The following is a 112,364-nucleotide window of genomic DNA, read 5'->3' on the forward strand; positions in this document are numbered from 1 at the left end:
TTTCCCTGTGACTATTTTGGTTTTATGTTGGATTCTTGGACTTAAAAACGCTGGAAACCTTACGTGGATTCAGACGTCTGTGGCTCCTCCATCACTAACAGATTCCTCGGTGGTAACCAGATTAAGAGTAATGAGGTTTTCCAGCTCTGACAGGGAAGAGAGAGAGAAACGGAGGGTGAGGCTCAGAGACGTCCTTCAGACGGAGGCAGAATGTCCTGCTGCGAGAGAAAATGACGATCATTACGGCGACGTCAGGCACATGTCCTCCATCAGATATTAGCCCATTAATCTTCTGCTGACCTTCAGACGACTCCTACGTCAGCCAGAGGAGGAGGAGGAGGAGAGTTTTTTTTCTTTGATGACACCCGGCATAGGGAGCGCAACAAGATAACATGAGTTCACATCCCCACTGTGACCTTTTCCAAATGTCATTCTCTGTTTGTCTGTTGCTGTCAAAACCAAGAGGAACGACTGACCTGCAGCGATAAAGGAGTAGGTTTAGGACCAAAGAACACACGTAAACAAATATAAAAGGAAAGAAAGAGAAGAATTGAAAAGGTGAAGAGGAAGAGGAAAGACAAGGAAAAGAATGGTGGGTTAAGGAAAAGAAAAAAGAGTGGGAAAAGTGGTAAGAAAAGTAAAGGTAAAAGGAAAAGTCAGAAAAGAAAAGATGTTCCCAAAAAAAATGAAGGAAAATGAATAAATGACTAGAAAGGAATAAGAAAAAGGAATTTACAAAAAAGAAAAGGAAAGTTGGACGAATGACAAAGAAAACCAGGAGGGGAAAAAACAGCTGAAATTTGAAGAAATGAAGGAAAACTAAAGACGGGAAAATGAAACTAGCTACAGAACAGAAACATATAATAAAGCAGAAAAGTGAGGGAGGAAAACACAGAGAAAAGATCCAAACCTGCAGGTGAAGGTCACTCAGAGGACATGGAGACGAGGACGGAGACCAAAATCTGCTGATGAGACACCCCGCCCCCCCTCCGACAGCTCAGGAGGAGGAGTTTTCCTTCCATGGATTAATATTCTTACCTGCTGACAGCAGACGGATGATTCCAAACGTGTCTGCTGGGAAAACCAGGAGAACCTCCCAGTGCTGACAATGGGAGGTTTGGAGGTTCAAAGCTCGAAAACACCACAGACACCCCAAGACGGATCGGTTTGTGTGAATAAAGTCTCCTTCACTCCTCAGTGTCCCTAAAGCTGACATAGGCAACACAAAATTATTTTTAAAATAAAACCAAAATGACAGCAAAAAAAAACACAAAACAACAAAAACACACAGTGAGTTCAAGAGTACACAATGCACAATATGTCTCAGGAAACCTACAAAATGCCAGAAAAATCCATAAAATGACAAAAAAAAATACAAAACAACACAAAATTACAGATTCCAATAAAAAAAAATATCAAAATACACAAAATAACAACAAAAATACACTAATTGACAAAAAAAAAAATGCATAAACAACCACACACAACATTACTCCAGAAACCCACAAAACGACAACCATAACTGACTAAACTCTTTGTTTTGTTCTGTATTAATGCTTAGATTAGTCATTATTCTAAATGCTGACAAATGTTAATCATGTGACCATCAGATGTCTGATCTAAGGTGTGAAGAAAATCTATTAGAAAGAATTAAAAGCATCTACTATACAAATGTCACTGGACGCCTATAAACCAATGCAAGATGACCTTTAGCCTTCAGCTGGTGAAGTTTACAGTCTATTATGCATTATGTTCCTCAGAGTGTGACCTGTGCAGGAACTATGAATGCTAAAGGCAATGTTTTAGCTGCACTGACAGCCCGTCTGTGTGACCTCAAGCTTTAAGAGCAGAGGAGAAACTCTACACAAGAGCGCGCACACCGCGCCAGTGCCCTCTGTTACAGACATATACCAAATAGATTTGTTCCTTTGTCCTCTGTTACAGACATATGGAATAGATCTGTTTCTGTCATTCGTTACATAAATATATCGCTACCTGTCCTTTTTCACAGACATGAAGAATAGATCTATTCCTGTCCTTTGTCAGACATACAAAGAATAGTAGAAAATGAACCAACGGCACATTAACATGCAGCTGTTTAACTGGAAAAATGAAAAAACGTGAGGGATAAGGAATGAAGTTGAACCTTTGCGTTCCACGTATTGCAGACAGTAAATGTGCTGGCTTCCTTTGACAATGTGCAAGAACTCCAAACCAGTGACCAGTCCCATATGTTTGGGTTAGCTTAGCATATAGCAGTGGTGACTGAGCAGGGTCGGAGGGTAAAGTTTTCATGAAATAGACTACCGTAATTGTTCTGAAAGTATTTTAAGCAAGAAAGAATACTAACATCTGGACATTTGGTCCATGAAACTCGATATTTTGTAGACCCGCCAATGTGCTACTGACAAAACCTCTGGTTAACTTCAAAACAAGAGCCATATTTAGAAAAAGTGTTAAAAACTAATGGAAGATGTTGGACTTTTAGCTTGAAGCCAGTCTCAGGATGATTTTACATTCTGCTTGCAATGCATCATGGGGGGGGGTTGAGTATGACTAATATGCCCACGGTGCATACCTCAAAAATGTTCCAATATGGTATACATCCGGGTATTTCTCGCATACTCATCTTTCCATACCATCTAATTTTGACGTCAGACATAGTATGAGTCGTACGTTAGTATGCCATTTCAACCACAGTCTAAGATCTTCTTTGAGCTCATGAGCTGCCTGCCTCACTTTAAAGTTGAATCTTTGCTTCCCAATTATTGCATACAGTAAATGTGCCCTCTTCTTCTGAGAATGTGCAAGAACTCTAAACCAGTGACCAGTTCCATTTGTTTGGGTTAGCTTAGCATGTAGCAGTGCTGGCTGAGCAGGTTTGAAAGGTAAAGTTTTCATGAAATAGACTAATTGTTGGACAACTAATTGTTTTAAATGATCTAAAAATGTGGGGAATTTGCTGCGACACAAGTGAAACAACTATCTAAACTGAACAATCAAATAAAGTTGAATTATTAAGATAAACCGTGTTTGGCCTTTCTCCATGGTTTCCATCCAGATACAGTAGTCTCCTTAGGGGGCGTGAGAATGTTCCAAGTGCTTGCATTGTGTTTCTACCCTTTGGTAGTTGAGTGCATTTGCATGTCTTTCTGTATGTGTGTGTGTCTCTCTACACCATGTCTCCGCAGTGGACACGGCCTCGTGCGATGTCGCAGCACATTCGAGTCAGTTGAAACTCAGCCGGTGTGAAGCGGCCCGTCGACCTCGGTCATCCGCTCTTGAATTATTTATCCATTTGTGTGAAGTAACAGACATCCATTATTCATTATGCCTCCCCAGTGTCAGGCAACCGGAGCAGGGACAGTGCGCTGAAACCTAAAGGGAGCGCCGCTTTGTGTGTGCAACGCTTTGCAACAGTGGCATTGTTCAGGTATTTGCATACATTGAAGAGGAATTCAAAAATTCTGTTTTCAGTGCTGGAGATAAAAATGAATCTGAATCCATTCTCATTTTAGACTCTGATTGTGACGCTTGCTGGTAAGAACGTGGTTCTGGTAAATTCCACACGCGTGTGCGCGCATGTGCTTCTGTTTATTACAAATCATTCAGTATAATCTACAGTGACTAAGTATATATTCAGTTGTATTTCCGTAACATTCATAGATACTCTTCTATATTTTTAAGAAATAATATAACGTCGAGCCTTAATTCCCACTGAGCAAGCTGATGTTAAAACAACGTTCAGAAGACGTCGTCTGGTCAGGTTAGTTAAATGGACGCACACACAACAACAAGAACATCAAAATTACATTTCAACATTACAATAATTAATGGTATTGTATGCTCTCACCGTGCAAAACAGTTATTAAAATGTATTTTAATGCTGTATTTTGTGAAAGAATTTCAAACAATTAATTTGGTAAATGTTTCAAATAATTATGTGTAAAAGGATTCACATTTGGCTTTGTTCTACGATGTCAATAAATGTAAAATATGCAAATGTAAACTGACCATAAGCTATGATCTCATGTATTTATTTGCCACTACGGTGGAGCAACGGGTAAGGAAGCACGCTTGAAAGCATAGAGTCAGGGGTTTGAATCCAACCTGGGTCATCTTTCTTATGCCCTCTTCTTGGGACGTCTAGATTAGAAGACATCGTTTTCGGACAAACAGACGTTGTAATAACGTCTTCTCAACAATGGACCATCACGTCACTTCAACGTTGCTTTTCTCAGTGGGTAGATACCCTAGAAACACATAGGACTCAAACGATCTGGGTTGAGGACCCAAATAGATGCTCAAGAACACATTCTTGGTGAGAAAATCTTATTAAAATGAGAATAATATTGTATTCATTTTCGTTTTTTTGCTTATCCATAGTTCTATGATCAGCATGTATTGGTGTCCTGAGCACTTTGTTGAAAAAAAGAATGTCCTGCATCCTCTGAGGAGGTTCCCCCTGGCTGCGTGTGATGGACATGGAGCAGATAGAGCGAGGATTACTTATTGCTGAGTGTGACCGACAGGGATCTATAACTCTGACCGCGGTCCTTCCCTCACAGCGACCCACGGGACTCTCTACAGGACAAAACGCTGACAAATGCACAGATAGAGTTGGTTCTTCCTCTGATGCGCAACAAAGACAAAGTAGTAAAATGTAGAGTCAGCTTCAGCATCAACCTCCAGAGGCAGCAACGTGAAGCCTCACAGGGTCCCTGACTGCTTTGTAGGACTGAGTTGGACTCTATTCATTTGGGTTCTTTGATTTATTATTCATTCAATGGGTTTTAGAATAAAGGTTTAAACCAAAATGTCCTTTATGCAAAATAAATGCCTTGCTACACTTGACTAACCACAGACTAAGGCTGTGTTTGAAATGGCTCCATACTATGCACTACAAACTCACTGAGTACATAATGTCTCTATATGATTAGAATGATGACCGTTCCCGCTAAAGTACACTTCAAAGTTTCCTAAAATGCATTTTGAACTGACAACAAAAACGTGAAGCACACTGAGTCTAAATATCTCTGTTGATTCTCCACCATTGAAAGTTCTGAAAGCGTTTAAGCAAGAAAGAATATCAACATCTGGACTTTTGATCCATGAAACTCGCTAAAACATTTCATGCCGACGTTTCGGAGACTCGCCATTGTGCTACTGACAAAACTTAACTTCAAAATAAGAGCCCGGTTTACAAAAAGCGTTAAAAACAAATGGAAGATAAGAGATGCTTTTGTTTTGAAACAGAGATGTTTGACTTTTAGCTTGAAACTGGTCCAAGGACGATTTTACGTTCTGCTCTCAATGCATCATGGGGGGGTTGAGTTTGAGTAGTAAACAATTGAATGTTTTATCATGTAAAGCACATTGAGTTGCCTTGAGTATGAAATGCGCTATATAAATAAATTTGCCTTGCCTTGCCTAGTGGGCCCACTGTGCAAAATTAAAAAATGTCCCAATATAATGTGAACTCACTACATACTAATTTCGACATGAGTCGTGCGTTAGTATGTCATTTCGAACACAGCCTAAGAACGTAGCTTTCTGTTCTCCCTTTGAGATTAAACTGTAGAAGAGTCTTTGAACGCCCCCTACATTAGGCAAAAGTACTGCCGGTCTCACTTTGGGCTTTTTCCATTTTTTTTATGATCAGTAACAATCACTGAGACTAAACACATTAAAAATATATAAGCGCCATCTATTCTCGATCAACCATTGCCATGTGGCGACCCTCAGACTAGATTTGTGCTGCTCAAAATAGTGACTCCAAACACAAAATGTGACAGAAAAATACAAAAAAAAAAAACAAAATTAAAGGAAAAATATATACTGTACAACAAAAACATCAGAAATTACTTCAGATACACAAAATGACAAGTAAATATACAAATGACAACAATAATACGCCAAAAGACAACATAAACACTAAACCACAAAAATATTAAGACGCAAAATGTCTCTAAAACCCTTTTTCTTTTCTTGTGTTAATGCTCACATTAGTCATTATTATAAATGCTGACCTGGATGTTGATAATGTGGCCCTTGGGTCACATAATCAGTTCCGTGACCCTCACTGTGATAGAAGTTGCCAATCTCTGATTGTGATTATGTGGTTGAGGAAGATAAAGTAAAGTATCATGGTGACATACAAAGAACCTGCAAATAGCTGTAATTGCACACTTTGTTAGAGATGTTTAATCCAAGGTGAGGCAGTCCGTCTGAAAGCCCACACATATAATCTCCTATCATCCTGAGGAAAGAAGGTGGGACCTGTTTGGAGCTCCTGGCCGGATGCAGATAGCTGTGAGGAAGTCTGCTCATCTTGTCATGTTTTGTCGTGACATCCTTGGACAGCCTTGGGAAACACAGAGTAGCCGTCAAACTGTGGACTGGAAGTTGGACTGAATGGGCCTGCTATTGTTTCAATGTGAGCAGATAAACCTGACTGACATCCTGAATCAAACCCTCATAAGCGTAGAAGAAGGGGTTAAAGTGGAGGATGCTCAACTTTTCACCTCCGTAGATTGTTTACAGGCGCTTTTAAGATTTCTCTGTTTCTATTTACTACCCACCATGTCTCTGAGGCCTGGTGCTCAATGACACAGTGAAAAAAGCCTTTTTATGTTTAGAATAATTAGCACAGTGTATATGCATGTTGATGTACAGTATAAACAATATAAACACATTGTATAATATACATATATTTAAAGTCAATATTCAAACTATCAAATACATCACATTTGGTTGAACTAAATACATAATGATTTTAAGTAAAATACTTTTTAAAAATGCAATAATTATATTAATAATCATAATCATAATAATAATAATAAATAGCAACTGTAGAACAGCATTTACTTAAAATCAATTGGCGTGAGAATTTATTCGACCCCTTCTCTTTTTACAAAAAGCTATTGCCTATACAGGAGTAAAATATTTGTAAAAATGTCAAAATATACACATTTATCCTCAGATTGGAGACAGAAAGCTTATTTTTAATACACTTTTTGTTTTGGGTAATCTGCCCTATAAACCGTGACAAAGGCACCTCCGTTTAAACAATGTAGCCTGAACTCATCTCATTGTGTTTAGAGGAAAAACCAGCACGGAAGTCAAAAGCTGGAGGTTTGTCTACAACCAGGGGGGCCGGGTGAGCTTTGTTTTCCTGCTGTAATGAAGAAAGATGAACGACAAAGCCGCGTAAAGCCTTTCTTTTGGATATGCATGAGATGAATATTTCATGCTTCACCAGGAGGCTAATGTCAAGGCTTTAGGAAGCTGCAGAGAACACAGCCGCTATTCTGCATCTGCTGAGACGCACTGAAGCTGCTGCCTGACTGAAACCTTTTTCAGACCTTCATCTTTTAAACACCGAGCTTTCTGCATCACAAAAGGAAGCAATTAGAAGTATTTCAGGGTTATAAACTCAAGCCATTGAGTATTGACACATTTGCTAAAACCTCCATTAAGTAGCACTAACTGACTGTGATGTTGCAGAGAAACACAGGTATAAAAATGACTCCTACAAAACAGCAACTCAAAGACAAAAAAATGACTAAATTAGACCAAAAGACACAAACCAAGCACAAAAACATAAGATGACAGAGAGAACAGAGTCAGCCATTGAGCGTTGACTAGTTTGCAATCGTTGACAGAGTAAGTAAAAAGTAAAACAACTGATTTATGATGATTAAATCGATTTGTTTTTTAGTCTGAGCTTTAGCTGGTTGTTAATAGAAATCAGTTTAACCAAAACACCAAGCACAACAATATGGGGTTCTTCCTCTTTTCATGTGAAATATTAATTTAACTCACAGTTTTCAGCACGTCGCAATGTGCCCACAATCCATTTAGTGCGTTTCTCTCTGATCAATATGTAAAGTAGGCAGAGCTCACAAGGGGAGCAAAAAAATGGGAGGAGGACATGCAAATAAATAAATGCAGCGTGCGCAATGCAATTCATCAAATCTGGAACTGTTTGCGGTGACTGTTTTAGCACAGGAACATAGTACGACTTTTTACTTTTACTTTGTACTCCTTACGTTTTAAAAATGAGCTTGTGACTTTTAAACAGCCCATGTTACGCTAAATCAACTTTTCTGTGCTTTAAACATGATAAAGTGCTATTTGGGCTTCATACACATGCCCAAAGTGTGTTTTTCATTGATTCCCTCAATCGTTAGTTAGAGGGTGATTTGCTCCTTTCTTACTGCAGGGTGAGCCCAAACACCTCGCTCCAATTTGATGACGAATTTGACGCAACACTGAGCTGGAGAAGCCACGCCTCCAGGAAGCTCTCTGCTGTGATTGACATGTAAACAGACACGCTCACAAAGGTGAGCATTTCTGCGTCTTTCACGCAGTGCTATGTATGTATTTTCTACAGTCTATGTATATACTGGTGAATGCCCCGCCCCCACGCTCTGTCTCGTGTTTATAAAGCAGCATGAGCTCGGCTACGGAGTGGGTGGGAGGAGGGCGGGGCGTCCTCTGGCCCTACGTCACAGTGCGGGGGGAGGAAGTCAGTGTCCCGTCTATAGACACGCCCACTCATGAATATGCAAAAGTAGGCCACAAATCAGCCTGTCTGTGTAGAGTTGCTCAGAAAGTGACTTTTCAGAGGCTAAAACTCTGGAAAACAGGCGAGTTTGGGAAAATAGACCTCAAATACTATGTTTTTGGAGTTCTTAGAACAAATAGAGATGGGTGAAAAATAGCCTGATATGGGACCTTTCAGTCCTACAAAGATGACGTCACAATGATATAAAAAGACACAAACCAACAACAGCGAAGCTGGAGGAGAAGCCGGTCAACGTGCTAACTTGCTCTGTGTTTTTGACACTTTTTATTTACAATTGTTATTTATGTGCTAAATTCTCCAGGAGTTCAAAAGTAAAATTTTTTACTTGTTTCTATGTACCAGTATTCTACGAGTTTTAAAAAAAGATTTGTAATTTGCTAATTTAAAAACCCTACACATTTAGTAGCATGGAACTTCAACACTTTTACCAGTGTATTTTTTTATTCAAGTATCTATACTTGAGTACTGAAGACTAGTACCTTTGCCACCTCTGATTACTAGTGATCGATTAGTGGCTCCCAGCAGTCGTTTGGTAGGAGGAGTTGAAATGTAGTTTGCTGGTGTCAGTTCCTGTTGCTGACTGAAGTCATGACCCAGGATTCAAACCGTCAACCTACAGGAAGCAGGTTTCCCCTCTCTGCTCTCACCAGGGAGGTTATCTGACTGTGGCGTCCTAAAATAGAGTGAAGCTTGGCTCTGTGACGCCATGCAGACACTGCTGCAGAACACAGAGTATCACTGGGAGCTCTGCTTCTCTGACACGCTTTGAGTCTTTGAAACGTTGCCCAAACAAACAGACAAGCTTCTGTATTTATCACCAGGGAAAGCTAAAGTTAGCTGTTAATGGACGCTGTCTGTCTGATAAAACCACAATCAACACTGCTCGACTGAGCAGCACTTTTAAAGTGGACTCAAAGCTAATATGACTGTTTGAAAGGGCTCTAACATTTCCACTCGTGGGAAATAAAATGCATTACATTTTTCTAGAAGCACAATAAAAAAAAAAAACAATATGAAATGATGGAAATGTCATATCATGCGAAGCAGTGCAGATATTTACAGGTGTCACGACTGTTGTGTCCATTTTGTGTTCAGTGAAGGAAAAAATGTCAAACACAGTTTGTAGTTTATTGTGAATGTAGGTAAACATCAACATCATTATAAGACTTCAACAACTTTAATGAAGGAACCAACAACAGCAGCCACAAGCTACTATGTCCTGATACAACTTTTTCCACTTCCAATACAATACCGATATTGCAGCCTTGAGTATTGGCCGATACTGATATTGATCCGATACGATATTAGCACAAATCATACATACTTTTATTACTTATTTAGTAGTGTGGAATGATAGAAAAGGCTTGCTATAGTGATGTTACTCAAACAGAGAACAATAGTCAGCAACAGTAGGTATGAGAAAAACTGACCCATTTATTATTAACCTATTAGTTACATACATTTTAATCTTCAACACAATATCTGCAGTATTCTACAATTGAATAAATATAATATATATCGGAGGTTTTAGATGCAGTACGATAAAATCTGATATTAATTTTCTGACTGATATCAATATCGAATCGGGACACCCCTACTAGCTACGCTAACGGAAGTCGGTCGCCAGGTACACTGGTTGTCACTTTAACCATAACACTGGCTGGGTTACCACAGCAGTGTAAATCGAAGTTTCCAAAAACAGACAAAGATGTTTTTTCCAAAGCTGTGACTGAATTAGTCTCTGTGGATTATTCGACAAAATCTCAACGGACAAAATCAAATCCCAACTTTTATTTATTTATTTTTTTTATTCAGTTTATTTCCGACATGGTTGCATTCACAGAAGTTTTGCTATTCGTGAAGCCTGGTCATTGCAAGAGGGCAACACATACCCAAGTATTAGCAGGAGAAACAGCGTATGGATGACTGCCTGTGTCTATTAGCACATGACACGCTCACATTAGGTTAGTTTACAGTTGTGTCATACTCTAACCATGTTGGTGTGATCATAGCACAGTGTTGTGTGAGATGATAATCCTGCTCATAGCTCCATCCCCAAGCTGTGTGGTGTGTTCCTCTGCCTTTATGTTCTCTAAGACAGTGTTGGGACTTGAGGGACAGAGAGAGAGAGAAAGAGAGAGAGGAAAATAAATTAAAGCATTCAAAATGTGGGTTTTATTAGTGTTGTGTTCAACACCACACTATCCGAGACCAAGACTTGCCCGAGACCAGAATGCACCGAGACCAAGACAAGACCAAGACTTCCGGGAGCCGAGACCGAGTCAAAACCAAGACCGAGACAAGCCGAGACCAAGACCATAAACATTTTTAACATACAGAACGACATGAGAAACCACAAAACCACACCAAAAACGCACACACTGAGATAGAATAACTTAAATAATACCAACAACACACAAAGGCGACAACAAAAACGAGCAGAGAAAAATATACTGAATAATAAAAAGAACAGAAAACAAAATACACAAAATCACACAAAATGATGATAGAAATCATTTTAATTAGAATATTAACTGAAAATACCAGGGTCAGTCTTGATCCCATGAGGAGGGAGATGACTAAATACTGTTTCATTGCACTAATTTACAAAATTAGATTCTTTTAAATGTGTATCACTTATTCATTCCATGCACTATAGTACGTTTTTTTTTTTTTACAGAATTCTGACAGACATAAAGGGGTACTTGGATTCAAAAGTAAGAGAAAGGGGGTACCCACTGTTCTAAGACACTGAACATCTGTATTCACACTGAGCTTAAGTAGCACACAGGTGGACTCTGATTACTAATGAAGGACTTCTGCTTGCACTGGGTTTCGTTTCGGGGGGAATAAAGTTGGGTCTGAAGTTGTATGTCCTTTGTCCTTTGCTAACTTTGTGTTTCCTCGACCTCTGTGTGGATTAGCGCGTTAGCCGCTCTACGACCGCCTCTGATTTTGCACTGGGATCGATTTCTACAGCTGAAGTTTTACCGACCGTGACCTCGAGGTGAGAGAAAAGAACAGAAAGTGAGATATTTGAATCTGTGTAAATCTGACCTCAGGGACTCTGAGCCGCACTGTCAGAAAGCAGCGCTAATTAGCACCGAGCTAAATCCTCCTGCAGGAACGGCATAAATCAATTAGTCCGCCATGAGGACGGATGGGCTCCACTCTGACCGCCTTTCTCACGATCCTGATCTCCCTCCTCCCCATTCCACCCTTGTCTGCTTCATCCCTCCATCCTCCCCTTTTATTAGCTTCAAAAATAATAATTATAATCATTATTTTTGTCCATCAATCAGATTTACCAACATGTATGTTAACATATAAATAAATAAATATAAATGATAAACAAATAATGTATTACACATGTTTGGCACATGTGCAATACAGTACAATTAAATGAGTTGCATTTCAAATAAACTACATTCATAAATATTTATTACAAAGTGAGCATGATGCAGATACAGTGGAAGCAAAAAAAAACATTTTTTTCTGTGCCAACAGGTTTATTAGCCAGACTTTCTGCTATTCTTTCTTATTATCTAACATTTAAGAGATTAAATGCAACTGTTAAACTGTAAAAAGTTTGTTTCTTGTCCAACCCCGCCCCTTTTTTCTGTTCCAACTGGGTGTTGATAGCAAAGAAAGAAGGTGAAAAAACAAAAGTCTCTCCAAACCATGAACTAGTTGGACTTCTTCTTAGACACACACATGCCAGAGTTCCATACTGTATGATGTCACCTGGAACAAGCTAAATAAAGAATTAGCTGGGAGACTACTGTTAAGATTATTTGGGGGCTTGTCCGGCATCTTTGAATCACAGTGTGTGCCTAATGCTGCGTTCACACCTAATGAGTCTTCTGCCGCACAAAACGTTACGCAGGTTTTGCAGGATCAAAAAATTCCCCCATTGGCCTTATGTGCACGTTTGAAGCAAAGCACCGCCCACCAGCGACACATCCATTTCGGTGAGTTTCACCGCCTGCTGAAGCGAGGAGCTGTGCTCCTTTTTCTCCTCTCATAAACATAAACCACCAGTGAAAAAAAGCCGGTGTGATTAGCGGCTAATGCTATGCTAGCTCAGTGCTACAGAGAGAACTTTGACCTGCTACTACCACCTCCTCACTGATTCTCCTCCACGCCAAATCCTTCCTAGTCCGGTCCCGGTTATAAAGGCTGTGTCATACAGCTCCAGGTGGTCACACACAGCTTCTACTCCAGAAGCTGTGTGTGACCACTCTACTGGAATGGGTGAACAGACCAGTGTCTGTGTTGAAGTGACGTCATCGTCAACAAAGACTCTGAATGGCTTTCGTCATGCGAAACAGTCACAGGAGTTCAATATTTTCAACTCTTGCAAATGTGCAAATATGACAAAAAATTCAGAGCGCGCTCGTACGGCTAACGGATCGGACCGCACCACCGCACAGGCCGCGTCTATCCATTGACTTTGTATGTAGTCTGGTCGCACGAGATTGACGCATATGGTGTGAACGCAGTATAAGTTGTTTTGTTGGGGTCTGGCAGAGTGTTTTGGGTTTGACTTTGATTTAAAGACCAGAATCAAAAATAATAATAATCCCAAGGGGAAAGTTACAGGAGGAAACTAAATACTAACATCCCCATACTGAAAACAGGTCGACAGTGGTTAACTTATATGTGAATGACTAACACTATCGATATGGAAACTCACATTATCTATGCATTTTCTACAAAACGCTAAGTATAATATTACATTTACAACAAACTGAAAGCCGTTGATGCATTTCATTTCATCAGTATGTGTGTACTGCATGTAAGTGGGTGGAACCCATAAAGCTTAGGAAGTTGTGGGCATTGCTGCTCTACTTTTATTTAAAGCTTTTTTTTATCCACACACAGCAAAGTCTGTACCCACTCCTGACAGTAGGTGGCGATTGTTAGGTTTTTTTTCTTAAAAGGTATGTTTTCTTTCTAAAGTACTAAAGAACAACTGCAGTGTGAAGTTCCTGCTGAGTGCCTGTTAGGGTTACTGGTAAAAATGCATGCTGGGATTTTTACTTTTCCAGGATTGACAAGCTGTTTCCTTGCAGGCGTTGGCACTCGATTTCTCTCTGCTCCGAATCAGAGCTGGTGGTTCAAACAGCAATCGCTCTCCCTGGGAGCTTTGTTAAAAATAACGCAGGCGTATTTCTGCTCTTCCTAACGTTTTGGACTTTCACCCTCCCCGAGGGCGAGTAAAAACTGGATTCCCAGCATTCCTTTTCCCAGGCAGACGGACAGACAGACAGACAGTGTGGGAGGGAAACCCTGAGAGCAGGAGAAGTGGGCGGAGGGTTTATCTGACTGGGGGTCTGCTCCTCAGGGAAGTGAAATGTAAGCTTTCCATGTGTGGAAACGCACCTCAGAGCTGAGAGAGTGGGCGGAGGCACTGCGGCTCCTGTAGATATCAACCCGTGGGCAGCTACGAGGAAGACCAGCCTGCAAATATTAAAAAAAACAATATTTGTGTAACAGGAACAAAAACATTCCCTCTTTGTTTGGAAAACAATGGGACTCTTGTCTATGCAGAAAGGAGGAGAATTTAACTTTGTTAATAAAGTACCACAGTTTGGTTTTTGAGTGGCCTTTGGGACATTTAGCAATGCTAACAGGACACAATATTATTTATAGATCAGGTTGTTTAGTCTCAAATCAGCACTTAGAGTTTTGAAAATGAACGATTTGGGTTAAAGATTCAAATCTTTTTGCTGAATCAGGACACACGGCTCTCATCGCCCTTTTCCCAGATCTTCTAAGTCCTCTGGGGTACAATAGGTACTGCATAGTCCAAAGGGCTACCAGTTTAAACAAGTTCTGATGAACCAACGGCCGGGCCACATCTCCGCGCTGAATAGCACGTACCACGTTCCCAGAATTCAGTCAAATGACTGTGTTCCAGCCGAGTGAAACAAATTAAATTGTGCCACATAAAATCGTAATCTACATTGAATTGCCTTCGAAACAATATATCATACGACTATGTTCAGAAAAATTTTGAAATTACCGTGAAAGGGGATGGGCCCCTGTTCCCTCCCCCCTTTTCAAAAAGGTCTCCAAGAGGATCTTGACCTCCGCTCATAGAATGTCATTTAAAAAAAAGGGCCCCCTGCGGCCCTCTGGCGCCCCCGTGGCACATACGGAGTAATGGGCCCCATTCTTATATTGGTATGTGTCAATGATTCGGTACCACCAACTGTCACAATATTTGACTCACAAATAAAGGAAACAACTTTAATGTAAATTACCCCTAATCGAAATGTGTGAGACATATTCGTAATCTACATTGAATTACCTTTGAAACGATATATTGCTGGACTTTATGTTCCCATAAATTTGGAAATCACCGGAAATCGGGGATGGGCCCCCGGGCCCCATTTAAAAAAAGGGCTCTGAGTTTCTCATCATATTTATTCATAGCGTATTCAACTGCATTCCGATCTAACGAGAAACTAACCGAGGAGTAGTCATTTGAAATTGGGGCCACCGGTACACGTACAGGGTAACGGGCCCCATTCATACATTGTATGTGCCAATGATTCGGTACCACCAAGCATCGTAATATTTGACTCGCAAATAGATGAAAAATAGATGAAAAATAGAGGGCATCCCTGAACCCTGATTATACCTATTTAATTTCAGCCCAATCCGTTCACAAATAACAGAGTAGCAGCGATTTTAACTAGTGTACACAAGAAGAAGAAGAAGAAGAAGAAGAAGAAAGTGAGTGGCGTTTTGAGTCTGGTAACCCAGCCTAAAATGGTTTATTTAATACTACATTTCAAGGCTCCACTTTAAATAGAGGGTAAGATAATAAGGAAGGTAAGCAGGCACTTAAATATTTTATTATAATATTTTATTCCTCCTAACTTGTTCAACTGTTTCATTTTCTACATTTAATAGAAAATCCCCATGTTGCGATTGTACTAGCTACAAACAAATCACTTTTAACTAATTGTATGTTTTGATGTTTTTAACTCTACTAAAATACATCTGTCATTTGTATTTATCTATGTGAGTTTGAATCCTGGAAAGTGAATCAGATTTTAGATGGAACTCAATGGTGACTAGAGCTGCTGAGGGCACCTCACTAGTCCATGCAGGCTATCTGGTGCTGGTGACCCCTGCCTTAATGCTCCGACACTACGCTCCTCTTTCTACTTCTTCCTTTCTTTGTACCTTCTCTCTCTCGCTCTCTCTCTCTCTCTCTGCTGCAGATCTGACGTGGACAGATGGTTAAAATGTTTACTCACACACACAGACTGAACAGATGCCTCCACAGAAGGCACGATGCAGAAACGGGCCTGAAGGACGAGACGGACGTTGAGCACGCAGAGAGAATGGAAGATCAGGTTTCCACCTCCAGTTTTTACCCTCTGCCCATACCCGTCAAGTTTTGGATTTGAAAATAAGGGAAATTTTCAGGCGGCCGCTACGAACCGTCCCACCTACCCAACCAAGCTCTAGTATCCCTTATATTTTAAGACAGGTGTACAAGAAATCTAAAATAAGAAAACAAAAGTAGCACAAAATTTGAGTATTACAAATGGCTGCAAAAATTCACAAAATTTCAACAAAAATATTAATTACAAAAAGACAAAAATATATATATATATATATATATATATGGAATAAAGACAAAGAACACAAAAAATATACAAAATGACTCCAAATATACTACAAATGAATATGGAAAACATCAATAAATAAATAAATAGGAAAAAGACTGCAACAAACCAAATGTATAAGAAAAACACATCGTGACTCAATAAGGCCGTCCTCCTTTTCTTGTCTCAGAATTAGCTCCATCACATTCACTGATGTTTCTGTATGTTACAGCCAGTCTTCAGGATGAAGACGTTACATTATTCTTTCTAAAGCAGCACTCCTGCCCCGAGGGAACCACCTCACGGCCATCACACTCTCTGTGTGCCTATTATAAGCCTTTTTACACTCTGAAACTGCGCATGCGCGACCTGGGGGGGGTCATAGGTCGAGAGGGATATAAACGTCAACACGCTCGTTCACACTGTTAAAAGTGTTTTTTAATAAATTATTAATATTACACATATTCAGACTCGAGGAGGGACCAGGGACTTCCACTGAAGCCACTTTCGGCCGATCTGAGGACTTTTAAAAACTGATGGGAGCAGCTCCGCAGCAGTATTGTAGCAAGGCAGTCCCCTCGCTTCCACACAGGTGACCCCTGGTGAATGAAAACACAGACTACCTGGGTCTCCAGCGGGCGGAATTCGGACTCTACCCGGGAATGATGCACATATCCGAGCACAATGAGAGAAGCAGTATCAAAGCGACACATTAGACCTCCTCTCTTTCCACACTCAGAAGTTTTCAACTTGTGATTGTTTTGTATTTTTTCTGTATTTACCTTTATTATTGTTAAGTTTCCTTTTCTAATTTATGTCATAGTTTTAATAACTGTTAAGTGTCTGAGTTTTTGAAAAGCGCTTATAAATAAAATGTATCATTATTATTAATGGGACAAGCGAGATTTCCGCGTGTGAAAAGGACAGTACGAGTTCTCACTTTGAAAAGGTAAATTTACGAGGTACATCATTGACTAACCAGGTCCATGATTATTTTTATTAAGCTATTGTTTTAATTAAATTCACAAATTTGAAGGAATTGCACAGCATGGACACGAAACAGGCCGATAAGTGAAACCACACTGATCAGCTGATTGGTCACTGTTTAAAAAGCAGGAAAAAACGGAATTTTCAGCTCGTGTGCAGCATTAGCTCTAGCAGCTGACTCGGCATTTATGCCTTGGAGACGGATACGACGTTTCCGCAAAAAGTCCTTCAAAGAATCAATGCTCTAACGATAAAAATGATCAACCAAGGCGAGTTTATCCCTGTTGACCATTGAACTCACGCACAAGAACTGAACGAGAGCGAGATTTCTGATAATGTGAAAAGGCTTATTCATCGGCATCCGTGAAAACCTTCCCTCTGAATATTTTTGGAGAGCGTGAAAAAAGAAGAATGGCAAATATTCATATCATGATCAGAAATACCTTTTATTTTGAAGGAGATTTACATGCTTCAAAATAGGGTTTCCTAAAAAAAAATTAACGTGATAATCTAAATGTATCACATTTTTCTGCTTTTTCTTTTGAACACTGGGATGAAATTTTCTTTCTCGTCTTTTTTTTTTTAGCTTTACTCATTCAGGAAGCAGAGTAGAGAGTGCTTTGTGTCTTCAGCTGTGAGCTGCTGTACGTTCAACTCTGATAAGGAGCAAAGCATAAAGAGAAATGGAAATAGCTGCTGCTGCTGCTGCTGCGTGGGGCTCTGCTAATCACGCTGCTCTCAGAGACGATAATTACAGAGTAAATAAGAGGAACCCAAACAGAGGCAGCTGTGGATTGCTCCCATCACGTCACCCGACACTCCAACCAGACGGAAAACTCTTTGGGTTGCTATGAAACAGTCACTTTCAATTGTTCCCATGGTCTGCACTTCTCATCTGTCTCTATAGAACAGTGGTTCTCAAACTTTTTTGACTCATATTTCCGTTCTCTTATTTCTGAATCCAAGTGCCCTCTTTGTCCAACTACAACATTTTGCTCAGAATTCTATGAAAAAACAACTATAGAGCAAAACGATGAATACATGAGTGATAACACACAATTTGAAGAGTCTCATTTTGGAATGGCAGTGGCTATCCGTACGGTTGTATCAATATACCAACTATCCATATGCAGCGCCCCTATTTGGCCAGTTTAGGTCATGTGATAGGTCAGTCATTGGCCAGTTTAGACTAAGACTAACCCTAAAAATTGTTGCGATATTGGGTTATGACCCAACTCTAAGACGCTACGTACGTGTACTTCGGTAACCGTACCAATAGCACCGAGGGTTGTCCGTACGCAACCGTACAAATAGACACTTTCTTTTGTAAATAAGTGGAATCACTAGTGCCTCCTGAATAGATTTATTTCTAGAGTTTTTATCATTTTTGGTCCTCTCCCTCCTGGTGTGGGACGATCAATTGCATTTTCAGTTCATGTTCTAATCAAGATCATTACCGTCATCATTAATATGATTATCACTGTAACCTGACCGCTTTGATTCTTGTAGATATCTGTATTATTTGTACATTTGGATTATTTTATTTTCTACGGTAATGTGTGTTCTTGTATTTAATACTTATTTATTAACAGTATTTTACTTGATTATGTACATTTTTCTTTCTTTGTTTAGTGTTTATTCTTTTTGTTTGTAATATTTCTCGAGCATCTGTAACACAAGTCATTTACCCCTGGGATGAATAAAGTATTTTGGATTCTGATTATCTTTTTATCTAAAAATAAACATTATAAAAATTTGTTAATTTTACACTTTCTCTCAAGTACCCATTTGAGAACCACTGCTGTAGATAATATGGGTAAGTGTATCTGTAGGTTGCTTATTCATTGTTTTATAGCTCTGTCTTTAATTTAGTGATTTCACAGATGCTCTACAACCAACAAAATAAGTAATAAAGTCTAGTTTTTGTCTTTGCTTGTGCAGTGATACAAATATGGCGTCACGCAACTCCAGCTGGTGCAGGTGTGAGGCGATTAGTGCTTTCATCATGTGACACGCTGGCTTCTAGTTTTCCATTTCAAGGTCTGTGTTTTCGCTCCCTCCTTGCTTTCTTTGTTTCCTCAGCAGAAAACAATCGTATTCTCTCGACTCTTTGTCAAGCAGCTGCGAGTTGTTGCTGAGGCTTTGCAAGCTGTGTTTCCTCCCCGTCCTCAGTAAGAGCTCAGTGTGGCCTTCTGCAGGTAGCAATTCATTCATCGATGACACCACGGTTTTTACCTCCAGCTGCTGCATCCAAACAGGTCACGCGCATGCAGCTCGTCGCACGGCCTTACCATCAGGAAGTGGTGAAGGATTCATGGCTGAGAGGAAGGACTAGAGGTGTCTGATGGAGGTGGACGCAGCTGCAGAGGATTGTCTCTGTTTCACGGTGTGAGACGAGGAAACAGACAGCTGTGTGTGTGTGTGTGTAGAACCCTGTCATCATAATTGGCATCAGAGTCAATTGGACTGATTCTATTGGCTTTATCGTGACTACAGGTCAGTCTGATTGTACAAATAAACTGTCAATCAAAAGTTTAGGGCCTGTATTGTGAGTTGGAGCTTTTGTCAGACATGTTAAAAACTCAGTGTAGGAATTGAAAAAGAACAACTGAAGAAGTTTCTTCCGAACAAGGTTTTGCGTTATCCTTAAAGCTGCAGTATGTAGAATTGTGAGACTTGTATAGAAACAAGGTTCCCCCGCAATGTATTCCATCTGTTCTCACTCTCCCTCTGAAACCAGTGTAATCGCTGTGCCTAACGCCACGATGGGGACTTCTGCTGCTGGAACATCTGCCATTGCACTTTTACTATCGATGGTACATGGACACACCTGACTTCAGTCGAGTAGCCAATAGAAACGCTCAAAACTCCTCATGGAGCACTCTGTTAATAGAAAGATCCCTGATTGGCTTCACGCTGCTGGATTTCTAAACCTCTTATACAGGGCCAAGAGAAGGAGAATAGATTCACTGTCCACTCAGAACACTTTGAAGTACAATATGCACAAAGATGATTATGGATTTTTGACAAAATCAAGCCAAAAAAACTTTCATACTGCAGCTTTAAGGTTTGTCTCCTTGCAACACCGTGAACCAGTGTTTTTCAAATGAGTGTACGTGATGGCACTACAGGAGGTTTCTAAACGTAAAACATCTTCTAATTAAAAGAATACTGTTTGGTATAAAGCACTGAAGGTGCCTCCACCCTCGTTAGAGAAGCAGATCTTTAAAGTTTGACTTTCTGTGGTTTTAAAGCCTGAGAAGCTCAAAGTACAAGAACAGACGTCACATGACCACAGCAAGGAGGAAGGGGTCAAATTTTACACACACACACCCACACAGGGTGAGTGCATTTGTGTATTTTTGTTTTTATTTTGTGTTTTTGCAATAAATTGTGCATTATTACTTAATTTTTCTCAGAGCAGGAGAACACAGACGTCACATAATCGGTACAAATGTCACAGTTCACAAATCCCAGTGAAACACACACAGGTGTGTGCAGGTGGGCTTTGCCACCTTCTAATCTACTTCTGCGTCTCCCACCTGTGTTTAGTGTGATTATAGGCTGCAGTGAAGCTAAACAACAAAGACAGCACATCACACACACACACACACACCAGGGGGACTCTCCTCTCATCAGTCTTTGGCTGTAAATCTGCAGCCTGTCACATCCTGCTACTGCTGCTCTGCACGAGTCTCACTCTCCTCCCATACGTCTGTGCGGCGGCCATTGCATATTCCACACAAACGCTCTGGTTTCTATGGCAACGTTTCAGGTGACAAATAAAATTTCATGTTTTCACTCCGTTTTTGTGTGATGTTTTGTGTATTTTTGTTATTGTTTTTGTGGTCTTGAGTCATTTGTTTATTTTTTTTGTCATTTTGTGCATTTCTGTCATCATTTAGTGTTTTTCACTAGTCTTTGTGTCTATTGCTGATTTGTGCCTATCTGCAGTTAAAATGTCCATCTTTGTTGTCGTGTTTTTTGAGTGATTTTTGTTTGTTTTTGGGATTCAATTTGAGCATTTTTGAGTCTTTTAGTATATTTTTGTGTCTTATAGGAGCCACTGTTGTCACTGCGTGTTTTTGTTATAGTTTTGGGTGCTTTTGGTGTTTTGTCTATTTTTCGAGTCCTACGTTCATCTTTCTCTTAGTATTGTGTATTAGTTGTTTGTCCTGTGTAGTTGGAGTCAAAATGCAAATTTTTATTGCCGTTTTGTGTATCTTGGCTATACTTGTATAATTTTTTGTAATTTTGTTTATTTTTTTTAGTCATTTGCATATTTTTCTGGTAGAGTTTTGTGTGCATGGTGAAAATCAAACCCTTGTGCAGTCAAAGCGAGCTAGAGAGAGCCCATATGAACACTTCTGTCTTTTCAGCGTTTAGCTGCAAAAAGTTTTCTGCTATAGCCAAGCTTTGACACAGTTGTCCTTGAAAGCTTCCCTCTGGACCTCCACCACAGTGTGTTTCACACTTCCCACCCCCCACCCCCCCCCCAGCTCTTGTCAGGAGCTTTCATCCAGAAAGGAGGCAGAGATTCCTTTGAAGTCCTACAGAATAACCGGGCTGAGGAAGACTACGAGTGTGTGAGTTTTCAGGGCGAGACGCTGCAGATGAGCAGGAGAGTGAAGTGCTGACGCAGGGAAAACGCAGAGGCAGAGGAAGAGGAGGGAGGAGAGGAAGGAGAGTCTGAGGGCAGGCACAGTGGATCCCAGAGGAACAATGGTTGGTGTGGGTGCGTGTGCTGTTGTGTGTGTGTGTATGATGTGTGTGTGTGTGTGGGTGTGTGTGTGTGTGTGTGGGTGTGTGTTGGACCTCAAGCAGAGAACGGCCTGGATGAGGGGAAAACCAGCTCTGTGCATCCTGCAAAGAATAAAGCGTATATTGCATACAGTGCATGTACTTATAAATGTAGGAACCACACAAAGATGCACCAAATTAATAAACAGTTTTAAAAAAAATGTCGGACTTTAGATTGATACCCGATAAGTCGACCTGATAAACTTTAGCTTGGCCCTTTTATATTTGATACTGCTCAGCCATTGCAGCAACGTGCTAAGCTAACCCAAAATGAAAGATTGAATGGTCTCAGAGAAAGGTGGCATTTTTACCGTCAATGCGTGGAACGCAAAGATTCATCTTCAGGTTTTTTCATCCCTCACCCACGGAGACATCAACAGCATCTGCACAGACGGTCAACAACAAAAACAGAAAAAATTCCACAAACGACTCCAAAAAACAGCAAAAGAACCAAAGTGACAACAATGTTACACAAACGGATTTTAAAAAGACAAAACGACTCCAAAAATACACAAAATTACTCTAAGCAGGGGTTCTCAACTGGTCTCACCCTGGACCAATATTTTGCCACGGTCATTAAATCGCGACCCACTTTTTTTTTCCAGAGTTCAACCAACAAAAGTTAGTTTTTCCAAAAATCGCTATTGAAAACACACAGATAATCATTTTTTAAATATAAATCTATATATTGTCCTGTGCATCATGCATTTCACAGCATGCCTGTCAAAATGAAAGTTTATTTCAAGATAAAAGACAAACCCAACAAAATAGACATTGAGTATTAATTTTTCTTTTTTTTTTTTTTTTTTTTTAAGAAAAAAAAAAAAAAAGTTTTAATTTGGTTTTGACCAGCTGTCCACGACCCACCTTTGGGTCCCAACCCACCAGTTGAGAATCACTGCTCTAAAGAGTCTCAGAAGAGCAAAGAGACAGAAAAAAAAGGTTCAAAACAACAAAAAAGATTCCTCGAGGAGGAAAAACATCTCAGTTTCTTTATCCCTCAAAGATGGTTTTAAAACAAGATAAAAGTAATATGAAAAAGAAAAATAAATAATTTAATGTAATCCTTTACAACTAAGTATAAACTATCAATTATTACTGAAAAAAATGTTTCTTATAAACGGAAGGATGAAACAAAGGTGGTTTCTTCTTACCTGGTAGAGAGAAGAAAGGAAAGGCAAAAGGAGAAGAAAGGAGTGCGGAGAAGAGCAGGAGGTTAGGATCAGGCCAACGGAGGTGGAGAAGTGAACAAAAGGGAAAACACCTCGGGAGGAAAGCGTTGCAGAGGCGGAAAGAGGAAACAGAAGGAGCTCAGAGAAGAGGAGAAAGGCTGGCCTGTGTTTTGAATCCTGAGTGTTCCCTCAGAGCCACGCTGGAAAGGAAGAGAGAAAAACAAACCTGATCAAGTCCCACAACAAACCTGAGGCTGGTGGAGGGAACGTGGAGACTCCACTCCACTCATTTCCCTCCCTGCTGCAGTGACACACATTATGGTTTGTGTTTGAATGCAGCTTTCTCTATTATATTATTGTTATTCTGGATCCCTTTGAATATGTATTATTACTGTTTATGTCCTTTAAGTCAATTTTCTTTGTCATATTTTTGAGTCATTTTTGTATTTATTTTGTTGTTTTGAGTGTTTTTTGTAGTATAACTATGATATTGGTTCATGTTTTTTTGGAGTCATGTTGTGTTTGATTCTGCTTCCCACGTGTTACTGATGGTAAACATAGTAAATGACAATAGTTTGCTAATAGTAAATAACTTCAGGGAGCTAAATGAACACAGTGGTCAACAGTCTCCACACAGTGAAATATTTACTGGTAGCAGCGAAGGCACACAGCGTTACGCAGATGTCACATGATCATCTGTAGCAGCATCATAGTCAGTGAACACTTTCTCACTTTCCTCTTCATTTCCAACCCCCAAAAAAAAAAATCCCCTTTCATTTATAAAGTCCAAAGCTAAATACATAAAATATCAAACAGAAAAGTCACATTTCATTTATGGAGCAGAAGAGACGATTAACTCTGACTGAGCTCACGTTCCCTGGTTTCCTGAGTTCAAGAGCTTTGTGAGTGGTGAGGTTTCCCTTGGTCTTTGTGTGCTCCAGTCCAACCAATAGGAGGCATTCCTCAGACGAGCTTCTGGTTTAGCAAACCAGAAAGTGTACCCATCAAATGCTGTAACCTCTCGTTTCTGTTAAAGCTCTAAAGATGATCTAAATCTGCTCTAAAGTGACAAAATGCTTCGATTAAACCAGCGCTGACATTCAGCTTTAAATAAAACTCTAAACAAATATTAACATGTCCACTAATGGTCATCTTTAGCAGCTCAAACCCAGTCCCACTGTGTCCAGATCTTCATATTTCAAAAGGTTTACTCTCGTCGTGCAGGATGCAGGGCGTCGACTAGAAGCCGTCGTCGTAATCGCCGTCACAGCCGTAATCTGGAAGAAGCAGCGGAGTACACACACTAAGCACATCAAGGACGTATTTTAGACAGAACATCTTTTAAAAAACTAGCAAAAAAGATTCTAAAAAAAAAAAAAAAAAGGTGAAAGAAATCTGCAAACATATACAGACGACAGCACAACGATGTAAAACCACCACAAGTAACAGAAACGGACGCACAACGACACACAAACAGGGCACAACAACACAAACAATCTGATCTAAAAACACAGTCAGTTTTAGCTTACGAAGGTCAGGAGTTTCCTTCAGTGTGAGGGATGAACTTGGTAAAACACACACAGTCAGAAAGTAACACACACACAAGGTCTGCGGCACCAAAATCCAAAATCTGTGTGAGAAACATTAAAAAGTCCCTGAAATAAAAAGCAGGAAAGCACGAAAATGATCAACAAAAGCTTATTGACACATAGCAACAAGTTAATAACATCTTTAATAAGTAATACAATAAGCTCAGCACCGTGAGCAACCTGCTCAGCCAGTGTTGCTATGTGCTATAAGCTAACACAAGAACATTTAGTTCTCACACTGGTGTGTACTTCCACCTTCCTTACCAGTCACCTGAATAGACACCATTATAATTCAGTTGATTGAAAGAAATATGAAAATCCCGCTGCACAGACTATCAGGAAAACACACACAAAACAACAAAACATACAAAAAAACACAAAATGACTGAAAAGTTACATACTGTAAATTGGCTTCCACACTCACAACAAAAATCCCACAAACAACAAAATACCCAAAATGATATAAAAATAAACTAAACAAAAACTAAGAACACCAAAAATACACAAAACAACAAATTTACAAAAATGACTGCACAGTTAATGAGTCACCTGAAAAACGCCACAAAAATGGTGTTTAGAAGGAAGATTGAAACCAAAAAGCAGACACAAAAAACAGAAAACTACCCCAAAAATATATAAGACGAGTCCATCAACAACAAAACAAAAATTTAAAAAACAAAATAAAAAAAATGACAAAGACCATAACGACTCCAAAAAAGACAAACAACATTTTTCATCCGCCTTAAAGGCTCAAACATACTCGGGTGCACTTCGCGCACAATGGACTCAGCACGGACTGTCAGCTTTTCTTAGAGTTTACATACTTGGGCACACCACCGTGTAGTAGTTTCCATTAAAATCCTACATGTCCCATGATTCTTAGCGCTTCTCTGTAGTCCTTGTTCTCCTGGGACGTGTTTCAAAGGTGTTGCTACTGTTGTCTCTCCTCTAAGCTCGTGTTCATCTCTCCTCTGTTTCACCAGGAAACAGTTAACATTTAATGCGGGTCGATACAATGCCGAGCAGTGTTTTGTTGACACCAACTACGCGGAGAAGTCTGTGCGGTAGTAAAATGTAAAATCTGAGCTTTGCATTTAATTGCCGTATGCGAGTACGAGCCTTGATGGGACAGTTTGAACCAAAAGGTTGAGTTTTTTAACATGCCCTCAATCTGTTAGCCTCTGCTCAACAACCACCACTACATGCTAAGCTAACAGTAGATAGAACATTATGGCGCTAATATGTAGTTCTGATCTTCTAATCTACCATTTAAGAAAACGTGACAGAAAAGGGGGCTTGTGGAAGGAATATGAAACAGCCGCTGCACAGACTGCCAAACAAACATAACCTAATGTTATTTCTAGTTTGTAGTGATTTTTCTACAACTCAACTATTTTATAACGGAGGTTTGACTGCAGCACAGAATGTTGGGCACACGGATGCTCATGCATAAAATTCAGCCAAAATCCAAAAATCCCTCATTAAGCGAGAAGTGATGCACATGGATGTACGATGGTACATTCCTATCACCAGACTGTCGTTAACTAATTAACTTAAGCTAAAATGATCATGTTTCTTATTGTCTGTCCATAATTGCAGCCTGAGATGATTTTCTACAGGTCTTGTGTGAATACATTAAACCATGCTAACATTTTAATATGAAGCTGGTCAGGATTACTTTAACTCACCGTTGCCGCCCATCAGTGCCATCGCGCTGACGCAGGCCTCCTCTTCCTCATCCTCTTCGTCTTCCGCGGCTGCGATGTCGAACAACACCGGCCCGCTCTCCACCACCACTCCACCAGGAGGGGGCGCCGCGGCAGGCACTGGTAGAGGGTTGGAGTTCTGAGAAAAGGAAAGAGAACGATGCTAGTGAGCTGCTGTGATTGTCTTTGTGAGGGAGACTCTAATCTAATTACTTATTGTTATTTTACTATATATTTTACATTATTATATTGAATATATTTGAACAGGAATTCCAGAATCCCACTGTTGTTGGTATTAAACTACAATTTGTTTTCACAGTTGCTTGTTTCCTTGCTGGAAGTGATCATAAGTACCTTTGTAACCAGAACGGCTCCACAAAACCCCATTTTGCTTACTGTAGCAAGTATTCCACCACCCTTAAATATACCAAGAATAAAAGATACTCAGATTTGTAGTAAACCCCGACCAGAACTGAACTGGTTTAGTAAAATTACAGTTTTGGGGGCTTGTCCAAGTTTGAAAAACAATAGAAACAAAGTGATTGATTATTTCTCATTAATTTATCAGCATTTCTTATACATGGGAGGATAGTGTTGGGATGGAAAGCAGGAAGGGCATGATAGTTTCAAATACTTTGTCGAGTATATCTATTCTATTCCAAAATGATTGATTTACATGAAAATTCATCAATACGACGGTCACAGTAATTTACCAGAGCATTCATACCGTGTGAAGTTGCCATAAATCTGCACTTAATACAGATAAGCTGTATAAAATGCCTAGTATTAAATTATTAGGACACAAATCTCATCCTTCCTTCGAAACGGCATAAAGCCAGTTTATTCAAAGTCAAGTTTCTCCCACAAAGAGTTTTTACAAAAAGGAGCAGCGGCGTTCTTTAAACCTGCGTTTATCGCTCGCTCTCAGCCGCCACTCATTAGGAAACTGAAGGAGCCGCAGGTGGAGGCAGCAGCCTGTAGGAATCCCTGCTGGGTTAGCCCCTCCCACCACCTCCATCCTTCACTTTCCTTTTCTTTTTAAACTTCCCCCCTCTGACGATTTTGTTTGGCTTTTATTTTTGTATTCCTCCCTATTCAACCAGGCAGCAGGTGGACATTTATTCTCTAAGGTTCTTTAAAACGATTTAAATGATGAAATGTCTGTTGCACAGACTGTTGGAAAAAGCCCTAAAAGATGTGGATGAGACATTATTCATCTTTACAGTGGGTTACAGTCACTCCAGTTGTATCTATCATTGTGTCCTTGGGCAAGGCACTTCACCCACATTGCCTCATATGAATGTAGTGAGTGAGTGTTGGTGGTGGTCGGAGGGGCCAATGGCGCACTATGGCAGCCTCGCTTCCGTCAGTCTGCCTCAGGGCAGTTGTGGCTACAATAGTAGCTTACCACCACTAAGTGTGAAGTGAAAGAATAATGCCTTCATTCTGTAAAGCGTGTTTGAGTGGCTACGTAAAATCCAATGCATTATTTTTATTATTATCTTTCCAGTTCAACAGCTGCATGTCTAACGTGCCTTAATGGATGATTTGGTTCACAATTGTACATTTAGTTATTTCACTTTTACAGAAACAGATCCATTCTTTTACATGTCTGTGACAAAAAATGAAGAAGAATTCTAAGTAACTGTGGCGTAAAATAGGGCATACCATTAATGTGGAGGACTCTTTAGAGGATCTCAGCCTCTGCAAAGCTCTAGTTTGAGACAGTGAAAACACCACTTTCCCTGTTTCTGCAGATGGAGCTGAAAACATTGCCGGGCGAGCAATTTAGCGACACTTCAAAAAGATTTGGCCACAGATTGTGGCTTGTGTAAGCAGGGCATATCTGCAGCGTAAGGGTGACTGTGCTTCAAAGCCCCGTCTTCCATGACCCCGTCACCCTCACCAGATTTCTAAGCCTCTTTGAAAATCCCCCCGTCTCCAAACCATGGCATTCTGAGACTCGCAGGAGGCCAGAGGGTGGCAGGGAACAGCTGGGCCTTGTTGGATTGGCAGGAATCAACGTCTGTATTGACCAAAGCAACGGTTTCCTCCCTCGAAGTGTTTTAAAGGAACGCCGCACCGACAAATGGAGACACACACAGACATCTCTGCAGGGTTACATAATGAGGCTCGGAGCAGCTTCGGCCAATCCCATCAGTCCTTTGCATCCAGTTCCCAGGGGGGAGGGGGGGGGGATTGCTAAGTAACGAGCCTTGTTGACCCAGACCCTTGTGGTAATGTTTTCTTCCTGGGTGACGGAGCCTAAACCCTCCAGGATACTTCATTTATTCATTTAAGATGGAGAGAGAGGAGGAGGGATGAAGGGAAGGAATGTGGAGAAAAGAGGAAACCATAACTTTTCTCAGTATCTAATAAAAAATACTGACGTGACAAAGTGGTGCCTCTGTGTCTATAAGTGTATCTGACTTTGGACTGAGCCAACATTTGCATCTGAAAAGTTGGACATGTGGAGGGTTGAACACGACACCCAGAAAACTGCTATTTTCATTACTTATTTAATTTATTTTATGGATAAAGAATGATTAAATCAGGGCGATGAAGAGAAAAGTTGTATTTTAAAGGAGTAAAATTAAAAACAATTGAAGAGAGAAAGTTGCTGTAGCTTCATTTGTGTCTAAATCAGCTTGCCTATAAAAAGGCAAACAAAGAAAACATGAAAAATGACTCTGACAGAGGAATGGGGGATAAGTTCACCTACAGGGTGCAGAAAACAAGCTTATCTTTAAAGAAGCATGCTGAGAGGACACATCGTTTTAGGCTGAGAGTGGGCAGCCGGCCAACAGACGGCCCTGCCCGCAAGGCAATGATGGGGAAAAAAGCCCTTTATAACTGCTGCTTAGCACTTTTTATTTCCACGCTGTATTTATTCTGAGGGGCGGTCGGTAGAGAGCACAGAGGGAGGGAGGAGTTGTAAGAAGAGGGTGAACAAAGACTGATTCAGGTACACGAGATCAGGTCAGAGAGGTTCTGGAAGCCTGTGCTCTGATGAGACAAAGGCGTCAGAAGGAAACCAGGCATTGCTCATTACCACACCAATACCATCCCCACAGTGAAGCATGGTGGTGGCAGCATCATGCTGTTGTGATGTTTTTGGTGGCATTAACTGGGAGACTGGTCAGCACAGCCAAGTTATCACCAGTACAGCATATATGCTGGAAAACACACTACTTGAATTCGTGAGTACACAAATCTGAGCAATCCCAAAATAAAACCATGGAATAAGCAGCGAGGCAGAGATAAATCTGAGTGAGGAGGAGGAGCAGAGGTTATCTGGGACTGATTAACTGGGTGAAGGAGGAGAGCTCATGCGTGTCTGAGAGCGGAGCAGAGCGGGAAGAAGAGTGTGGGCAGAGAAAGAGCAGACGTGTGGAAGACAGAAGGCTGCTCACCTGCTCCAGCGCTGGCTTCTTGTTGGGCTGTTTGCTGATGAACGGCTGCAACCTTCAAAACAACACACACCTAGTTAGATCCACTATAAAGCACAAGTACTCAGTGTTATAAAGTTAGAGGAAAATACTGTTTGAAGTGGGGGTGCCTTTACTTTTCTCGGCATATAACAGAAACCAATAGGATGACCAAGATGTACCATTGTATCTGTAACTATTGAACAAGTAGAGGGAGCATCCTTCATCTTATTAGTGGTTTGTTTTTATGGTTTCATCTGAAAGTTTCTGAAATGCTGTTCCTTTGGCTTTCTTCTCATTTTTTTTCCTGTAATTGTAAATCATGAAACTGAGGAGGGGGGGGGACTAGAGCAGTTAAAGCAGTAAAAGTCATATTTTATATTCAAAGTGATCTTGATTACATGCAGTACAAGAGTTACTCTTCTGCCTGCCAAACAAATCAAATCATTCCAAGTGTGTGTGTTGATTGTATGGTTTGCATCCATCGTCCTCAGCATGGAGGTGAACCCTGTAATCCAATTTCAGTAAAATATTTCATCGTCTTCTAATGTGTGGAAATAAATACTTGATGCTGGAGCTTTGAGAGGTTCATAAAGCCTGCAGGTTTAATTCTCCTCTGCCGCTCAGAGCGTACTTCTCAGTGAGTAATGGGCCTCATTTTACTGCAAGGTCACAAATACCAGCCACCCTTTGCTTTAAGGTCAAGCTCCTGTGCTTTATTTTGAAATTCACGTTCAATTATCTGAACTGTTATTTTGTGAGGTTCAACGGAAATATTAATCAATGTCGCAAACATGGAAATCCTCATGGGAATGGACGTGGCTTTGTGAAAACAAACTTCCTGCAGACCAATGCAACATTAAAATTCCCAACTCCATCTTCAAATGTTCCAGAAATATCTTGTAGTATCTCAAAAACATGGCTTACTGGGATAGTTTTTATAATAAAGTGATTAATCTTTGTGTGACTATCAATATTAGAAATAGCATTTTCTTTTATTGGCCTAACAAAGCAAGGCAAAATTATGTATCGCAATTCAGCAACAAAGCATTCAAAGGGATTCACATAAGGCCTTAAAAGATAGCACAGGACACAAAAACATAAAAAAAAAAAAAAAAAACATTTTATAATCATGAAAACAGATCAAAAGAAGAAGATAGTGGCACTGGTGCCATTCTGTCCATTCTCCTTTGGGTTTCTATAGAATGCAAATATGAAAGTATCTGTTATTCAAAAAAGGGAAAAAGGTCCTCAGGGACTTGGTGTTGGGAAGTCTTTGACAAAAACAAAAGGTACAAGAAATGTCTTCCTCCATCAAAATGGTTTGAAAAGAAACCCTGGGGGCGTGGTTTCTATAGTGTTCATATAATTAGTGAGTCGGGGGAGAAGGTGAAGGTTTAGAAATTAGGTCAAAGCTTAAGAAAAACTTAATGAATTGAATACAAATGAATGTTTTTAACTTCAGGAAACCTCACGTCTGTTTCAACAGTGGGAAATCACTCCATGACCTGAATTATTTCTTCTCTCTGAGCCCACAGGGAGAAAGACATCTGCATTTATGATAATTACAGAGCTCTAAGTGCTTACTGGTGCTACTAGCTACTTACCTCTTGGATTGAAGACACGGTTATCTTTTTTAAAGGCTTTTTATAGATAATACATATATATTCATTATGCTCCTTATTACAGGGTTTGACTGTTGACACGATACAGTGCGAGGATTTCATTTGGATTCCCGCAGTTGGTCGACAAATCTCCGACGGCTCATAATAACCCAGTGTGTGTGTGAGTTTTCAGCATCAGACAGTCGGCTGTAATTCCTATGCAGACCCCCCCCCCCCCCCCCCCCAAGCCTTTCCCACAGGCTTACAGTAAGTGCTAAACTCTCGCTGAAATGATAAAAAGTGTGAGTGAGCTTTTAATTAATCTGCTTTAACCGACTGGAGAGTGGGGGAGGGGAGGTCACCCCAAATATAGCACCCCACCACCTTCCCCCAACGCTTTCAATTGCAGACCTCATTAAACCACAGCTTCCCACTGAGACAATTATTGAAAGGCCTCCAACATGTGCCAGACAAAGCTGCCATTGCTGAGCTCTGACCTGCAGGGGTTAGGGTTAAACTTTCTAAAAGCTGAAGCAGTCAGCAAACTGTGTGTGTGTGTGTGTGTGTGTGTGTGTGTGTGTGTGTGTGTGTGTGTGTGTGTACGTACTCCAAAATCGGACTCACCTAATCATCCTGAAATACTTCCAATCAGGGTTGGGGGTCAATTACAGTTTTCAATTACAATTACCTCTTCAATTATCCATGTTCAACTGCAATCCAATTATGATTACGGCGATCAGCATTTTTTCTAATTGCAATCAAAATTAAAATTATAAGAGACAGTATGAAATATTACACATAACTCCTTACATACTAAATAAAACGGACCGGCAGGTCTCACCCTTGTGTAACAAGTGTCACAGAGAGATTGGAACATATTATTACTACTGGAAATATAAACTGAAAAAAGATTTAAAAAAGAGGTACAATTTCACACTGAGTGGAATATTTCATGCAAAAGTTAAGAGGGACCCAGGCCTTTTCATTGTCTGCCTCCCCTCAAGAGAGGTGACTCTAAGCCTTTTAAAGTTTAAATTATGTGACAAATTGCTATTGTTGGCCAGAAAATGTATTTTAATTAACTGGATCAATGACAAACCACCTACTCTTACATTATGGTATAGAGAAATATTCAGGGTCCTCCCCCTTGAAAGCGAGGGGTCACGAGGTTTTTCAATGAGATGTGGGCTCCTCTGCTGGACTACCTTCCTGAAGATGAGGGGCCCGTTTTCCCTAAAATGGTCACGCCCAGCTGGGATAAATCCACAAGTGTCTTCTCTTGTACAGTACTGTGAAGATGAAGGGGGGACAGTAGACTGGGACAATTTCTTGCTAAGAATGGATGGATGGTTGTGTGTGTGTGTGTATATATATATATATATATTTTTTTTTTTTCCCCTTCATTTTTCTTTATCTATCTTTATTACCAACATGATTGTAAACTGTTGAACTTGTTTAACTTTTGTTTCTGTTAAAAACCAATAAAAATGTTAAAAAAATAAATAAATAAATAAATATATATATATATATATATATATATATATATATAGTATTTTTCCATAAAATCAATTAATCACACTTAGCTGTAAAATACACTAAACAAATATTATCTGTCATCCAATCATGTTAGGCTTCCTAATTAATGATAATTATGATGATTAATATTTTGTGTGGGTGTTTTTCTGTCACTATACTTGTTAATTTCATTTATTTATTTATTTTTAAATGGTAAAATGATCCTGAAAAGAACTGACAGGTAGTCGGGAAAGTTGATATGAAACACATTTTAATAATTGTTAACTACATAGCTATAGAACTGTAAAATAGTTTCCTAGTTTTGAGTTTAAATTGTAATTAATACTTTTTGTAGAATTTCCATGAAATTCCATAGAAGTGTCCATAGAAATACAATTACAAAGTCAATTATCTAAACTGTTACCTTTCAATTATGATTACAACAGCAACAGAATTTGTAAAATACAATTTAAATTATAGTTATGCCATAATTGTAATGAATTATCAATTACGCAATTACAACCCAACTTCCAATGTGCCCCCTCGTCCTTTTCCCGTGTCTTTTTGAAGCAGGAACAAGCTGAACTTTGATCATTGTTAGCTCCAGGTGGTGTTATGGTTTGACTGGTGATCAGGGTATATTGTGACTGGTTTTTGATAGTAGCGTTGACTGTAACAACACAGCTGCGTGTGTTATGATAGTGTTGTGATGAAGAAGTGGTTCAGATGACTGTAAACCCTGAGTGACAGCATTTAAGTTTCACTTCTGCTGAGGGTGTGGGGTGGGGGGTGCTATGGGGCCTCCCCGGGGGTCGTGTTGGGTGGGTGTGCGGGGGCGCGGCGCGTGGCTCTTGGCCTGGTGGATCCGCGTCGGGATTGGCTGGTCTGCTGGCTGGGCGCACCGGGCGCCGTGGGCGCCATTCCGGGGCGGGGGGTGTCCCGGGGGTGGATCCGTGGTCTGGGTGTCCGGGGGCGTGCTCTCCTGTCATCTGCCCGGGGGCCGGCCGCGGCTCGTGGCGTCGCTGCGCAGCCTTGGGTGGGGCGGGGCTGGTGGCCTGGGGCCCGCTGTCGTCCGGGGTGCGCTGGCGTCGGGGGGGTGTCTCGTGCCGGTGCGTGGGTCGTCGGGGGTCCCCTCCGTGGGGGGGGGGGGGCTCTTCTGGCGCCGTTGGTGTGGGATGGCGGCACCGGGCTGGGGGTGCTTCGGTACTCGGGCTTGCCGGTCCGTGGCTGGCGGGGTGGCCCTGCTTGGCGGTGGATGGTGTCCTCTTTCGTCGGGGGGGCCGGGGCCGCCTTCCGGTGGAGGGTGTTGTTTCGTGGCGCCGGGTGGGCCTGTGCTGGCCCTGGTGCGGGCGCGGGCCTCCCCCCTGCTCGGCCGCTCTCCTTGGCGGCGGGGGGGCGTCGCTCTGGGCCGGCGTGCGGCGGGGGTCGCTCCCTGGGGCACCGGGGGACGGGGTTGGTGCCTGGCTGCGCCCGGGGGTGGGGGGTGCCGCTGTGCTCCGCGGGGCCGTCGCAGTCTGGGGGGTGCCGTGGGGGGGGTCTCCGGTTTTGCTGCTCCGGGGCCCACAGTGCCGCTTGCCCGTCTGCACCATCTACCATCTCGCGTGGCCCGCCACGCGGACGGGCCCGGCTCGCACCGGACAGTCCTCCTACATGTACACTTCACCTCACTCCCAGCTGGTCTGGCCTATTCACAATATGCACCACACACCCATACCCAACCCTTGGGGGGCTGGATGGTGGGACTGGGGGTGGAGGGGGCCGCCACCTGTGTCACTATGTAGTGGCGTGGGGGCGGCACTCCCACCTCTAGTTACCCTACTAATCCCTCCAATTTTAATCACACCTCAACATGCCACCCCCCGGAGGGTGTACCCTCACTTACACCCTCCGGCCTATTACACCACATACACGTATATCCACAGAGGTAGGATGGGGAGCACCGCTCCCCTCCATCCCCCTTCTTTTAATTACACCCCATACGTTCACTGAACACACACACTCACACAGGGGATAGGGAAGTGCCTCTCCATTGGGGAATGGAGAGGCACCATAACAGGGTGGTGGGTTGGCTCACATATTTGGGCCTCTCCGGTGGGGGCCTGGCCCCTCTGTTGGTGGCTGGGCCACTACATAGAGTGAAAATACATCAGGATGGTGTGGTCGGGCGTGGCGGTGGGTCTCGGGGGGGCTTTGCTGGGGTCTCTCCTTGCGGGGTCTTTCCGGGCGGTGTCGGCCTGGTGGAGCGCGGGGACGCTTCCTCCCCTTGGGTGAGGCTTGGTGCTTGTTTCGTCGGCTGGTGGCCTTGGGGGCGGGCCCCGCGGTGTGCGGGCCTGGGGCGGCCTGCCTCGCCGGTTTGGGGGGTGGGTGTGCTGGGGGTGTGCTGGTGTCCTCACCGGGGTTGGGGCGGGGTTGCTAGGTGCCTCGGAGCGATGCTGTTTACTGGGGGGCGGCGCTAGCTGTTCCGGTGGTGGAGGTTGCTGTCGGCCGCCTGGTGGGTCTGTCCTGCCATCTGCGGACTGGTGGGTGGGTCCGGGGCATCTTTGGCTCGGGGATGCGGTTCCGCACTTGATGTGTGCCTTTGGGGTGCCTCCGTCCCCGCGGTGGGGATCGCCGGTTGCTCGCGGGCCGGTGGGTGGCGCTGCTCCGTGGCTGGCGCTGCCCGGGGGGCGGCGGGCCCTGGGCTGCTGGCCTTGGGCTGTCCGGGGCTGTGCGGTCCTGCTGGGCTGTGGCCGGGTCCTGGGCGGGGGTGGGGGGTGCGTCCCGGGGGGCTTGGCCCGGGGACTTGCCCTTGGGGGGTCCTGGTCCCGGGGGGTGCTCCTGGGGCCCGGGGTGATTGGCTGGCTGGCCGGGCCGGTCCTGGCGGGGGTCTTTCGGGGCGGGTGCCGCGTGCCGCGCCCTTGCATACCTAGTGGTACGGCCCCTGCTTGGGCAGTGCCCCGTGAGGCAGGGTGCTGGGGATGCACAAGGCGGTCTGGCTTGGCCCTTGGAGGGGGCCCTGGCTTTTAAAAAAAAAATAAAAAAATAAAAAAACTAAAGCCCGTTGCGCGGGCGACATCAACAATAGGTGATTTGGGGCGCCATGGGGGGCTAGGTTGGGGTGCCTGGGGGCCGGCGGGGAGACTCCCGGCGGCCCCCTGGTGCCTTATGCGGCTTGGGGTGTGGTCGTCCTCCCTGGGCGGGCTGCTCCTGGTGCTGCGTTCATTCCGGGTCCCTCTGGCCTGGGGTCGGGTCCCTGCTGGCTCTGGGCCCGGCGGCGGGTGCCCGCCGGCTGCCCGTTCGGCGTGGCTCTGGTCGTCTGCTGGGCGTGGGCTTCGGCTCCTCCGCTGGGGTCTCGGGCGGGGAGCTCTCTGGGCCCTCCCCTCGGGGGTTGGGCGCGGGGGTGTGGGGGGGGTGGGGGGTGGGGTGGGGTGGGGGGTCTGGGGGTTGGGGGTTGGATTGGTGGCGTGGTGCGCTGGGTCCTTGGCTCCTTGGGGCTTTCTCGGGTGTGTATGGGGGGGGCGATGGTTGCCTCTCGGTTTGGGATCTTGGGGGCGTTCGGGGGGCTGCCTGGCCGTGTGGTGGTCGCCGGGGGCCCCCGGGTTGCCCGCTCTTGCTGCTGGCCTGGCTGCTTCCGGGGCCCGGGGGCGACTCGTGGGTTTTGCAGTGGCGGTTCTTGGAAATACATTTGTCATGGATGCACTGGCCTTGGGCTGTGGGATAACACTCATACTGGGCTCAACCACAGACACGTTGTTCCCAAATACCTGTTTTATGGAACTTCCACTCACTTCTTCCTCTGCTCACAGCCACCACCATTATTCCTAAGCCGCACACTGGTCACCAAACTGGCTTGATAACTCAACAATAAGCACAATATACACAACCACAATTTCACATCGCATCACTTGAAATCTATCGACTACTCCCCACCCATTCCATTTCCTATCTTGTATTCCTCTTCCCTGTTAACTTCCCCACCCCTCTCCAACCCCTCACCTTGGTGTAACACTGCCCTCTCTTTTTTTACATCCTCCCTTTAATAAAGTATTTCTTACCCTTCCCTAGGGAGGGCTGGTGATGGTCACAATTATGCAATGAAATAAATAAATTTATTTAATTGCAATAACAAAATATGCATTGCTGTTAAAAGATTGCACTTCTTGTAGTGTTAACCTTCAACAGAATGTGCAGACAAGAGAAAGAAAAAAAAAAAAAAAAAAAAAAAAAAAAAAAAAAGTTTCACTTCTGCTGTCACGAATCACCAGTTGTAACGATGACCAGTTGGTGAATCACTGCTATGGCGTTACGTCTAGCGTCTCAGAGTAGACACTGTGACATCATCACTAAACCTGGACCATCAAACGTTGACAAATATTATAAAACAAAATAAAGAGTATGCACAGTTTGTGAGAAATATAGCACATTTACCATCTGTGATGCAAAGATTCCCAAACAATCCATAAAATAAAACTACACAAAAAGACTCAATATACACATAAAATGACAACAAAAGAGACAAAAAAAACTAAAAAGGTACCAGAAATAACAAAAATAGACGAAATAATTCCAAAACACATTAATCAACGAAGGAAAACAACTTCAGGATTCCTTATCCGTCACATGGAAAACATGTTCATTATTACTTGGATTTGTTTAAGTCACGTTTTCTGGGAAAAAAGTTGAATTGTTGTTAATCAGTTATCAGCTGTAGAACTTTAAAGGTCCTACTGTATATGCAAATCAACTTTTTTGAGCTTTTAACCTTGTTACAATGTTAATTCTTAATCAAAAACACCCCCAACGTATTATTGGGATTCTTTCCTGCATCTCTGAGAAATCCTCAATAATTCTGCTCTCTGAGCTGCTTCTCTGACCTCTTCTGAAAAACGAGCGGTTCATAATTCTAGTGACATCACGAGAATTATGAACCGCCCCCTCCAGGAAGTGCCTGCTGCTGGTGCCACGCCTCCACGGTGAACACTGCAGTGTAGGCATCCAAGGAGCAGACATTGTATCGCCTTTGACGTGATCTGATTCGTTTGTGACCCAATGCGACGCAACGGTTGAGGTTTTAAACAAATTACCACCTTAAATGAACTATTCCTGTATTTAATAAAGATGAGGAGGAGAAGAAAGTGAATTAGCCATGGTGAGTCTTTGAAGCTGCTGCTTGATGAATACACAGTGTGAAGACGGACTCACAATCACAATAAATAAATATCCATGTGTTTTACTGTAATGTGCAGTTTTTTGGCTGAAAACAACAACAGTGAGTGGAGTAGCAAAAGAAAATCGCTTTGGTGATCACTGATCTGCCTCAGAGCCAGTCATGCAGACAAGCCTCGCAGGCAACTCAGTGTATAGATGCGCCTACTCATGAATATGCATAAATAGGCAGAAAACAGCCCGATGGTCAGAAAGTCACTTTTTAGAGGCTAAAACTCTGGAAAACAGGTGAGTTTGGGAAAATAAACCTCAAATACTATGTTTTTGGGGTTCGTAGAACAAATGGAGATGGGTGAAAAATGCATGACATTGGATATTTAAATGTTGCAAATGATTGACTCAGTAGTGCATCACGAATACTTAAAAATCTAATCACTCTGAATCACTAGATTCCACACATCTTGGTTGAACAGACAAAGATCTGTTTTCGCTGGGAGTGAATTTAAAGCCGAGCAGCATCATGAGCTACGGGAAGACAGACTCCATCTGAATCACATACTGAGTCATAGGAGAGCCTCACAGCCAGGCAGATGTCCTAATGAGACCAGCGTGTTGACACACACATATAATCAGTTAACAGTTTTAATATGTAGTAAAAGGAAGTTTCCTGCCTGAACGTGTTGCACAGGTCGATCCTGAGCTGCAGGAAGCAAGACATTCCTTCACTCACTGCTGTAGAAACAGAGAGGAATGTGTTCACATGAGGACGCGGAGGTCACAGACACCTGAAACCAGTGGTTTAAAAGAGCGAGGGAAGAGCTGTATAAAATCAATCACCTAGGCATGCAGAGTTCTTCTATAAACGTGTGAAAGAATGGCTCTCAGGAGCTCAGTGAATTCAAGTGACATGATGTCACCTGTCGGGAAATGTCCTCGCTAGCTATGACTACTATAACAATGGAGTGCTAATAGAACTAAAACAAGGTGGAGAAATTTTGGAACAACAGCAACTCAGACACAAAGTGGGAGGTCACAGAAATGTTGATACTGTGGCGCATGGTAGCACAGAAGTCGGCATCGTTGATAGCTACTGACCTCCATACGTCATTGGATGTTCAGCTTCAGATTAGCTTGAGAACAGTGTGTAGAGAACCAAGCAGCTGCATCTGAACCTTACATTACCAAGCGCAATGCAAAGCGTCAGATGCCACTGGACTCTAGAACAGTGGAGTTGACTCTGTGGAGACTTTTAAAAAGCAGCTAAAGACTTGTTTTTGTTAAACAGGCTTTCCAGAGCCAATAGAGCTGCTTTTATTATTGTGTTTTTTTATTGTTTTGAATTTCATTGTGTTCACTGTAAAGCACTTTGAGACCTCTGTCTGTAAAGAGCACTACATAAATGAAGTTTACTTACTTACTTAGTTCCAGTGAAAGGAACATTTTGGACAATTTGTGGAAGAACCTGACTGAGAATGGCCATCTCCTCCCACATCAGTGTCTGACCTCACAAATGCCACACGTGTGAATGGTCACGAATGACCCTAAACAGTAAACACACTCCTAACCTTTTAAAAATGATAGCTGGAAACAGTGGACCATCATCATATTAAATCCTATGGTTTAAGAATAGGACGTCACTAAAAGTCATATGCGTGTGAAAGAAGGCCAGCAAATAAATACATAACATACCCACACAAAACCTCCTTCGGCACCATTTCGTTTGTGCTATTGCCAAACCCAGAGAACAGTTAAATTTGACAATCATGCAAATACACACTTTAGCTTCTACGTCAAATTAAATGCAGTTTGGGAATAGACGACACACATTCAGCCAAAGATACGCTTATTTTCTCTGCTGGACACACAATCCAAGAGTAAACATACTAAACACACAATAAATACACACATGCACACACAGCTAATGCAGCCTCACAGCAGGAAGGATTACATGCATACACATAAAGCCCCCCACAAAACAAACACTAATAACATTGTGGAATATGTATTGACCAACTCTAAAAAAAGATTTCCTTCAGAAAAAACAGTGTAGTAATAGGAATAAACTCACACCTGAAGATTGATTAAAAGGATTAAACATAGGGAGGTACAATATTTATTGGTCCGAAAACATAAAACCAAAAAAAACACATAGAATGCTCTAAATACATACAATAAGAAAACAAAAATACACACAAAGATGCAAAAAATTCCCAATTTCAAAAAACACAAAATGACACAAAATACCAATATAAATACAGACAGAGAAGACTAAAATGCACACATGATTCCAAGAACCCACAATATTACAACAAAAAACACAAAATGAAACAACCAAAAAACAGATAGTGTTTGAAAGGAATATGAAACTGCCACAGCACAAACTGATGATATTTGTTTTTACCAGTAAATAAATGCAAAAGCTAGTGTAGGATTTGAATTACTGACAACAAGTGTTCTGAGTATGAATAAATGGATGAACTCTCTTCCAAAAAAAAAAACGATTTTCTAACTTGTTAGTCCAAACACGACTCAAACAGGTCTGTGACCAACGTTAGCATCCTGACCCAGTGGTTGACAACCCCTGGTTGAGAATATTTCAGTCAGAATTAATACTTGATGACATAAAGAGCCTAATTTGAGTTTATCGATTCATGTGATCAATGGGAGCAGCTGGAGTTCAAACCTCTGAGCATGAAGGCAAACTTTCAACCTCCACTCTTCCTCACTGCGTGCGAAGCTGATTAAAGAAATCACTTTGGAGAGTCCACAGTCGAACAATGTCACTTTGATGTCTTCGGTTCATTTGCACTGGGACTTTCATCACTTCCTTCATGGCCATCAGATAAACCCAGCGCCACTCAGCCAACAAAACGCGCCGTTTAAAAATATGCCCGTCTAATAAGGTTTCTGGGTCAGTTAGCAGCACTTGGCTCTTCCTACGCCGATATTTTGGGGAGCGTGACCGACTCTTGTGAACAGAGATTAGAGGTTCAGAAAGAGAGCCAGATGACTGAGGGCTGAACGCTCACACGGTAATGAGCGGGTGTGCGGAAAAAGAGTTGTGTTGGTTGTGTGAGATGGTGAATCACTGCCAACTAGGGTTGAACTGGTGTTTGATTCATTTTATAGATCCAGTCCATTGGAGTTACTCAGGATCATTCGACTTCTCATTGTTTCGGGGGAGTCTGCTACACCTATGATCAAATTGTAAATTCCGACTGTTTTTTTAGGAGTCTGCTATCTGGATTATTTTAAGTCCATGTAAAGCAAATTCAGCCATTTTCTTCTTAACACATTAAATAGGTCATAAATGTAGTCCTTAAAACATGTAAAAAGCCATTCAACCATTTATAATGTAATTGTGGAGCTAGGCATAAACCCACCCCTGCTGCTGAAGCGTATACTGCATGTGAGGAAGGAGGCTGAGCACTATCAGTGTCTGGTAAAGCGGGGCTAGGATGGCGGCTCTGCTGTAGAGAGGGCTTTGGGGCCGCAGTCGGTCGCACTCACAGCCCGGAGTCGATTCTGGACATCGCAGCCCGAAGAGTCGCGGAAAAGTGGCCATACCAGTAGGTAGAGGAGCGCTTCCAGCGGATCCCGGAGCCCATCCAGAGGCGGATTGTGTTCTGGTCTTTCTCTTGGAGCGAGCGGGAGATCTGCATGTACTCATTGTTCAACAACGGCAGAGACGAGGCGAGCAGTGGTGGAGAAAGCAGCTGCAGAGAAAGCAGTGACGAGCCACGGCTGCCGGGCATCGCTCTGCTGGAGGGTGGCTACGGGGAACACGTCATGCAAGTCGAGAAGTGTATCGGTGTCGAACCGTGCCAAATCCTGACCCGTGAGAATCAAACAGCCATTAAATGATGATTACACATTTGAACTAATGTAAATGTGACAACAAAGGGCTGTAGGCTGACAGTCAGGTTCTGGCTCTGGTGGCTCAAACGGGTAGGGCTGGGTCCGTCCGATGACGCCGCTAGCGCTAGCTTCCATTACAGTACATGGAAGTGGCGCCCTTCCTGTGCATGGGTGTGGTTCCAGCGCCTCTAACTGACACACCCCCAGCGTTTCAGAGCAGAGAGAAGTGCTTGTTTTCTCATGATTTTGAGACCTAATGTTATATACGTGTACTTTTTTTTTCATCTTTCAAATTTGGCTCGGAGATCAATTACATGTTTCTGTGGTGTGACAAACTCACAACACAAATTTATTTCTGCTTTACACAGACTAAGTTCTGGGCATTTCCAGGGAGTTCACTACCTGGGTCCTTGCACCAGCTCTTTTGAAACAATAAGTTAAAAACAACAGTCTGCTTAATCTTACAGATGTAAATTTGTGTTTTTCAACAGTTTTTTTAATTTAATTTGTAGAAGATGACAAAGTGTTTTCTTTTAAAATGTGGATGGCGTGAAGATGCAGGTGATCTGGGTCAGAGTGATGTATAACTGCGAGGTTTCTAAACGGCACAGGTCATCCTGGAGGTCAGAGGACAGACGGTGCTGTCGGCGTCAGACTATAAGGCAACCCTTGGTTACTACGGCGACCATGAACAGCAGCGGGGGAGTGTCGCTGCAGTCAGTTATGAATCACGGCGTCCCGCTGAGGGACAACAATGAGGCGGACGTAAAGGAACGCACACATGTGGCTGTGCTCAGAGCTCACGTCTGTGGGCCGAGGTGGACAAACACGTCTCATCAATAAAGGCTTCTCACGGCTTGAGTATTAAGCAATAATCACTTTAAAGCTCAGAAAAAGTTCTCCATCACAGCCTGAGCATCCCGCTGCTGCCTCTCCTCCCTCCTCATCACCAACAGCAGAACAACATTCCTGCACCGCTCTCACATTTAACACTGATGATCATGTCAGGGTGACAACATCAGGAGGGAAAAACCACATCTGATGGTAAAGTCTTGTCCGCTGCGTCCTCGCCCTCCCACACGGTTCTTCTAAGGATGTCAGAGCATAACGTGGGTTTTACCCATCCTTTGATCTATTCTGAACAGCTTTTTGAAGAAGGCCCTTTGATTTTTTGATTTTGCCTTTATTCCATCCTGTGTGTGCTACATCCTCTGTTGGGCCACTTGCTAGACATTCAGCTACGGTAAAAAAAATTAAATATATTGAAAATGGGGGATAACGTCCCAAAACATTTAAGTGTCAAATACCTAGCAAAGTCTGGGATTTCTGCACATTTTCTGCATCAAAAATTGAAGACGCTACATATGGTTTAGTTCCATGCATCATAAGATCATCATAAGATCATGTTCATCATCTGTCGAGTGGCATTTTGTTTAGTTTTTCAAAATATGCTCATCCCGAAACATGAAACCGATCAATCACACTGTTTAAACCAAAGGGAAAAAGTTACTTTCGCAACACTTGGTGCCTGAAAAACTTAGATTACTGAATTCTACTGTTAGAAGTGTAATGTCTGTTCACTGGTGCAGCCATAGTTGGTTGAGGAACTCTTGCAGAACATCAGTGAGTTTTTCTGATGAGGAGAAAAAAGGATCAGTCAAGGGTCAGACTCCACTGGCATCACAATGATCTCTGAAATATCTCAAATATCCTTTTCCTATTTTTTGGTTTAACCAGGATGCATTTCGTCTCCAAAGTCGCAAAGGCTTCAGTAGCAGAACCTTGACAAGGACTAGTGCTGTGCTAGGTGGGTTAAAAAGAGGCAGAAGTTTCTCCAAACCGGTATCGTAAAATTTGAAATTCACTCATTTTCATCCATTTCTCTTTCTTTAGATTCACCATCTTAGGCAGTTTCTCTTTCATCTCTTCATCCCACTTTAACCCTTTCTTCTTCACGACAAATGTCATCACATGGGCTGCTTTTCCTTTCTGTCTGTCCCAGTCAAACAAGCACAGCTGCTCGTCTTCCCCGTCACCCCAACTCTTTCCTCTAAACATGCAAGCCTTCATCTGCTCTACTCCACCTGCCTCACCTCGTCCTGTTCTTCCTCCCTCTGCAGTGGTTCTCTCTGTTAGGCTATCAGTCTCTGCTGAGCTTAGCAGCTCGTCGCTAATCAGCTTACTGCCAATGAGACTAAGCCCGAGCTTAAAAGGAGGCCGTTTAGCCTCTGGCTGACAAGCGGCAGTAGCTGGGGGGATGGTGTCAATAAAACGGGGAATAAAATAGAAATGAAACTACTATATAGTCTCGGGTTTTAGGAACGCGAGGACCAAGTTGAGAGCGGAGATAAAGCAGGACAAAAGAGGGAATATCTGCGTGTTCAGGCATGCGGGAAAGCCTGGGATTGCTATGTGGCTGCGGCCACAATGCCATCCTCTCCTTCAGTGTAAACAGTTTTGGCTGCTGGCTGAGCTGTTTTTACCCTGTTTTAACACTCAGCCATTGACAGAAACTGGGAGGATTTCCAAGTGGCCCAGTTTAAGAGTTCCCCCCTGAAATTCCAGCCCCAAACATCCCATTCGTTCCAGTGCAATGCAGAGAACAAAGGTTTGGCCTCTGATAGCTGCTGTGAGCTGAGCAGGGAAACTACAACCAAAGAGATGCTCCCGTTCGTCTGAGGTTGGTGGGAACTAACCAGGAGTAAATATCTGAAATTCTCCGGGAGTCAAAGATAGATCTAAGTTAGCACTTCCTCTATAAAGTTTATGTTAAAAGCTCATTCCCGTAAGCTTTTATAAAAAAATCCTCATAAAACACTAGCGTTTGCAGAGGGTTGTTGGATGTGAACAAGCTGTTATTGATAACCACAAAATGACCTGCAGTAAAAAGCTAATGTTCAGACAACAACTTGGTTCTTAGCACTGAAAGAATGAAAAAAAAAGAAAACATAATATAGTAGTTAGTGTGTTTATGAATCGTGCTATCCATCTTATATTGAATATCATTGCATCTACTAACTATCTAGTTCCTATCTAGTATCTAGTGAATGTCAATCCATGCCTCTTGTGTTTATATATCTAATATCTATCATTTGTGTATATATGCATCTACTATTGATGTATCTAGTATTTATGTTTAGTAATAATAATAATGCATTGGATTTTAAATAGCATCAAAGATGCTCAAAGCGCTTCACAGAATTAAGGCATTATTCTCTCACTCCACACTTAGTGGTGGTAAGCTACTATTGTAGCCACAGCTACAATTGTAGCTGACACTGACGGAAGTGAGGCTGCCATAGTGCGCCAGGCCCAGAACTGCTTAGCTTCCAAGATCTAATGAGATCAGGCAATGACAAAGGCTGGTATGTTTCTATGTATGTAGCATCTATGTTTCGATGCATCTAGTAACTAGAGTATCTCTAGTATTTTTCTATCTTGTATCTATCCACCTTGTATCAACATAGTGTCTCTATATATTATGCACTGTTAAGAGTCGTATGCCCATTTTGTTATTGTAACGTTAGATTGTACTTTGTTTTCACATGACAATGATCGTTTTAAGTTTTTAACTTATGTCAATAAGTTCAAAGGTGAATAACTCTTTGAGGTGTGTTGAGGTAACATTTAAATACATGAATTTGACTTTGTTTGGTAAGTTTTAGAAAGAGACCGGATCTTGTAACCCCACAACCATATTATTGCGCAGCACATATAGTGCTGGAAATGCAGACTAAATATTATACAGACTTTTGAAGGGTGAAAGCGTACTTTTAATAATAAATATAATGTAACATCTTCAAAAATGGCTGTTAAGATTAATAAATCTCGATAAAGCTGAGGTAGGCCTATTAGCGGAAGGACACTATTCACATCACTCCGCCCTTCGCTTTGACTTCGCGGCCAGCCGGCCACAACTCAGCCTTTTCCTGCGGTGGAGTTTTGTCTTCGTGGAGCGTGTTGAAAGTAAGTATATTATATTTTACTTGGGTTTTAGACAGATGAAAGAGGCACAATACTACCTAAAGCTGTACGCACATATAAATATTGTTATACTTTGGTCATTTTGAGCAAGCCATGTGGTGCTCTAGCTAGCTTGGGGGTCGGCGAGCGGTTTTTGAATTTTTATTTATTTATTTATTTTTTTTGGAATCTACATATAGGGACGGCATTTGTTATATAAATGGGTATACTTGTTCATTTGCCCACATGCTTCGTGTTCCACAATTTTGGGATAGTTTTCACTGACGGACAAGTTAAAGTTCAGTTTCCGGGTCGGACAGAAACAAGTCCATCTATCTTGGTATTTGTCTAACATGTTTCCATCTCAATAACATGTACCTATTCATCTAATATTTTTTTCCGACTGTCTGTGCTGTGTCTTTTTAATATATCTTGTAAATATCAGAGCTGAGACGATCCATGGAAAAAAATAGATTCAATGTTTAAAGACCCGAAAAGTTCTTTAACAGATTAAAGCATAAATTAAACACAGACTTTTACTTTACTTGTTTTTATTTTTTACTTATTTAAAATGAGCAAGTGGAGAATTCTTCTCCAGGTCGTTCATGCGAGTCATTTCATTGGAAATTATTGACTCTTGGGGAAAAACAGGAACTTTCTCTAAGCACGTGAATGTGTTGGACGTGCAAGGAATCTTAGATTTTGCATTAAGCGACAACAGAGTGAAATAACTACATGTACAATGATGCAGTTTAAATGTAAACACAAAAAATGTCTCCTCCACATCTTTCGGGTTGTTTCTGACAGTCTGTGCAGCGGCCGTTGATGTTCCTTCCATTCATCCTTCCTTTTCTCTTTTTTTAAGGGTTTTTCCTTTTTGCACTGATTGTAATTTTTTGTTGTAGTTTGGTTTAATTTGTTGTTTTGCATTTCTGTTATTTTTTGTAATGTCGTTATATTGTGTATTTTGGTGCAGTCTTTTCAGGTGAGGGATAAGGAAGCAAAATATGTTTTTTCCTCCTCTTAAAAACATTGCAATAGACTGCTGTTGCAACAATATGTTTGGGTTAGCTTGGCATGTATAGTGGCGCTGGCTGAGCAAATTCAAAAGGTAAAGGGGCAGAGCTAGGATTGGGCACATGAAATGTTTTTTTTATAAATTTGCCATCATGGAACCAAACACTTAGCAGAACTTTGAGGGACGATGAAATGTGGGATCAGGTAACATGTAAGAGAGTGGGAGTGTTACGGATATAAAGGCAGTGACTGGAGCAGCTGCACAGAGAGCTGATGTCTTGTTTTACACGACGACGAGCCATTTCAGTAAAGCTGATTGTCACTCAGCTTCGGAAATGCACAGCCAGCTTCTGATAGTCTGTTAATCTCATCAGCACTTTAACCCCCCCTCCAGCATCCAGCCCTCAGTCTGCACTGTGGTCAGTCCATAGAGGAGGGGTGGTGGTGGTGGTGGTGGTGGTGTGGGGAGTGGGGGAGCTGCAGACCACAGACACATCACACTGCTTCCCCTCACACAGCTGCTGGCTTCACTGGGAAAACATCCTCTCCTCACCACAGCAGGAAACTCAGACCGACAGTTTCCCATTGCCACTTTTTTTCCTGCAATCATGGCTTTTACACTTTTACTTAGAGCACAGAAGTATCACATACTTCAGGAGGACTGAAGACTCTTTAGAGGTGTAATGGTCAACGTATTGTTTTAAATCTTTGGACAAACATCCCAAAGTCAAGACAATGTTTAAAAGAAATAATTCAGCCGAACACAATATTCAATTGTCCGAGTTAATCTCTTTCAAAATCGTGTAACACATTTAACCACCAATTAACTGTAGGAAAGAAAAATTCCAAGTCAAAAAGCTATGAACATTTCAAGAAGGCATTTCTGTAAATTCTACAGGCCCTAATAACTTTCTTTTTAATTTTTTTACTTTCATGGTAAGGTTTTCTGACCATGCAGGAAGGAATACCAGGTCTACAAAGGTTTTTTAAAAAGTCCCTTGACTAAACCTCTAGTATTATATAAAAATATTTTGTTCACTATTGCAATTAGAATTCACTTCAGGTAGCTTTTAATGTGTTTAAAGTGTGTCCGAGGGGTTATTAGTGGCTTAATGCACTTTATTGGTGGAGCTATTATGCAGATTCTCACCAGCTTTACTGTGGCTGTACATTTACTGAAGTAAAGGATGTGTTTACTTTTGCAACCCTCTGTTTTTTGTGACACTTGCTTTAAAAAGGCCAGAGAACCAAACTTGGAGCTTTTAGAGTCGGAACTACCTGACCAGAAATCTGTCGAGCACTGCAATTTTCACCTGAACCAGCCGACGGATAGGCACGAGTTACATTCCTAGGAAACATGTAAAGACAAAGTGGTTTTCCAGACTGAAGTCTCTCAAAAAGAGCTTAAACGTAAGTCTAAAAGCAGTGAGAAGAGAAGAGAGGTGGAGGAGGAAACCTCAGCAGAGCTATTTATGGAAGACTGAAAAGGGAGGGTCTGTTTGGCAGTCGGCCGGAGGAGCTGCAGTTACGCTGCATTTCAACCTAACGACTGTACCGTACAGCGAGCGCCGCGGAGGTCACCCGACCACGACGGGAAAACAAGCGGGCGGGGGCTAGGAGGAGGGGAGCGAGACGATAAAGCAGCATAAAAGAGTCGAGAGGAAAAACTAAACAGGAGAGGAGAATTAAAACTGTAAATGAGTTCAACAGATGTGACGCGCTGAGCCTAATGATGCACGAGCACAGAAAATGACCTTCTCATAACTTCTGACTAAATAGTAAAATGTGCAACATCCATAAATCAATCACTGTAAAGCCTGAAAACTGACAATTTTTAATGTTACTAGTAAATCTGCAGGGAGACAGACTGTTCATTAAAAAAAAATCATTGGATGGAAAGTTAGTTACATGGTTATGAGACTGTCACTTTATTATTCGTTAAATGTTGAGAAAGTCATTTCAAGCTGTATTTTTATCTTTTTGTTGCACTTGATAAACAACATTGTCATTGTAGAATAGGTAAAAACTCCCTCTGCCATAAATTAAACACAATATACAAAATCAGGAATTCAATACAAGGAATTAAAAAGACAAAACACCAAAGTTACAATAAAAATACATTAAAAGGATGCAAACAGCAACAAAAATACAAAAACATCTCAAAAAACAGAAAAAACACAAAAGATACACAAATCAGGTATCAAACTCACTAAAACCCACAAAATGACACTAAAAAATTAAATTCCAAAAGAACAGAAAACAGCAAAAATACACAAAATGACTAAAAAGACAAGATATTAACAAATGTATAAAAATTTCACAATAAAGATACCAAAAAGACAAAAAAACATTTAAAACAAAATTACACAACAGCGAAAATACATGAATCACTCCAAAAGCACAACAGCAACAATACAAAAAGCAAAAAAAAAAAAAACTGACAAAAATGTCCACAGCAACAATACAGAAAACACTTGAAGGAAATATGACACGGACACTGCACAGACTGTCAGAGAGTAATATTTTTAGTATTGTTGGAAAGGGTACGAAACAATAAATACAGAATAAACATAGTTTGTTTGTTTATTGATCAGAAATGATTTACTATACCATATGTTATGCAAGTAATTTATTTAGAGATATAATGATAAATTCAATTATTTTTTCATGGTGTTGTATGTATTAATAATAAATATTTCTGTAGAAATAAAGATTCCTAAGTGAAAACCTTGGCTGCTCTGTGTTTACTTAAAGTCTGAGCAGACACGCTGCTCTGAGGCTCGTTTTCACACCTCGCCATTAGACAGTCAGAGCGAGGCTAATTCACCACATGTCACGTAGAGTGCAAACACTTCAGACGAAATATGAAAGTGACAAAATCAAGAGAGGAGAACGAGGAGAAGGAGGAACGGGTAGATGGCAGACTAAAACCTCATTAGTGAGCTGATTCGACGTGGGCTGCAGGGGAAGGCTTTTAACCAGGAGACACCAGGAGGAGAAGGAAAAGTAGGCTGAGGAGGGCGCAGGAGGTCAGCAGAGCGGAGGGAAAGTGGGCCAAAGTGAGATAAAGTAAAGTAAAAGGACAGGGATGGGAAAAAGAGAGCAATTGGAGGGAGAAAACCAGAGAGCAGAAGATGTATAGATCAGGAAAACAGGAAGAAAAGAGGCAAAGAGGCTTTTATTTCCAGAGAGAAAACCAGACGGAAGTGAAGAAAATGGACCATCAAATGTGGATTGTTTGAAAAGTGTGAACACAAGCTGAGTGTGTACACCAACACAAACAAAAACTGGCTTCATATCCCTTTAAAATCTTTTTTTAAATGTATCCTTCACATGAGAAGAAGCCATAAAAATCCACAGAGCTTTAACAGAATATAAAAGGGCTGCTGCACTGTCAAAAACAGATGTGGAGGAGACGTTCTTCAGTTTCAGAAACATCATTGATTGTAATCGTCATAGTCTGAAATCTGTGGGCCGCAAAGATTCCTATATGAGAAAAAAAAAAACCTTCAAATATATTTATCCCTCAACTTTAAAAAAGCCATAAACGTGACAGCGTTTTGAAGGAATATGAAACAGCCACAGCCGACTGTGACAATATGTGGAGGAGACGTTTTCTAGTTTCAGAAACGTCATTCATTGCATTTCTCATCTCTACAGTTCATCAATGGCATATTTAGTTGTAGTTTGTTTTGAAGAAATATGAAACGGCTACTTTACAGCCTGTCAGAAAGATGTGGAGACGTTTGTCATTGTGTTAACTCTCTGCAGTATGTGGGATGCAAACATTCCCAGAGGACAAAAAACAACTTCAAGTTTTCTTATCCGTCACCTGAAAAGATGGCCCAAAAATGACAATGTTGGGAAGGAATATAAAACAAGGGGGGGTCAATTATTTAGCTCCTTCCATACTTTTTGAGTTTGATAGCAATGACTAAAACTTGATATTCCCACACCTTTTGTTTAACTAAATCTTTAAACAAAAACCATTATTAGTGTTAAGTGTCATAGCAACAGTTTGGCACCAAAATGTTAGGCAAGGGATAGAGTTGGCAAAGCACAACATGGAGTTACTTTTTCAGCTTGTTGTTTGGAGTTTTTATTGCAGTGGACGCCAAAGCCACCTCATCATCTCGCAGGGGAGAGATAATAAAGCAGGAAGCACAAAGCCTCAGTGTAGCCTCTGAGTGGTGAACAATGGCTGCACTGTCAGCTTCCCCCGCCACCCAAGTCACTTGTGGAGTTACATGCATGCCACAATTCTATGAAAATCCTAACGAAAACATTTTGTAAGAGAAGGAATTCTAAAATCTATTGAGCAAACAAAGACAAAATTAACCAACGCAAGAATAAATCTATTAAAAAGCTATGGAATGAATAGACCAACCCACCATAGAATGAATCGACCAACCAACGTAAGAACATACCAACTGACCAACGAAAGAATGAACCGACAAATGAACAAAAGACTAAAACCGACCAATGGACAAAAGAAAAATCGACCAAAATAAAAAAGGACAAACTGAGACTCACCAACAAATGAAGCAACAAACAAACCAACCAACGAAAGAATCAACCAACAAATGTACAAACTAATGAACCAACCAACAAATTAACCAATGACCGAATAACCCATATCATATTTACTGACCAACTTTCAGACCAACCAACAAATGGATGAATTAACCAACCAATCCTAACCACTAAATCAATCATCCAACATACCAACATTGAGCAGTAAAACACTCGAGAGGTCAAAGACAAAGTTTCCCTTTCTTTGTACAGAATTGTGGCACAAATCAAACCTCATAAAGTTTTCTATGGGGTCACAACAGTGGTTTCCTGAATGAAACCACTCTGTTCTCCTCATTCTGCGGCTCAGACATGTTTACTTACGTCCACCATGAAAAAGTGAGATTTAGTGATGATGCTACCATGAGGGGGATTTCTCCTCCCTCTAATGGACTATGGGTAAACAATAAGTCCTGAGTAAATGGACTGAACTGGTTTTTATTCAGCAGAAATAGAAGAGTGTATGAATGAAGGAAAAATAACACACTGCATTCCCATCAATGATTCAGTGATGAAGCATTCATACATGTCAGGAAAAGTGGGTTCATTCGTAAAAGCTCGCACAAAGCCCAAGGACTCCACAAAGCTCATTCATGCTTTCTAATCCAGAAAACCATCAGCACTGGTGTTACTGGTTTTATCTGCACAAGTACCAAAAAAGTCTATTTCTACAGCTTTTATCAAACAAGTGAATGCAACACAAAGGGCTTCATTGTGAATAAATAAGGTAAGACATTCATCTTTAAACAAATATAACAAAAAGTTTGAAAATGTTCAAAAATAAAACTAGAAATTACCTCTGCCAAGCGATAAATATCCTTACAATTTCATTTGCAATTGAGAAATCTTAAATTGTAAAAATCTCCTCTTTACCAGATATCCACAGTGATCTGAATCAGTGATTCTGATCATTGTGCCATGATCATCCACACTTTAAAAGATTGGAACACATTTCTAGCAGGAGGCTATGTTGTTGTATGCATGAAACAAAGTGAAACAGAACTTATAACTAGAGCATGTAATGAGCAAAGTCACCAGCAGGAGGGGTTGTAGAACCAGTTCAAACAACTGAACATAGGGATTCATTGATTTTTCAAACTGATTCGGAGCCAGTATATAGATCTGGACCATCTCCAAAATATAATCACTTCGTTATCCTATTTCAGATATTTCAATAAAATGTAATCAAAATCTGTTTATTAGTTTGTTTACAGACATGTGCATAAGTAAAATAACTCAGACAAAAACATAACCTAGGCGGATGTAATTAAATTAATAAAAACACCAGTGCCACATGTTCTGATTAGCTTAGCATGTAGCAATGCTGGCTGGGCAGGGCCAAAGAAATAAGGGGCGGGGCTATGTAATACTACATACACTGAAAAAACATCTGTTGTTGGTGATTAGTTACAGTATCATGCATCTGTCCTGCAGACTTTAAGCGTCACTGACCTCTTTCCCAGGCTGCTGAGCGGCGTGCTGAGGTTGAGTGGAATCCGTTGGGAAATTTTGCGGCTGCGTGGCATCACCTTGGCAGGCGAAGGCGAAGGCTCCGGCTTCATCGACTCCTCTTGGTTGGGTTTAACGTTAATGTCCTTTAGGATGTCGTAGTTGATCTTAGAGGAGATCTTTTTCTGCTCCAACATCTTCCCAATGGCTTCGTCCGCCGTGTTGGCTCGGATTTGATCGCGTTTCTTTGAGTTTCTTGGCTTAAAAAGAATATAGTTAAAACATCAAGCGTGTGCCTCTATCAATTGGGAAAGTTTGTCCTTCTATTCATACTTATTGATTATAAACTGTTAATTGAACAGCCAATTGTAGCCCAGCGTTCATTTTAAATGGTAAATCGTCTTGATTTATATAGCACTTTATCCCCACACTGAAGTAGTCTCAAAGCGCTTTACAATATCAGCTCATTCACCCATTCACAAGGTGCACAGGGTTGAACCCCCAACCTCTTGCTTAGAAGACAACCCCCTCTACCATGATCTACAGTAGTTTGTTATTGCTTCTCCTTGGCTGGGTGTTGACATTGCCTCTTGGCAGCCACAATTTTGATGGTTGAATTTTTGCAGTAAACCTCCCTTTCCCTTGAATTTCAATGCCATAATAATTCACAGATAAAAACTCAGAGGCATTCTATTGCTGCACAACATTATTAAAGCTTTCTACACGCCTCTCAGCACAAGTTCTCTCTGCTGTGCTGTGCTACTCATCTAAACCACCCCCCCCAGTGAGTGAGCTAACCTTCTTCTCCTTGTAGATCCCCAGCTCTTTCTCCTTTGCTATCTTGGCCTGCTTCTCTGGAAACATAAAAATGTACGAGTTACCAATGACCGTAGCTGTGAGGGGAAGAGCTAAAGGTTGAACAAAGTGTCTCACCTATTTGTTCTTTGAGGTAGTCGGAGTTCTCGGCCATCCACAGCGCCGTCTTGATTTTGACTTCGTTCTCGTCGAGCAGATACTGCAGGGAGAGGGAACATGTTTCAAATCTGGAAAAACAGATTGTTCCTCAAAAAAATGTCACAATTGTTGTAATTTTGGGGCTTATATATATTTGAGGCTACATTCAAAATCATGCTAGCTTTCGAAAATCACCTACCGTACCTTTAACGATGTGACTTGTATGATAAGTTTGGTACGTCAGAACTTACCGGTGTGTGCAAATTGGTTCCAAAGAAAAAATAATACCAAGATGAAGTATTCAAACCACAGCATTCAGAAACATGACTTATACCTGAGTAGCACGACTGTCTACTACGGCAAACTGGCCCACGATACAAAACAAGCAAACTATTCATGGTGAAGAAGGTAGCTTTATTCAGCAATAACATCCTGAAACCATGACCGGGAAACTTTAAACACGTACCGGAATTTTGTCTGTGCCGGGGTGGAGCCGGGGTTGCGTGGCCCTTCAGGATGATGCTGTTTGCTGGGGGATACTAAACCACACCAGGTGTGTGCGGTTGGTGTGCCTCCTGAACAACGTTTTCTCGCAAATGCAATCTCATTAAATATTATGTGTGTGTAGTATCTTCCATTAGTTGCTGACTTCAGTAAGATGTAAAAGAAATGAAATCACTTCAAATCCACACAAAATGACAGCAAAATTCATAAAACAAAAACAAACTAAATTACAGAAAAATCCACACAACTGACAACAAAAAACACACAAAACATCTAAATTAAAACATTAAAAACCAAACAACTCAAAAAGAAGCAAAAAAATTGATAAAATTTGTGATAAAAACTACCAAGATCTGACCTCGACTGATCAGCATTAGAAGCATGAACAAGGTTTTCATCAGAAACTGTTGGTGCCACATTGTAGCAGCTGTAAATAATCACTGATATTGAATTTAACCTATTTGATAATTTAACAGTTTTGGTACAGTTCAGAAACTGATGCGTTTCACAGTGTTTATAGGTTTCACTTTAACGCCCAAATCCCCAAAGTAGCATTCAGACTTGGGACTTACTCCCAGCTTAGACCTACTGGTAACGTTGTTTCTTTCCACAAAAATGGCACATTTGATGCAACCTATAGTCTAGAGAAAACGGTAAAAGTCGTAAAAACAAGGTTGAACGTACCAGGTCGATCTCAGTGTCGTCGATGCCACTCAGGTCCAACTCTCCTCCGTCAGGATCTCCATCTGAAACACAGAAAGGTTTGAAACTCTTCTGTAATGTCTACTCATATGCTCGGCGGTGATACCGGATACAGCAGCCGAGGCGGGTCGTCATGTGAATTGAACACACTGCCGTTCCTGATAAGACCTTATTTATCCTAAGCATGTAGAAGCCCTCTATGTATCCTTGTCCTGCTTTAAGTAAAAAAAACTAGTCAGCCTGCTCTTACTTTTCTCAGCATTTAACCATTGTTAATTCATCGGTTTGTACGTCTCCCTCAAAGAAATTTTACATTTTCTCATCATTCCTTTCAGCAAGTGAGAAAAAAGCCATCAGACATCAGAGAGTAAGACGAGCAGGGAGGCTACACTACTCTCTTCATTTCTCCCACAGGTTGAGAACCTCTGAGCTTTAGACCAGTTGTGATAAGAATGCTTTACCCACGCCAGGAATGGTTTCTTCTGACAGTTAGGTAGCTCGTTCGTTCAGGTTTGTTAGTCCTTGGTCTCTGGTGTGGATTCAAGAATAGGAATGTGGTTCACTTGCAGACAAAAGATTTGGTGTGGTTGCAAACAAGCCGTTCCCAGTCTGACTACAAATGCTATCTACTGAAGCAATAACAGAGGGTGAGCCAAATGTGACGCAGAGATGGTAAACATGGTGTGATGAAGGCAAAAAAAAAAACAACCATTAAAAGAAGGAGAATGGCTCATATGCAGACATGGAATATTGAAAAGGAGCAGCAAGAGTGCAGCTAACACAGAATTTACAGGAATCACAACTTTTGAATACATTTAGTGAGATATTGGCAGCAGTAGAATTAAGACATCAGCAACAGTAGCTACAACAGCCTTTTATTATAAATGCAGGACATCCTGTTTTCAGTGGACGCAAAAAATATTTTATATACAAAATTAAGTGGAAATTGCAATAAGACAAATAAAAAATCTTCACTTGCAGGTGATATCAAAGGTTACAAGCAATTCTTCCTCAAAGTCGTGAGCAAAAAGTGTCAAATCTCACGCAAAATATTGCAGTATATAATCTTGTGTGATTTCAACCCGTGCTTTCAGAGCATTTCTGCATCTTAGAAGTATGAAATTAATAACGCAATTAACCATATTAAACAGATCCTGTAGGATTTCATGGTTTAATAGAAAGTAATGACAAACATTTAAGGAAAGTCGATGAAACTGAAATAAAATAGAAAATCAGAGGCTCCATAAATGAGTTTTTATAAATGGTCTAATCAGTATTTGCTGCACAAAGAAATCACAGCAGAACATTTAATCTACTGTTCTTTATAGATCGTGGTGAACAATCATTTTGGTTCCTGGTCAATCCATGTGCCTTTCATCATCTTTGTCCGTTTTATGCAGATTTGAGAAACGGCTCGCGAAACCAAAAACTGTTTTAACTAACGGAGTTTCCTGTCAGTTCAGAGCTTTGAAAAAATTTGAGAGCAAATCAAGCCAAATTGAGTTCTTGGAATTGTCCACTCCCAGCCCAAGTGGCTGTTCAGAGCGACCTCAAGCAGCTGGATCTCTCAGACGGTGAGTGAACTGCTTCAGATACATAAAGGAGAAGAGCTCATTGAGGGAAACCCCAGCCCTGCAGTGCTGTGGGAAAATCAGGCTCCGAGCCAAACAAGCAGAGGCTACCACCAGCAGGGACGACCTATCACAGCGTGACCTCCTCCACCTCCTTGAACCGTAACCGAGGGCACGCCCACACAATCACCTTGGTGTTCCTCCTCCTCTTCATCATCCTTTCAGAACAACACACCATCAAGCTACAACATCTAGCAAAGAAGTGGATCAAAGTAATGATTAAAAAACAAAAGACCTGCTAGAATTTAATCAATATATGGTCTGATGTTTGTTTGCTTCTCGTTTAGTGTGTTTTTCAGTAGTTTTAGTATTTCTGTGGTCGATTTAGTATTTCTTCTGTCATTTTGGAGTCATTTTTTCTTTGTGTTTTAGTTGTGGTTTGTGTTAAAGTGATTTTTCTGTGTGTAATCAATAAGCCACTTTGTATTTTAGTAGTTTGTGTATTTCTGTTCTCGTTCAGCATCTTTGAGTCACTGGTGCTTTTCTTGGAAATTTTTGTGGTTTTGTTTTCAAAGCAATTTTTATATAGTTTTTTTTTTTTTGTCTTTTTGTGTATTTTTGATGTTTTTTTTATGTAAAGTTGTTTTGCATAATTTTGCATATTTCTGTTTTCATTTTGACAAAAAACATATGAATCATTGCAACATACACTACATAAAGTGTTTGGTGACACCAGCCTTTCAGGGTTTGGACATTAATCATCATTAGTGATAATTAATGAATCAAATCAGAATGACAAAAAGAAAACATTGTGGATTTTTACTAAAACTCGACCTTGTCTGAACTCGCTGCAGGATTTTCAGCTTAATCCTCAACACATGATAATTACTCAAGCTTCAGTGCAATATTTTACTGACATAAGATGTCAATCAGTCGAATTGTGACGCGGCGCAGACCAGCCGCGGTCTTGAAGAACAACTGAGACATTTGCAGGTCATTTATCGTGTTTGTGCTTTTGTCAAAAAAAAAAAAAAGAATGAACAAAGGTTTAAAGGATAAGAATTACAAGAAATTCCAAAGCACATGCATTTCCATTGCAGATAAAAACCTCATCTTCACAACCCCATTAGCTTTGATTTTACTCAACACACTGGGCTCTCCTTTCCTTCCACTATGACTGAAGACTTCCCACTAATGTGATTTAAATCAAGCAAATAAATCTGTATCCTACAAAAGGTAAAATAACACAATGTGGATACAGAAATCTACTAGGATCATAAAATGCTTCGTATCTATATTTGGAAAATATTAAGGAGAAATTTTGATGACCTAAAAATCACATAACTGGGTAAAGCAGGCATTTCACGTCTAAAACTCCAGCTCTAAGGCTTCCTTTTTATCAAATTTCTTTTAGTGACACACCTTGCCCTGCTGTCGTCTTATGCATCCACACAGAGACCAGCAGTGGTCATAATCTAAAGGCTGATCCCTGTAGGAGTAAAGGGGAGGGGGTCCATTATGGCAGACAGGCAGCAGGGTGAGACGATGATTCAGCAGATAAAATGCGCCGTGACGCAATGACCCGAGGCTAGCGCTCGCCTGCCCACTAAACGCTTGCCGTCACCACTCGATAGGCTGACGGCAGCAGACAAGAGGCTCCGCCCCCTCCCCGGGTAGTAAAACACACATCCTGTGTGATCACAGCAGGCGGCTGTGATGGCTAAGCAGCAGATACACACGCACACACAAAATAAATCAATGTTCGGGACTCAAGGTTGTGCTTTGTTTCCGTTTAGTAAACTAGGTTTAGAAGGTTTAACCTGATTTTAATAAATACAGATTTTATTTGTTCATAATTTGGTTTTAATGTTTTTTTCCCTTACTTTTGATGCAATCTTTTATAGTTATATTCTTTACTTTATTTCTTCCAAATTTCTATACATTTTCATCATATTTTGATTAGTTGTACTCCTGCAAAGAATGCTATTGCTCATTGAAGTGTTAAATGCATTAAAACTAGTGCTGTATATGTCGACCCTATTTTAAGTTGTTAATTATTCATGTCCGTGTTGTCCTTCTTTTCTTCTTTAGAAAATCACTATTTCTAAAATCCATTTTTATTTAACATTTTTGTAAATAAAATCATGATTCTGTTTATCTTTTATTGTAAATTAAAATATAATTAGTTTCATGATGTATAAGATAAAACAAATAATCCAAAGTAAATATTATATAGGTTTTAGAATATTATATCATTTTATTTAGACTGGTCTTTAATTTAATTTATTAAATTTAGAGCACTAAATGAAAACAAAGCTCACAATCTTGCATTTTCAAAGGTAACTCCACATTGTCCATCCAGCTCCTCCAGCTGTCCCAGTAACAAACAGGAAACCAGTACATGCTGGGAACAGATGAACAGGCAGAACTACTAATCAGTCATTACTAATTAAAAGGCACTAATATCTGCTTTTATCTGGTTGAACAGCATAACAGACGGACAAAGGCAGTGAATTCATTATTTATTCAGCAGGTGGTGAGATGCATGTTCTTGAAGAGTTAGTGCGCTCAAACATGCAAATGTCAAAACCAGTATACAGTACTGGGTTTGTGAAGTGGAAGGATGAGAGTCATTCGAAAACCTGTGCTGCTCTTTTAGGGAGAGACCCTGATGTTACCGCACACATGCCCTGCAGCGCTCAGATCAAAGTGTGGCCCTAATGACAGGGCCAACACTTCACAGCTCAGACTTTTCAACCTGCAGCGAGTCCATGATTCACAAACTCTGACCTCACAGCTCCACACTGAGCCAATAAAAGAGCAGACACAAACAATGAGGTCACACACAGACACACAAACACTTACACGCACAGAGGGGCAAACGCAGGCATCCAAACATTGTTGCTTCACTGCAACCAAATGGTAAGACCATAGGTTATTTCATCTAATCCAGCTCAGGTTTATTTCCAGTCCTGTTCAGTTAACAGGACTGGAAATAATAACTGGAATGGCCGTTTCATTGACGAGAAAACACCTTAGTTGCCATAGTAACACATTCTGTGGCACAAACCGGCTCCAAACCAGGTTTAAGCAGCAGGCTTGGTTCACCTGCTGCAGGATGCAGATGCACTCTTAAAAAAACACGTCATAATTTTTGAAAGATGTCATTTCGCGGTGCTTTAAACACTCAACAAAGATATAGAAATGGAAAAAGGAGTCAAAAAGACGTCGGTATTACATTTTCACACCATCTACAGCTTTAATCCGGTAGTTTAAAAGGAAATAAACATAATGTCAAGGTTTAATAATGATTTTAAAGAGGAACTAAACCCCAATGGGTATGAAGTAGTGCTGTTGATTGATTCTGGTCCAACTCTCAACATTTTAGTCAGTGTTTCAATTTGACATATTAAATGTTAGAGTGACTGCCCTCTATGGGTTGATGCCCAGCTGTTACAATTGATTTTTGCTATTGGCTGAGAACAAGATCATGTGACATTTTGGGACCATCTTGTGTCACAAACAAGCACTGTTAGCTCCGCCCCTTTTATAAAAACTACCACCTGTGGGCTCTACAATCTGCGGTGAGTAGGTTGGAATGAGAAAAGAGTGAATCGAGAGGTATATTGAGTAACGACTAGTAAATTTTATACTTTAGACTGTGCGTGTCTTAAAGCTGATATCCGGAGTTTTTGAGAAATCTATGTTTATGTATGATTCTTTAGAAACGCAAAAAAAAAACTAGTCTTTTACTATGGTCTACTGCCAGTGGTCATTGATATACATTAAAGTATATAAGTCCCGCCTTCATCCATAGACCCCTATACAAAGATGGCGTCGACTTCGCCCAGCCAATAGACCTCGAGTTCCTGGAGCGGGCCACTGTCAATCAAAGTGAATGCGCATGCACCGTGACAACAGCAAACCGGTATCACTCTAGCAGCATAGCGTCATGGAGGAGTGCTCCGAAACTCCAGTTACCCATTCCACGATTTCCAACGTATAAAGCTTCTACTAAAAAAGAAAAGAAAAATCCAGCTACAAAGCTTGTGGATAAACGTCTTCGTGACCGCATCAGAATTTATCTCAGAGCTGCTTTTCAAAGGTAGAGGGACTTTCTGCTTTTAAAAGGATTCTGAACGAACCAGGATTTGGCAACATTTCTCATGGACAGGAAATAAATATGTTTTAATCAAAAGTTGTGGCACTCTAACAATAAATGTGTAGTTTTTGTAGTTATGAGAATTTGTTATGTTTTGCAATGCGCATGCACAAACGTAAAGGCGTAGCTTCTGGTAGATTGGCAGAGGCAGGGGAGGAAGTAGAGCTGTTGAGGGCGGGACATCAAGATGTTCTCTCAGAAACTCCGGATAGCAGCTTTAACTGCTCCAGAAGCTCCGCCCATAATCAGGGCATTTTTTTAATTTCCCTCCTAGTGGCAGGTCAGGAGAAAGCAGGAGTTCAGTTACTCTTTAAATCAGTACAAATGACTATAGAATCATGGTCTTATTACGTGTTAATGTGTCTTGTACATTTTCATTACTGTAAATGATCACAGTCCCTAATAATGACAGGGGAGGGCGGGTTACATAACGGCTCCTAAACCTTCTGCTCATATTATTCAGCCAGTGGCTGAAACCAGCACCAGACACTACACAGATGAGCAGTCAATGGGAAACTAAAATCTGTTGTTGATATGTGAGTGAACTAAATTGAAAACTGTGCTTAACTTTGAAGGCCATCCTCTTCGCAGCCCTTTTAATGAACAAAGAAGTTGTTTCAGTGAGTGTTTGGTGATGTATCAGTAATCCACTGAATGGCTCAGAAGATCTTTTATTCCAGCAGCAGTTAATTAATGAACACCTGTGAATTGTTGCTACATTTGTTCTGTGGAAGCTCTAAATCTTATCAATGGCATTTAATAGTTGTATTTGTATGTACTGTAGAGCTACACGATTATGGCCAAAATAATAATCAGGATTATTTTGATCAATATTGTAATCACGATCATTATCATAAATATTTATCATGTTAAGGAAGTCTTACACTACTTTAAAACAAACAATATGTGTACAGTTTACAGTGCAAAATAAAGCTTTAAGAAATTATTATACTAAAAAAAATGTACCAAAGGCTGACAAAATAAATACATTATTACAGAGTGTAGAGCCCAAATTTTAAATGTAAATATTGCAGACGAACAGATTTATTTGATCTCGGCGACCAAAATCGTGATCGCTATTAAAATTTGATAAATTGTGTAGCTCTAATGTACTATTAATGTCCTGTTGTGCGAGTTGGTGGCAAATGAGTTTCCCCATGGGGATGACTAAAGTTTCTCTAATTCAATCTAATCTAATATTAAGGACAGTGATGTACATTATTATACTATTTTATTTCTCAATGATGGCACCAGGATAAAAGCTCAGGGTGAAGACAGACTTCTCTTCAGCTCCATGAAACTGCGTTCAACCTCGAGTCCCAGCGGACAAGAACATTTCACTTTTAACGTTGCTGCTACTGAGGACAACGACGCACCCTAACGTCCCAGTAAGAGCCGCCGTCTTTTCTTGGTGGGAAGCCTCCACGCAGGTGCTAGAGGTTGGCGAAGAGGGGGCTAGTCCGTGACGGGGACCGACGGCCCAAAATGGAATGGAATGGAAGAACTGCCGTAAAGCGGAGGAGAAGGTAGTGACTCACAGAGCCATCAATCCCAGCCTGAGGCTCAGTGCTCTCAGCGTTGCCACCATAACATGTGCTTTTACTGGCTGCTGTGACCTCAAACACTGAGCTAAGGCTGAAAACCAACATGTTCATGTTTCTTATTGTGACTGCTGCATTAGAGGCAGGAAACTGATTTAACTTGGCAAAAAATACAGTTCCACTTCATCTTTTCCCTTGTCTGGGAATCTTTTTTTTTCTTCTTTTTATTTTTATTTTGAAATCAATTCATGTTTTTGTCATCATTTTGTGGTTTTCATATCATATTTGTATTAATTTAGCTTATTTTATATCTTTAAAAAATATTAAAGTAGTTTATTATGTTTGCAATTTTAGTCATTTGTAATGTGTTTGTTGGCATTTTTTGTGTTTATGAAGTCTCATTTTTGTATCTTTGGTGTTTTGTGTCTTTGGTGGGGGGGTTTGTGTTGGTTTAACTTGGAGTGATTTTGGTTTTTATGTCATTTTGTATGTGTTTTGTATTCTTGTGTTATTCCGTACTTTTATGGAGTTATTTGGTGTTTTTTGTAGGGGTGTCCCGATCCGATATCGGTCTGATATCAGCCTGGAAACGAATATCGGAATGAAATTTCCGATTTTTTATTTTATTTCAAATTCATTTTTTATTTATTTCATTCAATTGTAGAATAATGTAGATATTATGTTGAAGGTTAAAATATACGTAACCAATTGGTTAATGATAAATGGGTCAGTTTTTCTCATCCCTACTGTTGCTGACTATTGTTCTCTGTTTAAGTGACATCACTTGATCATGTCTTTTCTAACTTTCTACACTACAAAGTAAGTCATTGTTTTTTAAGGAAAAAAAAAAATGTAATAAAAGTATGTATGATTCGTGCTGATATCGGATCAATATCGGTTTTGGCTGATACGCAAGGCTGCAATATCAGTATCGTATTGGAAATGAAAAAGTTGTATTGGAACATCCCTAGTTTTTTGTCATCGTTATGTACTTTTGTTGTGTTTTTGGAGACTTTTTTGTATTTTTTTCAGATGCTTTGAGGGCTTTTGTTGTTTCTTTGTGCGGTTTAGTTGTTGTGTGGTTTTGTGTCTTTGCAGGTCATTTCATAAAACGTAGTATCAGTTGTTTTGTTCAGACACTGTTTAGACAGATAAACATAATATAAACTAACACCTTGGTGCTCTTTACAGGTCTGTGTTAATGGACTTTCTCTTGGATTTAAACCTTTGACCTTCCCATTAAGGCCTGTTCTCCCACTCTGAGCCGTTAAAACACAGGAGTGCTCATCACATCACATCCATCACCGCCTCCGCACACACTAAGGAAGGAGCCATGTGATTAGGTAATTACAGACACCACGAGAGGTGTACTCCCCCCTACTCCCTGCTGGGCTCTTATTTTAGCATCTGTTCCTGCTGAGGTCTGTGTGCTGTATCTGAGGGTTCACATCGCATTAGGAGATTAATTATTCACATTTACATTTGGATCATCTTTTAAACCTGATCTGTCTTCCTCAGAAACCAGACACACAATTACAGGTCTACATTTATATAGTTCTCTAAAACTTCACCTAAAACGTGAACGTCATGCGAAATGAGCCTTAACCCTCCATCAACCTGTCATTCATTCCTCAACAAAAGAAAGAGACAAGTGCAAAACAAACAAGACATGAGAAGACAGGAACAAGTAAAAGAACAAGAAAAGTTGAGAACAAGACTAGAACAAGAACAAGTCCAAGATCAACTACAAACACAAGTCCAGGAAAAGACAAAACCAAGACAAGTGCAAGACAAACAAGACAAAAACAAGTACCACTACAAGCACCAGTACAAGTACCACTACAAGCAGCAGTACAAGTACCACTACAAGTACTAGCACAAGTACGAGCAAAAGTACAAGGAATGGGTGAAAACAAAACAAGTACCAGTATAAGTACAAGTAAAAGATCTTGCAAAAACTTGGAACCCCATTTTGTCACGTCAAAATCACGGGCTGTCATCTTGAACTGTACTGAGTATCTCGTTTGAAAAACCCTGTGAATTTTTTTATATGCTTTTTATTATTGTCAACCTCGTTTCTTTCTTTCATTTCTTAATGAGACGTGCCAGGGGAGGGATGTGGGTGGGGGTTTAATTGTCTGTATACAGTACATGTGTTTATCTTGTTTTTTGTTGTTAGAAAAAAAGAAAGGAAAGAAAATATATTTGGTATGGACATTTCTCAATGGAAATATTGTTAATATGTAAAAGAAATGAAGTTTTTTTTTTTTTTTTTAAAAGAACAAGATCTGAGAAGTGCAAGGATTTCTGATTAGCGATAAGAATATGGTGTCCTCTGGTCAGTGTGTGGATGTATCAGACGTTCTACTCATACACAGTTTTAAACTGAGTGTGATTTAAACAGGAAGCACCACCAATAAAAGTTTAAAATGACCATAAAAGCCTCCTTCCTACTAACCGTTCTCCTTCTCCTCAATGCTGCCTCTGCGGGACACACTCAGAGTGGCTGAGGACGGCATCGGACCCAGGATGGACTCCAGCGATGGCCCTCGTCTCTTAGGGGTATCCAGGTCCTCGTCCCTTCCGTCCTGTGCTTGGCGCTCCAGTTTGATCAGAGCCTCCAACGTCAGCTCGTCCAGGTTTTTGCCGAAGTGCTGGGCCACGGCCTGCAGAGCGTCGTCCTCGTTCGGCTCCTGCAGCTCAACCTTCAGAGCAGACGGAGAGGAGACGGCGCCGTACTGACTGCCTAGAACAGTGGAAAGGAATTTAATATCAATTAAACTTTTTTAAATAGTGCAACGAACCCTGTTAAAAATAGAAATGGAAACTCAATTTGATCTCAGTCATGAACTGTATCCACCTGATGAGGTTTCACTAGTTATGTCATCTATTAATATTTTAAATATCTAAACTGTTTCCTGCTTGTACAACATACTGTTATTTTTTTATACTTTTATTTATTTATTTATTTTATGTGTTAGGTTAAAGGAATTATTCTTGATTGAATATCAATAAAAAACTTTTATTCAAATTAATGGGAAAAAGGCTGTCCTGCATTAAAATTCATTAATTCCTAGTATTTATATTAAATTTGCGAGCAGCTAGACTTTAAAAAGTCAGGACAAGAAAAATAAATCCTCAGATACAAAGATACGGTTTAACCAACAACAACAAAGGAAAATAAATAATTTGCTTATTGTGAATCATTATAACATCGTCCAATATAGCAATAATAATATGACTGTCTATGCTATCATTTATCTACGTCTCTCACTGTTCTATACCCATCTCTTTATCTATCTGTATGACTCACTCTGCTTGGCGTAGGCGCCGTACACTCCTCTCAGTTTGGGTCTGCTGCTCTCCAGCTCTGCGTCGATCTCGTCCTGGTATCCGTGAATCTCATCTGTGGAAAGTTAAACACCTGCTGTATTTCAAAGCTAACAGTGAGACAGACAGAGTCTGACTGTGAGGGTCTGTACCGATGACTGCGACACAAACGCACAGATCAGGTTACCTTCAACGTTGTCCATCTTCTTTTTCAGCTCGATCTCCAACTGAAAACACACAGACACCTAATCAGACCGTAGGTGATAACATTAACATGATTCATTAATGTTATTAACCTCTGTTCATTAAACATCTGTGAATCACCATCACTGAGATGGAAAGCAGGGGATTAAGAGCTAGAATCAAACACGATTTGAAAAATCTACTATTGACAATTCATTAATCAATATACAGATTTTTTAAATGAAGGGTTTTAATTCATTATAGAGACTTACTATGATTTAACTCAAATAGTTTTTTTAATTTCCCCTTTACGATTTTTTTAGCTTGTGAACAAAAACTACTTTGTTTGACAATAAGATAAAGATTTATAGAATAAAATACAAATCCAATATATAATAAAACATGAAGATAATAAACAAATACAACAGGATAAAAAATAAATAAAGACAAAAATAAATATTTCATTTAATCAAAGAAATAAAAACATGACAAAAATAAATAAATACAATTAGATACAAATAGGAAATAAAGACATAAAAAGAAATATTTCATTAAATCAAAGAAATAAAATAAAATAAAAATATTCATATGAAGAAAAATGTGTTTTTTTCCCCCTCATATATCTCCAGGTGGCAGCACACTGACTAAATGTGAAATATTGCAGAAACACTGAATTCACTGGCATGCCAATGCATCAGAAATGTGTCCAACCTGCAGCATCTTCTTCTTCACCAGTCCTTCTGTGTAGCACGGAGGGTCACACTCCTTGTCCAAATCCACCTTCATGAACTCCTCGATGGTCAGCTGACTGGTGGGCGTGTCCTCAAACTCCGTCAGCCTGCAGGTAAAGTCAATCTATTAAAACTACTGGTGTACTGTGTCATATGTATTGTGTTGTGTTTTCTTTGCATAGGGTTGTTTGTCATGTACTGTATTATGTTGTTCGTCATGTGTATTCAGTTGTGCGTCATGTATTTCATTGTGTTGTGTATTGCGTGTCCCTACCCAGGGTCCTTACAGCTTCAGTCAAATTAAATTCAAGACATGAAGACTTTTTATTGCCATTTGAAATGAAATTTAAGGCCAACTTCACTGTAAACACAAACGCCACATCAATTACATAGGGTTAAGGTAAAATATAGCCGCAAGCGGCGATTAACGGCCCTCTCCTTCGCCATGACGCCTTCTTCTGCGCCCCCTTCACCACGCCGCTTTGCCGTGCCACCTTTACCACGCTGCCTTCACCAAATTGCACCACCTTCGGCAATCTGTGCCTCCTTTGCCGTGCCGCATTTGCAGCACCGCCTTCGATGAGCTACCTCAAGTTCATACAAAGACATAATATAACAGTGAAATTTATACTATCAATGCATTATTATTGATTTTTTTAGACAGAAATGTACTATTGAGATATAAACTCAAGACAAATTTATGATTTTTGTTGTTGTACTAACGTCCAAGAACAATGTTGGAGTTGTAGTAGAAGTAGTAGTAGTAGCTCCAGGGGGAGTGTGTATGATTGAGCTGACAATTTTCAAGATTTAGCCAATTTCCTATTAACATAAAATGGAGAGTATCTCAATACAAAATAACACGATAAAAAATAAAGCATGCGTCTCATTGACTTTTTTGATCGGGAGGCCAAAACAGAAGTTCGTGAAAAATTCTACACATTTTTGATTTTTTTTTTCTCCCCATATTAAATTGTCTTCACTCTGTAGGGGGCGCTAACGCAACAATTTTTGTATTCCACATTGAGCTGGTTTAGGGCCAAGAGTTGAACAACTGATTTACATTTGACGCAAATCAAAGTTTGAATGTGCAAATGGGAGCATTTTCAAAAAAATTACATTTTCAAAAGGTTTTATCAAAAAACTAAACATTTAATGTCCCACTTCTCTAAATGAGCACCAGCGATTTTGAGCAGTGAAAAGCCCTAGGAGGAGTGCGTTGAAATACGTTTGGCCCCATATTAAATTGTCTTCATTCTGTAGGGGGCGCAAAAGCACCAATGTCCATTGTTCCACATTGAGATGGTTTACGGCTGGGAGTTTAACAACTTGACGCAACTCTGACTTCTTACAAATGGGAGCATTTAAAAAAAAACGAAAAAAGAAAAAAAAAAGTTAGGCCAAGATTCACAGCTCTGCCATGCAAACACCGTAAAAATTATCAAAAATCCATGGCTAACTTTTGATGTCCCACTTCTCTGGGAGATCTCCTGCAACTTTGAGGCCGCCCTCTGTTATGTTACAGTTAATAGCTCCGCCCCTTGTGTTACGTTACAACTCGTAGCTCCGCCCCCTGTGTTAGGTTACAGTTAATAGCTCTGACCTTCGTGTTATGTTACAGTTAATAGCCCCTCCCCCTTGTGTTATGTTACAGTTTTAGCTCCACCCATTTTGTTACCTTACAAATAATAGCTCCGCCCTCTGTGTTATGTTATTATAAGCGCCGCACTTTTTGTATGTTACAGTAATTAGCTCTGCCCCTTTTGTGTTACAGCAATTAGCTCCGCCCCTTACATTAAAGTAATTAGCTCGTCCCCTAGTGTTGCGTTACAGCAATTAGCTCTGTCCCCTTTGTTAAGTTATAAATAGCTACGCCCTCTCTGTTACGTTACAGTTATAAGTCCTGCCCCTTTTGCAACGTAACAGTAATTAGCTCCGCCCCCTTTGTTACGTTACAGCAATTAGCGCCGCCCCTTTTGTGACGTTACAGCAATTAGCTTTGCCCCTTGTGTTAAGTTGCAGTTATTAGCGCCGCCCTTTTGTTACATTACAGTAATTAGCTCCGACTATTGTGTTACATTATAGTTAGTAGCTCCACGCTCTGTGTTATGTTAGTTATAAGCCCCATCCATTTTCTTTCGTTACAGTAATTAGCTCCACCCCTTTTGTTACATTACACAATTACAATTGCGCAACATTGTGATAAATTATGTATGAATGTTACCATTTATTTTGAAATGTGTTAATATTTGAAAACTGTTGAAACATTGATTTAAGACTTTAAATAACAATTAAGGCCTTATTTTTAGATTCATGAATTGAATGCCTATTCAGACTTTTTAAGGATCGGCGGGAACCCTGCCTACCACTGACCAGTCTCACATGTTTGGGTTAGCTTATGGCTGAGCAGGGCCAACACGTAAAGTAGCGGTCTGTATTATCCCTGACGTGCAGCTCTATCCCAAACCTTTTGACACTCACCTTTTTCTCAGCGTAGTTTCGCACACTTTAACCACGCTGACCACTTCTTTCACAGTTCGACGAAAGTCGTGCATGTGAGCTGCGACCAGGAGAGCTAGAGAACAAGATGAGAAGAGCAGGAACATTAAAAGGCACCACCTGTATACATCTCTATCAAAGTTAATGTATGATACCAGAGGGTTAGTTGGGTAATTTAGGACATAGGTCCATAGGTCATTGTCAAGCAGCCATTGTCCTTTGGCGTCAACAGTAAAAGTCGCTGGACACGACAAAAAATGAGTATAGGCTTCATAGATCAATAAATTGATGATCATTTGCTCCCAAAAAAATGTCAAAGTTTGAAATTGCTGCTCAAAAGTTCATGTAAACGTGACGTCAAGTCCCATATACAGATGTATAGAAATGGCTTTCCTTCATTCTTACCATGATTTACTGTGTGTTTGTTAGACAGGGAGGACAGTGATTTGCTCGACACCATTTTTGTTCTAGTTTGTTTCTGGTATTTCCTGTGATATTGGAATGAGGTAAAAACACTCGTCTACGCATTTTTGCTTTTCTGGCAACGTCAACAAACAGTGGCACACAGAACAAACGTTCAAGCTGCAAGTTCAACCTTTTACATTTTTCTTAGGCAAATGGTTTTCAATTTATTTGAATATTTGCTAAGCAGCTGAACCATTCACACACACATCATCACTTACATGTAGTTTTTTCACCCAACAGTCAGCACTGGGAGCGTGTGTGGCTCTGGAACCCGAAGCCAGAAGTACAGAGGCTATAGTTGCAGCTGCAAGTTGTTGTCATTTGGCTGAGATACAGACAGTTGACTATGCAAACATCTGGATGCCTCCCTGCTCCAGCAAATCTCTGGGTTTTGTCCTGCTCCAAGCGTTCACCTGATGCTTCCTGCCTGTCCATTGGACCTATACTAATGGTCTCCTCCGCACCGTCGGCCGGGAACAATGTTTGCACGTGAAGTGGAGACGATTCCCAACTCACCGTGGGCAACAGACCCGTCACCTACCCTCACCTAGTTTAGCCGGCCTATAAAAGCCTTTGCCCAGGGTGCAGCTGTTTTTTCATGCAAAAAGCTATAAGGAGCTATAAGTAAGAGCGAGTTGGCAGGTGGGGGCCAAAGTGGACGGATCGACCCATAAATTTGGTGCAACAAGCCTTGTTGTGAACCTGGAGCTGCAAAACTATCTCAATGTTTCTTAAGCAATGATTATAAATAACTTCTCCTGCTGCTGTTGCACCATCAGCACTAATGTTATGTAATGAATGCAGCGCAGCCTTTAGGAAGAGGAGCACTTACATAAGCGTCACATACATGCTTACTTCTCACAGCAGCAGCAGCAGCATCATCTCCAAACCAAGTTTTCCCACTGCTCCCAAAAAACAAATGGAGCCTCAAAGCAAGAAAAATCTACTTGTTCTCTTTATTAATTAGTGAATAAACGGAACAGTTTGAAGCCAAGGTTTGAAAAAGGCTTTAGTTTATGATAACTAAATGCACCTTTTAATCCACAGTATTTGAATAACTTAAAGACAACATTAATTTAGAAAAGTGACCTATCTATAATTACTTAGTAATACACCAACAAAAAATATTAAAATAAATGATACCTAGTTATAAACAAATTTACAGATACAGAGCTGTGTCGTTTTATTGTTTTTCGTTAAATGATGAGAAAAGTAAGGGCTGACTGACAACAAACTGTATTTTAAGTTTTTGTTGCACTTGATAAAATCTTTAAGTTGAATTAAACTCACCAGGCTTTATTTATTATTTTATTTCAATATATATTTTTAGATTATCATCATTATTGATACCTTTTTAAGAGTTTAATACTTTACTTTCTAGAGATATGACTATGATGATATGAATATATTCTCATCACATACATTTTTTCCCCCACATTAACAGGCAGTTGGATGCGTTAACAAAGAAAGGGAAATATCAAACCTATCGATGACGTCTGCAAAATCTCACAATATTTTGGAGATTTCATCGACTGAAGTGGAAATAGCTACGACATGGACTAAACCCTTACCTCTATTTTGGGACAGTGGTTACGTTTACATGGGAGCTTTAATTCCTCTGTAAACTGACCTTGTAAACATTTCATTCCTAATGCTAATTTGATTCCAAATTAAACTTAAATCCGATTTAGGTGGCTGGTCTATTCCGAATTTAATTCTGAATTAGATAACTCCTCTTTCTTGTAAACACTTAATTCCCCTTTAAGTTAATTCCGGTCGTTCTGTGCATGCGCGATTTACCGTGATGATAACATATGCCAGGATGGCTGCCTGGACTCCAGCCGAGATTATTTATTTAATAAGATCCTTAGAATACATGGATATAAGGAAAAGAGTGGATGTATGGAAGCATAAACATGCAGACTTTCACACGGACACACACAGACCTAATAAACACACACAGACCTTGGTAAACGGAACAGGCTTCACCGGACGGCTGGCGCTAGGACCCGGAGACGGAGTAAATGTGTCCCTGTACTGCATTCACAGGCTGTAATATCACCAAGCTTATCATTTTACCAGATGTTAGAGCTACGATCTTTACCAGGGAGCAAATATTTATTCCTGGTGATTGTTTTCCAGAGTTTTACTGGGCTTTATTTACCGGTGATTAGTTCCTCTTTTCTGCTCCGCGGTCCAAACTGAAAACGTGTTAGTGCCCAGCTGCTGCTTCAAAACTACAATCAAATTAAAAGTGAAAACAGTTCTCATGTGTGGTCTTCTGTGTTACAGTAAAAGGTTTGTTGTGTGTTTTTCCTTATAGACGTGATACGTCACGTTCTCCCCCTGTCCAATCAGAGCCTTCCCAACCCCCAGACCTAAAGCAAAATAGAATAAAGCCAAATAACCCAGTTTTTAATGTAAACTTGAATTTGGGAATTACTATTTCTGTGTAAGCAAGAAGCAGAACACTTTAATTCCAAATGATTTAATTTGGAATAACTAATTCCGAATTTTAAAAACATCATATAACCGTGGTCAATATTACATTATTTCACAATATTTTCACCATATAATCAATAGCTGAATGTCTAGCAAGTGTAGCAACAGAATGGAAATGTCAAATCTCATACTTAATCTCACTTAATTTTAGTGGAAGGTTCCCTTTGGAGATCTGAAGCATAGAAATATAAAACCCTGCATGTAGGGTTAACATATGGTTAGGGTTAGGGTTAACATCACCACTTTCAGGTGACCTAAAGCCTCTAATGATGCACTTTAAACATCCTTTTGTGCAGAATCATCGGTTTCCGGTCCATGTGCCGTGAGACTTGCATCATGTTTAGGGAACAAACTCTCAGCGGATTCCTCTCAATGATTCATGACCAGCATTCAATAATTCACCCAGAAACGCGCTGGATTTGAGGACATTTCAGGCTGCAAACATGTCAGAGAGCAGCGTGCCGCTCTCAGCTGTTTCACATAAAATTGCAGTGAGGTTAAGTTTGGACAGGTGCTCCCACTGGCAAAAAACCAGCAAACTTCAAACAACAGCCGGGGAGCAATGGGAAGAAAAGCAAATAGCTCGTGTGCCTCTGTACAGAACCACCAGTTAGGACAAGCTGCTTCATGCTGCACTGGTTCATTATATTCCAATAGGATCAAATGAAACAAAAAGTGTTTAACAAACAGAATGAAATTTAATAAAATGTAATTAAAATGCATAAACCAAAAATGATGAAAACTCCTAGGAACTTAACTGAAGGTACCATGTATAAGTATCAATAACTGGATCAGACCCTCCTCCTAAACTGCAGCCTGGTGATGTACCTGCTCCACAGAGTCCTGACGGCCTCCTCCCTGTGTGCATCCAGTCCCTCTTCATCCTCTGCACTAGCCGCAGTGCCGTCATGGACACGTCGTGGTTCTTCTCGCCAAACTCCAGCATCTGGGCAAAACGAGGGATGTAGAGGCACGGGTCTGTGGGAGAAACGGCGACCACCTTAAGAAAGTTTGAAGGGAATCATCCCCGTGTGTGGAAGTCTGCACATGTACCTGAGACACCGTAGTTAGCATCGCTAACATCTCATCTAAAAGTTCTTAAGTAGATATATTAGGATACAGATTGATGGATGAATGTAAAGACAGATAGATAGTAAAATAGCTAGATTGGTTGATAGCTAGATAGATAGCAAATAGCGAGAAAGCAAGGTGGCCAGATAGCTAAAAAGATAGCAAATTAGCAAGATATAGATGGCAACACAGCTAGATGGTAGGAGTTATATATTGCTTAATAGCACATAACTATACAGTGAAAAAGCAAGATAGCAAGAGGGAAAAAATAGCCAGATATAAATAAATGGACAGAAAGTATCATAGCTAAATAGATTACAAGCTATCCTAACCATCTATCGTTACAAGTGGGAACAGAACACGTCATCTCCGTGTCTGAAAATGACGGTGTTGTGTTGTGTTATGCCGACACGTTCCAGCTCTCAGAGCTTCACACAAACCCTTGGAAATTTGAGTTTAATTGGGTGAAACAAGGTAAGACTTTATGCGGAGAACAACAGTTCATATAAAAACTGTAAAATTCATGTTCGTTGAGATATCAGGAAAATAAATGATTTGTGCTTGAAGTTTTAGATCAGTGGTCGGATACCTAACCCTAAAATCATTAAATTACGTTAGACTCACTCACTGATAACAGTGATGAACATTCAGAAAAACCTACGCATTAAAAGAGACGACCAGCCTATATAATACCGATGAGTATAGAATAGTTTGTTCAAACTCCCATAAAGCAGCAGACAATGTAACATTAATCTCATTCTGAAACATGAGTCAAACCAGTAATGATTGACTGCAGTGCAGTTATAACACAGCTGGAGTCTCGTGTTAACTGGTGACTGTGTCTGAGTGTTATCTGGTTGTGCACAGAAGTCAGTCATTATTTAAAACAGACACGACTTCAAAGCAAAACACCATGTGAAACTCCTACCAGCTTGTCATATTTTGCCACAAAACTACAGACAGTGTTAAGGATTCTCCCTCCTTCCATATCATTAAATTAACTCTCACTCTCTGCAACAGTTATATTATTCAAACATGACATTGGGGAAGTCAGTTCTACGACGTACGTGATGAAGGTAGCTGTATTTTTAATTTTCAGGCTTCAGTGATTTATGATGACCTTTGACCTGCACCACCCCACTACTAAAAAGCACTCAGCAATGCTGGGCTCCTCCCATCTTTGTTATTAATACAATTTATTTATCAATCACGATTTGTGGCTTTGGTTTGGTTGCCAAATTGTTTTGTTTGATGTTGAAAGCTGTGCATGTAAATTATAGATTTTGTCAATATTTGTCATTATGATCAGCAACGCCGTCAGAAATCAGTCACAAGACAACAGGATTACGAGTCGAACCGCAACACCAATAGTTCTTTGATAACCATGTGCATCGGATCCCATTCACACGCTACACAGTATGCTAATCGACCCAAGGGCGGAACAATAGAGGAAACCAAAAGAGAACAAACATACACAATCATATTCTCTCTGACGTACAAAAGAAACCATCTCTGTTACAAACTCCGGTTTCATCTTTACAAAAACAACAACAAACAAAGTTAAGGACCAAACACACAGATGTTAACCTGCCGCCACCTGTGGGAACTCCCAGTTTAACCAGCCTGGCAGCTGCTATTATTTTTTTTACTGGAGAAGGTGGATTAGCGTGTAGCTCGAGTGCACCCTGAAGTAACCGGTTTTTCGTTAAGCATCTCGGTGCAATATCCTCTCAGCCGTCTCGCCACGAGTCTGGAATTTTCTGCTGCTTTAATGTCTATGATGAACCAGGAGTGTCTTATATATCAAACTTCATGGAAAATACTGAAGAATATGAGCAGGAGCCACCTGATACAGTCATGAAACGCTCTGGCAAGCAACCAGTGGGCCTGAAGCTCTAGTATATTATGGGAAAAAGTTCTGAAAACTGGGAGGAATCCAGTTTCCACTGCAGCCTGAGGACACAGAGCGGGGCTCCGTGCCCTGGCTGTGACAGTGGAGTCAAATATCCCACTGCGTTTTAGGAGCAGTTAAGTGGAAAGCTGGTAATAGAATCCAGGCCCGGGCCCTTCCCCATGCACACCACGTAATGATAGCAGTGCTCCGCTCCAAGTTTTACTGAAGTCTCTGCCAAGAAAAGGAGAAGGAGGCTGTGTGAAGGGGAGACATCCACCTTAAATAATCTCACTGTCCATTGTAATCAATCTGCCATGCCCAGAGAGCCCAAAGCTGCAGGCTATTCATATGAATAGGAACTTTCCCCTCACCTGTAGAACCACACAGACAGCTCTGAAGAAGGCTCGACAACTTCTCACTTTACAGTGTGACTATCATCAAAGTCCTTTAGTAAAAAATGCAACAGGCCTGCAGCGAAATGTCCCGCAAACTTCTTTCACATCGAGTTCATGGGGAGGAAAGGCTTCAACCAGGAAAGTGTTTACTGTGTTATAACAATGTAAATCTCCTTTATAGGAACGCATGTGTGAGATTTCCTCTGCACATATAGCTCATGGTAGCTCATATAGCGTAGCTACAGCTTTTTTAACACAGTGTAATAAAAAAGCAGATGTGATGCTGTTTACCTGCAAGGCCTGCTGTGAGTGTTCTCAGTGTTCCCACTGCAGCTACAGGTTAGAGCAGGAAGTGTTAACAGCCGTTAAACAAACCCCGAAGGTCTCCTACCAGCAAGCTGCAGCCCGAAACAGGGGCATTGGACACGTGGTACGGCCCACGACAAAAACAACAACAATATAAGAAAGAAGCTAGGTTACATTCACACTAGGAATAGTATTTCCCCACGATGTTAAACTACAGTAGCCTATTAAGGTTTTTGATTATGTTCCAGGAGTTAGGCTCTGCTTTTGATATGTGTACATTGTTTATAGAAATGTTAGACAAAAAACATAGTACATAAAAAACAATTTTTTGTATCATCTGCTGACATGCAAACACAATGGTAGATCACAATGACTCGACCCTTCACAAAGTAAACCATGAGTTTAAATAAGTGGGCAGCAGAGGGAGGAGCCTCTTTGTTTCTTGACAATGTCATTTATTTCAGTCATCCTTTGTTTGCGTCAAGCTCTTGATTTTACTCTAACCATTTTATGTCTATAATTCAAGGATTTGTATTTGTCATTCGTGCTCATGAGATCATGTAAAAATTGAAATTACAAATCTGAGTCCTCTGTTGAGCCTTTAAATGCATAAATATAATTAGAAAAACACCTATATATACTAAAGCAGCAGAATTATTTTATTTAAGAAGTCATCCTGCATCTGTGTGTATTGACAATGGAAAAATAATTTTAATTTTTGCATTTATTTCAGTCGTTTTTAATTATTCTAACTACGTCTTAGCTAAACGAAAAGATGTAGTTTTGATGACATTAATTTCATTATTTGTTGACCGGATAGTGACGCACACCAGCAGTGGGAGGGGCCTTCTCTGCAGCGCCTCGATTTGATTGGCTCACGGGCAGCCCTGCGCGAGAGAAAAGGAAAACAACATCAGTCGTTGTAAAGTCCGTCAGATCAGATGACTGTTTATATCCGAAGGAGGAGGACCAGAGGCGGACAGCAGAGCGCGGCTCGTCTCGGTGGGACAGGGAAAACAGCGCAGTTATCCGTCAGGATTAAACCCTAAGGCTGGGGACGGAGAGCGAACCAGCAGCTGTGACGCTCCGGATTAAACACCCAGAGAGAGAGAAAGGGAAAACAACGACGTTCCGCGGCCGGAGGATGAGCCGCTGACCGCGGGAAAGGAAGGTGAAAGTTGGAGTGCAGAGGACGCGGTGTTCCCCTGGATACTATTTTATATTTACACTCAACTATTCTGTTGGAGGCCTTTTAAAAGCGACGTTTAACACAGGGAAAGCTCGTCTTCCGGTTCGAGCGTCGTTCGCAGGGCTTCACCGCGGACACACACCGGGCTGCTGGTGCCGATGCCCGCGGCCGACTGCAGGCTGCTCCATCATGGCCGGATCATGAGGTGTCTGACCTCCCTGCTCCTCCTCCCAGAAGCTCTGAAGAAGTCCAAGAAGCTCGGCCGGCTGCCGGTGTGTTATGAGATCCTGAGCCTGTCCAGCAGCAGCAAGAAGAAGCAGCAGCAGCAGAAAGAAGACACGAAGATGGCTGCGGAGTTGTACCCCGCCGCCGACAACACCACCAACAGCCTGGCCAACGGCACCACGGTGGCGGACACGGACAAGACCGAGTTGGTGGAGCTATGTCAGGCCAGCAGCTGCGGGGGGAGCACCGCTACCACCCCGACCACCCAGCAGAACATCAACAACAACAACGTGGAGATCCCCCCCAGCTGGCAGTGCAGCCACCCGACCCTCAGGGAGAGGTGAGTACTGTCCTCGGCCCGAGATGAGCGCACAAACCCGGGGAGGACCGCAGGGGAACCCCGGGGGTTTCACCGAGACATGACACTGCTCAGGAAAAAGCACCACAACGCAGAAAAAGAACTCAGGTTTAAAAATTACCCGAATCATCCATTAGATGCAAACTAAAGGAGCATTAGAGTAATAAATAGAACGTTCTTATTAAGTAATAGATGAACACATCAGCCACTAAGAGTCGCTGTATTTCATCAGAAAAGCAGTTTGCAGTCACAGTGAGTGTAATGCAGTGTTAATCCAGTTAACTTTTACACCTGACTGAATGTAAACAAGGACAGGGTGCTTAAAACCTTTTATCTACTTTGGCAATATCAACCAATAGATTAAAAAACCATCTTTGAAAATAAAGTCTACCTGTTTTTGAAAGTTTTCATGCATTTATGCATTAGTCTCAAGAAAAAACAAAAATGCCAAAACTTCAACATATTTTGATACAAAATTAGACTAATCTTCCATAAGAAGCCAAATAAAGTAGCATTAGAGTAATTAAAACACTATTGACAAGTAATAAATGGACAGAATAGCGCAAAGTGAATGTATTTTCCCAGAATTTCACTGTACAGAACATCTCTGGTCATAGTGTAAAATTATCATTTCACAGCAGCAGAAAAGGCTGCCAAGTGCATGCATCCACAGATAACGCTAAGAAAAGTGACGAACCCTCAGTCAAAGTAAACAATGAATAAGAAAACAAATGTTTCATCATCTAATAAAAGGAGAAAGGAGGAGTGGCTGTGTTCTCTCCTTTATAGATTAAATGAGAAAGCACAGCCACTACTAATCACTGTATTATAATGAAATCCCAATAAAACTACAGTAAGGCCACAATTACACGAAAGTGCATGTGTACAGTATATCAAGGAGTAATGGGATAAGACATCTACAAAAGGTCAATTTCAGGAAACAAGCTTTCAAGATATGCAAATAAATCAGAAGGAATTGTGCAAATCTTTGTCAAATAGTAAATAACGCATAAAAACTCTAAAATGCATCATCATGTAGTGACAAGGGCATTATAATATGATGAAAAGACACAATGCCAGGAATCTTCATCGGATGCACACAAAAAAAGTATACATTTGATGTTATTATCTACTACAACCACAGCGTGACTGCAGTGTTAGAATAAAGCAAAAATATTCAGCAGGTTAATACTCATTTATACACAGACCACCACAACATAACAAAGCTTTAAAGTCAATCAATCACAACTGGACTCTGCAACAAAAGTAACAAGAACATAATGCAGTAGTGAAAATATCGGCTTATCCGATATCGCTGATCAGATCGGTGTAAAGCCTAGTCGTGAGACCTTTGCTGACAGCAGCAGTGGTAATAAAGTGTCTAATACAGAGACAAACAATATTATTGGATTTGTGGAGTAAAAACAGCTGGAGGCATTGCGTTACTAAGAAAGAAAGCGTCCGTCATTGGCTGCATACAAGTCAGTACCAACTAATAACAGCCCATTAGAAGCTGTTATGCAAGAATAAAACAAATCACTGGATTTGTGCTTCGTGCAATACAAACGAGCTCCGAGTGCTTAGGAGTCATTATCACGTAACACCAGGTCACGCTAGCAACTGGAACAACAGCAAAGTGCAGCAAAATCATGTCTGAAACCAGATTAGAACAGGAACCGCACAGTAATTGAACATAATAGGGTTTAAAGTCAATGTCTGAGGTCAGACAGGCTTCAAAAAATCACTTAGAAACTGGTTGCATCAACCCCTCACATCAAAGAGGGACATAAAAGCCAATAATGGTGTGTTGAAAGATGCTTTAATTATGGAAGATTTAGATAAAAAAGAGGCATTAGAAACAAGCTGAACAATGTCTATTCACATCAGCCTGCAAATAAGCATTTCTACCAGCTTTATTCAAAGGTCATAACAGTTGGGAAAGTCACTTTTTTTAATCCATTGAGCAAAAATCACCTCTTAAGAACAGGAACCTCACCAGATGTGTAACATCCATGAAGTGCATTATTTATGCAGATTTCTTTTCAAATTTTGCAAAGAAATCACCACATTGTTGTAATTAGGGGTGTGTATTGCCTGGCATCTGGTGATACGATTTGTATCCCGATACATAGGTCACGATACGATATATCCCAATATTAAAGTATAAGGTGATTATTGTGATTTTTTTTTAATATATATGACTTAAGAAACAACTAATCTGTAAAATGTGTACACCTTCATGAGAACATTATGTATGAAATATATTTTATTGGCATATTTTACACTCAAAACATTGTCTTTAACATGCCCATGTGCCAACAACTTAAAATAAAAAAAACAACATAATCTGCCTGTGGCTTTTAAACCAACTTTGACTTTAGTGCAACTTAACTGATGTATATGTCTAGAACAACAAATAAATGCAGAAAGTTAGTGCTTTCTTTTTAGATTTTATTGAAAAAACACAAGCTGGTCAACATGCCCAGGTTTCAGCACTTCTTTGTGCAGTTACAATGTCTCCTGCAGTGGAAAAGACTTTCCTGGTTAAATAAAAAAAAAAAATCAATATGGATGCATTTTGAATTGATCCGAGAATTGCGCGACATAATATCGTGATATATCGCCCAATAGATTTTTTTTTCCATCACCCCTGATTGTAATGTTAGTGAACATCAGTCGGCCGAAAACATTTCTAGCATTTATATTTAAACTGTTCTGCAAAGGGTAAAGTGTTCAGAAAGTCACTGCTTTGAATCAATGCAGCAAAAATGACATCTGAAATTAAAGCAGAGACTTCACATAAAAAGCATTTCTAACAGCTGCATTCAAACTGTCTTATAAAGGTCAGAGCAAGTCTCTGTTGTGAATCCAAACTCAACATCAGACACATTGGTTAATGTTTGAACTTTGAAGTCAAAAATGCAACACACACACTGTTGGACGCTAGATTTGGTCTTAAATATATGCATGCCATAAACACTACTGTAAATGCCCAAAAGGCTCAGAACTACTTCTGATAAAACAAGCTTACAGATACACACAATTTGTTTCCCTTTATTTTATCAAAGAACTGGTTTCACTTTTACAGTTACATTTCTAAACAGGTATTAATAGTGTCTGCGTTTGCTCCTATTGATCAATAAACACCATCTGGATCACCCAACACTTGTTTAATATCTACGTGATTGTGCACATTTGGTGAAGGTGTGTCATAATGTAATCAGTCTGAGCTGACTCACCTGATGTCTCCCTGTGGCTGAAATGTTCACTTATTAGTTGAAATGAACATTAAAACACTGCTTTTCCAGGATGATCTGATCCATCGGAAATGCATCATGAGTGACTTTTATTCATAATAACAGATGATATGAAAGCTGATCAGTTAACATATCAAACATCAAAACCGGTATTTATTATTATTACTACAGAGTAGGGCTGGTTGACATATCAAGATTCAAGATGTATCAAGTTTTCTATTTTGGTGATGTAGAAAACAATATTGCATATATATGTGTCTATATATTATATTATTTTTTTAAACCTTATTTAGTAATAAAATACTTGTTTTAGGAGTCACTGATTTCACTACTTCTCACCCTGTGTCCCTGAGAGGAGAAAATGCCAAAAGTGACACATTTTGTGCAGCTGTTTGTTAATAAATGTCCCCGTCCCATTGTTTCCTCTTTTTGTGTATTTTTGTTGTTTTTTTGTGTATTTTCTGGTATGTATATTGTTCTTAGATTTTTGCTCCTTTTGTGTCTTTTGTTGTCCTTTTGTCTATTTGTGTTGTTCTTTTATATTTTTTTGTTGTGTCCCATTGTGCATTTTTTTCCTAATTTTGTGTATTTTTGTTGTTCTTTTCTTTCTCTGTTAATTTTGTGTTTTTGTAGTAAAGAAAAAGCCAAAAGTGACACATTTTGTGCAGCCGTTTGTTATTAAATTTGCCTGTGTGGCATTTTTCATCAGCAAATTTGACCCAGAATTCTCTTTCTGGTCAGACTTTATTTGAATTAAAATTAGTGGGATATAGAGCGTATATCGCTATTTTGAGGAATAATATGATATGATTATTGGTCCATATCGCCCAGCCCTACTACAGTCACTGATGTTACACTTTTCCAACCTTTTAGAGATGTTAAAGTTCACACTGTCCAAGGTCAGATACACAGGTACCACTCTATTGTTTTTTTTGGTAAATGTTGAGAAAAGTCAACTTTAAACGGTATTTTAGCCATTTTTGTTGCACTTCATAAAGTCTGTCTGTGGTCTGATTCATAAGAAACATAGGTTTAGGGTTGAACATGGTGACAGTGAGTGAGTGTTGGCGTTCCACTGCAGATGACTCTTCTTCACAATAATGTGAATCAGCACCGTCTTCAGACAGAAGTGTTGGAGGATGATGTTACACACACACGCACTCTGAGCAAGGCATTTCTGCTTCACTTTCAGAAATGCCTTAATGTTCAACAACGAGCTGATGGCTGACGTGCACTTCATCGTGGGGCCTCTGGGGGCGTCGCAGAAGATCCCAGCACACAAGGTAAGGGTAGATAAATAAATAAAAAGGCTGAAGTAGAGGAGGAACTGGCGTTTGACTTCTCTTCCTCCTCTCTCCTCCCAGTACGTGCTGGCAGTGGGAAGCTCCGTCTTTTGTGCCATGTTTTACAGCGATCTGGCAGAGGAGGAGTCGGCGATTCATATTCCAGATGTGGAGCCGGCTGCGTTTCTAATCCTGCTGAAGTAAGACGCTCTCTCAACCCTTGCACACAGGCAGCCAATCAGGTCGTCCGTGTCACTTCAAAGTCTGTTATTACTCATCCAAAGCAGTCATCTGTGGTTTTCCCAGCACTCTTTGTTCCACGTGAAGCCCCCAGCAGGCAGAAATAACAGTCTTTGTTGTGGCTTTAGACGAGTGGATCTGTGATGACGTGTCACACCGGCTTTGAAGCTGTAAATACAGTCCTTTTCATCAGGGCTGGGATTGAAGCTTCATATGAAAGACTTGGATTTTCTGAACATTTAAAAAGGGGTTTTTTTTCTCCCTCCAGAAGTATCAAAGTTGAGGAAAGAAAAGTCATGTTTTTGAGAGAAAGATTAAACTAGTTTTAGTTTGGATTGTTAGAAAAATTATTAACAGCTTCAAATAGTGCATGTTTTTTTTAAACTTTTCTGGTCAATGTCCTGATTGGTTCACAGATGATTGTCACAATATTTCAGTATATTCATCAGGAACATCGACACCATCTAATCTTTTCTACATTGTCTGGTTTACAAATCTGAGAACCTAATGAAGTTTAATTAAGGTTTCTTTAATTTAGTTTTTAATTTTTGAACATTTATAACAAATTGTGGATTTTCTGGTTGATTTGCTTTACCATAAAAAGCTTTTTGAAGTCTTTTCCCCCTGCTGATGATTGATGCGTTTGTCCTTCACACAGGTACATGTACAGCGATGAGATTGACCTGGAGGCAGACACGGTGCTGGCCACTCTGTACGCCGCCAAGAAGTACATCGTCCCAGCGCTAGCCAAGGCCTGCGTCACCTTCCTGGAGACGAGCCTGGAGGCGAAGAACGCCTGCGTGCTGCTGTCCCAGAGCCGGCTGTTCGAGGAGCCCGAGCTGACTCAGCGCTGCTGGGAGGTGATCGACGCCCAGGCTGAGCTGGCGCTCCTCTCTGAGGGCTTCTGTGAAATTGACCTGCAGACGCTGGACATCATCCTGCGGCGGGAGACGCTCAACACCAAGGAGGCGGTGGTGTTCGAGGCGGTTATGAACTGGGCGTCGGCCGAGTGTAAGAGACAGAGTCTGTCGCCGTCCACTCACAACAAGAGGGACGTGCTGGGAAAGGCTCTGTTCCTGCTGCGCATCCCCAGCATGAGTCTGGAGGAGTTCGCCAACGGCGCCGCCCAGTCAGACATCCTCACGCTGGAAGAGACGCACAGTGTCTTCTTGTGGTACACGGCGGCCAAAAAGCCCCAGCTGGACTTCCCTCTGACAGCCAGGAAGGGCTTGTCCCCCCAGCGCTGCCACCGCTTCCAGTCCTCGGCGTACCGGAGCAACCAGTGGCGCTACCGCGGCCGCTGCGACAGCATCCAGTTCGCGGTGGACAAGCGGATCTTTATCGCGGGGCTGGGATTGTACGGGTCCAGTGGCGGGAAGGCCGAGTACAGCGCCAAGATTGAGCTAAAGCGCCAGGGTGTGACTCTGGCGCAGAACTTGACCAAGTTTGTGTCAGACGGCTCGAGCGGAACGTTCCCCGTGTGGTTCGAGCACCCGGTGCAGGTGGAGCAGGACGCCTTCTACACGGTGAGCGCCGTGCTGGACGGCAACGAGCTCAGCTACTTCGGACAGGAGGGCATGACGGAGGTGCAGTGCGGGAAAGTGACTTTTCAGTTCCAGTGCTCGTCAGACAGCACTAACGGCACCGGGGTGCAGGGGGGGCAGATCCCAGAGCTGGTCTTCTACGCCTGAGAACACTTGATGTTACCGTAGATACGATGGAGCATCACGGACACGCAACCATTACTGTTTGACCTCCAAGGACACACTTGGAAAAGGCTTTAGACGTTTGATTAAAGACTTAGTTCAAATTGTTTTAAGTTCATTAGTTTAAATGAAGCATTAACAATAATTACATTCTGAAAATTAAGGAACCACATGGTCACTATATTTTATATTTATAAGTAACAAACATAATTTACAAATAAATATGACTTTTGTTTTAAATTAAGATTTTATTTATTTAAAATAGTTAAAAGTTTAATAAAAGCCAAAATTTCCCCTTTATAAAGGAAAAAATAACAGACTTGTTTGTTTTGATTGTGTTGTAAAAAGATTTATTAAAAAAAATAAATGTAAATGGCTCAATGAAGCTTTCGTTACTTTCCCAAGGCAGAATTCAAGGGTCGGGGTTCATTTATTTATTGTTTTAGTTCGATAGTATTAATTTAACATTGTATTTATATTAGACTTTTAGGAAATATTTAGGTCCTAATAAAACATGAAAAACAAAACCTTTGTTACCACAATAAAATAATATTTAGTTTGAATAACATGTTCAGATTTTATGAAAAATCTAAATTTATTTTTGGGTTAAAAAAAAAAATGTCCTTTTTATTTTGAAAGTTTTAATATAAACTAGCATTTAAGATTAGAAAAAGTTTCTCCTGTTATTATGAAAGTAATGTGTAAAAGACGTGTCTCGTCTTTTACAAAACTTTCAACTTAATATATTTTTAGGTTTTATTGTTGAATCAAAACAAAAACCACCATAGAACAGTTTCCTTATTATTAAACTCATGCATGTCCTGATACTCCATCGTACTGCAGGCTTTAGCTCTCAGAGACTCCAGGCTGTGGTTTTATTTAATTTAACCTTATTTTTTATTTAAATTGGACACAAACAGAGGCTGTGATGTCACTGCTCTGAGGCGTGATTAAAGCACGTGGACGTGGAGCTTCTCTGAACACGAACTAGTAGTTTTACACTCGGGGACGCGGCGTGAGCTCGTGCGTGTGTTTGTAAACGTGCGAACAGCTGGATGCTGTGCCATGTGCTCTGTACGAAGATGCTTATATGCCTCAACCTCAAACATAAAATTTATAATCTCACCAAAGTTGTGTCTTAATGTGTGTGTGTGTGTGTGTGGGGGGGGGGGATGAACTGAACACACAGGTTTGTTCAGGGTTTTGCCTTTTTGGTTTTCACTGCATGATGGGAGATGAAACAGACGTCATCTTGATATAATGTAAATTTATAATCATAAATCAGTTTTATATAGCGCTTTTCACAGAAAACTCAAAAATGCTTTACAGGAAGCTGAAGGAGATGAGTTAGTTGAATGCTTGTGTGAACAGGTGATGTAGTGAGTCTGAGGTACGGATGTTTGGGGGGAAGAGTTTTATATATATATATATATAATATCATTATGATGTGCTATATTATGATTTGAAAAGAATGTTATACATAATTTTGTAATTTCTACTTTATAGATGAAATTCACTGCTTCTGATTCATGTATTCTTCAATATTGAATATTTTGTTATAGTTTAATATATTTAATTCAGCTTTAACAACTTTATCACGTGCAAGAAAACAGTGAACTCAGTCAGCCTGTACTTTTCTCAGCATTTAACAAAAAGAAAACAAAGTGACATACAGTGATACCGCTGTACCGGACTTTGTACAAAACAACATTCATGTCTCTGAAAGGTTGGAAACACTCTTAACTAACAATTTAAATCGTTTTTTAGAATATAATGACTGAGTATACAAACTGGGGCCTGTAATGTACTGCTAATGGGACGAGTGATGTCAGCTGTGAGGCTCGTACCTATGGCTGGAGCGTTGATGCAAAGCTCTTTGGCCAGCGCGAGGAAGGTCTTCCCTAGGATGTAGACGTTCACCTGTAAACCACAGAAAAACTATCAACAACTGAAGAGCGTTCATTTTACAATAAATGCTATTTAGTCAACTTTCACTGACCAACTTAAAGTCACGAACCCAACACTAGGCCAATAAATAAAGGATAGGATACTCAAATTAAACAATATAAACAAGAACAACAATATAATACATGCATCTAATAATACCTATACATCATAGTACATATTAAACATTCTCAGCTAGGGCTTTTTTTTAATATTCATTTTAAATTTTTAAGAAATCAACTTTTCCACACAGCTTTTGTTTCATTTAACTAACGTGGTCCCGTCTCGCTAACAAAAACCCACCTGTCAGATACAGTTGTGTTTAAGAAATTCAGACTAAACTACTGTTTTATTGGGTTTTATACTAATTTATTGAACTAAATAAAGTGTAATTGTGTATAAATATACAAAAATGTTAGGGTTCAAGATGTCCCCATTTTTGCAAGTACATGATCTGCAACTACAATTCTACACTGTTGGGTTTATATCCATTACATCAACTTTTCCTGACAGTTTCTAATGATGGTTATTAGCCATCATTTGATGAATTACTCAGAACAAATGAAGAAGCTGAAAGCTGATATCTGGTGTTTGAGAAACGTCTCAATGTCTCGCCCTAAACAGCCTCACTTTCTCCCACTGCCTCTCCCAATCTACCAGAAGCCACGCCTCTACTTTTCTGCACGCGTATCGCGGAACACAACAAGTTCGCATCGGGTTGCACTGATATACAGTAGGTCTATGGGTCAGGTAAGAGCCAAAATCATATTTACTTGTTTGCTGTTGTGACGCGCGGCCTTGTTTCGGTGAACAGTTCCGCATTCACTTTGATTAATAGTCTCAAAAACAGGAAGTCGAAGCCTGTTGGCTGGGTGATCACGGTGCTCGTTTCCATTTGTATAGGGGTCTATAGGACGAAGGCGGGACTTGTATACATTAATGTATATGAATGACCACTGGCAGTAGACCATAGTAAAAGACTAGTTAGGGATTTCAGAAACCCCAAATATCAGCTTTAAGAAACTTAAACAAGGTTGTAAAAAATTGAGGACCACACCAGTAGAAATGGTTTGACCATTTAAAAGCCTTTCCAGGTCATCGGCCATTTTATTTTGTGGGCACACATTAGGGACTCTGCTGCCAGAGAACTGACCAGAAGCAGTGAGGAACTGCAGGCAGTGGTTCCAGGAAGTCACGGTGAGACGTACTTCAACGCTGCTAAAACGCCAAATGGAGATAGCCTCGCATTTATTAAAACTGTGTCATCTCTGACTTATTGCAGTCACAGAGATACAATGCTCATCCTGAGCAGCAGTGTTGATGGTAAATGGACGAATGGGACCTCCCCTCACAGATGTTTCATTGTGCTCCACCTCCAGAAGGCTCAGCAGTAAACGCACACCCGATCACAACGCCACGCCACCGCAAATCATCATCTTCACCCCCAAATGAACCAGTTAGAGTCTCAGTTGGACTGGGATGTGAAGCAAACGGCAGTGAAAGCAGCAGCTCAGGCCACAACCCGAGGTCACGGCTCAGTCATTCCTTCGTTGCCCACTCCCTCCCTCAGGGTGCTATTCCAGGACCTCGGAGCAGACAGGTGGTTTAAGCCACCCATGCATCACTATGGACATTTCCAAACCCAGTCAATAAATATTCCCTCATTTTATTCCTCTGTGGCCGATACACAATTAAAAAAAATAAAAAAGTTTCTAAAGTTAAAACGAGTCAAACAAAACCTTTTTCAATCATAGATTAGAAAGTGAGTCTATTATGATCTATAAACTGTATTCAACCTTGTAGATAAGTTGTCATTAAAAGGACCAAACACGGTAAACGTATCCACTCACTGAAAATGTAATGTAATCCTCTTAAAAGGATTCCCAAAACTTTCTGAAAACGTTTGTTTCTAATGAATTTACATACATTTCCATTCTGTGGGAACATTCTCCATAAGACATTCCCATCTTCAGACTTTGGTCACATCTCTTGTCGCTGCGTTGGAGTCAGTCTGGCTCCTGCCTATAGCCTGGGTCTGAGTCTAATCACCGCACTGTGACGCCTCCCTGGTGAATTGTGATGGAAGTGTCTGAGAACCTGCAGAGAGGATAATCCGTCTCCCGCCACCGCAGTGCCGAGTGAAACTTTCCGGGTCGGGGGTCAAATCCAAACCGCCTTCCATCAAAAACACTGCGTCACTCAATATTTCGCAGCTTGACAGGTGGACGCCACCGTCGGGAGAGAGCGGCACCGGGGTTAAGGTCCCCACAAAGGTCAAAAGACATGAGAAAGCAGTTTTCATGTTTTTGGAACTCTGTCGTGTTTTCATGTCGTGTTTTTAAAAAGTAAAACTAATTTACATGCAAATTGGTGGTAGAAACTTTTTTCAATGTTCTTTAAAAAATGACTAAATATTGTAGATTAATGGTAGATGATGTTTGGAAAAATCTGAATTAATCTTGGAAACAGTTTGTTTTTCACATTTTAAATGCAACTTTCATGCTAATAATTGGAGTCAATTATAAAACTACAGTTTTTCACTTATGGAGCCATAAATCTGCATCTCCAGGCTGTCTAGATGCAATTTGTGTAGTTTAGGATTTATGTCTTAATAACTGAATTAAAATCAGATACTTTAATGATTCCAAGTGGAAATTACTTAAAAATCTACCTTTAAAGCGCTAAAGGCTGTCATCTAGCACACAGGTGACTGGCTTAGTTAATTAGTGAAGCTAAATGTGACATTTCCATTTTCTATGTCGCTCAGTGAGAGAGAATGTTACATCATCAAATAGTTGCAGATTAATCAATCCCACCTCTGTGACCAGTCCAACTCAAAAACTAATGGACAGATTTGAGTTGAAGTTTTCAGGGAATATCCGGAATGGGATTAGAAACAAATGATTACAATGTGAGGATGATTTGGATCAATATCCCGAATCTAACTTTTAGGCGACAATGCAATATGGATGACTGCTATGGCGTGGTTGGAAGTCTGTGCTCTCAGGGCTTTCTAGGTTTGTGTTCGACAAAAATGCGAATTCAAGCCTCAACTGCATGTGTAAAATGCACTTTTTTAAATCTTCCTACATTATACACTATGTGTTTGTTGTTCAAAATGGCCTAATTTTGCCTCAAATGGCCTGGCTGCTCAAATAGAAATAAAAAATAAACGAATTGTATTGAAACAATGGGATTATATAACGGTCTAGCTTTAAAGATACATGTCCGCACTCACCAAAGTGTATGTTTGGAGTCTAAAAACAAAAACAGAGAGCAGACAGTGGTAATAAATGATAGATTTTAAACATTACATTCACTGGTCCTGAACTCAGACCAGTTAAGAACAAGTGTTTGAAACAAAACAAAGACAAAGCAAATACTATGTATAAAGGACTATAAAGTGAGGAGAAAAAGACTAATATTTTAACCGGTTTGGGCTACGGAAGTTGCAAATGATCAGTGATCGATGAGAAATGATCCAAACGGGAGAATCATTATTAATCGTGGCACCTGTTGCTCTACAGAGAAAACTCTACGGAGCAGATTCACCATTTGACTTGTTCAGTCAGTCAGTAGTGATCACATCCCTCTGCTCTGTGTTAGAGCAGCTCAGTGGAAACAGGACAAGCCTCACAACAATGAGTCCCAGCAGCCTCAACCCACCCACCCACCCCACCCCACCCACAATCCACTTCACACCCACTCCCCGGCTCCACATGGCAGGGCGTGTGCTGTGGAGGATGGGCGGTGGGCTCCTGTGGGACAGCTGGCAGCTTAAAAATAAAAGCCCCCGACCAGCTGTGGCTCAGAAATGCCACGCCGCCATCACCACACCCCTGAGTCACCGTGCGTCAGCGGCCATTAGGCATGCAGGCAAACGCAGGGGCTTCTAAATTTACCCGCTCACCCGCGCAACCTTGGTGTAATTATAAGGGTGAAAGTCAGGGGAAAGGAGCGGTGAGGCAGAGGGGCATTCTGGGAGCTGTGGGGAGAGGTGAGCTGAGCTTCGAGGTAGGGCGGGGCATCAAGGCGACCTGTAATCTGTCAATACGTTTGAATAGAACATTTCCATCACAAGCAGGACACGAGCTGAGGCTGAGCATCATGGACAGATAACTCATTATGAGGAAATAAATTCATTGTGGACGTAGATTTATTTTACATATAATTCCAACAAGTGGGGAAAGTAGTACATGCCTCATGTAGGGGGCGCTTTTGAGCCCACAGACTCTTCCTCTACTGTAGACTTTTTCAACCTTTTTTCAAGGTGGTGTATATATATATATATATATTTTTTTTTTTTAAATGAAAGAAGTCTCCACACGCCGCCATTCAAGTGACTTGACTACACATTGTTACAGCAAATATAGTAATATAATCTCTGAATGTACTGACCCAGTGAAAGACCTTGGCCTGTTTAGATCCTAATTATGGAATGTCAATGAATCAGAAACAAAATGAAAATAAATAAACAAATGAAAATTAAACAGGAATAGACACACAATAGGGCTGGGCAAAAATCGATTTAATCCATTTATCGAATTTGCAGATGAAAATGATTTTTATTTTGCAAATTCGAGTTAAAAAAAAAAAAAAAAAATTCCCATTAGTTGTTTCAGACTTTTTCAAATTCCGTCCTTGAGGGTTACTGTAGCGTGATGTGAGCCAGCCCCCTCTTTGTTTACCCTTTGAGTAGGTTATATGTGTGCCACAGGCATGTTTAATGTTTTATTCACACTATGCTGAGATGCTACGGAAAAAGTTTATTATTTTTTTAATTGTAATGTTATATAATATGTAATTATCTGATTTCTTAATCAGAAAATTGAAGCTACTGTGAAGGCGCTGTTGCACTTTTGCTTAAACCTGGTTAAAGCTTGAAATGACAACATAAAATTACTTTTTATTTTGGGATTGTTCTATGCATTTTAACTCTTGAGGACAATCACAGCAATAAAGCTGCACTTTTGACAATATATCTGATGTGTGCAGTCATTTCTAGGTGCTTTGGAGAAAAAAAAAACTCAAAAATCGAATCGAAACTCAGAGATTTTTTGTTTATGCAAAATCTCCCAGCCCTAATACACAATGAAACGGAGTTTTGAAATGAAAAATGGTAAACTACCACTGTAAACACGGCTGAGGATCCATCTGGGGCACAGTGGTCCATTTACCATTTCTCTACACTTGAAGATATTACATCAGTATAGAAAACACTTTTTTTACTCTTTGCCATAAAGGGTGACAGACGCTCAGCCTCCTGCTCCTCACCATCAAACACCCGCTGAAGTCATTCCACATTACAGTACATTGTTGTGGCCTCAAGCTCAAAGATCTTAAGAGAAATAAAAACAAACGTACCTGTAGCAGGTCGCTGAGATCCAGTAGCATGTCTGTGGACCAACAGTCAAGGCATCCAATGTTTGGTAGCGAGCATAACTGTCTAAGCTCATATTTTATCTCATAATTTACATTAAGAATACATTTTAAAAAAAAAAAATGTAGTACAATGACAAACTAAATTTAAAAAAAACACAAGTGAGCTAGCTCTAATACAGTATTTGGCTTTTTATTTTAAATACAATGTGTTGATCCCTTCATTTAGTTCATGCATTTGTCATCTTTTAACAATCTAGATAAATCAAACCCCAAAATTTTGAAACTTGACCTGTAAAAATCTGAAGAAACTTTCCCAGTTTAACCATAACAAATAAAACCTAATAAAGAGATGAAATGTGATAATTAGGATTTAATGTTGTAAAAGCAGCTTAAAGGGGACATATCATGCTAAATCCACTTTTTTAGCCCCTAAATGCATTTTGTTGTATATTTAGAGTGTTTAGAAGTACAGAAAAGTTCAAATTAGTCTCTTCAGGTGCTCTATTGATATCTTTATATTCTGTTTTGCTCATATTTTTCAATCTGTTTCGATTTTTCGATTCTCTATTATGTTTTTTGAACTATTACGTCACAGTATTTGCAGTGGAACTGCCAAATTAGGACATCGACTCCAGGCCCAACACTTCCAGCAATCCGCCATTTTTATTTCTCGCTTTTATTTTGTAGTCCAAGCTCAAGGATAAGTCAAAATGTGAGGTTGTTGGATGTAGTAACCCACACGCTTCATTACAACGTCTCCCAGCATCAGAACCTTTTCAAAGTGCCTGGTTGAGTTTTATTTTTCACGGAAATGTACCCACATCTGTGGGTAAGGTCATTTTTGTGTGCACGAAGCACTTCAATGATGACTGCTTCTGCAACCTCCGCCAGTATAAAGAAGGATTTGCCGAAAGACTTTGTCTGATTGAGGGTTCAATTCCTTCTATCTTTGGAGACGACGAACAGAGCACTTCGGTAAGCTGTAAATAATGCTAAAAAGTGTGATAAGACGTCCCTGTCATTGTTTTGTTAGCATTGGCACCGTCTTCATATGTTAGCGGTGTGTGCTCGTTTTAGATCCTTGATGATAATTTAAGTCTAAAGTTTTCATTTGTCATTTCATTTTGCCGTTTTTGGCTCCGAAAAGACTGTATTAAAATGCATTTCGTGACGTTAGCTTGGCGCTAGCGTTAGCTCGGTGCTTGTGTTAGCTCACTTGGTAGGGTTCTGCAGGTTCATCATCTTCATTTTCATCTCGCTCCGCTGGGTCAGACTCTGGCTCAAACATGTAAAGCTGGATGGACAAGTCTTCTGTTGTTGACATTTTGTAAATAACGTGTGAATAAACTTTTTCTGCGCCGCTTGACAATCGTATCTCTTCTATCAAACTACAAAAATGGTCGAACGGGGTGGAGTTGAACCGAGTGTCACCTCTGCAACCTGGAGAGGGGGCGGGGTATGAAGTGTCTCATTTGCATTTAAAGAGACCGCACCAAAACGAGTTGCTATTAGAAGCACATCAGAAAAGGGGTGGAGCTATATTAATGAGGAATTCAGACCCAAGCATTGCAGTTCCGCTTTATATAGACCACAACTGTATGATTTATATGTAAAAAGGAAGGATATAAAAGCATGATATGTCTCCTTTAAACTTAGAAGAATAGCATTTTGATTATGAATATCATGAGAACAGTAGGAATAAAAGGCTTCACCAGAACAAGAGTTTCAGGGAGTCACAAGACTGCATTATAGAAATGTCATTTTTAGCAATGGACAAAAACTGTATCTTCTCTATGGTTGGACAGTGAGAGAAAACGGATAGAAAGGACAGACAAACAGGAAGGATGGACAGACAGACAGATCCATCCTTTGAAAACACAGTAACTTAAATTTGATTTCATTTAAAAATAAACACAAACGTGATATAACCAGCTGTTTATCATGCTAGGTGTTTGCAACAATGCTAACAACATCTAATGCAAGATTCTGTGCCATCACATTTCTTAGTCAGCCTTCTAGTGAAAACACATTATTAATTTAAAGACAAACACAAAACCGTTTCTTTATCAAACCAAATCCAAGGCTAAGTTATGTCTGAGGCTTTCTCATAAACCCAAAAAGAAGTACAAGGTTTAGAACTCAACCAAGCCAGAATATATAGGCCTACTACAGAAAAATCATTGCAAACCAATAATACAACTCAGAGAAAACACTTGAAAGTCTAAGTCTATAAAAAAAAAATACAACAAATGTTAGTTTTAGTGCAGGGTTTCATACAGCTCAGTTACAGATCGACAGTGTCTCAAGAACAATATTTTTCAGAGATAATATAATCTGCTTTGTTCATAAAATTGATCTAAAAATTATATTCTCTTCCTTTAAATAATGAGTACTTTCCACATACAAACTGTTATCTTTATTGACTAATTTACTCGTAAACCAGCCACTTTTTTCAGCTAGAGGACCCTCAAAAGTAACATATTCATCCATTAGCACAAAGTAAGATTTGTTTACTAGAGCTTATTGTTGTTAGTTAAATAAACAATTTAATACCTTCACCAGCAGTGGAGAGTATTGGCAAGGATGTTGCAATACGATACGTATCACGATACAATATTATCGCGATATCACGATATACAGAAGATATTGATCATTCAGAGGACAAATTGAGTCAAAACTATTTGCGTCAAAACATCCTATTTATTATTTATAAGTAGTGTTTTTGCACAAACAAAGTGCAACAAATAACCATTGCAACACATGGAAAGCATTGTAACCACTGTAAATGAGAACATAAAGAATAAAGTACCCTGAGTTACTAACAATGCACAAAAATAAGTAAAAATGTATCCTATTGTGTCAGTTTGAACACTGATCTGAACAGATAATATGAAAATAAAATGCCTGTGCATTGGGCATAATGTGCGCCATGTCAACACACTGACGTGAAAAGTATGAGGAAAATAAAGTGTAAAAAAAATAAACAAAAATCTCTATATATATTTTTAAATAGATTAAAAAAAAAACTATTTAAAATCGGCACCTAAAGAAATCGCAATACATCGTGAAATCAATTTTTTTTCACATCCCTATTCACCAGTCAACAGTGTGTCAGTGTTTGTATCTTACACACGACAGTCTTTACTTTTCTTTCTCCATTGCTCTAATTAGATACAGTAGTTTTTCACTTTAAATTGTCTTTTTTTCCCTGTAAAGAAAATAAAGACAAGCTTATTATTTTCCTATATTTATTCATGCCCAATTATTAATTCATTATAAATAATTAGAAAACATTTTCTCAAAAGGAGGACAAAGAAGTGTACAGCATAAGGCTGAGGCGAAAGACGAAGAGGCCTTTAAAAATGAACTGCCCGGCATATTGCAAGACGTATCGCCAACAACAAACTAGTGTATGTTGACATCGTCATATAACGTTATTCTTCAGAAGCAAAGCACATCCATCAGGCTTAAAGCCTCCCCCTGTGCCCACCCTGCTGGTTGCTGTGGTGACACCAGGTGCACATGTCTCTAGGCTACAGGGGTGGATTAGTGAGCGGGAACAACAACAACAAAAAATGGCCTCACTGCGGAATTAGCAGCAGAGCAGATGAAATGGGAAAGATAATCCCAGCACACGCGTCTGGAGATTACCCAGGACTCCCTTAATCAGGAAAATACACCACAACGGGTCCACAAACACATCTGGGTCCCAAGGGAGGAAAAGTTAAAGTCCCTTTACTTTATCGAGCCAACAGAAACGATGGAGGCCAAGCAGGTGTCTGCGTTTGTTCAGGAGGGATTTATACTGGTTTTTAACCAGATAGCCTCATGGGGGGTGGGGTGGGGGGGTGGGGGGGGGGGAGAGAGAAAGAGAGAGAGAGAGAGAGAGCGCTACTAAATCAGTGTTTTTCAAACTTGGGGTTGCGAATACAAGTGGGGTCGCCTGAAATTTCTGAAAAATAAAGATTTTGAAATGTTTTGATTATTTTTATATTTTTATTAAAACAATCTCTAACAACTGTATTTCTATACTTCACATTGTGAAATATAAATCTACTTCAACTAAAATGCAGTAAAAAAATAAATAAATAAATAAAGTCTGAGCTCAAACATGATTAAAAACTAATTCTAAAAAGTGAAAAATGTCTTTGGGGTCGCCGGAAATTCTTGATACCAAAATAGGGTCACGATCCAAAAAAGGATGGGAACCTCTGCACTAAATATTGTTTCTTTCCACTTATTTACAAAATGAGATTCTTTGAAATGTGTGTGATCACTAGTTCATTCCATCATCATGATTAATAGTTGTTTTTACATAGTTTTCTAAGCAAAATCTTGCACTTGGACAAAGAGGGTACTTTGATTCAGAAATAAGGGGGTACCTGAGCACCTGTATTTAGTGTCCGTTTTTACCTTTTCCAATGAGTATGAGCAATTGTTTTTATCTATTATATCTACCTTTCTACCTATAACAGCAAGAATGTTCTGTGTGCGTGTGCGTAGAGTGAATATCTCCCAGATAGTGCCTGTTCGACTTGAAACTTTGTCAACGGCTTCCAAATGCCACAAGTGTGTGAATCCGTTATTTTGGAGTAATTTGGTGTTGCAAAAAGTTCATTTTAATTTTGCTTCTTCAGACAGAGGAATGTAACTTTTTTGTGAGCGGATGGGTCCACAACACCACTCCACTATGATTATCGTTTGTTTTGAGCAAGGGTGAGTATTTCTGCTTACATTATTCTGTGTTAAGAAGATGCTAGCAGCTACAACGTACACACATTATAACAAAAAATATACTAAATGAGTAAAATAAAACTAAAAACCAAACATTTATACAAAAAGTACACAAAACAGAAATGCACAAAAATATACAAAAAGGCTCCAAAAACACACATTACAGAACAAAACACCAAACAACAAAATATGAAAATGACTCAAAATACACAAAACTAAATATTTATACAAAAAAATACACAAAATGACAACAGAAAGATACAAAAATACACATGACTCCAAAAACATGCATTACAGAAAAATACACCAAACAAAAAAAATATAAAAATGAGTAAAAAAAAACAAACATTTATCACGCTCATGTCCCTTAGAATTAAACCAGGGAAATCACACACACTATTTTACTTTGCACCCACAAATAAACCCCTTTATAACACTACAGAGTATGTACACCATTACTGACAACTCTACTTAAGCCCCTCCCACTATATGAATACAGACTTCCAACGGGCACTGTACTAGTTTACTATGTATATATATTAGGGATGTAACGATTCACTCAACTCCCGATACTGGATTCACGATACGATTCTCTCACGATTTATTTTACAAAATGGGAATGTAGACAAATATTCCCTTGTTTTTTGGGGGAAAAAACTGTACTATTTTCCTTTTATATTTAATTGTCAAATGAATCCCTTGATAAACTATTCAAAACAATGGAATTTAACTAAAAATAAATCTTGAATGAAATAAATAAAGGAATAATACAAATGAAGAAGCCTAATAATTTAAATTCTGGTTCTATAGTAAACAATGCAAAACTACATAATAGTTTCTTTTCTTTTTAAAAGTGCAACTGAAAATGTATTTTGTGCCTTAACAATTGGACTTTAAAAAAAAAAAAAAAACAGTCTGCACTGTATTTACGTTAGATTTTTGTTTGGACCAGCAGAGGGCGCTGGTAACCCAGCGGTCGGTTGGGCTGCAGCTATTCTGTGCAGTGAAGAGATGCTATGCTAGCAGACAGCTATGAGAAAAACGTGACTTTTACAGATATTCAATTATTTTTAACTGCCTTACGATTAATCGTTACATCTCATATATATATAGATATACATAAATAAGTATTTTGAACCAGCGTTCACATACTTTTGCAGAGCTTTACAGTTTGTGCGTAAATAAACAATGATGGTCGTTTGTTGATCCATAAACCGCCATATTGGAAACCTTTTCTTTGGTCAAGGATATCAGTGAACATACATGGATTATTCTTAAAATATTGGGTAATACAAGTGATTATTACCAAAACTTAGGCTTTTGTTCCTTTTCATTGTACAGTAAACCCCCATTTATTGGAAAGAATAAGGTACAGACTCACCCACAGTCGATAGAAATCCACAAAACTGAACCACATATTATATTATGAAAGCATTATTTTAGTATTTTAAGTCTTAAAAAAAAAAAAAAAAGCAAAAATTCTGTTGACATACATTTGGCTGCCATTGTCGCTATTTTTAGCTCACACTGCTACTACGTACTGCACTATGCTGTAGTAGCTAGAAGCTAATCAAAGCCAATCACAGCAGCTTTTTCATTCTACAGCATAATTAGTAAGAAAAACTCAGCAGATTTTAATAACCTGAGCTAGTTTTTAAATGTACAATTCTGAAATACATATATATTTACAAATGTATACACCACCAGTGCAATTTGCAATAATGCAGTGGAGTGAAAGATAAAATCTGATCTGTCACTGGTTTGTTTTATAGCTAAGTAGAGTGACTTTTTAACAGGCTGGTAAAGGACTACTCTCAGGGTTCTACCTGTATGTTACGATAGACTATTTGTCAAAATGTCTGAATCAATAGATATGATGTTTTCGATTTAATTTGCCGCTAATCTTTAATAAGAGACAAGTATAGATGAGTTGATTTTGTCCCCCGGTCATTACTTAATCGACGCAAAAACAATCAACCATCATCTGCTTAATGGTGCCAACATGACTCAGCTCATGGTCACTGATCAAACCATGAGTAAACAGTCTGACCATTAGTGACCTGCACACAAACAAAAGCTGACTCGCTTCTTAGGTTTAGTTCCCAAGTGTGAGAATAGTTTTTTGAAGTGATTATTTCTATAACATGGTAACTTAAACAATTCCTGCAAGTATTTCATTATTATGGCAACGTGCACAACTCCTATTCCATAAATAAATAAAAGGGTTTGACTTATGAACCGACCTCAATGCGTTTAGTGACCTGGGGATGAACTTGGGTATTAACTGGCTGTGACTCCTGGATCATCAGAGACCAATGAAATCTGCTGCGTTGGACAACAATGTCTGTGAGAGTAAATCAATTCCTTAAAGATGGATTAGGGCTTTCTTCTTATTTTTCCTCCAGTCATGTCGGACTTAAAATCAGTTCAACATGACTTGTTTTCAGTGCTCAGAGTTCACCAGCGCTCCATCAGATATGTGAAAATGAAGGTGTGACTCAGACAGCTGCGTCCCTGGTCAGACGGACGTCCTCTCTCCTCGTTCATCACTGCCCTGATCCACCACATTCAGCCAGCTGTGGAAAATTAAACCAGCAGAGCTATTTTTACCCGACCTCACTCCTCCAGGCATGCACCGACACCCACACACACCGAACAGCAGCAACCGGGTGGCATCAGACCCCGTGTTCATTAGGTAAACCCAACGCAGGCTGTCCTGTGCTGTACATTACACAACAAAAGCCTATGAGGCAATGCAAACACGAGAACACATGTGGAGGCCATGTGCTGATGACGGAGGATTCACTGTCAAAGACTCTTCACACATCATACATCTCAAACTCAACGGCAGTGGTTCCCAAACTTTTCACAGTCCTGTACCCCTTCAGACATTTAATCTGAAGCCATGTACCCCTATTCCTGCACACTTTAACATAACAATGTAATGTAAAATATAACCCTACAGTGAAACTTGTCTCTTAGTTTTAGCTAACTTATTGTGGAATAGTGTATTTTTTTAATATACAGTATATTAATCTGTAAACACACAAGAAAACATCTCAGTTACAGTTATCACTATTCATTTCATCACCCTGAGGGTGTGAAATACAACTTAAATGTGAAAAGTGAGGTTGAGAGGATGCGCATCACTCTGCAAAGTTTGTAATATTCTCCAATATTGACAAGGGCAACGTATGGTTTTCTGTATCAACAATGTTGGGGTTTCATTGGTCAACAGTATCCTCTGCCTTCTATCGTTTCCTCAGACATTTTACAGCTAAATATCCATTATTTTATTAAATAAAACATTTGTTTTTGTGTTGGGTGCTAACATTATTCAAGTAAAGTCACTTCAAAATTGTCCTTGGGCACTAGAACTGTTTTTTTTATGAATTAACCAGTAAGGAAAGCTGTTTGACCTGGACCAATGACAACCGTAACATAAACAATAGCAACAACAACAACTGTAAAAATAACAATAGCAACAACATCATCAAGCATAAAATATCAACAATAGAAACAACAGCTGTAACAACATTAACCGTAAAAACATCAACAATAGAAACAGCCACCGCAACAACAGCCGTAACATCAACCATAACAACAACATCAACAATAGCAACAACTGTAACAACAGCAACAACAGTAAAATCAACAATAGAACCAATAGAAAACGGTAAAAAAAAAAAAGAACACCAGTAGTAACAGTAAAAGCTGTAGAATCAATAACAACAACAATAGCAACAACAATAGCATTAACATAAAAAAAAACCACAGCAAATAAAAACCTGGAGACGTGTAGTAAGGATACGAGGCGTCCCCTCTGTGCGACAGACCATGTAGATGCAGGCGGCGATGACGTGGGTGCTCAAGCGGCCGCGCGTCAGCTGCTTGTTGAGCGCCATCTTGTAGAAGTTGAGGGCCGTGTCCAAACAGTGCTGGTTCATCTGCAGCTGGTGGCCCAGCGTGCTGATGTGCTGCTTGGCTGCAGACGCATTAAGAAACGTCTCATTAGCTTCAATCACATGACGCGTGTACACAATCATTTTATCACAAATTCCTCTCAAATTTACACTTCGGCTTTAAACGGCAAAAGTCACAAAATACAACAGTGTTGTTAAAAAGTCATATTTTGCATTTGCACAAATAATAAAGACTATTTTCTTTAGATTTTGCCAAAACGTGAAGAAAACACGTTTAATGGATTAAATTCTTAGTTGCTGAGATGAGGCGAGTGTACGGACATCTATCAACTGAATATTGATATACTTTGGTGAGTTTGAAAGGTAAAAATGATCAAATAACACATACACATGGTATATACTTACTGAAAACTGAATGTTTAACCATTTCTATTAGTGATATACTGTATAATTTGGTTTTCCTAAACAAAAATCTTAATTTATCACGTGGAATGTAGATTGGATGCCTGAGACGACAAGTGACCTGTTGCATAATAATCATTGTTTTTTGTTTTTTTTTTAAAAAAAACAACTGCTTTTGTTAAGAGTTTTTCCACAATATAAAATGACTAGACTCTACTCCCACAAGGCACTTGTCTTTTATTTACCAACATACTTTTCTTGCCTATTGTTAAATACCACAAAACCAGTCTCACATGTAGTGGAATTGTACACAATAAGTGGTGGAAATGTATACAAGAGGTTTTTAAATATGATTTATTGTATTACCAATAAACAACGTGCATGATTATTTGAAAACAAAAAAAGACAAAAAACATTGAAAGCACTTTTACAAAGTATTTTTACCTAAAAATATGTGACGCCAAAGTCGTTAATTCCTAGGCAGTGATTATATTAGGTCCCACCTGATTTCTTTAATTTTTCTTCTTTTCACAATAAAAGAGCTACTCTTCTAAACCTGGATGTTCTACAAGGACAGCCGTCTAAACCACTAGTGTTACTGTATATATCATTTATTGGAGCTTCCCTTTAATGTGATGGGTTTCAGAGTTGTCCAGATTATTTACATGGGCACAACTTGGTTACTGTGTATAGTTCAGGGTCAAATGGGGGCTATTGTAGAGCTGGTCATGATCATTCTCCTGTTTATTATAGAGGCCCACGATGTGTTCACATCTACACCAACAGATAATCCAGCAGCAGAGTCACAGTTTATTTATACAAGCACTGCTGTACACACACAGGCAAGTCAACACACGCACACCTGGGATCGCCCACGATGGCATCATCATCACCCTCACACACACACACACACACACACACACACACACACACACACACACACACACACACACACACACACACACACACACACACACACACACACACACACACACACACACACACACACACACACACACACACACACACACACACACACACACACACACACACACACACACACACACACACAGAGACAAGTGAAAATGTACACACACACACACACTTACATAATCCTGAAACACCAACACACAATAACACGTGTTCATACAAACCAGTTCAGGCGAAACAGTGAGACACAAAGCAGTCTATAATTATAGTGTGAGAGTGTGTGTGTGTGTGTGTGTGTGTGTGTGATGATGTCTGAAAATGTGAGTGACTGTCATCATGTCTCATCACGCTGCTCAGATCTTCAGACAGACACCCACTCTCCTCCTCCTCCTCCTCCCACTTCAGTAAATGCAGACTCAGAACAAAGGACTGATGTGAATTTGGTAAATCCAGCAGATTAAATAATCTCCCTTGACTCGTCTCCTTTTTGTTTACATAATCCTCTCTTTACAGTAGATGAAATACTGAAATGTATTCTAGTCCTGTTGCGTTGATGAAGTGTTAAATGTGTGCTTTAAGTTAAAGGACAAACCTTTGTTTTAATAATAACACCGTCTCTTTTAATGAACAATTGAGGTGTTAAAAAAAAATTGACTGCGATATATCGCAATATTACATTGCGCGATTCTCAGATCAATTCAAAATGCATCTATATCAACTTTTTTTTACCTTTATTTAACCAGGAAAGTTTTTTTCCCTGCAGGAAACATTGTAACTGCACAAAGCGCTGAAACCTGGTCATGTTGACTAGCTTGTTTTTTTTTCAATAAAATGTAAAAAAAAAAAAAAAAAGTACTAACTTTCTGCATTTATTTGTTGTTCGAGGCATATATATATATATATATATATATATATAGTTAAGTTGCACTAAAGTCATGATGCACTAAAGTCAACATTGGTTTAAAAGCCACAGACAGATTGTATGTTAGTTTTTTATTTTAAGTTGTTGACACATGGCATGTTAGAGCCAATGTTTTGAGTGTAAAATATGCCAATAAAATATATTTCATACATAATGTTCTCATGTAGGTGTACACATTTACATATTAGTTGTTTCTTAAGTCATATATTTAAAAAAAAAAATCGCAATAATTGCCTTATACTTTAATATCGGAATATATCGTATCGTAAACTATGTATCGGGATACGAATCGTATTGCTAGATGCCAGGAAATAGACACCCCTTCATAAAATTTAGTTTATAGAAGCTACAGCAGCAATAAATGGGGAACAATGGGCAGAAAGCCAAGTGAATCTAATACTGCTATAAACTCAACCCAGCAGATCTAATCAGTCAACAAACATGGAACTACAAAGTTGAAACTAACTAGCAACGCTATTGGCTAACTAGTAACTACAAAGCTATAAAACGCTACTAAAGAAATCTGCTGACTACAAACTAAAAAGAAGCTATCACTGTGATTAGCTAAGGGCAGATACAAGCAGCCAACACACCTTAAATCTTAAAAAATGGGAAACAACTGAAAAAACAGCCATTTAACTAACACCAGCTAAAAGAAGCCAACAAATAACCAAATAAAGGTCGGACAATATATCGTACGACAAGATACTGCGATATTAAAAGGTCCCAAAATGGATCATCAAGGGTACCAATTAGGGGCGTGCCATCTAAGGAACCTCACGAATTGATTACGATTCAGCGTGCTACGATTCGATTAATCAACGATTACTACGATACTAACAATTTTCAATGCTGGTTCGTTCCTCCAGGTGTCCTTGCGGCATGCGCAACTTTAATTTTTGTTGCGGCCGTGTGCCTGTCATTTACTTATTATGGAAAGTAATACATTTTAAAACATTTATGAATCGTTATCAAATCGTCACATGTCGAATCGCGACTAAACTAATAATCGATGTATTGGCACACTTTGTTTTGCAAAGTTTAAAGAATGTCATGATGACATGATTTTATTTTCAGACTGACATGAATTATTTGTCTTTTTTTTTTTACCCCCAAATTGATTTTTTAATTTATTTTATTCAATTGTAGAACACTGTAGGTATTATGTTGAAGGTTAAAACGTATGTAACCAATTAGTTAATAATAAATGGGTCAGTTTTTCTCATACCTACTATTGCTGACTATTGTTCTACTGTAACATCACTTGATCAAGTCTTTTCTAACATTCCACACTACAAAATAAGCAATTATAATTTTTTTTTTAAGAAAAAATAAATTAAAAAAGTATGTATGATTCGTGCTGATATCGGATCAATATCGGTATCAGCTGATACACAAGGCTGCAATATCGGTATAATATCGGAAACGAAAAAGTTGTATCGGGACATCCCCATGCAGAGACACATTTTGCACTTTGAATATTAACATTTGGTCTTATTTATGTTATTATTTTTTGTTTGTTTTTTTAAACATCCCTATTGAGTTAAAAAGCTCATAACCAGATGAAGTATGGAAGTATGCCCACAATTTAAATCAAATAAAACCATGATTACTTATCCAACAGCATTTTTTTTCCTCTCCAAAATATTGAATCTTGAGCCCATAATCACTGATGAAATTGTGAACCCAGTGTATCGTCCCAGCTCTAATAGAAACACAATCTCCTCTGGTCACTCACCTCTCTGCACCGTCTGTGCTCGGGATTCCCTCCCCATTCCCGACAAGTGAGCATCTCCAAATGATGGTGCTTTGGATCCACCTGGAGGACGTAGAAGTTATAACATGTTACAGATGTGGAAACGGCAGCTGTGGAGGCTGCACTAAATAATGGTTCAAATCCTTGCATTTGTCCACTTTTCACCAACTCTGAGGAACACATGTCCACCAGTGGAATTCATTTCTCTCTCAGCTTGTGATTCCTCACTTATTTATAACTAGTGGTAAAGCTATTTCAACACCATTGTCCCTGAGTTTGCCTTTCTATGTCTATAAAGAATAGGATATTAATTCAGTCCATTCAAAGCAATAATTTTCAGCTATCAGCTGCTCTTTGTGGCGACTTTTTAAAAATGTATTAATGTCATTTATAGGGGAAAAAACATTTTAGTATTTGCAAGTAACTGCAGAGTTTGGGCGGGAAATGTGATTAAAATACATAAATGTAATTTATAAACTTAATTGAAAAAAAATAACTGCAAGCTTCCACATTTATTAAAGAGTTAAATTGATTTTGTGAATGTGTGAGACTGAGATATCTGAACAAAACTTTGACTGTTGGTGGCCTACGGCTTTTAACCTGAGGGTTGCCGGTTCAAATCCACTGTGGATGCTTGAGCAAGTCCCGAGAATCTCCTGGTCAAGCAAAGGTTTAAAAAACATAAAATAAAAAATAAAGATTTTAAACTGAAATATTTCTATCATTGATATCTAGTATGTTCCATTTATTTTTTTTGAGCAGTGTGTAAAGGTAAAATCCACCAGCGCCACCTGGTGGACAGAAGGTAAAGTGCAGCCCTGTTAAAGAACTCTTCCTGTTGGTCAAAGGTCACTGACGGCTTATCGTGGGTTAAAGGTTAAAGAAATAAAAACCACAGCAGCAGAATCACAACAAAAACAATCACTGACACACAACAGACATACAAATAAACACAAGTACACTAACTCATTGTTGTACATTCAGTTACATTTAGCCTTTTTGATTTATCCATGTATAGCGTTAAAACTACATTTTTGAATATCGTATCTTTTACATTTATTTTTTCCTATCTATCAGTGGCTTTATAGTCCTTATGTTGACTGTTACTCATTAAAGTTCCTTATTATAAATATGTAGTGTTTTGCTTCTTTGTTTTGAATCATATTTTGGGTAGTAAAAGAATTTGTGTTCATGTACAGTAAATATTAGTCATGCCTCGCAATGAAAATTCTTGACCTAAACCGAAAATGAAAAACGAAGGCCAAAAACTGAAACGCAAATTATTAATCCCATTGCATTTCTGGCTCTGAATGTGTACTACTAATCACTTAAATTATTAACACATTGCAATTGTATAAATTAATATTAATACTTCAAAGAATAAATCAATTAAAAATAAGAAAACATGTATTTAGCGCCGACATTCCAACAATGCACAAGATTAAAAAAAAAAAATGTTTAACTTGTCCTCACTTAAACAATAAAGACGTATGTATAGAACCGAGGTTCCCAAAGTGGGGTACAAGTACCCCCAGGGGTACGCAAATTGTCATTGGGGTACATGAATGAAAATTAAAAGCAATGACAACATTGGAAAATAGAATATAAATAGAGCAGTGAATGTTTAATGCTAATGCTAGGCTAATGCTAGGTGAATGTTAATGCGAGGTTAATGCTAATACTATTCTAATGTTAACGCTAGGATAATGCTATTGTTAGGTCAATGGTAATGCTAGGCTAATGCTAGGTTAATGCTAGTGCTAGGGTAATGCTAATGCTAGGCTAATGCTAGGTGAATGTTAATGCTAGGTTATTGTTAATGCTAGGCTAATGCTAGGTTATTGCTATTGCTAGGCAAATGCTAGGTAATGTTAATGCTAGGCTAATTCTATTGCTATGTTAATGTTAGGTTAATTCTATTGCTAGGCTAATGCTATTGCTAGGCTAATGATAATGCTAGGTCAATATTAATGCTAGACTAATGTTAATATTAATATTAGACTAATGCTATTGCCGTTTATGCTAGGTTGATGCTATTGCTAGGTTATTGCTAATGCTAGGTAAGGCTAAGCTAATGCAGTGCCACGCAGGCCAGCACCTGCACTGTCATTTGCATTTTCTTCAGGAAATGCAAATATTATTATTATATATTATTCCTCAACAGGATATGTAAAATTCACTGTAGGGCTACATTGTATATGACATTAAATGATTATGTTTTTAAGTGTACAGGAGTAGGGGGTACATGGCTTCAGGTTAATTGTCTGAAGGGGTACCGGACTGTGAAAAGTTTGGGAACCACCGTTATAGAAAATGCACTTTTGCGCCATTTTCTAGCGAAAATTTTCGGTAGCCGGAATTTCTGTGTATATTAGTTTTTTATTTAATATATCAGCTGAAAAATCAGTAATCAGCAGATACATCCGATATTGGTATCGGCCCTAAAAATCCACCATCGGTCGGGCTGTAACACACACATGCATGTATATACAGTGTCTAAATACACCAGCTCACATTAGGTGTGATTGTGAGTCTAAAACGTTCTTGTCGTGTGTGTTTATGTTTTTGAACTATGTGAAATTTCAGGCTTAACCGGCACAATAACACACATCCAGGTGTATGACTAACGACACCTGAGCAAACAGTGAGTGCACGTATTCAAAGTGACTCCTAATGAGTTTGTTATGTGACATGAGAACATCCAACACCTCCGTGTGGTTAAAGCAGTGACATGGTTCCACTCTCACGTTCACTCCTTTATTTAGCATACTGTGGCAAAATATGGGGAAACAACTATAAACCTGCACTACATCCTATATGCATGTTACCAAAAAGAGCAATAATATTAGTTCATAAAGCAGGGTAACGATCAATTGCATTTGCGATGTCATAAAACACGATTTTCTAATCGCAAAGCCTGCAATTCATTTTACTATATTCTTTATTGTCCCGTCTTGTCTTGTACTGTCCTGTTAAGAGTGTTTAAGAAGTGCAGACCACATGTTTAAATGTTTCATAAAACGTGAAGTACGGTAAGTTAGATATGTTGAAGAGGTAAAGCCACAGATTTGTTTGCTTTATTGTTGTAATCTGTGCTTTAAAATGTATATTTTATATTTATTTAAAGCTTAAATAAATCTGAAATTGTTTATAATGAAACAGATTGATTTATTGCTTGTGTTCATTGAAAATACGTGACAAGAAAAAAATAATCGAGTAATTAATCGTAGGAGAAAAAAAAAAAAAAAAAAAAAAAAAAAAAAATCACAATTAGATTATTTTCTAAAACTGTTTAGCCCTAGTATAGAGACATAAACACATTATTTATACAATCAAACCCACTTAAATGTAGGAGTGTGACGATATCTCGATACATTGCGATATTTTTTCGCACGATTGATTATCGATATGCTTGCGCTAAGTATCGATTTTTTATTTATTTTTTTAAACCTTTTCTGCTTTTTCACTAAAATGTGCAGGTACGTCTTCGCAGAAATGTTGTCACTGTTTGTTGAAAGAACCAATATATTGTTTACTGGAATATTACACTATAATGGTGTCACTGGTTGGAAAGACCCTATTTATTGTTTACAGAAAGCGCTATTGGAGATACTTATTTGTTTATATTGGTATGTTGACACTTATTTACAAAAATGTTGCACTAAAACAGTGTCACTGTTCATATGACACTTTTCAATTTATTGTCTTTCAGAGATATACAATAAAAATCGTATTTTTTCACTTAATCTTTTATTTTCTTGTTATGTCAGATTATCGTAGATTGATTTCTGACCAATATATCAATAATTGCAGTATCGTCATATTGTGAGATAATCGTTATCGTGATTTTATATTTTACAATAACTTAATACAAGTTAATATAAAATGTCACTTGAAAAAAGGTTAAAAATATCCAACTTAAAATAAGAACAACAAAAAAAAGCTTTAGCTTATCTGTGTGTGGTGTTTAATTATGTAACGGTTTAAAGGAGGATCTGAAGCAGTGTCTAGACATTCATAAATTTAAAGCAATTTACAGAAAACGTGCTTTCCAGGTACAACATGGAAGAACGTACTTAAGGATTATGATTATATAATATATAATGATTCGTTGGATGTTGGTTTTCCTTGTGAGGAGGACTTGATTGTTCTGATGTATTTTACAACTTTGTCTTAGATAAAATGGAAGTCTTGTTTTTTTTTTTTTTTTTTTTATTTATTTCAAGAGTTTTGACTGGGAATGGATGGGTTGCACTTCTTCCCCTCCCATTGATAGTTTCCATGTGGTGATGTGATTGTGTTTAAATATATGTACACAATATGTGTGATATGCCTATTCAGGCAACATAATGGTGCACAATAAATCAATAAATATATCTATGCAGATCAACTACATAAACCTGTGTCCACTTTCAGTCTCTTGCTCACCATCTGACGACACAAACTGTCCGACGGCGTGCGACCCGCCTCCGCCCGACTCTACGAACTCCACCTCAGACACGATGATGTTGTCCTCCAGCACTGACCCGCAGCCCATGCAGACGGCGTTCCCTCGAGCCTGGTCCACGTCCACGTCCGAGGAGCCGCAGTTCTTACACACCCTCATGGTGGCGCTGTGCGGGTCTCAGTGCCTGACGAGAAATGACACTGCAGAAGAAGAAGAAGAAAAATACACAAAGCGTTATGATCAAAATCGTGCCTCACGCCCGTAGTTGGACACTTGTGCTCATTGAATCGGACGCAAACAAAGTTGGGTAGAGAGTGCGTTGAACACGTTTAGGGGAGGGGCTTCTCTGTTGCCGGTGGTGTTCAAACAATGAATGATAATATGGCTATCAGTTATGTTCATAATTCACGAGTCGCTTTCAGCGCTACTTCTGTCTCTCCCGTGCCCAGTTTGACGACCTGCTGACCCACATCAGCGCACACATCTCCTACCAGGACACCAACTACAGGCGGCGTCTCCGGTTAGTGTTTATTTTTACTTTTTTCATTTTTCCTGAATACGTCACGGTTGGGGAATGCTCCCGATTGGTCGACGCGCCGCGATATGCCCCAAAAGTTCAACAATCCCAACTCTAGCGTCGGCCACGTTGGAGGCTCCAGACGCACGTCAAAAGCTAGAAATCTCAAAACGCGCAGGAGGCACGGCAGCCGCAGCGGGACCTCTGAGGCTCCTAGAAGCCCGTCCACCATATATTGTCTATGTAAACCTGACGCTTTTGACACTTTCGACACGTTTGGTGTGAACGCGCCATTAAGGATGAAATGACGTCCATCTGCTACATCAGTGGTCCCCAGCTCAAGGCTGACGTGTTCTGGCTGAACTGGTGATCATTTCATCTGATGCCCAGGTTCTGTTCTCTCATCGTCATGAATGATGGAAAATGTAAATTATTCTGAATGTTTGTGATCACTGCAAAAAAATACCAACCCACTACACTTTTTCCATACGACTCAAACAAGCCTGAATACAAACACAATAAGCTAAATATCCTGCACTAATAGATTATTATTAATGCTTCAAATAATGAATCAATTTCAAACAACACACAATATTTAAAAAGTTAAAAATACAAAATTAAATGTTTTAACTTGACCCCATTGTATATATTAAATATAGTGGACAGTCCTCTAAGTGGCTAAAAGGCAGATTAAATAAGTTATCTCATAAACACACAAAGTGAATTAAAGTTGTAAATAAGGAGCAGCTTCTCTGCTTTATTACAGTGAAATATATTCCTCTTTGATAACATGAACATCCTCTGTCAGTGTGTGTGTGAGCACAGTGTCATTTATTGTGCACGCTGCTTTCATTTTACAACTCAATAAAACTGTATTTATATAGCACTAATTAATAGTCATCTCGTAGCACCAAATATTAAATTCTTAAAGGCCAATCCTAAATCCAAGTAATGATTTTGGCCAAACATTTTCAGTGTACAAAATCTTCTTTTTTATTATCGGTCTTCTATTAAAGTATGTTTCCGCCACTTAAAAAAAAAATAATAATAATTATGGAAAGTCATAATTATGAGTTAGTAAAGTCATAATTAAAAGTCAAATTATTTCTAATGTAAATTTGCAAAGAAACATAAAAATGTGATGGAATAATTTTGCAATTAAGACATAAATAAATAGAAGTTTATTTTCTACACTATGTACCATGTGTTAAATTGTAAGAACTGAATAAACAGTCAAAATGTGTTTTATTAAAATAATAATAATGGTAACAGTCAGTGTCGATAAACTGGTGCAAATGCTCAGTTTGTATGTCATAATTATCACTTTACTGACTCATTATTATGAATTTTTATATCATAATTATGACTTTCTATCTCAATTATTTTTTGCTGTATTTTTTTTTTTTTTTTTTTTTTTTATGTCTGTCACTAAAAAAATAAAATCACTATGGCAAGTTATAATTTGATAGAAAGTCATAATTAAATTATTGCAAATTTGCAAAGAATCATTTTGCAATAAAGACTTATTTATGAACTTCCACCATGTGTTGAATTCTAAGAACTGCATAAACAGGCAAAACACGTGTTTTAAACTAATTATTATTCAAAGTAACAGTCAGTGTCGATAAACTGCTGCAAATGCTTAGTTTGTACCTCATAATTATGACTTTAGTAACTCATAATTATGACTTGCAATAGTTATATATATATATTTAGTGGCTAAAACAGGCTTCCATAGTCATCACATGAAAACATGTGAAACATTGTTTTTGCCTCAGAGCCAAATGAATTAAATTGTAACAAATAAATAAATAAATAGTATATATGTATGTATTAGTAATAAATGAGTCCGTTCACACCGTGGAATCCTGAAACATTTTAAACGCTCTTGGAACCGTTTGGCAGAAAAGTCCGTTTCGTTTGGACCGGTGTGAAAAACGAGCAGAACCTTGGTTTCTAACCGAACCTCAGTGCGGGTCAAACTGTGGGCACGGAATGGCCCGGTTCTGTTCACACACGTGGACCAGCTGACAGCTGACACCGACAGTAGCCCACGTGTACGTGTGACAACAGCAGTTTAGGAAAACTCCTACCTTCGGGCTTCTCCGGTTCGGTTCGGCCCGGCTCGCTTCGGTTCGGTTGTGCTGTGTGTAGGTGTGAACACAGCCACAGGCTGAGCAATGAGAAATGTTGCAACAGTGCAGTAACATCAGGATAACAGCAGACATGTGCTGAGACTGGAGCGAACCACTGCGGCTCACAGAGGGGGGGGGGGGGACTGTCCCAAACAACATTTAACTTATAACAACTCATGTATTCATAAAAATGCCTACATTTAAAAATGATTAGTATCTAAAAAGCCTTTTATATGCAATATATATAAAATACGTATTAAAACAGTCTTAAATATTTTTTTTTATAAAGCAGCAGAAACCCCCGTAGTGGGAATAGTGCTTTCAGAGACAAAATGAGGTAATGTAAAAGCGTTTCAAAAATATACAAGAAACAGGAAAATCATTTCTAATTATTATTATTTTTATTTTTTTAATGAAAACAGTCAGATTGTTTTTTATAGACAATGATTTATATTGGTTTTTTTTTTAAACAATTAAATAAAATTCTTTTTTGTTTTCAATAAATCAGGATTAAATAAGACTCCTTAATTAATTACTGTTAAATTTTTTAATGAAATAGAATTATGGCAAATATATTCCTTCATAACTTTTTCATATAGTTTAGGAAAGACGGATATTATGAATATTATTGGTGCATTTATTTTTTTTCAACTGAATAATACTGATTAAAAATATATATTCTCATTATTTATATTCACTGATTTAAAAAGTTTTAAAGCTTTTTCTATTTTTTTTTTTTTTTTTGTCTCCATCTCCCCTACTCCTGTTTTTTTTTTTTTTTTTGTCATTCTAGGGTGAAAATGATCTTAATTACTAGTGATGCACGATATTGGATTATATTTTTTCTGCCGATATCTATCTAGTTTCTGTAGTGGAAATATCAAACTGAATTATTCTGCATATTATTTATCATTTTGCCCACTGGCAAATGCAGACATAAGAGAAATCTGAAAATGATGTAACATCAGTAAACATTCCTTGTGCAAAACAGGGAAAAATACTTCATCTTATATTGTGTAAAACATGTATTTATTCATGGAAATTGTTTTTAATCAAAACAATGGAGATACTTGCAGCCTATGCTACTTAAAACGGTTACTATCTATACTTATATGTCGTATTTGAGTAGTAAAAACAGCATTTTTGTATTATCCAAGCATTCTGTGTCACAGCTATATATG

At 39.8% G+C, this 112,364-nt stretch overlaps 2 protein-coding genes and 1 long non-coding RNA gene across 3 annotated transcripts; 1 reads left to right on the plus strand and 2 right to left on the minus strand.

The window, feature by feature from the left end:
- Positions 1-13,992: 13,992 nt before the first annotated feature.
- On the minus strand, positions 13,993-22,386 carry LOC114456091 (uncharacterized). Its single transcript, XR_003672787.1, has 3 exons — positions 22,317-22,386; positions 22,021-22,068; positions 13,993-14,053 (listed from the first exon to the last, which is right to left on the minus strand). It is a non-coding gene; the product is annotated as an uncharacterized LOC114456091 (long non-coding RNA).
- A 1,547-nt stretch (positions 22,387-23,933) lies between these two features.
- On the minus strand, positions 23,934-111,262 carry brf1a (BRF1 general transcription factor IIIB subunit a). The gene is made up of 19 exons (XM_028437621.1): positions 111,142-111,262; positions 108,513-108,731; positions 104,067-104,147; positions 99,963-100,136; positions 91,400-91,431; positions 85,939-86,011; positions 72,996-73,145; positions 69,183-69,276; positions 66,682-66,808; positions 65,975-66,014; positions 65,771-65,863; positions 64,916-65,203; positions 55,166-55,227; positions 53,957-54,038; positions 53,822-53,877; positions 53,027-53,283; positions 29,886-29,937; positions 26,455-26,611; positions 23,934-24,454 (listed from the first exon to the last, which is right to left on the minus strand). Exons 2-19 carry the CDS (start codon positions 108,688-108,690, stop codon positions 24,417-24,419), a joined length of 2,034 nt encoding a protein of 677 aa, XP_028293422.1. The 5' UTR covers positions 108,691-108,731; positions 111,142-111,262; the 3' UTR covers positions 23,934-24,416.
- On the plus strand, positions 76,718-85,216 carry LOC114456090 (BTB/POZ domain-containing protein 6-B-like). The gene is made up of 4 exons (XM_028437622.1): positions 76,718-77,587; positions 82,055-82,145; positions 82,227-82,345; positions 83,044-85,216. The coding sequence occupies exons 1-4, from the start codon at positions 77,181-77,183 to the stop codon at positions 84,074-84,076; spliced, it is 1,650 nt and encodes a 549-aa protein (XP_028293423.1). The 5' UTR covers positions 76,718-77,180; the 3' UTR covers positions 84,077-85,216.
- Positions 111,263-112,364: the final 1,102 nt, after the last annotated feature.

Source organism: Gouania willdenowi, chromosome 22 (genome assembly GCF_900634775.1).
Source record: "Gouania willdenowi chromosome 22, fGouWil2.1, whole genome shotgun sequence".
In the NCBI taxonomy this organism is placed as follows: Eukaryota; Metazoa; Chordata; class Actinopteri; order Blenniiformes; family Gobiesocidae; genus Gouania; species Gouania willdenowi.

Excerpts from the sequence above, each read along its gene's own strand:
- LOC114456090 (XM_028437622.1), top strand. The coding sequence starts at position 77,181 with ATGCCCGCGGCCGACTGCAGGCTGCTCCATCATGGCCGGATCATGAGG. Across the intron at positions 77,588-82,054 it reads CACCCGACCCTCAGGGAGAG|AAATGCCTTAATGTTCAACA; the intron begins GTGAGTACTGTC and ends CTTCACTTTCAG. Across the intron at positions 82,346-83,043 it reads GCGTTTCTAATCCTGCTGAA|GTACATGTACAGCGATGAGA; the intron begins GTAAGACGCTCT and ends TCCTTCACACAG.
- brf1a (XM_028437621.1), bottom strand. The coding sequence starts at position 108,690 with ATGAGGGTGTGTAAGAACTGCGGCTCCTCGGACGTGGACGTGGACCAG. Across the intron at positions 65,864-65,974 it reads GAAGATGGACAACGTTGAAG|ATGAGATTCACGGATACCAG; the intron begins GTAACCTGATCT and ends AACTTTCCACAG. Across the intron at positions 53,878-53,956 it reads CTACCTCAAAGAACAAATAG|AGAAGCAGGCCAAGATAGCA; the intron begins GTGAGACACTTT and ends TTATGTTTCCAG.